Source organism: Sarcophilus harrisii, chromosome 1 (assembly GCF_902635505.1).
Source record: "Sarcophilus harrisii chromosome 1, mSarHar1.11, whole genome shotgun sequence".
Taxonomy (NCBI): domain Eukaryota; kingdom Metazoa; phylum Chordata; class Mammalia; order Dasyuromorphia; family Dasyuridae; genus Sarcophilus; species Sarcophilus harrisii.
The window spans coordinates 663,301,178-663,443,946 of NC_045426.1; the positions used below are offsets into that span (position 1 = coordinate 663,301,178).

General features: G+C 47.9%; 1 protein-coding gene and 1 long non-coding RNA gene across 2 annotated transcripts; both read left to right on the top strand.

Moving 5' to 3' along the window:
• Window positions 1-29,028: 29,028 nt before the first annotated feature.
• Window positions 29,029-116,014, top strand: EFNA2 (ephrin A2). Its single transcript, XM_012542252.3, has 4 exons — window positions 29,029-30,059; window positions 103,044-103,336; window positions 113,672-113,737; window positions 115,482-116,014. The coding sequence occupies exons 1-4, from the start codon at window positions 29,935-29,937 to the stop codon at window positions 115,601-115,603; spliced, it is 606 nt and encodes a 201-aa protein (XP_012397706.1). The 5' UTR covers window positions 29,029-29,934; the 3' UTR covers window positions 115,604-116,014.
• Window positions 60,223-69,201, top strand: LOC116420786. Its single transcript, XR_004231233.1, has 3 exons — window positions 60,223-64,270; window positions 66,179-66,296; window positions 66,646-69,201. It is a non-coding gene; the product is annotated as an uncharacterized LOC116420786 (long non-coding RNA).
• Window positions 116,015-142,769: the final 26,755 nt, after the last annotated feature.

Consider the following 142,769-nt stretch of genomic DNA (forward strand, 5'->3'; position numbering starts at 1 on the left):
TTAGCTTCCCAGTTTCCTCTTCTGCAAAATGGAGCTAATAGTCCTTGCTCTGCTTCCCTTCCAGAAGTGTTTAAGAATCAGATGAGATAATGGATGTAAAGTGCTTTGTAACAGTAGCACTCCATGGAAATGCATTCCTGTGCTTATTATTAATCATCCCATTAACGAGTATTGATTGGGAGTCCACTATATGCTTAGCTCTTAGGAGGAGAGAGTATATTCATTTATCCCATCAGTATCTCCAAAGAGCCTCGATTTCATCAGCTTGGGTAATTCCCTTCATGAGGTGAGTAACCTCTCCACACCTTAGTGGATACTTTCATCAGATGCTGTGACTGAAAAAAATGCATCTCCTTGTGGTCAGTGGAGAGAGCACCAGGCTTGGATTTGGGTTGACCTGAATTCAAATTTGACCTCAGAGACTTGCTAGCTGTGTGACTCTGGGCAAGTCACTAAATCCCAGATGGCCCCAGAAAAACCCCCAAATGAAACAAAAAGCTCTTAGCACAGTACTTAGTACATGAAAAGTACCATAAAATGCTTATTTACCAATCCTGCTTCTGTTATTTTCTTTCTGTGGATTGTTGGGCAGTTGTCTCTGAGGGCTTCAGCTTTCCCATCTGTAAAATGGACTGGAATGACCTAAATAATTAATTCTACTTTCTCTCCTCAAGTCACCAATAACACTCCCTTTTGTGCCCTATCAGTGGAGGAATAATTCAAATAATTCACTGAATAATAAAAAAATTTGAAGCTATCCATGATGGATTCCCTTTTCTCCCAATTCTATAATTTCACTCATTCCAAAATCATCTCCATTCTCTCCTTTGCTCCAGTCTCAGAGGAAGAAGTAGCTTTTCATCTTGCTGATGCCAGTCTTTTTTTCTTGCATTCCCCATGCCTCCTCCTCCTCTCTTTTTTGGCAGTTGACCTTCTCCTTCCTTTATCCCTTCTTGCTGATTTTCAATCTCTCCTTGCTCACTAGCTCCTTCCCTATGCCTTCCAAATATGCCATTATTTGCCCCATTTCAAAACATCTTCCTTTGGTACCATTAATCCCACTGTGTTTTCTTTCTTCTTCCTTTCACAACCAAACTCTCAGAAAAGGCTGTGTATCCTCCCTGCCTCTACTTTCTCACTTTCCATCCATTCTTAGCCCCTTGAAAACTGACTTCCAACCGAGTGGATGCCCATCAGTTGGGGAATGGTTAAATAAATTGTGGTATATGAATATTATAGAATATTGTTGTTCTATAAGAAATGATCAGCAGGATGATTTCAGAAAAACCTGGAGAGACTTACATGAACTGATGCTGAGTGAAGAGCAGAATCAGGAGATCATTATACATGGCAACAACCAGATTATACCATCATCAATTCTGATGGACTTGGCTCTTCTCAATAATGAGATGATTCAGGCCAGTTCCAATGATCTTATGATGGAGAGAACCATCTGCACCCAGAGAGATGACTGTGGGAACTGAGTGTGTACTGCAACATAATATTTTCACTTTTTTGGGTTGTTTTTTGCTTGCATTTTGTTTTCTTTCTCATTTTTTCCTTTTTTGATCTGTTTTTCTTGTGCAGTGTGATAATTATGGAAATGTGTATAAAAGAATTACTTGCCATCTACGGGAGGGGGGTGTGGGAAGGAAGTGAAAAATTAGGAACACAAGGTTTTGCAAGGGTGAATGTTGAAAATTATCCATGAATAATTTTGAAAATAAAAAGCTTTAATAAAAAAAAGAAAACTGACTTCCAGTTTCCTCAGTCAATAGAAATGACATTCTCCAAGGTACTCTTTGATTGCCACATCTTTTCTCAGTCCCTGTTCTTCTTCTCTTCTTGGCAGCATTTGGGCCCCGCTGTTAGATATCCCTCTTTCTAGGAGCTTCCCCTTAGCTCTTCTCTCCTTCCTGTTTCCTGGGCGCCTCTTTGTGGGATCATTAACCACATCCTGTTCCTTATGTGTGGGCTTATCCCGGGACTCTGTCCTGGATCCTTTTCTCTTCTTATACTTCCCCTGACCTTTCTGAAATAATCCTGCTGGTCATTTCTAATAGAACAATAATATTCCATAACATTCATATACCATAACTTATTCAGCCATCCTCCAATTGATGGGCATCCACTCAGTTTCCAGTTTCTAGCCACTACAAAAAGGGCTGCCACAGACATTCATGCACATACAGGTCCCTTTTCCTCCTTTAAGATCTCTTTGGGATATAAGCCCAGTAGAAACACTGCTGGATCAAAGGGTATGCACAGTTTGATAACTTTTTGAGCATAGTTCCAAATTGCTCTCCAGAATGGTTGGATCCATTCACAACTCCACCAACAATGCATTAGTGTCCCAGTTTTCACACATCCCCCAACATTCTGCATTATCTTTTCCTGTCATCTTAGCCAATCTGAGAGGTGTGTAGTGGTATCTCAAAGTTGTCTTGATTTGCATTTCTCTGATCAACCGTGATTTAGAGCACCTTTTCTCATATAATATTTTTGAGTGGTGGTTCTCAAACTCTCAGTATCTTTATGCTATTAAACATTATTTAGGGTGTGTCAAAAAAGTTTTTGTTTATAGATATTTACCCTACTAGAAATAAAAACAAATTTTGTAGACCCCCTGAAAGGTTTTCAAATCCGGATCACAGTTTGAGAACCACTGCTTTTGAGTAATCAAATAACCTTGATGGGTTCTGGATGGTCTGGGTTTGGGGGTGGGAGAACGAGGTGGGAAGGCTATGTAAACTTCTCCAGGGTGGGGATTGTTTCATTTTCATCCTTGCATTTCAAGTACCTGGAATATAGCAGATACTTAATAAATATTTGAGGAATGAATAAATTATCCACAATCCCTCCCAGTCTGGCTGGAAGTACAGGAGTCCGGCTTCTTAGACAGAGACTTCAAGAATTGAAGACTATTTTGATGCTGTGGGGAAGCACGAGTGGAAGGGCAGTCATTCCACTAACATTCATTGAGGATTGACCTCTGGCAGAGACTCTGTGCTATGGAGATACACAGAAAAATAAGACAAAAAAAGACAAAAGCTCCTTAGGGAGCTTACCATGAATTATATATTATCTTTGTAGAGTCCCCTTGCATAAGATTATTAGGGTTAAGTAATGTAGTGACGCCTGATGTTAGGAACACCTGAATTCAAATCCTGCCTCAGACACTAGCTGTGTGACTTTGGGTCAGTCACTTGATCCTTCTTGCCTCAGTTTTCTTATCTGTAAAATGAGCTAAAGAAGGAAATGGCAAAGCATTCAAGTTTGCCAAGAAAACCCCCAAAGCGGTTACAAAGGTATGATTGAACAACAACAAAACTGAGACTGAGGTCTTTTCTCATGGTTTGTAGTATTTTAACTACAACAAAATAAAATCATGATCTTAATGGAAAACATCTGTATGTGCTTTTAAAAAAAATAAACTTTTACAATGGCAAACTATTTGTTCTTTATAATATTAAATATTATTGTTGGTAATAACCAACAATTCGTTAGCAAAGAGATTCTTAACTCGGGAAAAGTCCCTGAACATTTTTCCTTTTGACTTTTTGATAACTGAGTTTCAATATAATTGCTTTCCTTTGCAATTCTATATATTTTATGCATTTAAAGACGTTGTTTGGAGAAGGGGTCTGTAGGCTTAGTCGTTCTAAGGGATCTGTGACCCCAAAAGAAGAGGGCAATCCTGTGCTAATAAATAATCTTAAGATTTGTGAAGGGCTGCAGGTGAGGCAATTATTATTGTTTTCAGATGCAGGAACTAAAACTCAGAGGTAAGTATGATTACTCAACTAGGAGGAGTCACAATTCAAACCCAGATCTCCTGATCCGATTCATTCGTCACAATGATATGCTGTCTCTCAAGTGTGCTGTTCTTTTATTTTTCTGTCACTTTCTAACCCTTTAACTTATGTTTTGAGATCTCTAAGTTCTGCTATGGGCTACCCCAATTAAGCCATATCTGGAGTAGCACCTAGAACTCTGTGGGGTTCCGGGTCCCACTTTTAGGAAGGATACAGACATTCCAGAGAGTGGATGGCGGTGCTCCAGATTTTGAGCAGGGGAAACCAGGCTTCTGAAAGATTGAAGGAATAAGAGAGGTTCACTCTGAAGAAGAGAAGACCAAAAGGATACCAGATCCTTGGGTTTATAAATAGGAAGAAAGGATCAATCTTCTTCCACTTGCAATGAGTGAAAGAGATTCAGGCTCAGTCTAAGCTTTAAGAGTCAGAGATGCCTCCCAGTGGAACAGGCTGCTTTGAGAGGCTAGGCTCCATCAGTAACTGACATCTCCCAGTGGCAATTGGAGGGCATCTCACCAGAGATGTCAGAGTGGGGACCTTATGTGAGCCCAGCTTGGACTACCTGCCTGCTGAAGTCGCTCTGAGTTCCAGTGATCCTGGGAAGTGTCCCACAGTGGACAAGCCTGATTTCCCCTTTCATTTAAATAATAATACCTTAAGAAAAATGTAATATAATTTTAATATTAATTAAAATTAAGTAATAATAGTAACTAGCACTTTTAAGGTTGTAAAAAGGCATATATTATTTCAGTTCATTCTCACAATAACCTTATGATGTAGGTACCACAGGTATTATTAACTTCATTTCACTGATTTTTAAAAATAATTATACTTTGTCTTAATATTCATTTAAAAAATTTTTGAGTTCCCAATTTTCTTCCTCCCTCCAGCCTATTGAGAAGGCAAACAATATGACATCAATTATACATGTAAAGTCATGCAAAACATTTTCATGTTAACCACGTTGCCAAAAAAGCAAGAAAAATAAAGTAAGTAAAAAAAAGTCTGCTTCTATCTGCATTCAGAGTTCATCAGTTCTCTCTCTGGAGGTGGAGAGCATCTTTCTTTGAGTCTTGGAATTGTCTTGGACCATTGCATTAATTAGAGCAGCTAAGTCTTTTGCTGTTACATTGCTGTCACAATGTAGCCATTACAGTGTATAATGTTCTCCTGGTTCTCATCAGTTCACATGAGTCTTCCCAAGTTTATCTGAAACCATCCTCCTCCTCATTTCATTTAGGATAATACTATTATCTCACCACGATCATTTACTAGGACGTGTCATCCTCCAGTGGGGCGTCCCTTTCATTTCCAGTTCTTTGTCAGGCCAAGAGAACTGTTGTCTTTATTTTGTACAACTGAGTCCTTTTCCTTTGGTCCCTTCCGGATGTAAACCTGGCGGTATTGCTGGCTTAAAGGGTACGTATAATTTTTTTTTATTTAATAGCCTTTTATTTACAGGATATATGCATGGGTAACTTTACAGCATTAACAATTGCCAAACCTCTTGTTCCGATTTTTCACCTCTTACCCCCCAGCCCCTCCCCTAGATGGCAGGATGACCAGTAGATGTTAAATATATTAAAATATAAATTAGATACACAATAAGTATACATGACCAAACCGTTATTTTGCTGTACAAAAAGAATCAGACTCTGAATTATTGTACAATTAGCTTGTGAAGGAAATCAAAAATGCAGGTGGTACGTATAATTTTATAGAACCCTTTGGGCTCTTCCAATTTTCTTCCCCTGTTGAGGGAACTGAGGCTCATAGAGAATAGGTCCATTACCTATGTTTATACAGTAAGGACCCAAGATGGGCCTGGAAGCCCTTCTCCCCAGTCTCAGGTAGTATTCTTCTTCCTATCCATTCTGCCTCTCCCTCTTGTCAGTGCTGGAGGAGGCTCAGCCCCTGGCCTCCCAGAGGCCAGTGCTCTCGCCACAGGAGGTAATATGTGAAGACTGAATCCTTTCCTCCTGTTAATACAGGGACACTTGGTGAGGGACCTCTGCTGATGGTTTGCTGGCGTCAGTCCCCTGTGTACACACACACACACACACACACACACACACACACACACACACGGTAAGGCTTAAATGCTCATTGTTGCTTTTGATGGTAAACCACATGGGAGTTTCCATTATGGAGAACCTGCTCTGCACCTGGGGTAGTCAGGGAAGGCTTCCTGAAGGAGATGAACCTTGAAGAATGGGGAAGATTTCTGTAACAGTACAATAAGGGGTGGAGGTTGCAGTCCAAACAAAGGGGCAAAGGAGACAAGCTCTAGATCCATTGACCCTTCCCTTGAGTTTTTCCCATGCAAGTACCCAGACAGGCTGGGATTTATTAACCTATCTGCCCCAGGGGGGTAAACTGAGGCTGAGGGCCCAGAGAAGCCAGATTTGGGAGGACAACTGAACTTTGCGTGCATGGTTGACATTTACTCTTCTGAAATACTTGGCCACAGAGGAGGACAAGAGCCCATGTTATGTTTTCAGAGTAAATTCTGTCTTTCTTTGTCTCTCTGTCCCACACCGCCTCTGTTTACATCACTCTCTTTGTTTCTGTGTCGTTCTCTCTCTCTCTCTCTCTCTCTCTCTCTCTCTCTCTCTCTCTCTCTCTCTCTCTCTCTCTCTCTCTTTCTCTCCCTCTCTCTCCCTCTATCCTTTTCTTCTCCCTCTTTCCTCCTTTTTTCTTCCTCTTTCTTTCTCCCCCTCCCTTCCTCCATCTCTCTCTCTCTGTAATTTTTTGTCCATCTGCATCCTTTCATCTCCATTTCCCTTTCTCTCACTCTGTCTCTGGATCTGGAGGCCTGTCTCTGTGTGTCCAGCTATCTATTTGCTTCCCTTCCTTCCTTTTTCTCCCTAACTCCCTCCTTCCTCTATTTCCCCTTCCTCCCCCCCACTGAGACTCCCTTTTAGCACGAGTTAAGACTCCCTTTCTCCCCTTGCTGGCCTAGCTCTGTGATCTGCAGTATTCTCCCACAGCTCAGAGCCATTTCATGAGATTCAAAAGGCACATTAATTACTCTAATGAGGTCAGGAGAGACCCAGAATCCTGTCATTTAGGAAGGGGAGGGAGGAAGGGGCTGGGGGGGGATAGAAAAAAACAAGGTCTCCAAATAATCTGTTCTTTCCCAGCCTTTCCCCATCCCGCCTCCTCCGCCTCTTGCTTCTCCCCCCAAATACACGGAAGCGGGGCAGATTCTTGCCGAGGTATTAAACACTCCTCGGCCGCCTTTATTTCCTGCTCCCTTTGCCTGTCAAAGCCGCCAGCACATACACACCAAACTGTCAGAATTAGTGTTGAAGTAATTGGCGAAGCTCTCCAAGGTTAATGCACCATTAGCGAGGAAACTCTCACACAGCTAAAAGCCAAGAAGAGACAGCCTGTCAAAGGAGCATGGGAGATTAAAGACCTGGATTCCCAGGCGAAATTCGGTTGGGCACGTGTGTGGATGTGGCAGCCTGATGCTCACTCTCCTGTCTGCCTCCCCCTCCCACATGGCGCTCCCTCCTCCTCTCAGGCCCTTCCTTCCCGGGGCAAACAGCTGGGGGGAGGGTTGAGGGGGGCTTCTGGGGGAAGGGGCTTCTGGCGGATGATGGAGCACGTCTGAGGAGAGAAGCAGAAAATATCAGGACTGACGGGAACCTCAGGCCATAGGATGTCAGAGTTAAGAGACTGTGGAACTGAGAACCGAACCTGCTAGAACTGCCAGGGGCATAGCACCTGGAAGAGTAGAACTGGAATGACTTTTTAGAACATAGTACCTAGAATGTCAGATGGGAAAAGAACCTTAGGATCTAGAACATAGCATGCCAGAGCTAAAAGGGACCTTAGAACTCAGGACATCAGAGCTAAAAGGCTTCTTAGAACATGAAATATCAGACCTAGAAAGTCTTAGGACATAGAACATAGAACAGAACACTGGAGCTAAAAGAGAGCCTAGAACAGAGAATATCACAGTTGGAAGAAATCTTAGAAAATGGAAGATCAGAACTGAAAAGGACCTTGAAATACATAACATCAGATTCAGGAGGGACCTTAGAACATAGAATGTCAAGCTGAATGGGACATTTTGTTGAGAAATGTTTCAATCATGTCTGATTCTTCATGACTTCATTTGGGTTTTCTTTTCTTTTTTGTGCTGAAGCAATTGGGATTAAGTGACTTGCCCAGGGTCACACAGCTAGGGAGTGTTAAGTGTCTGGGGTCAGGTTTGAACTCAGGTTCTCCTGACTTCAGACTAGTGCTCTATCCACTGTGCCACCTAGCTTCCCCTTGGGGTTTTCTTGACAAAGATCTTGGAGTTGGTTTGCCATTTCCTGTTCTATTTCACTTTTACAGATGAAGAGGCAAGCTGGGTTAAGTGGCTTACTCAAGGCCATATAGCTAGTAAGTGTCGGACGCTGGATTTGAACTCAGGAGGAGGAATCTTCCTGACTCCAAGCCCAGCTCCCTATTCATTGTATCACCTAGCTGCTCATGAATTGGCATATTAGGGTACAGAATATCACAGCTGGAAGGATTTTGCAATATGGCACATGTCAGAGCTGGAAGGATTTGATAACATAAAAATGCTGAGCTTAAAGAAGCCTCCGAACAGGCTGTTTTTAGGCTGTTAGGGTTGGAAAGGGGATCCTAAACCCTTTTATTTTATAGGTATGGGAAAGGAGAAATAAATGACTCTTCCAAGATCACACAGCAGAAACGAAGCAACAGTGCTAGGTTGGAGCTCAGGTTCTCACAGTGTTCTTTCCACGTGTCATACAGACAGCCTGGCTGTGAAAGGTGATTAACCATATCCCCTCTGGGATGGAGGGCTGGGCTGGGGGCCCATGGCTCAAAAACCCTTGTTGATGCTCAAGAACAGAAAGGAAGGCCAGCATGAGTAAATGCCTCTTATCTTGTCCTTTTCCTTTATTATCTGCTCACTCCTCTTCCATGAGCCGCTTCCCCGTTTTTCTGTCCAGCAATAAGTCATTATGGCCGTAGCCTAAGCGAGACGTGCCTGGGTCTCTTTCCTGTTCCTTCTCTCCCTTGTTCCTGAGCCCCTCCTTCACTAGCCAAAACTCCTCTCAGGATGTCAAGGTGTTCCTCCGGCTGGCACTCTTAGAGTCGGCCTGGACTCCTCACTGTCTCTCACCCCTTAATCCAATCAATCTCCAACTTCATCTTTGCAGTGTCTCTCAGACATGCTCCCTTCTCTCCTGTGATACTGTCCTGCCTCCAGTTCAGACCCTCACCACTCATATCTGGACCACGGCCATAACCTGCTTGGGGAAGGGGTGCCCTTCTAGCTTCAAGCCTCTCCCCACTCCAATCCAGCCTCCAAGGTGATTTTCCTAACACACAGGTTGGTCCGTGTCACTCACCTGCTCAATAAACTTTAATGACTCCCTAGTGTCCCTAGGATCAAATCTGAAACGCTCTCTTTGACATTCAAAGCCCCACAATCCTATCTTTCCTATCTTTTGACCCTGTACTTCTAACATATCCTCTTCAATCCACTGACACTGGCCTCCTGGCTGTTCCATGGACAAGATACTCAGTCTCCAGACTAGACATTTTCATTGGTCGTGCCCCATGTCTGAAATGTTCTCCCTCCTTCACTCCACACACTGACCTTCCCAGGTTCCTTTAAGTCCCAATTAAAATCCCACCTTCTTTGGGAAACCTTCCCCAACCTCTCTTAATTCCAGTCCCTTCCCTCAGCTAATTATATCCTATTTATCCTGTACAAAGCTTGCTTTGCATGTGGCCTCATTAGACCAGAAGCTCCTTGAGGGCAAGAATTTTTTTTTGCCTCTTTTTATATTCCTAGCCCTCAGTAAAGTTCCTGGCACATAGTAGGTCTTTAATAAATTTTGAGTGATTGATTGATCCTCAGGGATGATGGGAAGTGGGTCCAGGAAAGCATCTTCCCATCCCTCCAGTCCCCAAATATCAGCTTTTCCTTGACCAAAGCTGAAGAATTTTCCTCTTAGTTTACTGCTGTTCTTCACCACTATTCCTGGAGGATTGAGTGATACTGAGAGTGACATATTTATTTTTACTGGTTTGATAACTGAGCTGCACCGAGGCAGGGAAGATGGGGGTGGCAGGGCCCAGGGAAGAGGGGGCGGGTGACAGAGATGGAGAAAGAGCTGCTCCTTTCTCTTTGATTGGATCTGCCTTGATGCAGTTCCATGCAGCTGCCTCCGTTGTTCCCCTGTTCCCCAATCCAAGTTAATTGAGATCTCTTAAGTACAGGTGCCACCAAGGCGAACAGGTGCAGGAACTGCATTGCTTTTTTCAGGAGCTGCTGTAGTCAGAAAAAGGAGGAGACATGTGGGGGGAAGGGGATGGAGAAACCGGGGAGAGGGGAGGTGCAGGGTGACCTCACCTGCAGTCTGTCCTGAGTGAGAGTCAAGGAGGCCAAGAGAACTGAGGAGCCACACAGCTGGAGAATGGAGGGTCAGACCCAGCAATTCCAAGCAGCAATGTCAGGCTTGGGAAGGCCCACAGAACCCAGGATGTCAGAGCTGGGAGGGCCCACAGAACCCAGGATGTCAGAGCTGGGAGGGCCCTTAGAACACAGGATGTCAGAGCTGGGAGGGCCCACAGAACCCAGGAGGTCAGGGCTGGGAGGGCCCTTAGAATCCGGGATGTCAGAGCTGGGAGGGCCCTTAGAACCAGGATGTCAGAGCTGGGAGGGCCCACAGAACCCGGGATGTCAGAGCTGGGAGGGCCCACAGAACCCGGGATGTCAGAGCCTGGAGGGCCCTTAGAACCCAGGGTGTCAGAGCTGGGAGGGCCCTTAGAGCCCGGGAGGTCAGAGCTGGGAGGGCCCTTAGAGCCCGGGAGGTCCCTTAGAGCCCGGGAGGTCAGAGCTGGACTGTTGCAACTTTTAAAACATGACATGTTAGAGCTGGAGGGAACTCTAAAGCATGGAACAAAGAATGTTAGAAAGAAAAGGTCCTTGGAAATAGAATAGTATTGGAAGAAACAGGCCCCAGGATTAGAAGGAACCTTTAAGGTCATCTGAACTTCTGATCTCCCTGACCAAGCCTTAGCCCCAGCCCCAGACCTGAACTACATCTAGAGCTTCTAGAACAGAGCTAGCCTGAAGATAATACTTTCAATTTGTGTTGGAGGAAATGGCCTAGAATGGATAAATTGACTTGTCCAAGGTCATACATAGTCAGTCCCTGGCCCGAGTCTGCACAAAGCACAAGGGAGCCTCTGTCTTCACCCAGATAGGAAGAAAGTTGTGTTTCCTGCCCTCCTCCCCAGTTAGAAGCCTCTGCAAGAGCCAGTGGGGGGCAACAGTAAAGTGGGGTCTGTTCATTAGAGAGGAGCTCATGGCACGGATCCCCCCCGTCCCCCGGAATCAGCCCATCAGCTCCAGCACTAACTGGAGCTGGTTTCAGGATCGGAACCAAATCTTAGTTTTAATTATATCTCTAGGTTTCTCCATAATTACGATTTCCAGGCACTTGACTCCTTCCCTGTTGCAAACTCCATTCTTTAAAGTTGGCGGCTCATAAAACCCATTCGAAACAGGGGAGAACTTCTGATTTGGTCCAATTTATTCGGTAATGAGAAATTTCTCCCAATATATTTTTAGCTTCTTCCTCTGGCAAACTCACTCCTGGCCCTTTGATGACTGGGAAGGTGTCATCAGCAAGCATCCCCGGGATTTTCCTACCATCCATTCCTTTCTCTTTTTCTCTGATTGTTTCTCCCTCAGTGACAGAGCCCTCTCCCCAGGCTCTGTGAAGCCATCATAGCCCAAGGCTGCCGGGAGTGGTGGGGGGCTTGGAAATCCAGGACCAAGAGCCTAGAGTGTCTTGGAAAGAGCAGGAGGGGGAAATTGGGACTGAATGAGGTTGAAGTGAAGAAGTGAATGGGGAGCTATCCCTTGACCCAGGTCTCTGCTCCTGATCTTGGCCCTCTGATTCGATCATAGTTCTGACTTTAGGAGACCAGGCCAGAGTTTGTCCTTCCCATTGCCAGAGATACAAATCAATTCACTTCAATGAGCTTTTATTACACGTTAAGCACTGGGGACCCAAAGGAAAAAAAAGAAAGAAAAAAAGAAAGAAAAAGAAAGAGGAAAAAACAATTTCTGCCCTTGAGGGTCTTATGTACCTTTTTATTGGGGAAGAAGCAACCTTATACAGTTAAGTCCAAAACAAACTGGAGGAATGAAAGAAGGCTCCTTGTAGGAGGTGCCCCTTGGGATGAACCATAATTCAGACCAGGCAAGCTATTAACACTGGATCAGGAGCGTAGGCTCTGTAAATAAGGGAGGGTACCCTGGAACATAAAACAATCATAGGTGTCACGCTCCCTTAAAGTTTGACAAGCTCTTCCTTCACCACAACCCTGGGAGAGAGTCAGTATAGAAGTTATTATCCTCATTTTATGGGAGAGGAAATTTGAGCTCTCAGAGTAAAGCGATTTACCCACACTCACACATGTGGTGAGTGACAGAGTCAGGATTTGAACTCAGGACTTGAAATTCCAAACTGAATTATCTTCTCCCTTCTATCATGTGAGCTTCTTCCAGAAGCCAGCAGTTATTGTGGAGCTGAGGGTGACGTGCATTTGGTTGTTTCACAGATATTCGCCCCACATCTGTGAACCAGAGGCCAGGTGTCCCAATATTTTGAGATCAGGAGCCAGCAATCTTTGGTGGGAACTGGAGTCAGGGAGGTTGTTTAGGATTCCCTCTCTTCCTTTTGAAGAGTCTCAATTTCTTCATCTGTAAAGTGGGCTTAGTAATAATACTTGTCTCACAGGTTCCCCCTAAAGGGAGTCAGAGAGGAGACTATGTAAAATACTTTGCCAAACCAAGTTTTTTGCAGCTTTGTATCCCAGTGGATCAAGTACTGGATCTAGAGTCAGATCAGAGTTCCTTTTTTATTTTTTTTTTTGGCTGAGGCAATGGGGATAAGTGACTTCTTGTCCAGGGTCACACAGCCAGGACGGTTAAGTGTCTGAGGTCAGATTTGAACTCAGGTCCTCCTGACTTTAGGACTGGTGCTCTATCCATTGCACCACCTATCTGCTCCCCAGACTAGAGTTCTAACCCAGATTCAAGATATTTTACTAGCTGAATGATGCTGGACAAGTCACTTAACCTCAGTTACCTCATCTGTAAAATGGGAGTAATCATAGCACTTACCTCCTTAGGGTTATTGTGAAGATCAGATGAGATATTTGTAAGGGCTGCTATATAAATGCTAACCATAATTATCCCCAAAGCGCTCTATTGGGTTGCGTCATTATCAATGTCTCCATGTACACAATCAATATTGTATGGTTTTGTCTTTTTTTTTGGTACCCCAAAATGCCCGGCACATAGTAGGTGCTTGATAACTGTTTCTTGATTGATTGATTGCTCTTGGTTTTAGATGGGTGCCGCCTCTGCCCAGTCCAGGAGTTCCATTTCTAGACTCCCCAAAGCAGCTCAGCCAGGTCTGATTCTTTCTATCATTTTCTTCCGAAATGGTCAGTCTTTCTTCTGTGTGGTCACTCCCCCTTCACCCCCCCTCCCCGTCCCCCACCACACACCGTGACCTTCGCCCAGTCACTCTCTGGGCCCCGCGGGACTCGGTCAGGAACAATGAGGGCGCCAGGCCGGCCCCCCCCCGCCCCCCCCGGGATCCTTTCTCTGGGATGTAAGCGAGGGAGGCGGGAGCCCTGCGCTGTCTCTCTGGGGGTGCTGAAAGGCCAGGGAAGCTCCGTCCGGGCAGCAGCCGCCGGCCTGCCCGCCTGCTGCCCGTGCCCGGCCTCCGGCGGCCAGAGGAGGGCGCCTGATGGGGCTCATTGAGATGCAGCATCTTCCTCTCGGTTCTGGTGGCCCCCTCCCGCCTCCCTCCCCGCGGGGACGGGACGATATTAGCATAAACCTCCTTTTTTCCTTGTTTTCTATTCACACTGAAGGTCAGAGCCGAGCTGAGACAGGAACAAAAACAGACTCTGCCTTTTGCTTTCAACTTTCCCCAACAACATGGCTTGGGGGAGTTTACCGGGATAATAGGGAGAAGAGGCTCCAGGAGGCGCGGGGGGGGGGGGGGGGGCCCGGGGACAGCCGGGGGAGGCCCTTCCCCCTCATGCTCGTCTGGAGTTTCCTCCTCCGGCAGCCAGGGAGGGGTCAGGCGTGCAACCGGGCAGGCCCCGGCAGAGCCCCTCGGGTGGGGACAAGGAGCCTGCTACTGACCGACTGTGTGACTTCCACTCTGCCTCAGTTTCCCTCTTTGTAAAATGAAAGGTTAGAACTCTATGACTAAGGACCAAAAAGCTAGATTGTTGATTTTCTTTTGTTCAGTGAATAAAGCACGGGACCAGGAGAATGGGAGACCTGAGTTCCATTTCTACCTCAGATAATTACTAGCTACACTTGACCCCTGTTTGCCTCAGTTTCCTCATTTGTAAAAGGGAGATTAATAATAGCGCTATCTTCCAGGGTTGCTGTGAGGATCAAATGAGATGAGATTTGTAAAGCACTTTATGAACCTTTTGATGCAATATCAATGGCAATGTGCCATTTCGAAGGGGAGTGCTGAGCATGTGTTCCAAGCCCACAGAGGAGGAGGAGGGGGGCATTTAGAGCTAACCCCTCATAGTCTACCTGAGCAGTCATGTTGGGTAAATGAGGGAAATGGCTTTCTAGTTACTCCCCTAACTCTCTGTTTCTTTACCAGTGAAATGGGTCTAATCCCTTGTCAATTTTTTGAGATTGTGAAGATCACACTAGAGACCGATCAGATGGATCTTTTGAAAACAAGGAGAATTCTAAGACTAAATTGGAGATGAATTGATCAACTCCTTTGGAGGAGGGAATTTTTATTCTGGGAGTTCCCCACATCTTTGAAATCACAAATAAAATCATACATATGAATGAAAAAATACACATGCACATGTGCACAAACAGCTGTATATATTGGTCTTTTCTAGGACCCTGGACTCAAGACTTTTTTTTTTAAAGAAATAAAAATGCTTTGTTGGCTCCACCCTCAGTTCCCACAGGCCTCTCTCTGGGTGTGGGTGGCTCTCATCATCACAGGATCATTGGAACTGTCCTGAGTCATCTCATTGCTGAAGAGAATTGATCATCGTCTCATCTTGTTGTTGCCGTGTAAATGTGTACATTGTGTACGACGATCTCCTGGTTCTGCTCATTTCACTCAGCATCAGTTCAGACGTTTTAGTGAATATTTATTGAATGAATAGATGAGTGACTACATACTGTTCCCCCTCCCAGGAACATTTCAGATGATCTCAGATTTGGGCGAGGTCTTGGAACACTTTAGAACTGGGGCAGATTTTAGAAACCATCTTGTCCAATCCCCTTCATACTTAGGAAACTGAGGCCCAGGGCAATGAACCTTGATGGAGGCATTTGCCCCTTCAAAGAGGGGTCTGTGGAAGCCTGAATGGTGAAGCTTCAGGCACTAACAACAGGTAGGTGGAGGGAAGGCACTGACTCCTTTTTTTTTGACCAGGCAGGGTCTCCCCCATTCTCCCAGGGATCAGGAAGTGAAGTTGTGGCTCTGCCTCGTCAGTGCTTCTTCCCCACATTCTTTCCTCCCTTTTCCTCTCTTCTCTGCTCTTATCCTGGCCCTGGAATCCTGGGCAGAGCATGCCCCTTCCTGAGCTAGGGATCTGTCCAAGAAGCCTGGGCTGATGATGGAATCATTAACTTTCACTGGCACTCCCATCGACTCCCAAGGCACCTCCTGCCCCTGCCTGTTTGATCTCCAAGCACCAAAAGTACAGCCTTGGGCGCTGACATCCTCAGCCCCTCTGTCGCCATAGGAACCGGCAGGAGGGGCTCCCGAATGGCCCTGTCTCAAGAGGGGTGGGCTGGAGGAAGGGGGGCATGAATGAACCTGAAAGAGAGGAACTTCTGTCACAGATAAAGACAAAGGCAGAGGTTATTGGTGTCAGAGAAGTTGCAGACAGAGGCAACTCTGCTGCTTCCTGCGTTGCCTCTGTTGGTGGGAGGGGAAAGGGAGGAGGAGGGGACATTTAAAGCTAACCCCTCTATGGCTTTTAGACTAACTGAATATGACAGCTGGGAAGAACCTTACAACATAGGATGGTAGATCTAGGAGGACACACTCTAGTTGGGGCTAGGAGGGTCCTTAGAACTCAGGATGTCAGAGCTAGAAGGGTCTTTAGAATAATGGATGTCTGAACTTGGGGGGGAAACTTAGAACCCAGGATGTCAGAGCTGGGAGGGCCCTTAGAACATAGGATGTCAGAGCTGGGAGGGCCCTTAGAACAGGATATGTCAGAGCTGGGAGGGCCCTTAGAACTCAGGATATCAGAGCTAGAAGGGTCTTTAGAATAATGGATGTCTGAACTTGGGGGGACCTTAGAACCCAGGAAGTCAGAGTTAAAAGGGTCTTTAGAATAATGGATGTCAAAACTTGGGGGGACCTTAGAAAAATGAATGTCAGAACTGGGGGGACTTTAGAAGCCTGCTGGGAAGGCCTTTAGAACAGAGAATGTCAGAGCTGGGAGAGCCCTTAGGACACAATGTCAGAGATGGGGAAGAAATTTTAGTGTTCCTTTACATAAGAATTTATAAATCATCAGTTTTCATATGTAAGGTCATATATAGGCTCTGAACAAGGAAGGGCCTCCCCTAGGATGGATTTAAATGGTCATTCAGTTTCTTGAAGCTGTCTTCAAGGGGAAACCTGCTCTCTTCTGACACAATCCATTCCACTTTGAGGATAGCTCTAATTATTATAGAAACAGAGAACCTTACTAATTAGCTCTAATTATCATAGGAACAGAAGGAACCTTAAAGGGCATCTACTCTAACTTGTTTTACAAATGGAGAAACTGAGACCCATAGTTAATGACTTGCCCCAGATTACATAAATTTCAAATCCCAGTTCTGAATCGGACCTGTTATCCTTCCCCAGTGCTACACTGCCTCCCCAGGTGTTAGGAAGTTTTCCATAGCTTGCCTTTTTGCAACTTCTTCCCATTACCCCTCATTCTATCCTCTAGAGCTAAGACCTCCCTCTTTCACGGGATAATTCTTCAAATTCAAACAGCTTTTGTGTTCCTCCTAAGTCTTCTCTTCCCCAAGTTTAAGATTTCTGATCAGCTCCAGGATGGCGCAGCCTTTGGACCCTTTGCTGTCCTGCTTGGGGGTGCTCCAGATGATCAATACTCTGTCCAAAAAGTGGCACCTAGGACTGAACCTGACAGTTCAGATCCTGCCATCTGGCCCTGAGCAGCAGGGTACAAGAGGGCTATTGTTTCCTTAGTCCCGGCAGGACTCAATTCCTCCATTAATTTCTCCTTGGATATCTTTGTTCTTGGCTGACATAGCCTACAATTGACTCAACCTCACCCAGATTTTTCTCAGACAATCCACTGCCTAATCATTCCTCCCCCTTCTTACACTTGTTGAGTTGATTTCATGAAACGACATGTAAGACTTTACATTTATCCTTATTAAATATAATCGTGTTAGAATTGGCCTGTCAGGGTCTTTTACAATTCTGATTCTGTCCTCCAACAGGTTAGCTTTCCCTTCCAGCTTTGTGTCATCTGAACATTTGCAAAGGGTGCTATCTAAGCCTTTAGCTGAGCCATTGATAAAAATATTCAACAGCACAGGGCCCAGTGCAGATCCCTGAGGGCACTCCACTAGAAATCTCCTTCTAAGTTCACATCAAACCCTTAATTATGACTATTCTTTGGCACCAGCCATTCAACCAGACTGAGCTATAATCTAACCCACATCCCTCTACCACTTCCACAAGAATAATATAAGAGATTTCATCAAATGCTTTAAAAAAAATTGCAAAGATTTCCTTCTCTAATAGGCTAGTAACCCTGTCACAAAAAGAAATAAGGTTAGTTTGGCATGAGTCGCTCTTGATGAAATCCCAGTTGGCTATTTGTGATCAATGCTTCTCTTTTTACTATGCATAGGATCATAGATATAGAGGTAGGAGGGATTTTAGAGGCTAGTTAGAGAAGCCTCTTCATTTTACAGATGAGGAAACTGAGCCCCAAAGAGATGGAACGATTTATCCACAGTCATCCAGAGGGTAAGTGACTGAGCTGGGATTTGAATCTAGAACCTATGGCTCCAAGGTGAACATAATTTCAAGGATCAAAGTCAAGCTTGCTGGCTCTCTTTCACCCTCCACACCTTCTTTTATTTTTTATTTTAAATTTAGAACATTTGCCTTTTTTTTAAACAACTTTTTATTTACAAGGTATATGCATGGGCAATTTTTCAGCATTGACAACTGCCAAACTTTTTGTTCCAACTTTTCCCCTCCTTTCCCCCATCCCCTTCCCCAGATGGCAGGTTGACCAATACATGTTAAATATGTTAAAGTATAAATTAAATACAATATAAGTATACATGTCCACACAGTTATTTTGCTGTATAAAAAGAATCAGACTTTGAAATAGTGTACAATTAGCCTGTGAAGGAAATCAAAAATTCAGGCAGAAAAAAAAAGAGGGATTGGGAATTCTATGTAGTGGTTCATAGTCATCTCCCAGAGTTCTTTCGCTGGATGTAGCTGGTTCAGTTCATTACTGCTCTGTTGGAACTGATTTGGTTCATCTCATTGTTGAAAAGAGCCACATCCATCAGAACTGATCATCATATAATCTTGCTGTTGCCGTGTATAATGATCTCCTGGTTCTGCTCACTTCACTCAGCATCAGTTCGTGTAAGTCTGTCCAGGTCTCTCTGTATTCATCCTGCTGGTCATTTCTTACCAAACAATAATATTCCATAACATTCGTATGCTCTAAGTTACTCAGCCATTTCCCATTTGATGGGCATCCACTCAGTTTCCAGTTTCTGGCCACTACAAAGAGAGCTGCCACAAACATTCTTGCACTTATAGGTCCCTTTCCCTCCTTTAAGATCTCTTTGGGATATAAGCCCAGTAGTAACACTGCTGGATCAAAGAGTGTGCATAGTTTGATAGCTTTTTGAGCATAGTTCCAAATTGCTCTCCAGAATGGTTGGATGTATTCACAATTCCACCAACAATGTATTAGTGTCCTTGTTTTCCCACATCCCCTCCAATATTCCTCATTATCTTTCCCTGTCATTCTAGCCAATCTGACAGGTGTGTAGTGGTATTTCAGAGTTGTCTTAATTTGCATTTCTCTGATTAATAATGACTTGGAGCATTTTTTCATATGGCTAGAAATAGTTTCAATTTCTTTGTCTGAGAATTGTCGAACATTTGCCTTTTCTTCTTCCCTGCCCTTATTGGGGGTAAAGGAGGTCACAAAGAGCTGGACATGACTGAACAACAACATAGGATTGGCAGAAGGGGAATGATGAGGCAGATGATTTGTAATCAGAATCAATAAAACATGAAAAATCACTAGAGACATTGGGTGAGGAAGAGGGAAGCGTTAAGGATGTTTCCTTAAAGTTTTATGAAACATAGTGCCTGGAACAATGAAAAGAAACATGGATTATCAGAGCTAGGGGAAATCAGAAAGTACAGTTCATAGAACATGCTCTAAGGGAGGGTCCTTAGAACCCAGAATGTCAGGGCTGGGAGGGCTCTTAGAACATGGGATGTTAGAACTGGAAGGCTTAGAATACAGAGTTATTAGAACAAAGATTACTGGACTGGGAAGGCCATTAGATCATGGAATGTCAGGGCTGGGAGGGCACTTAGAACCCAGGATGTCAGAGCTGGGAGGGCCCCTAGAACTTAGTTTAGGACATTGAATATCAGAGCTGAGAGGGCCATTTAGAATACAGAATGGCCAAACTGAGAGTGATTTCAAAGATTATTTAGTCCAATCCCTTCATAATATAGTAAGAGGAAGAGAAAGCAGTGACCTGCCTCAGTTTACTTAGCAAGTCGATGGCAAAGTTGAGACTTTAACTCAGATTTCTCTTTGGGATCTCCTTTCTTCTCAGTGTCCATCCTGCATCTAGCACTTAGCACGATGATCTGGCACATAGTAGGCATTTTAATAAATTCTGGGTAATTGATTGCAAAGAAATAAATGAATAATAGATTCGAAAACTTCCAAGTACCTCCAAATAGATACTACGTCACCCCTCCTACCTCCGGTCTTCCTGAAACAACAACAAAAGAACAAACTCTCCTCAAATCCTACACAATTAGGGCAGATTATAAATGGTCCTAGGTCTTAACACCAGTGGAGAATGTATGTGTGTATGTGTGTGTGTGTGTGTGTGTGTGATACGAGTTTGTGTAGCCAGGAATAACAACACCTGGGGCAAATGCAGTTGGGAGGGGTGGGGAGCCAGAGCCCTGGAGGCCACTGCTGGGAAGGCCATCCAAGTGCTGCTTTTGCCCCCAGTCCCAGGTGGAAGCCCCTCCCCACCTCACAGGCTTGTGATGTCACAGTGGCTGCCTGGGGCCAGGTAGAGGAGGGATTGGGGGTGGGCAGCAGTGGGGAGAGATAGATTTGTATATGTGTATAGCTGAAGCCAGTAGAGGCCTGTAGAGCTCCAAGGCCTGCCTAGGGGAGGAGGGATACCTGTGGAAGCCAGAGCCTCAGCGCTGCTGGCTGTATATCGGGTCCTTGTGGGGCCCTCCGTGGGTGGGGGCCAGGATGGAGCTTCAGAACCCGGTCTCTGTGTGTGTGTCTGAACTCCTGCCTCTCTCTGAGTATCTGGGCTCTGTGTATGTGTGTGTGTGTGTGTGTGTGTGTGTGTGTGTGTATCTTATAACCAGCTTCAGCCCAGGAAGTGTAATGACGGCCCAGGGGACGCTCCCTATCCCCGGCAAACATGATGCTGTTATATTTAGATGAGGCGATTGCAGGGCCCTCCTGGACACACAAAACTGCCTGGTATTTTCCCCCCTTTTCTTTGAGTTTTAATGATTCCATGATAGACTGTCCTGCCAACTGAGCAGCCTTAATGAAGTCCTCTGGGAGCTTCCCTCTTTGCCCCTTGACCCTGGGGAAGGGCACTGAATGGAACCTACCCCAAGGACGATCCAGACAGGTCACTTCCTGGCCGCTTTGGCTTTTCCGATGGCATCACCTGGGAAGGTCAAGATTCAGACCAGTGGAGGTCCACCCCAGGACTTCCCCTGCTCACCCCCCTACTGCAATATGGTCCACCCATAATTCAGTTCTCAAATCATTGCCATAGAAAGAGTGTGTATTCAACTTTGGGGAAAACCTTTACCTTTCGGGAGCTTCGATTCCTGCTCTGTAAGATGAAAGAGCTGGACGAGGTGATCTCTGATGTTACTGTGACTGACATTCTGGTTTCTAAAGCCTCTCCAAATTCTGACTGGTTCTAAGGGCCCTCCCAGCTCTGACCTCCTGGTTCTAAGGGTCCTCCCAGCCCTGACCTCCCGGGTACTAAGGGCCCTCCCAGCCCTGACCTCCCGGGTACTAAGGGCCCTCCCAGCCCTGACCTCCCGGGTACTAAGGGCTCTCCCAGCCCTGACCTCCCGGGTACTAAGGGCTCTCCCAGCCCTGACCTCCCGGGTACTAAGGGCTCTCCCAGCTCTGACCTCCTGGGTTCTAAGGGCCCTCCCAGCTCTGACCTCCTGGTTCTAAGGGTCCTCCCAGCCCTGACCTCCCGGGTACTAAGGGCCCTCCCACCTCTGACCTCCTGGGCTCTAAGGGCCCTCCCAGCTTTACCATCCCATGTCCTAAAGTCCCTCCCAGACCTTATATTCTCTATTCTAAGGGCCCTCGTAGCTCTGACATCCTGCATCCTAAGGGCCCTCCCAGACGTGATATTCCCTGTTTTAAAGTCTTTTCTCTACTTTCCCTCCTTCTCCCCTAGATGTTTGGGATTGAAGTCCGAGTTCTGTGTAGCCAGAGCTGCTCTCCACCACCAGGGGGTGCTCGAGGACCAGGTGAGTCTGCCCCCTGGCCAGGCCCTGATTCACATTCCAATCAAAGAACAAAGACAATTAGCAGTGGAAGGTAATTAGAACGCGGAACATGGACTGTCAGAGCTGAGAGGGCCCTTAGAACATAGAATATCAAGGCGGGACCGGGCCTTAGACCCTTTCTAGTCTAATGCTTTTATTTCACAGGTGGGGAAACTGAGGACAATAATATTGTGGATTTCAGAGGAATCAAGTCTAGCATTGTAGGACTTCCTATTACTCTTCAGCCGTCGTGGCTAAGTGTTAAGTGAAGCCCCTTATTGCCTCAGAGGGACCGGGGGGCTGGTCCTTGCTGAGCTAAGGCAGACATAGTGAGTGGGAAGGGAAAGCAGAGTGACGGGACAACTGTCCTGATGGCGGCGAGGGGGGGACAGAAGCAGTGTGTGTGTGGGGGGCAGACAGACACACCAGGAAAAGACAGACTCATAGTCTGGTATCATCCACTCCGACGGAGCGGCAAACTGAGGCAGCTCTGGGGCTGAGGAGTCCCGGAACGAGCGCTTCAGGGTAGATTCCTCCCTCCTCCCCCCCTCCCACCCCTCATCCCACCACATCTATTCAGAGCAGAAACAGCTCAATCTCGTTTTTTCCCCACCCACCATAAAACTCAGAGGGACCATTTAGTAAGTTCCTTTAATAGACCTGAAAGGGGCAGAAAACCAAGAACCATTTTTCTTCCCTTGATTTTGAAAAAGGCGTCTGTTTTCTGGGAGAGCCTCTGGGACCTCCTGCCACCAAGGGAGGCTTGTAAAACCAGCCTCAGATTGCTTTGGCTTCTGGGCCCCCAGAGTCTTGGGGAAATGGAGCCCACAACCACTATTTCAATCATGGAGCATGGGAGCGGTTCTGGGGGGCCTGCACATCCCGGAGCTGGGCTCTGGATTGGAGCAGAGAGGGGGCCCTGGCAAAGAGGGAATGACAACATCTTATTCTCCTGGTTTGCTGTGTGACTTTAGGATTTTTGGAGTAGGGGAAGCAAAGGGGAGGAATGGGACAGAGAAAAGAGACCTTCCTTAACCCAGCCACTAGCAGGGGCATTTTACAAAGCAGCATGGAGGCAAGTGTTTATAAAGCACCTACTGTGTGTCAGGTACCATACCAAAGATTTTACAAATATCTATTTTGAATCGCACAGCAACTCTGGGATGTAGGTACTCATTTTACAAATATGGTAACTGAGGCTGACAAGGTCATAAAGCTAGTAAGACCAAATTAGAACCCAACTCTTCTATACTCTAGACCCAGAACTCTAGGAACTATGGTATTCAGCTGTCTAAGGTTCTAGGTCATCAATACTCTATATCAAGAACCTCCTTTTTAGCTATTTCTATCTACCCACATCTATTTCCTTCTCCCCAAAAAAGTTTTTCAGGCACTTGGAAGCTATAAGATGACTCAAGTACTCCCTGGGTCTTGGCTGTCTCCATCTGGGGAAATAGGTAGCTTGATGCTTTCCCTGCCTCTTCTAGGTGGGTGTAAGGAGTATGGGGTGAACCCCCTCTTGCAACTTGTATCTTGTAATCCTGTATACATCATTGTCCTTATTAGGTCTACATTTTCTCATTTATAAAATAAGAGGCTGGACTCAGTGACTGCCAAGAACCCTCCCAGCCCTGACATCCTGGGTTCTAAGGGCCCTCCCAGCTCTGACCTCCTAGGTTCTAAGAGCTGTCTCAGCCCTGACATTCTGTGTTCTAAAACAGGGCTTCTTAAACATTTTTTACTCTCAACCCCTTGTTGCCTGAGAAATATTTATTCCACTCTGGGCAGATAGATATATAAAATAAGTATACATCAAGTATAATAAGTACAAATCAAACATTTAAGATAATAAATCAAAAATAAATTTATTTGAAAACAATTCATTGGTATACAAATCCATTTATTAAAGATAAAAGCAAATTTGCCTATTAATGAGATGCATGTGCTTGTTTATTTTCACATAAAGAAATAAATCTTTGTGGAATATTTGATAACGTTTATTGTTGTCAACTTTTTCCAAAACCTCCATATTTTCTTGACCTATAGTTTAAGAAGTTTTGTTTTAAGTAACATGGCTGTTCTGACATTCTATGTTCTAAGAATCCTCTCAGCTTTAACTTTCTGTATTCTAAGGGCCTTGATAGTCTTTTATTCTTCTGCATTCTGCGCTTTTTCCCAGTTTTAAATCCTATGATCTTATGAAAATTCCCAAGGGTTTGGCTTTGAAGGGGTTAATCTTGTCGATGGCCAGTGAAGGAGAGTCCATTAGGGCCAAGCCTTACCCTCCCTGGTCTCTTCCCTATCCCCACCTCAGTCTGGGGGGGCCAGTGGGAAGAGAAGAGCCCAGGTCTTGGGGGAAGGACCTATGCTGGGTAATGCAGCTGTGGTTACTTCTGGCTTCCTGACATCCCTGCTGGTTAATGGACTTGTCTCTCTTCTTGTCTCCTCCGGCCCCCCTCCCTGCCCCTCTGCAGCTGCCCCCTCCTAGCTCTGCACACCCAGAACTTGGCAAGGAGCAATTAGCTTCACCCCTGCCTCTCTTAAGCAGCAGAGGTCTCCCCTCCTGTGAGTGTGGGTAGGAAGGGGGTGTGTGCTTTGGTTATCGGGAGAGTCAGAACTGGTTCTAGGAGTTTGGGTTCCTGTGGCAAGCATCCAGCTTGACTTTTTCGCAAGCCAAAACCAAGCCTGTTCTTCTTGACCCCCAGGTAATACTGCCCCTCTGACTCCCCTGTTTCAGCCTGGGGAGCCCCAGGTGGCTCTAGTCTCACCTGGTACCACCCTGGCTTCGGCTATCAATCAGACCAAGTAGCCCAGGGGTAGACAAAGGAGTTGCCTCCGGTCAGATTCTGAGCCTTATTAATACCAGGGCTTGGGGAAGGTAGCCCTCTGTCCCTTTGTCATCATGGGGGTCAGGGCACAGAACTGGGAGGTGGAAGTCGCTAATTTACAGTGTCAGCTAATACATTTTTCTCCTTGAGTCTCAGTTTTTCCATCTGTATAATTATGGGTCTCTTCTAGCTTAGACAGTCTATGGATATCTCTTCCAGTGGTTGCTAATATTCTAGGATTAGAATGTCTCTGTCTTCTTAGAGCCATCTTATCATCACAGACCTTGGAGCCTGGGATAGGATGCGGGGGGTGGGGGATGACTCTTTTTACCTTTGTTCATCCGTCCCCTGTGTAACTCTTTCTGGGGCTTGGAGAACAAAGGGGAATGGCAGAAGGAACCAGAGGCTCCATCTAGGTGGTGCAATAGGTAGAATCTTAGGGAGTCAGGAAGGTTTGACTTCAAATGGGACCTCAGATATTTATTAGCTGGGTCCCCCAGCCTCAATTTTCTCATTTGTAAAATGTAACAAGAGTTCCTATCTCCCAGTATTGTTGTGAGGATAAAATGTAAGGGACTTTGTAAATCTTAAAGCATGAGCCCTCTCTCTTTCTGTATATGTTACACCCACATATATAATTACTAATTTTATTATTATTACTTTTCAAAATGATCTCATAAACTTCAGACTGTGGTCATTCTAGGAGAGTTGGGTTTTAGAACCAGTCGTGGGAGAGGATGAATAGAATTGACTATAGCTTACCAGAGGGTACACCTTCTCCACCCCTGACCTGTCAGAATTCTTCTTTTGACTTCTGATTTATTTTTCGTTTACTCATTCATTAGATTAAATATAGCTTGCTGCCACATAAGCTCCTTGAAGGCAGGAGTTGCTTTTCTCTTTATGTGGTATAGTACCTGGCATACAGTAGGTGCCCAATTGTTGCTTGTTGATCGATCATTTGTTCTTGAATTCATTCTTCATTCATTCATTCAACAACGTCCCTACCATAATCATAGAACTATCTTGGATATACAACCAAACTTAGCCTGCCCTTGTTATTTTTGAACTCTTTAAAGGGAAATGACATGTAAACAGATAACCAAATACAATGTTACTAGATTATGTAGCTACCATGAGGATATTCTGATAAGTAATAAAGTAGTCCTGTAAGTCATATCAGAGAGGTCTAAGCAAAGTACTACATGAGGTCCAAGGTGGTTATTAACCTGGGGTTCAGGATGAGGGCCATCACAGAAGGCTTTCCAGACAGACTGAATTGAAAAGTTAGGGTCAAACTGTGAAGGCCTTGACTGCCAGACTAAGGAAATTTGGTTTTATTTAAAGAAATCTTAAAGGTTCTTGACTAGGAGAGTGATTTGATCAGAGACGTATTTACCTTGAAGTCCTCTCTATCATCCCAAACTCAAATCGATGTAGTCAGATATTTATTAAGTACCTACTGTGTACAGTCTTATGCTGGGAAATGGAGGAGATACAAAATATAAAGACAACATAAGTCCCTGCTCTCATGGAGGAAACAGTCCAGAAGGAGATAAAACAGAAAATGCTAATATATAACAATATGTGGTTAAGTGCATTACAGAGGGTCAAAGTGCAGTAAAGGTCAAGAATGGGAAGGGGTAGGAGGTGTCAAGAAAAGCCTTTCCTGGAGGAGGTGGGCTTTCAGACAGGCTTGAAAGAATGGGTGGGAGATCAGTTCCATTTGTTCAATAATGAATAGAACCAGCTACACCCAACGAAAGAACTCTGGGAAATGAGTGTGAACCACTACATAGCATTTCCAATCCCTCTGTTTTTGTCTGCCTGCATTTTTTATTTTCTTCACAGGTTAATTGTACATTATTTCAAAGTCCGATTCTTCTTGTGCAGCAAAATAGCTGTATGGACATGTATACATATATTGCATTTAACATATACTTTAACATTTAACATGTATTGGTCAACCTGCCATCTAGGGGAAGGGGTGGAGGGAAGCGGGGAAAAATTGGAACAAAAGGTTTTGCAATTGTCAATGATGAAAAATTACCCATGCATATATCTTGTAAATAAAAAGCTATAATAATAATAAAAAAGAATGGGTGGGAATTCAACAGATGAAGATGGGAAGGCACAAACACAGGGAGTAAAGGCAGGGAGATAGGAGGACAAAGAATAGACCATTTTAGAGATGGATTCGGTGGCCTGTGATAGATGGATTTGGAGGTGGGGGAAAGAGAGAAGAGCCATTCCCCACCACTAAACCAGAGTCCATTTCTCTTCTGCCTAGGGATTCTTTATCTCCTCTCTCCTCTGGGGTTCCCCTCTCTATCAAATTATCATCTAGGGATATTTCCCTCCACTCTGTGCTTTAGCTATCTCATCTGCCTATCCAGGGGTCCCCTTTGCCTCCTCTTCAGGGGTCCTTCTCTCCTCTTCCAGATCTGGGGGGTCTCTGTTTATCTGCCTCAGCATCCCTTCTTCCTTAAGGACCCCTTTCCCAGCCTCTATTTGGACAAGCCTACAGCTCTATCCCTACCCCAGCCTGTGAGGCTTTCAGTTCCTAACAGGCAACAAAAACAAACCCAATTGATAGACAAGTGGACAGCTTTATGATAGTTTTGCTGCTGACAGGGAGGGAAAAGGGGGAGGCAAGGAGGCAGGGAGGGAGGCCGCCTGGCAGTGGCAGCCTGCCCAAGATAAATTTTGACAGGAGGAAGAGGGGGAGAGAATAACCTGGGTGGTCTGTAGTGGGGGGCTACTGCACATCCCAGAATGTCTCTCCTGGGCTCTGGCTAAGGTCTCCTCCCATTAGGAAATCACATCTATCTCTTCCCCTCATTTCCTCCTCCCCCAATTCCAGTGTATGTGTGTATGAGAGCCAGCCTCTCTTTCAGTGTATGAGGGAAACAAAGGCAACTTCCTAAAGAGGTTCGGTTCACAGTGGGAATGGGGCGGGGGAGAGAAGGCAGAAACATGGTGAGATGAGATCCGGTCTGGTAGGGAAAGAGTAATGGGTTTGGAGTCAGCAGGCCAGGTTTCCAGCTTACACTCTGTGGGGCTCAGTTTCTCCATCTTCAGCTCTAAATCCTTGTGCTTTCATACCAGAGTAAGTGTGAGAGGCAGAGAGCCATGGTGATGGGGAGAGACAGAGAAAGGGAGACAGGATGATCAGGGTCAGAGACACAGAATGAGACAAAGAAAGAGAAGAGCTGGGAGGTAGAGAAATACGGCGAGATAGAGAGGGGAGGAGAGTCAGAGACAATAAGCCCAGAGACACAAAGGGACGGACTGAGAGACAAAAAGATATGGGCTGAGATACAGAGGAAGTAGATGAGAGGGAGAGATAAGATGAAACACAGAGACCGAGGGATGGACTGAGAGCATGAGAGACAGAGGGAGACGAGATGGGGGGGAGGGGAGGGTCGAGGTAGAGGCACAATTAAATGGGATGTGAGACGGAGATGGGAGGTGGGTGGGTAAGAGACGGGGAGGATGAGCCCCGAGAGACAGAAGGATGGAGCAGTGGTGTCTCTGCGGCCGCCGGCCTTGCACTATGTGTGTGCGTGCACTCTGTGTATGCGTGTTCCGAGCGGAGGCCGGGACCTTTGCTGGAGGATGGGAGGGGGTTGTGAGGATTGGGGTGAGGGGGGTAGAGGCCGGCAGGGCCCCGCCTTTGGGGCTGGGAGGAGGAGGGGGAGGGGGCGCCGAAGGCGGTAACAATGTGGCCTTCGCGCAGAAAGCGCTGGGCCCCGAGGGGAGGGGGCGTCAGGCCCGGGGGCGCAGCCGCTGCAGCTGCAGCCACCGCCCGCAGGGGAGGCCAGGCCCGGGCAACGACTCGAGGAAGGCTGACGCCGGGCCCACAAGGAAAGACCTCCGCTCTCGGCTTGCAGAGTGGCGCAACTTTGCGCGCCAGGAGGACCCTCGCCTACTGCTCGTGCGTTCCCCAGGCCCCAGCCGGGCCTCGGCCTGTCCGCGCGCCTGCTCCAATCCTCAAGCCCGGCAAGAGGGGAGGGGGCGGGGCCTGGAGGGGAGGGGGCGTCCGGTTCCCCCCTCCCATCTCTCCCGCCTAGTACCTCCCACCTCCCCAGGCCCCGGTCGGACCCGGCTTGTCCCGGCGCTTGCTCCAATCCCCAGACGGGGGAGGGGGTGGGAGAAGCGGGGGAGGGGCCCGGACGCAGGGGCGGGGTCTGAGGGGGCGGGGCCCTGAGGGGAGGGGGCGCTCAATCGGCCACCCTCTGCCCCCAGCCCCCGGCGAACCTGTTGTGGTCTTGGCGCCGAGCGCGCCCCTCCGCTGCCAGCGCCCGGGACGCAGCCGCCGCCGCCACCGCCGCCGCGGGGTGGGGGAGAAGGAGGGAGAGGCGGGAGGAGGCTGGGGGAGGCGGCCCCCGGCCGGGGCGGGGCGGGGGCCGGGGCCGGGCCGGGGCGAGGGGGAGAAGAAAGAGAGAGAGGCAGCAGGAGGAGGAGAAGAAGGAGGAGGAGAAGGAGAAGGAGGAAGAAGAGGAGGAGGAGGAGGAGGAGGAGGAGGAAGGGGGAGGAAGGAGGCGGAGCGCGCCGGTAGTGGCGGCTCTGGGACTCGAGCGCCCGGGCAGGATGGGGCCGCCGGGGAAGGCGCACCGGGCGATCGACGAGGTAGGCGCAGTGCCCAGGGGGCTGTGAGCATCCCAGCCGAACCACCCCGCCCGGTTGGACCACTGCAGCTTTGTCGGGCGGCCTAAAAGGGGTCTTCGCGCCCCCCTCTGCCTGCTCAATCGCCACTGCCGCCTCCAAGCCCCCCCCTTCCTCCCCCGCCCCTCGAGAGACCATGGGCGCCGAAAACTTTGTCTCCGCCTGACTTCTTTCCCAAGCTGACCGGGGTCGGCTGCGTGAAGAGGTTCGTCGCCACCTGTCGCCAGTGGCTGTCCCCCCCACCCATCCACCCTTCGCGAGGACCTTCGGGTGCGTGCAATCGGCTCCGGGTACCCGAGGGAGCGTGGGCTTCCCGCCTCGCCCCAGTGCGCCTAGGACGGAGGCCTCCCTCTTGACTGGATCTCTAAGCGCGTCCAGACCGCCGCACGCAGCTTGAACCGCCGGTGCCCCCGGGAGCGCGCTGCCAGGCGAGGAAGAGGAGGAGGAAGGGGAGGAAGGAAACCCGGACGCGGCGCCCAGAAGCCCGGAGGAGCCGGCGGAGGAGGCACCCCCTCCTCTCCCATCCCCCCCGGCCGTCCGCCAACCCAAGCCCCTCACCTTCCAGCTTTTGCAGGGGCGACCGGAGCTCGGAGCTGGGGGGAGGCGGCGGCCGGGCGGGGGCGGGGGCGGAGGAGGAGGAAGAGGAGGAGGAGGAAGAGGAGGAGGAGGGCGGCGAGCCGGCGGCCAGACCGCGAGCCGAGCCGAGCCGAGTGAAGAGCGGAGCGGACTCGCACCATGGTGCAGCCGGGATTGCTGCCGCTGCTTCTGCTCGCCCTGGCCTGCGTCCGCGTGTGCACGGACGACGCGGCCAAAGTGATCTCCGACCGCTATGCTGTCTACTGGAACCAGAGTAACCCCAGGTGAGCGCTGGCGCCCCCCTCTGCACTCTCTCCAGCCCCGGGCGCACCCTCCCCGCTGCCTGGGACCCCTAACTTCCAACCAAGTTTTTCTGCCCGGGCCGGGAGGCAGGGGCTCCGGTTCCGGGCCAAGTTTCCAGGGCTCTTGGAGGCCTTCCCTTCCCATCTCATCGAAAAGTCACCCACGTAATCGAAGCTAACTAGGTCCTTTCCCCGGAGAGCCCAGGGTCCGGGGAGAGGTTTGGGGGAGAGCATCCTTCCTCCCCTCCATCCCAGCGCCTCCCAGCCCCAGACTTTCCCCTGCCTTCCAACAGGGGAATCCGCCCTTGGGGAAGGAGTTCATAGTGACAATGTAGGCTCTGCCAAGGGGCCGGGGCACACGCATTCACACTTGCACACACGGCCGCGATAGCTGAGGATTCGGGCTGTTCTCGGCGTTGCTGGGCAAGGGTGTTCCGTGGCCAGCGTGCGGGGAATGGGAGGAAGCTCTTTTTGGAAGGGATCCGGGGTCCCTTCCTGTACCGGGAATCAAGAGCCAAACGTTCTTCACCAAGACCGGTGCTTGGGGGTCCGGAAAACCTGAGCCGACCCCTCTTGGCCTTTGCCATGGGAGGGCTGGTGATGCAGCTTTCTGGGTACTGGATTGGTGTGGGCCGCTTTGGGGCAGGTGAAGTGCCCTGTGACAGTCTGGGATGAGAGGCCTTTGCCAGGCGTCTTCCTGCCCCCATGTGGGACATCCTGAGTGTCCGGCTGTCCCCCACCTTGTTTCTTCTGGAGCAGGCTGATTCCTTAGTGAGAGAAAGAAGGGCTAGGTTCGCTTCGGTTCAGGGATTTGGGGTGGGGTGGGGTGCGGTTTGGCCTACAGCTTGTGAGGAACATTGGTAGTAGGGGCTGGTGGGAGGGAGGGATACAAAAATTTAGATCTGGAAAACGGCCTTAGTAATGATCGTCTCTACCTGTCGTTTTACGGATCAGGAAATTGAGGTACAGAAAAGGAAATAATGTGTCCAAGGTCAGGTATCAAGTAAGGAGCAAAGCCGGGAGTCACACTCCCGTTCTGGCCACTCCAGATTCAGTGTGTTACCTGTACTGGCTGGGGACGCAGCTGCCCAGGGATTTCTCCCAGACTGAACTTTGGGACAAGTTCAACCTTCCCTTTTCAATTTGCACCCACTTTCTCCCTGTCTCTCCATTTTCCTGGCTTCACCTTTCCCTCCTGTCTCCTTTATTCCTCCTGGGTCCTTTCTTCTCCCAGTCCTGGCTTCGACTGTAAATGGTGGGCACGGGTATAGAATGCCAGGGAGGCATGACTCTGCAGTCTCTTACATCCCCCCAAAACTCAAAAGCAAAGCTTTCTGTGCTGACCATTAACACTGTGTGATGACTGGAGATCTTCCCTTTGGGGCAGGAAAATGGGTTATCTGAATTCTGGGATTCTCAGTGCCTGGGACAGCACCCTCTCCCCCCCCCACCCCCATCTGTTTCCAGCCCTTCTCTTTGCTCAGCTCTCTGTGTCCAATAAACCTTGGCCTGGGAAGCCTCATCTTCCTGCCACTAGGTTATAAATGTCCACACCAGGTTTCCAAGAAAGTTTTTTTCCCCTCTTGTTTTCTGGGTTTCTCCCTCCTTCTCTCATCTCTTCCTATTCAGCACATTTGCTTGTGGACATCTGGCCTCCCGGCCTCAGCTGGGTTTGGTATGATTCTGGAGTTTCTGCCGCAGAGGCCATTTCTTCTCTGCAGCCATCAAAGTTACTTTCTTATCCTTAATAATTCGGGGTCTGATTTTCTTTCTTTCTTTCCTTTTTTTTTTTTTTAAATAATGAAAAGGGATTGAAATTTCCCCAGACGACCCCGTGTTCCCATCAGGGGAGGAGCCTTGACCTGAGAGAAGTGTTCAAAATCCCCAGGCTATGGGGACCTTATGAGAAAGTTGGGGGAATTGGTGAAGGAGAGGCCGGGGCTGTGGATCGGAAACATTTCCTGCCCCAGCGAGCCCATGAATCGGCTTGGATTGTATGTGCAAATCTCTTCCCATTTGATTGTGGACCCATGTTATTATCCTGCTTCTTGCCTGCATCTCCCTCTCCTTGAGCTTGAGGTTCGGTACTACTGATCTATCAGATTCCCCCCAAAATCTACCGAGGGTGTTCCCCTCCTTACGTCGGGATCCTAGTGGCTCAGCTTGCAGGAGTGGGGCTGTTAGCAAGAATAGGCAGAGGGTGAAAAATATAGGTGAGTCGAGCTGTTTGCTGAGCCCCCTGGGATTCCTCCCTCATCCGTACACACCTCACTTCTGTTTCCTTCACCCCTGGCTTCTAGGTCACTTAGAAGGAAGACCCAAGCCACAGAGAAGGTCTTTTAAAAACCATTTCCTATTTGTCTCCCGCCAGTTGACTAGCTCCTTTTCTTCCTGGGGATGTCTCTAGTGGAAGTTGGTCGGAAAGTTTCCTGAATCCTTTTGGGGGTTTCCAGTGTATTATTGGGGACATTGGAAGGGCAGACCTGCCCCACCCCAGCCCCTTGAGGGGAACCCTTTCAAGGAATCCTTGAACCCCCTTCCCTTAGCTCGAATCAATTTCTCTCCCGCCCATCCCCTTTCTTCCCTTGTTTCCCAGGCCCAGCTGTGAGCCCACCGGCTGGGTGCTCAGAAGTTGGGGGCCGAGGTGACTCCTGGCTTTGTCCCTCTCTCTAGTGCTGAGAGTGATAGCTTTCTCTAGGGGTCGAATTCTGTCGCGTATGGAATTTATTATCTCTCTCTTTCTAGTGGTAGTGTTTGGGAGGGGGGCGCGGGCTGTGGGGAGTAGAGAAGGAAGGGGGATTTTTCCCTCCCCCCTTCTTCCGAAGTTTTTGGTTACAGCTTCAATTCCTTCCCAGCTCGCTGGCGTGGCTGGGCCTTTTGTTCTCATAAATGCCAAACATATGCTGAGACCCTTAAGTAAGGAAGGGACGGGACTTCTCTGCCGGCCGCATGATATATCAAACTTGGGGATTAGGGGCTGCTGAAATCATGGGCGATGTTTGCAGGCCTTCAAGTCACTTTGGGTTACAAGGGAGACAAATAGCCATTTGGAAGACGGCCCCTGAATATTTCTCTTCCCCCATCTACCCCCCTAATTGCTGGTAACTTCCTGACTATAGGGTCCCTTGTTCTGCTACCTCGTCTCATCGGCTGTTTCAGGGCTGCCTGCCCTGGGATGTGGCCCCTGCTCTTGCCTTCACTCTAAAGGTGTGGCTCTTTTCTCTGCTCTGTCTCACCCTGTGCTGGGACTTTTGGGGGCTTAGGTGGGGGGGGGCTTGCTGTGACAGAGGAAGCCCAGAGCTGTACGTCGCCTTTGGCCTGAGCCCCAGCTGCCGCGGTACGGCCCGGTTATCTTCAAATAGATGGATTCTTGGGAGGCTTTCTCTTCCTGCCACCTCAGGTCCCACCTTTTCTTCTCCTCTAAAGCTCTTCTTTCCAGCTGAGGAGGGAAAGAGGTCTCCTGTATATCTAGGGGCAGAGCCAGTGGTGGGAATGTGTGTGAGTGTGTGTGTGTGTGGAACAGGGGGCTGAGTTTCCTCGATCTTTTAAAATGTGTGTGCGAAGGCTTCCCAGCTGTGACAAATTAGAAATAAAAAGATATAATCCCGAAAACATGTGGGCTTGGCTCGCGGGATCAAGCTAATATTGTACGGTGTGAGCAATTTGCCTTCGTTACAGTAATCCATGCTTGATAATTGTACCCAAATTAAAAATCAATTGTCAGGTTGGAAGCACGGGTTTGGCTTGTCCGGAGCTCAGCAGTCTTTTTAGGGAGCTTGGGCGGCCCTGATGGGTCCTCCGGGGGCTGTTGGAAGCTTTCAGCGGCCCCAGGTGATGGGTTCTCTCTGCATCCCCCACCCCGGCCGCAGCTAAGAGACAGGACTTCCGTGGTCCTGCTTGGGGTTGCGGGCCATCCGCTGGGGAGGCCGACGGGAAGTTGTGGCTTCGCTATCCTGAGACAAAAGAGACACAGACAGATCCGACTCCCTGTGGAACCAGGGCGAGGCATACTTGGTTTTTGAATATTTGAAGGGTGTCTTTGTTGCTTTGGGTTTGAAATAGAGAGATAGTCCTCTAATAACCCGGTGAGCAGAAGCCCCCAGATGACTGTAGTGGTGGTGGGGGTCTGACTCCTGGGCGGACGATGGGGCCTTTTGCTCTGTCTCCCCTTACTTGCCCTCCAAGCTTAGCCACCCTGGCGACCCTTCATGGGGATGGAAGCCCACTCGCTCCTATCTCTGGCTGCTTGGCCGGGACTTTTGCTCTTCTGAAACCTGGAGAAGTAGAGGAAGGCCGGGGCTGAGCCCGGCCAAGTAGCCCAGGCCCCCCCTTCCTGGGCTGGAGGAGGAAGCCGACGGTGTGTAGAAGGTCTGGGGGATTGGGGACAAGAACGGTGGGACAGGTAAACACCTGGACACCTCTGGACTTTGAGTAGCCAGCCGGCTGGCCGATGGCCAAGCCCATCTTTTGCATCTCTGAGGAAACCAAGGAGAGAGAAATAAATATTCTCTCCTGGTTTCCGTGTTCCATTGTACCTGCATATAGGTAATAAGTATGTGGCAGTGTTTCCTGAATTACATTTTTGCCTGCTGTGAAATGCATTTCCTGTGCGTGCCCGGCTGGCCAAGGGAACACAGCCCCATTTGGCATTTAGACAAAGATAGGGACGTGCCTGTGGTACAATTTGCTCGGTCTGGCCGGTCACAAATGGTGCTGGTGGCTCAGGGGTCTGGGATGTCGCTGGAGACTTGCTGGTAACCTCAGGAGGGTTACCTTCTAATTGAACTGCTCTTCTCCTTCTCCCCCTTGCCTTTCCCCCCTCCCTCGGCTCTGGTCACTCCTTAGGGGCTGGGGATCCAGGCTGGTTTCAGCCAGGGGCTGGTAGGCAATGATCAGAGATACCACGGTGCTGTCCCCAAGGACCACAGTGTCCTCCTTGCCCCCTGCTCAGCCTGGGGTGACAGGATGATGGTTGCCCTCTGCTGTCAACTGCGCCCCCCCAAGTCCCATGGGGACAGAGTGAGAGAGGGGGGACATAGGGAGTGGGAGGTGATGGTTCTTAGTGGGGAGCTGGCAGGAAGAAAGGGAGAATCAGTAAATGAAGTGGGAAAGGGCAAAAGATGGCATCTCTGCGGGCAGGAAATGAGGTGCAATGTCCCTCCTCTGCCTCTCCTCCAGTCCCCAGGTCCCAGGGGGGGTCAGATGGAGCTTTGAACTGGAAGGAAGATAGAAACCACCTAGTCTGGCCTTCTTATTTTACAGAGGAAGGAAACTGAGACCCAGAGACATCAAATGGCTTATCCAAAGTCTCATTGCTAGCAAGGAGCCGAGTTGGGCTTGAACCCAAGTGGTCTGCATTTAAATCTAGCACTGTTTCTGCTAAATCTTCTTAGAGTCTGGAAGCCTCAGCTTCTTCTTCTGGAAAACGAAGGTCTATGAGATCCCATGGTTGGGGGACTTGGATGGTAGTGATGTGACCTGGGCAGGCAGAGGGTGGGGGGTTTGTGAGCTGCTTTCCACCCTCTTCCTCCTCTCGCTGCCTTAGAAGGGGTTCTGGAAAACGGGGTGCTCTGCTCTGTTCCCTGAGCAAGGTCCCCCACAGCGGCCGTGTGGTTGGGGGCTTCTGGTAGCTTCTGCCCTGCCACGTCCCCTGCTGTGTAGGGTCAGAAAAGGGAATTGGTGTGTTTGCAGGCTGGGAGCGCAGGGATGATGATGCATGTTGCTTGGCACAAGGCAAGTGATGAGCCTGTGCCAGGAAGGCCCCTGGGCCTCCCATCAGGTGGGCCCGACCCCGATGGGGCTCCAGAGCCGGGAAGAAAGGGGAGGTCAGTGCTGGCAGAAGGCGGGCAGGAGAGCCCCGAGTGTCAGATGAAGGCCCTTTGGCTTTGGGGCTGACAAAGCAATAACAAAAGAGAACTGTACCGGCACCCCCATCCTCCGGGGGTCCCTGGCCAGGGCCTCTCTACCTTCTGCTGCGGAGGGAGGGTGGGGAGATGCTCATGCTGAGGATTTGTGTGATCTCGGTCAGTTGGAAGCTTCCAATCCATCCTCTTGTTGCTCTGTGAATGCCGGGCTGCGTGACCCCATTTCCCTCACCTCCTCGTCCATCTCGGCCCCTGGGACACATAATCTCCTGCTGCCTTCTTTCCAAGGGCTTGTGGCCTCACGGCCTGTCCCCAGTGTAAGGTGTTTGTCACTTCTCCCCGTCTCCCCGGCCCCCATCCTCCCTTTGCCGGGGCTTCCGACCTGGCTCACATCTGGCCAGAAGCAGACGAGGTTCGGGCCTCTAACCAGATCCTCCTACCCAGTCTATCCTCCTCCTCCTCCCCTGCTGGAGCTATCTTCTCAGAGATTCCTGACAGCTGCATGTTTAGCATCCAGATGTGGGCTGATGGTTGTGCATCATTTTGACATCTGGCTGGGACCCAGGGGGCAAAATGTTGCCATTTTTAGGGTGTGCTCTGCTCCGTATCCTGACCGAGTATCCTCCTCCCCCCTTTCTTCCCACCTGCTGGGCACAAAGAGGCTTATTTTGGGGGGGTGTTCGGGGAGTGTGGGCTACCTCTTCCAGGGAAAGGAGGGAAGCACATGTGAGTTTGGGAAGAGCAATGGTCTCTGGGCCAAGCAGAGCAGGGACTACTGGTGCTGATTGAGCTTGGCGGGGGTCCTCCCTCATGGTACCAGAAGGATCCTGGAGGGGTACCATACTCTGCAAAGGGAGGGGTGGCCCAGTTTCTCAGAAAATGGCGGAAGTCAAAACTGTGATTCTCTTCTAAGATGGCAGAGGTGCCAGTTGGCACCAGTCCCTCCTAGTGCCCCCATATCTTCCAGAGGTGGTTAGAGGTGCCCCCTCCCTCCCTTCCCCCTTTCACCTGTATGTTACAGTGTGGTAACATGTACAATTGAGTGTGCAGTGGGGGGGCATGGTAGAGCTGTGTTTTACCTGCCGCTTTCTGGGAATATGGGGGGAATTAATGATGGCACGGAACTCGCTCACCTGCTTTTGGAGGGCCCGGGCCCTGCTCACTTGGCATGAGGAAGGCCTCCGGGCCCCCTGGCCGGGTAAGGTCCTACACAGAACATTCAAGAGGAGGGAAGGGGGCTTCTTTGGTGCAGGTGGGATACAACAGGAGGAGGTGGTTGTTTGGGACCTGATTTTCCTTTGCTTCTGAATCCCTGGACCGTAAGGATCCAGACAAAGGAATCTCTGGGATTTGCCTAAATGCAGAGTGGCCAGTCTGATGGCAACCTGGCTTAAGGGGAGAAAGCCTTGACCTGGAGAATGGTTCTGGTCTGAGACCATTCCTGTCTGATGGGATGTTGCTGTCAAAGGGCCTGCTTCTCAGCCAAGTGGGCATCTATCCCTGCACGTGCAGGGTCACATAATGCACAACATACAAGAAAGAAGGGAGAGGGAGGTGGGGGCGGCTCTCCCACCCCCTCAAACCCGGAAGAACATTGATTTCGTGGGAGCTGAAGGCAGGGCAGGAATCGGGAAGATCTGAATTCAAATCTGGCTTCAGCTGCCGTTTGACCTTGGGCAAATCGGTAAATCTTACCTCAGTTTCCTCATTGCTAAACATGCGGATAATAACATCACCTCCCTCCCAGGGCTGGGGAGAAGATCAAAGGGGATAATAATTGTCAAGGGCTTAGCCCAGTGTCTGGCATGTAATAAGAGCTACATAAATGTCAGCTATTACTGTTAACTGTTATTATTATCTCAGCACCTGGGGCTGCGGCAGGTAGGAATATTCAGACAGACTGCAGGGGACACTGAGGAGGGAGGCAGCATGGTCTAGCGGACAGCACTGGAGTTAGCAAGGCGTGAGTTCAAATTCCACCTCAGACATTTCCTACCGTGTGACCCTGCCCAAGTCACATCTGCTCTTTACGTCACAGTTTCCTCATCTGTAAACTGAGGGTGATATAGCAGCTCTTTCACAGGGTTGTTCTAAAGATTACGTGATGTGATGAATACAAAACCCTTTGCCAACCTTAAATGTGCCGGGTGAATGCCAGCTATGACCATCTCTTTATATTTTGTTGACGAGTTCTGAGCCTCATAGTCCGAAAACGAGTTTTATCCTTCACTACTGTTGTTATTATTATTATTTAGGGCCTGAGATCCAATCCTGGGTGTGTTTATTACTTGAGTAACTGTGGACTAACTCTCTCCCTCTCTTCTTTTGTAAAATGAAGGGTTTGGTCCAGTCCATGTCTTTGAGCTCTTGAGCTCCAGATCGTTTCCTAGGGAGTTTAAGAAGAGAAGACCCTCATGTTGGCTGGGTCTACAATTTCCCTTCATGGGGTGACATAGGTCACCCTGAATCCCCAGGAGGAGGAGGAGGAGGTGGAGGTGGGAGTGTGCCTGAAGCCAGGCCTGTGTGGACATAGAGGTGACTCATCCATAATTCAGAGAGTCTGGATCAGGGGTCCTCAAACTACAGCCCGCTGGCCAGATGCGGCAGCTGAGGATGATTATCCCCCTCACCCAGGGCTATGAAGTTTCTTTATTTAAAGACCCACAAAACAAAGTTTTTGTTTGTACTATAGTCTGGCCCTCCAACAGTCTTAGGGACAGTGAACTGGCTCCCTATTTAAAAAGTTTGAGGACCCCTGGTCTGGACCATCCAGGGACATCTCCAGTCCTCCTGATCTGTATCTGGACACTGGACTCAGATAGCTCTGGGATGGAAAGTGAGGCAGGTGACCTTGCACAGCCCTCCCTTGCTTAAATCCAATTCGTTCATTATGTCATGGTATCACCTCCCTGATGTCCTGGTTATCCCCGAGAACAAAGGACAAACCACAAGAGGAGGACACTGACCTGACCTGGCCTTTGGGCCTTTGTGGCCTGACCTGTGCTGCAGTGGACCCCACTGTCCCCGCTGTGGAATTAGCCTGTGGCTATTACTGAGTGGAAGGCCTCTGGGGGGAGGAGAGTGGACCTCACCGTTTAGCCAAAGGTAATTGGTGATTGTAGCATCCTGGCTGGAGAAGCTGGTAGAGTTTGACCCCTTTGCTCAAGGTCACGTAGGGATTCTGACTCCCAGCTCCTCTCACTCCAGAGCTCTCTCTCTTTCCATCATACTTTTGATATGGGAGTCACCTTGACAATGAGGAAAGGTTCTGGCTGAAGTGGAAAGTTGTTAAGAAGTGGGTGCTGGGTAATTCCTTTTAGCCCTGAGAGCCTCCAAATTGCTGATTCCAATGATCCTCATTTAAAGCTTGTATGTATGCATCTTCTAGCTCCTCTCTTCTCTGAATTTTCTTTTTAATGCCAAGATTTGATTCCGTGACCAGGTCAGCCTGTGGCTGACTCACACCTGGGACGTGGGGATGGTCCCTCATCCCTCAGCTGCCTCTCTAGGCTCAGCCAAACAACTTTGGTTTATTCCTAAGCCCCCAGATGCCAAGTCTTTTCTTTGGGATGGGGAGACTATTTTAGGAGAACAGGTCTCGGTCCTCAGGGATTGAGGGGGAGAGTGGCTGGCCGTTCTCCCAGGAATGAGGGGCTCCGCCAGGCACCCTGAATGGAAACAGGAAAAAAATTGATTAGTGTACGAGGGAAGATTCCCCTCCAACCGTGGATGCCTTTTTGTTCCAGAGCCGTCATCCCCTCTCCGACATGGGCACCCTTCAGAGAGGGAGCCCTTGCTGAGTTTTTGCATTAAAAAACTCACATGCACAGAAATGTTAAAAAAAGGCACCACAACCCAGTGTTTAAAGGGATTTTGAAATCTTGTTTTCCCATTGCCCGTTGGGGATGAATTTTCCTCGATAGAAAAGGAGGAATGGAGGCGGTCTTGGTTTTCTTCTGCCTTGAAGAAGGTTTTCCTCTTTTTCTTTTCTGTCTTTGTCAAAGAAATTTGTGTCATTTATTCCAAGAGTCAAAATATTTTCTGTCTTGCACAGTGGTAAGGATGGCACGGTAGAAGGAACCCTGAATTTGGACTCCTAAGTTCCGGTTTTAATCTTGACTCTGCTCCTTGATAGCTTGGTGGTCTCAGTTTCCTTCTTTGTAAAGTAATGGAGGTATGCTAGATTGCTAACATCCCTTAGGTTTTTAAACCCCATACATTTTTTTAAAAAGGTGATTAGGAGGGAGTGTTTAGGGGATCAGATGGAAGTGTGGGATTCCTGTGTGGGAAGGGGAGAATAGAAATAGATTTCTTGGGTCTCCAGAAAGGCCTGTGTCAAGGGGGTAGGGACCTGATTTATGGGCAGTGTCCTTCAGGGTCTAATTCTGAGCTGGCTACCACGAGCCCCGCTGAGTTTCAGATCAGACAGGGCCAGGAAGGGCAAACTGGCTTTAAAAGGGACCTGTAACCGAGCTGGAGCTGTGGTTCAAAGGAGGAAGACATTTGCAGAGGCATGAGAAGAATCAGCTTGCGGGATGGATGCTGGGCCCCAGGTGGATTTCCGTCCCATCTCAAATTTCTCTGACCTGATCCCAGGTGGTTTGTTGTGAGAATGGAGTTCTTGGGGGACAGTCTCATCCCCTCAAACAGCCGGGAACGTCTCTATGCTGGCTGTGACCGGGGCAGGTCCTTTCTCTAAAGGAACACACCTCCTGTTTCAGGCAGGGAGTTAGAGGTGGACAGGAGCCTGTGTGTTCACACATGTCCTACTCACTCTGACCTCTCCTTTTATCTCTGTGGTGAATATGCTGTGTGATCTGAGGCAGGCAGCTTGTCTACTCTGGGCGGCTGCAGCCATCATCCCCTTTGTAAATGAGGGAGAACAGACAGGCACCTGCTTTGTTCGACATTGGACAGTGGCTTCTCAGGAATACTGGCTACTTTTGTGAGTGTGAGCATGTGTGTGAGAGGGAGTGTGCAAGCATGCATGTGTGTGAGAGGGAGTGCGTGCAAGCATGCACGTGTGTGAGAAGGGAGTGCGTGCAAGCATGCACGTGTGTGAGAGGGGGTGCGTGCAAGCATGCACGGGTGTGAGAGGGAGTGTGTGCAAGCATGCATGTATAAGAGGGAATGTGTGCAAGCATGTATGTGAGCATATGTGTGAAAGGGAGTGCATGCAAGCATACATATGTATGAGGGACTGTGTACAAGCATGTATGTGTGAGAGGGAGCATGTGCAAACATGTATGTGTGTGAAGGGGAGCGTGTGCAAGCATGCATGTGTGTGAGAGGGAGCGTGTGCAAGCATGCATGTGTGTGAGAGGGAGTGCATGCAAGCATGCATGTATGAGAGGGAATGTGTGTAAGCATGCATATGAGCATGTGTGTGAGGGAGTGAGTACAAGCGTGCATATGTGTGAGAGGGATTGTGTGCAAGGATGCATGTGTGTGCAATCATGCATTGTGAGAGGGAATGTGTGCAAGCACTCGTGTGTGAGAGGGAATGTGTACAAGTATGCATGTGAGCTTATGTGTGCAAGGGAGTGTGTGTAAGCATGTATGTGTGTGTGTGTGTGCAAGCATGCATGTGTGTGAGGGAGTGTATGCAAGCATACATGTGTGTGAGAAGGAGTATTGCAAGCATGCATGTATGTGAGAGGGAATGTGTGCAAGCATGCATGTGAGCTTACATGTGAGAAGGAGTGTCTGCAAGCATACATGTGTGTGAAAGGGAGCATATGCAAGCATACATGTGAGCTTACATGTGCAAGGGAGTATGTGCAAGTATGCATGTGTGTGAGAGGGAGCATGTGCAAGCATGTTTAGGAGGAAATATAAATATATGCAAGCATGCATGTATGAGGGAATGTGTGCAAGAATGCATGTGAGCGTATGTGTGAAGTGTGTGCAAGCATGCATGTATGTGAGAGGGAGTGTGGGAAACATGCATGTTAGTGGGACTGTATATACAAACATACATGTGAGCTTGTGGTGAGAGGGACTGTATGTTCAAGCATGCATGTGAGGGGATGTATATGTTTGCATAAGAGTCTGGGAACCTTGCTTGTGAGGTCACGTGTATGTGTGTATGTCTAATGTTCCGTGTTCCCAAGATGAACTTTCACCCTTCTTCCCATCACATTGTGCTGGGCCTGGGGTGCTGTTCAGCAGCCACAAAGTATCCCTCTTTGTGAGGGGGCTCAGTGTACCATCTCTTACCCTTCTGGGGGAACTCTGGTCTAGAAGGTGAGATTAATCTTTTCTCCTTCTTCACCACTTTGAGGAATCCCTCGCACCATTTACCCTCCAGGAGCGGGTAGGCCCTGGCCAGGGGGCTCTCTCCACATTCTCTGGTGCCTCAGCAGGTCCCTCGTCTTGGCTGGCTCCTACGCCGTGCTGAACCACTTGCCGTGCTTCTCCTTCAGCTATGGGGCCAGCCATGCTTAAGATCCAGGCGTCCCATGGATCCTAGAGCTAAGTCCCTAGAGCTGGCTGCCAGTCCTAATTCTTGTGGGTATGTATCCATGCAAATATTTAAATTGAATTGAAATAATTGGTTTTTTTTTACATCATCCTAAGACCTATCTTGGAATAAAACTCAAAAGGGAAATAAATAATAGAAATAAATAAAAAAAAGAATAAAAAAGGGAAAAAACAATTCAGCAAATCAAACCAACATGTCAGACAGTCTTAAGAGTTTTTGCAGCGCTCCACATCCGTAGGGAGGTGCGTTTACATATCTCATCTTAGGAGCCAAACTTGCCAGCTTGCTTATTTTAAAGATGACAAAACAGACCCAGGGAGAAGAAGTGATGCCCAGGGTTCCTTGAGTTCAGTCAAAAGTCTGGGGATGTTAGAACTTTGAATATACCATGCACACACATGTATGTGTCTGTGTACATATATGTGAGTCTGTATGTGTGTGTTAGTGTATGCACATTAAAGGGCTCTGACCCTGTATTTGGGGTGTCATTGGCTTGCATTGGTAGGAGGTCTACTTTGGGTGCAATGGGGTCTGGGCAGAGCAGAGGCAGGAATGCAGGTGGAGCCCTGAAAAAGCAGGTAAGAGCCCCTATTCTTAGTCTGGAGCGGGGGATTTCTTCCTTGAAGCTTAAATTACTAATTCTAGGGATTGTTATTTTTTTTAAGAAAACATTTCATGGTTTTTATTATTATATCATAGCTACTTCTGGATAATACATACCCTCCTTCCTCCCCTCCCCCCGTCTCTTAACAAAGAAAAACAGTTTTACGAGAGCAGTTGACAAATGACTTCATCTAGGTGTGTATGCAACATTGTGTTTCTGTGGTCACCCTCTTTCCAGATCCCAGGGACATGTATTTTATCTGTTTTTCTGGACCAAGATTACTCAGCTTACGACTTACTTTTTGTATTTTTTATTCATTAATATTGCTGTGATCCCCATGTTGACCACGCTCCCTGTTTGCTCTGTGTTAGTTCCTATGAACCTGCCTCTGTTTTTTTCTGAATCTCCTACATTTGTTGTTTATGACCTGCCAGTGTGCCACTTATACCATAGTTTGGTCAGTTGTTTCTGCATCCTGGATACCCATTTCATTTCCTATTATTTGGTACCCCAAAAGGTGCTGACCTGGCTGCCTGGCTGTCTCGGTATAGGTGGGGCCATTTGTCCTTCCGACCTTCTGGGGATAAATGGCCATTAGTGGGATCGCTGAGTCAAAACATACGAACAGGTATCGTACCTTAGGTGTTTTCTTCCCTGACTCTGAACTGTCTCACAGAATGGCTTGGCCAGAACTGACACCTCAGGCTGTTACTAGGCAGAGTTTGGGCCAGACATGACACTCTCGGAACTCACTGTGTATCTTTGGATCCAGAGTGCAAGTCAGCTGTCATATCATGTATTGACAAGGAATTATGATTCTCTTCTCTCTTTCTTTTCTCCACCCTGGCTCCAAACAGATCTCCTTTCAGGCCCTGAGACTGGGACCTGGCCCTTCTTTCTACATGGGGACAAGATGCCTGGGGTGTATGAGTTTAGGAGGGTTTCTGGAGCCGTTGTCCTTATCCCGTGCTGCGTGGTGCATTGCCATTTGGACTAAGAGGGACCCCAAGAAAGACATGAGGGACTTTTGCTCCCCCAGTCCCACCCTTGGGGTGCAGACTGGGGGGAGCAGAAGCTCGGTTAGAGAGGAGTCCCGACTTAGGGAATTGGTGAGGAGGTAGGCAGCATGGCGCCTTTTCAGAGCTGATGAGTTAAGGATCTGAGAGTCTGCAGTTACTGCTGTCTCTGCCCCCTGTCCCCCATCTCTCCCTTCTCAGTCCCAGTCTCAATTCTAGGGGCACATTCTGCTTTTAGTTGCTAGTTCCTGGCTCTGGGACTTGGCCTTTGGGGTGTGGAGGGGCTGCAGGAGGGAGAAAAGGGGAGGCAGGGGCCAGACCCTGCCTGTTTCCCCACCTTGAAATCTCCTCTTTTGAAAGGACTCCTTTTTTTCTTTTCTTTTTTTGATCTGGGAACAGAGCAGGAGGAAAAAACTATCTCCTTTCTCTCTCCCATTCCTTTCTGTTCTCGGCTCCTTTGCACAAATGGGCCCCCCTGCCTTTGTGTCTAGAACATTTCTTCTCTTTCCTCTTTGCCGTTGGGAAGCAGGCAGGAGTGGAGAGGTTTAATCCATCCTTTCGTCCGGGCTTTGTTCCCTGGTCCTCAGCACAAGGGGCTGCCTCTCCCTTGAGTCCATTATCTCCTGGGGCCTGTAATCCCATCCCTCCCTCCCCATGGTAGGGCCTCCTCGCTCCTGCTCCCTGATATCCGTGTGCTTTTATCTCCAACCCCCCCACAACCCCTATAGCCTGAGATGTTGGGGGAAAGGGGGTCCTGTTCCTCTTCGCTTCACAGCTGGTGTCTCCCGTTTCCCTTCCAGGTTGGGGGACAGACTCCTCCCCAAGGGCTTGGATGGCACCCCGGCTTTCTTGTACTCCTGGATGCCTTGTATAGGCGTGAGCAATAATTGTCATTAATATGATTATTGCGTAGATAACGTTCCCTAGAGAAAGCTTAGAGAGGAATAACCTTATAGAATGATGAGAAGCTCGAAGGCATCTAGGAAAGATCCCTAATTCAGAATTAAGAGAACATGTGTTTGGATCCTAGCTTTGCCACTCTTTTCCAGTGGGATCTTGGGCCAGGTGGCCGACCTGGACCTCAATTTGTGTATCTATAAAACGGAAGAGGATGGGGTGAGGTTGGACCAGAAGGTGATCTTGAATGGAATGGAATAGGATGGAAATGTGGTGAGAACATGCCGAAAAACAGTGTAGTGGAAAGAGCCTGGATTTGGAGGTTCACCAGACGTGGTCTCGCCCTGCTGTGTCATCACGTTGGGCATGTTAGTGCCTTGCTCCCAGCTTTCATTTCTTCCTCTGGAAAAAATCAGTCAATGTCCGTTTTATTTGATGTTCATTAAATTCAGAATAGAACTTCACAAATGAGAAAAGAAAAATAAGCTTTAGTTGAGCCTCTGGTCTTCCAGGATCTATGCTAGGGGCAGGGAGTACAGAGACCAAAGGAAAGTCCCTGCCCTTAAGGAGCTTTCACCATCTGAAGGTGGATACAATGTGAATGGATGTGGGATAGACCCGAAGATTCACAAAGTAGATACAAGGTAATCGTAGGTGGGACTGAGACTTGAAAGGGAAGGTGTGGGAGTCTCCTCACTCAGCTCATATTGACTTAGAAAACCACAAATTAACATTATCTGAGTTGTGTTGTATTTTTCCTTATTTCCCAGTTCTCCAATTCACTTCCCAATTAATTAATTAATTTCCCAATTAATCTGGATGGAGCATTTCATTTTGATGCTCTGGTCTAGTGCATTCTCCCTCTTTTTTACAGAGCAGGAAACTTCAGTCTGTTGAGGTTGTTACTTGTCCAAAGTCACACAGTATGTGGGAAACCTCTGCCCCCCAAGCCGGTGTTCTTTTCATTATGCTGCCCCAGCAGCTGTCTTTAATAGAGGGAAGAGAGATACATCCTTGAGATAACATCTTTCTGTATCCACCTATCAATAATAAATCAACAGCCAGTGTAACTTCTGCATCCCACCTTCACTTTGCCGGGCCCTTCCTCCGTCCCGGCGTCCCAAGCCAGGGGGCGGCCCTTTTCAGCCTCCTTTGTGGAGGATGGAGGGGGGAGGGGACCTGCTGCAGGTACTCTGGCCCCAGCCCCTTCCAACCAGCCTCACTTGGGGCCAGGATGATTATTCTTGGGGGAAAATCGAGCTTTTATCTCTAAATTGGCTTTTATAAAAATTATTTATTTTTTTCTGAATGCTTCTTCAGTGGATGTAGAACTAGCACCCTCCTCCCTCGAGTTGATTCTCAGTGATGTAGCCAAGTCCTTCAAAGTTTTATCTTTTAGAAAGGCTCCCTCACCCCCCTGTTCTCCAGAAAAAGAGGAGGGGGAGAGAGAGAGAACAAGAAATTTTACCACTGTTTTATTATTTTTTTTTTCCCAAAAGGATAATTTTGATTTCTCTTTTTGATGGAAAGGAGAAATAGAAAGGACGAAGGGAGAGACTTTCTGGGACCTTCTGGGTCTGGTTGCCAGGAACTAGATGCTTTTATTATAGATATAGATAGAAAGAGAGGAGGGAAGGAGGAGGGGAGGGAGGGAGAGAGAGAGAAAGAGATTGAGATTAAGAGCGGGGGAGGGAGGAAAAGAGGGAGAGGGAGGGAAGGAGGAAGAGCGAGACAGAAAGGGAGGGAGGGAGGAAGAGAGAGAGAGACACACACACACACACACACACACAGAGATAGAGACACAGAGAGAAGAAAAGCAGCACTTTCCCCCCCCCCACTTAAACCTTATTAGAAAGGAAGCCTTTTGTATTCTGTTGGTTCCACCATCCCGTCTTAGTGGATCAACAGTTCAATTTGCTTCTCTAGATTCTCTTGGAACTGAGGGGCTGGTCCAGTCAGTTGGGGGATGTGGGTCAGAGGCAGATCAGGGGAGGAAATAATAGAAGGAATCTTAAATATTATCTAGGTCAAGCCTTTCATTTTACAGATGAGGAAACTGAGGCTCAGAAAAATGTAGCAACAGGAAAAGAGCTTAGAACACACATTGGATATTAGAGCTGTAAATGACATAGGTCAGGACTTCTACCACATTGGGTTCTCTCTGGCAGAGTTCCCAGCTCATGCTTCTGTCAGAATCATATTGTTATTTTGTCATTTCTTTAGTCATTTGTGAATCCCTGTGACCCTGTTTGGAGTTTGCTTGGCAGAAATATTGGAGCGATCTGCCATTTCCTTCTCCAGCTCATTTTACAGATGAGGAAACTGAGACCAATAGGGTAAAGTGACTTACCCAGGATCACACATTCAAATTCAAACTTCCTGACTCCAAGTTTGGTGGTCTGTCCACTGGGGCTATCTGGCTGCCTCTGCCAGAGTCTTACCGGGAGCTGGTGTTTTTCGAGCAGAGGCTTGGAACAGGTGTCTCCCACCACTCACAGGGGGAAGGTGCTGGCTCCCTGTTTTGGGAGCATCACGGTGGGAGTGTCGCCGAGCTTGGCTTGAGGGAGATCCCAATCTGGGGCACAGCAGGGAGTACACCCATGTCCTAATCATCGGTCCCGTGAAAGGCTCCAGCCCATGTGTGCTTGTAAACTGACCCATCCTTCCTTTATGGGATGGATCGCTGTGGCAAGATGAAACCTGGATCTCCAAGAGTGAGTGGGTGGGAAAGGCCAGGCACTCCTGGGTTCCGGCTGTTCCTGGGCTTTGGAGCTAGAAGGGACCTTTGGGACTTACCTGGCCAGCTCTTCTATTTTACAGATGGGGAACTGTAATGTCCCAGCTCTAAAGCTGGAAAAGTCCTCCTAGACCCTTTAGTCTACCTCCCCCATTTTACAGAAGGAGAAACGGAGACCCAGGTGGGCTCAGTGTGGATGTAAACGTCAGTGGTGGGATTGGAACTCGGGGCCTCTGTCTCCTGAGCCAGGGCCATGATGTAAGGGCTCAAGCTGTTCTCAGTAGCCAGTGGTGCTGTCAAGCATCCTGCATCCCCTGCCCTTTGAGTACCATTTTTTGGGAAAGTTTTGGGAGAGATCTGGACCGGGGCTGTCCTTGGGGAATGAGTCTTTTGACTACCCCTCAGGTCTTTCCTAATCCATCTCCTGACCTCGGCTGTGGGGATGCTGTGCGGTGCAATGGGCAGAGTCCTGGACTTGGAATTGTGTTCAGATCCTGCCACTAATTCTTAGCGAGATGATTTTGGATTTCCAGTTTCTTTCTTAGGTAAAAGTGATGACAATAATGATATTACCTCTTTGTTAAGAAAAATGATTATAAACTTTTAACATCTTAAAATCTGGAAATTACTCTGAAAAAGGATATTTGTTGTGTTGCTTTGGGGTAATTCTACTAGTCTTGTGTGTGGGGGCAATGGGGCTTAAGTGACTTGCCCAGGATCACACAGCTTAGTGTCACATGTTTGGGGCTAGGTTTGAACTTGGGTCCACCAACTCTGGAACTGGTGCTCTATCCACTGAACCACCTAGCTTTACTGGAAAAGACTATTTTTTTCTTTAATTTTTTTTTTATTGATGCTTTTGTTTTTTTATATCTCAGGCATTTCTGGATAAAACATCCTTTCTCCACCTACTGCAGAATCATAATCTTAGTCATAACTAACATTTATATGGCACCTGCTATGTGCAAGACGCTGTGCTAAGCGATTTACAAGAATCATGTCATTCGGTCTTCACAACAACCCTGGGAGGCAAGTGTTGGTATTATTCCCATTTTATAGATGGAAAGCTGAGGCAGACTGGGGGAAGAGACGCGCCTGGAGTCACACAGCAAGAAAGGTCTGAGGTCAAATTTGAACTCATGTCTCCTTGCTTCTAGTCTCAGCACTATAGTCACTGAACCATCTAGAATGAAATCTTTCTTTATGGAAAATAAAAAATTATAAAAAGGGGACTGTTACAGTCACTCCATCTGATAATGTGTGATGACATTCAGCCTTTATAGTCTCTGCTTTTCTGCTGAGAGGTAATTCTATTATTCTTTCTGCTCATCTGAGAATCCCACCAGTGGGCAGTGGAGTCAGGGAGGCCCAAGGCAGCAGAATCTGGTCTGGTCTGAATTCTGATGGGCAGGAGGGGAGGAAGCCTGTGTCTGCTGATTTCTCTCCTCCCCTGACCACCAGGAATGTGGATAAAGAAGAAAAAAAAATCCCTGTCGCCCATCCTGGAGACAAAATAATACTAGAGATTTTGAGGAACAGTGAAAGGGAAAGGAGAGAAACAGGGCCTCTGCCAAACGGAACTTGGACCTGAGCCTGCGGTGCCCAGGGCGTTAGGGCCCCACCCTGGGTATACACACCTCTTGCCCCACCCTGGCACATACCAGGAGATCCACAGGGAATGTCAGAACTTTGGAGTATAGAGTGAGAAAACCAGAGGGGAAAGGATGGCAGCCTTTAGACCATATTAGAACATGGAATGTGAGAACTGGGAAGGAACTTAGCACAGGGAACGTGAGAGCTAAAGGAGTCCTTAGAACGTGGAATATGAGAACTAAAGGAGTCCTTAGAACGTGGAATATGAGAGCTAAAGGAGTCTTTAGAACACAGGATGTCAGAACTGGGAGGGCCTTTGAAATAAAGAATGTGAAAGCTAGGATGCCCTTAGAACCTAGAATGTTAGAGCTAGGAGAGTTCTTAGACCATAGAATGTTAGGACTCAGAGAGCCATTAGAACACCGAATGTCAGAGCTGGGAGGAGGAGATTTAGAACACAGGATGTGAGAGTGGGGGGCCCTTAGAACAGGGAATGTGAGAGGTGGGAGGGCCCTTAGAACAGAGGGCCCTGAGAGCTAAGAGAGTCCTTAGAATACTGATTGGCAGAAGTGAAAGGATCCTTAGAACAGAGAATGTCAAAGCCTTTCAGATGTTATAGTTCAGATCCCTCCCTCTTCTACAAAGATCTGAGACCTAGAAAGGAAAAAAGAATTCTCCAAATTTCTCTCTGTAATCTAGCAGCAAAGCCTGACATAAAATTCAGCCAGAGCTTCTCCCCACTGAGGGGCCCCCCGAAATCTGAGGGGTTCCTGAGCTCATTTTCCCACTTTACCTGCTTTGCCCTACAAACCTGCATAGGATGCAGTAGAGTTAGCTTTATTACATATACATACAGTGTCTGCTATATGTAATATATATTTATTGCTACAGATGTTTATTTTAAAATAGCATTCCGGGGAATGTGACCCCTGAACAAAGGTGCTGTGGGCTGGAGAGAGACACAGCTGTCTGTTATGACTGAGGACTGCTATTTTCTTCCATTTGTTTATTCATCCAACAAATAGTCACAGTAACTGCCATTTTGGTAGTATTTTTGTTTGCAAATCATTTTACAGCCATCGGCTCACTTGATCCATGCAACAATTTTGGGAGGTTCTGATTTTGCAGAGGGGGAAACTGAGGCTAGAAACAGTGACCCGCCTTGCCAGTGATCACTGCTGGCAGGGGTTGGGCCCGAGCTCTTTAGGACTAGGAATACAAGGCCGTGCCAGCCCCGAGCAGAGCCTGGTGCTGGATCTTTGAGGAGGCACAGAGTTGAGATGACGTTCTGCCCTTGTCCCCGTGGAGCCCACAGCATCCCAAGACAGATGTGTCTAACTACAATATGTGCTCTTACATCACAGAGGGGCAAAGCACTGTGTCAGCTAAATGAGGTTATGAGGGGGAGGCCCCGGCCTCCGAGAGCATTTCCTCTGGCCCGTCTGCCACACCTTCTCTTGGCAGGAAGGTCTCGGAGCAGGCCGGGGCCCATCTCCACTGGCCTGGGATGGGAGTGGTCCAGGAAAGATGAAGGGCATTTCCTGTAGAGTGTGGCCTGTGATAGTCTGTCAGCTGGCTGCCCGGCCAAGGTGCCTTTTCTATTTGATGAGCTCAGCCTTCCCTCTGGGACCCAGCAGGGATTTATCATAAAATCAATGGATTTAGAACTGGGAGGGCCCTGAGAGCAGGGGATGTCAAGGGGCTCTTAGAATAGGGGATGTCAAGTCTGGGAGAGTCCTTGGAATGGAGAATGTCAGAGCTAGGAGGGCCCTAAGAACCTGGGAGGAGATTTAGAACAAGGAATTGCAAGTTTGGAGGTCCTTAGACCTCCTTAGAATAGGGAATGTTCTTTTAGAGGGCTTTTATTAGAACACTGAATGTTAGAGCTGGGAGGGCCCTTAAAATATAGACTGTCAGAGCTGGGAGGGTCTGTGAAGCATAATATGTTAGCGCTTGGAGAGTCATGAGAGCACAGAATTTTAGAATTGAGATGATTTTGGACTATCAGAGTAAAGGGAACCATTAGTTCTACTATTTATCCATTTTATAGAAGAGAAAACTGAGACCCAGAAAGAACTGTGAATTGTTTAGGTGTCACATAGGCACTTAGTAATAGATCTGAAAACTTGATTTGTCTTCTTTCATTTTAACGTTCTTCCCATCGTGCTGTGCTGTTTCCTCACCAGTAGAAACCCAACCCATCTGGTGCTGATCCTGCCACCTGAGGTTCTACTGAGTTTTATCATTCCTCTCAGCTGCCTTCTCCTTTGATCCTTAGAACCGCTTCTCCAAGGAAGGCAGGGCAGAGATGGGCTCATTGAGACCTATGGAAAGGAGGAGACTTGGACAAGATCTCACAGTGAGCCAGGGTCCCAGTGGAGGCTGGACCTTAGGTCTTTGGAGTCTCTGTTCTTTGCTGTCCTGCTAGCATACTGGGCTGGTCTTCCTCCCAGGTGGAAGGAAAGAACCTCAGGGTGAGAATCTGTTTGCTGCTTGTTTCTGGGGCTCCCTAAGGCCCTAGGATCCCCTTGGGCTTAATAGTCTGGCACAATTTACTCCTCTTGGAATGATCTCCCCCATTTTTTCTGCTCCCTCTTTGAATGTCCAAACAGCCACTGATTGAGAAAAAACACGATGAGATAAAAACGACTCTGAATTCTGTGTGGCTTTTAAAAGAATTTGCATTTTGTTAATCACAGAAGCATCTACATACATTTGAAAAATAGTCATCTATATATGCAAGGCATTATTTTATTCCATCTACAGAAGAGGTGTTTGCTTATTTGTTATACTGAGTCGTGCTGCATATTTTGTTGGAACAGAATAAAGGTCAAAATGACAGTGCTTGGTATGCATATAGAATCAGGGATCCCATGTGATACCTCCACTTTCTGAACCCCCACTCTGTGCAGTTCGTGGCCCATAGCTGGGGAAAACGCTGGTCTAGTGCCTGCCAGCCTGGCCTTGGAGTCACGAGACTTGGGTCCTGTTCTTGGCTTTCCTAATGATTCCTTCTCTGTGACCCTGCCCCTCTGGGTCTCAGTTTCCCTATCTGCAAAATGAGTGTTGAATTGGTTGGCTTCTAAAGTTCTACCCATTCAATTCTACGTTCTAATTCTATGTTCCCCAGCACTAACATTTTGTGTTCTGAGATCTTTCTATGGATGACTTTCTCTATTCTGAGAGCCCTGCCAGTTCTGACATCTTGGATTCCAAAGATCCTCCCAGCCCTGACTTTCTCTATCTAAGGGCCCTCCCAACCCTGACATCCTGGGCTCTAAGGGCCCTCTCAGCTCTGACACCCTGGGTTCTAAGGGCCCTCCCAGCTCTGAACACCTGGGTTCTAAGGGCCCTCCCAAGTCTGAAAGTTGAAGATTATTTGTATTCATCTAGTCTAACCCATAATGGAAATATAATCCCCATGATGATATAACCAACAAATGGCCATCCAACCTCTGCTTGAAGACCTCCAAAGAAAGGGAGCTCACCACCTCCAGAGGCAGCCCAGTCTCCTTTTTAAACAGCTCTTAATTGCTTGGGAGTTTCCCCTGACATCAGGCTTAAATTTTTCTCTTTGTCACTTCCACCCATCGCTGCTCAGTTTACCTTCAAATAGAATCTAGTTGTCTTCTTTCTTCTTCACACGAGATAGCCTCAGTTCCTCCAGTTTTCATCTGCTATGGGCTCTGGCCCCTTTCCAGTCCTCCTTGCCCTCGACTTTCTGAACCCTCCATAATGAATCAATCCCCTTCTTAAGTGGTGCTGCCCAGAACTGAACACCGTGTGCCAGATAAGGTTGGATGAGAGTGGGGGTCAATGGTACAATCTCCTTCCTATTCCTGGAGGCTGTGGATAGGATAGGACAGATAGGAGAGATACTGTGGATCGAGGAACAGCAACATTTAGGATGTATTGGGTGAGGAGGAGTGGGGCGTTAAGGCTCCCAACCTGGGAATGGCGGGAGACTTGGCAGGGAAATGATGAATTCTGTTTTGGACATGTTGAGTTTAAGATGCAACAGGCTCCTGATGATGTGAGACTGGAGATGGGGGGAGAGATTGCATTAGCCTTTCTGGCTGTCCTGTCAGACTGTTGACTTGTATTCATACGACAGTCCACTAAAACTCCCATATAATTTTCAGAAGAATTGCTGTTTAGCCAGCCATGTCTTCCCAGTTTCCATTTGCACAGTCAATTTCTCGACTCTAAGGATAAGATTTTTCATATACTCCTACTAAATTTCGATTCATCCCTTTGTTCTGGTTTCTAAGAATATCCTAGGACCCCTCCCAGCTTTGAATCATTGGCAAATGTGATCAGGTGGCTAGCTATTCCTTTATCAGAATTCTTGATAAAAATATTAAAACCTAACTATGATCCCTAGGGCATTCTACTGGAGACCTTTCAAGGAGACAGAGAATCATTAGAAACTACTCTATATTATGTGCTCTAAGGCCCTGCCAGCTCTGACATCCTGGGTTCTAAGGCCCTCCCAGCCCTGACCTTCTAGATTCTAGGGGCCCTCCCAGCTCCGACATCCTGGGTTCTAAGGCCCTCCCAGCCCTGACCTTTTGGGTTCTAGGGGCCCTCCCAGCTCTGAATCCTGGGTTCTAAGGGCCCTCCCAGCTCTAACATCCCGGGTTCTAAGGGCCCTCCCAGCCCTGACATCCTGAGTTCTTAGGGCCCCCCATTCTGACACCCTGTGCCCCTCCTGGCTCCATCATTCCATTTTCTAAGGACCCTTTTAGATCTGACGCTCCATTCCAAAGTTCCCCTCAGTTTCCATATTTGTGTTCTGAAGTTCCTTCCCCTCCCCTGACACTCCATGATTGGGATATTTTATGCCTTAAACTTTTCTCTGGGACCCGGCTTCTCCACAGCTGATGGGCAGGGAGAGAGGGATCCTGAGGAACTGGCGTTGCTAAGCTGTGCTGGGAGCTTGCCTTGCTGAGAGAGAGCTGGGTTTGCCTCCTTCTCCTGCCTCCCCTTCCCCCGCTGAGGTGAGGTCACAGCCTCAACCAGCTGTGGGACCACCCGGCCCCAGCCTTGGGTCACTGACCCCTGCATGCTTGTACATGTTTCCCGCCTGGGCCCCCAAGCATCATGGGAGGCAGGGGGCGTGGAGGAGGGAGGCCCTGCTGCCTCTGGGAGGGGATCCTGCCATTTGTAATAGGGGACCCTCCTGGCTGATGGGAGGCTGGGGCAGCAGCAGCTGCCTCTGATCCTCTGACCCCCGACCCCAGCCCTGTGGGGTGCAAGGATAGCTCCCTGGAGGTAGAGAGATGTTGAGGGAAGGCTGGGCCAGGTTAGACCATAATGGGAAGGGCGTGGGGGATGGGGAAAGGCTTCTTAAGGGAGGAAGGACGAAAGAACCTCTCTCTGTCTCTATCTGTCTTTCTATGTCTCTCTATCTGTCTCCTCTCTGTGTGTCTCCGTCTCTGTCTCTTATTTATTTTTCTCCTTTCTCTCTGTCTCTTTCTTTCTCTCTCTTCCCCCCTCTCCTTTCCCCCTTCTCTGTCTGTCTCTCTGTCTCTGTCTCTGTCTCTATCTCTGTGTCTCTGTCTCTCTCTCTGTCTCTCTCTCTGTCTGTCTCTCTCTTTCTCTGTCTTTGTTCCTGTTTTTCTTTCTTCTCTTTCTTTCTTTCTCTCTGTCTTTCTTTCTCCTCTCTGTCTCCCTTTCTGTGTGTCTCCATCTCTGTCTGTCTCCTTTCTCTCTGTGTCTCTGTCTCTCTGTCTTTCTCCTCTCTCTCTGTGTCCTTTTTCTCTCTACTTCCTTTCCTTTCTCTCCCTTTTCTTCTCTCTCTCCCCCTCCTTTTCTCTCTCTTCTTCACTTTTTCTCCTTTCTTTTCTTTCCTTTCTCACTTTATCTTTCTCCCTTTTTTCCTCTTCCTCTTTTCTCTACTCTTCGTTCTCCCTTCCCCTCTTCTTCTTCTCTCTCTCCCTCTCTCCTTCCTGAATTCTTACCCATTCTTTGATACTAGGAAGCCTTCCCTTCCCCCTAAGCTTCCTTCCCCATGGAACCTCCAGAGCACTTTACATCTCTGATGCAGAAAGATGGTGTTAAATGCCAGGCACTGTACTAAATGTGGGAATACATATATAGGCAAGAGGGACAGTCTCTGTCCTCAAGATGCTTACGTTCTAATTGGGTAAAGACATAGAAGAAAGAGGAGCTGGTAAGTGGAGAGGGGGGGTGGGAGAGAAGGGGGCCTAAGCTGGGATAATGGAACTGACCAGGAAAAGGAGTGGAAAGAGAGACAAAAAGATAGAGAGACACACACACATAAGAGACACAGACAGACATACCGAGAGAAATAGAGAGATAAAGGCAGAAGCAGAGAGACAGAAACAGAGACAGAAACAGAGAGGGAGAGAAAGAGAAGGTCCTTCCCCAAATGTTGTCATCAGCAAATAAGGAAAAATCCTCCAAGGCAGAAGATTCTCTGGGTGGCTATGGTGTTGAGAAAGAAGAGGATTAGGGAGGACTGTCTCTGTAGAGGAGTCATTTACTATGTGAGCTTGAATATTCTAGAATTTGAGTTTTATCCTACTGACAAACTGTAAAGTTCCTGAGAGCAGGGAACATCTCTGAACTAATGTCTCTCTGCCTCTTTTTGTCTCTCCCTCCTGTCTCTGTCTCTCATAGTATTTTATTTTTTATGTTTTACATAATTGCTCATGTATAACCTATATCAGATTGTTTGCCATCTTGCAAAGGGGGGAGAAGAAGAAGAGAGGGAGAAAAATTTGGAACTCAAAATCTTATAAAAAATGAATGTTGAAAATTGTCTTTATGTGTAATTGGAACAAAATAAAATATTCTTAAGAATATTTTAAATAATAAAAATTCTCTTCATAATCTTTTAAATAATATCAGTATTAGTGTTTTAAATAATAAAATACTCTTAAAAGTATTTTAAATAATATCAATATGAGCATTTTAAGTAATAAAAAATTCTCTTCATAATATTTTAAATAATAGTATTAGTATTGTAAAGAATATTCTCAATAGTATTTTAAATAATATCAGTATGAGTATTGTAAATAATAAAACACTCTTAATAGTATTTTATTTTTTTCTAATTACACATAAAGATAATTTTTCATTTTTTAATATTTTGAGTTCCAAATTACTTCCTTCCCTCCCTCATCACCTCTTCTTCAAGACAGCAAGGTATCTGATATAAGTTATGTGTGTGTAATCATATACGATATTATTTTCATATTAGTCTGGTCTTATTTCTAGACCTCCCTTAGTACTGGGCCTTGAGCTTTGTAGTTAGTAGGTACTTAATAAATATTTGAATTGAATTGAATGATTTCACAAGTCAAAAAGAGCATCAGTGGTGGAGTCAGGTCCCTGATTCTCAATGCAGTCTCCCCTTCTCCTCCACTTCTAGGTGTGATGGAAAAGTCAGTGACTTGGTGCATGAGTGAGAGGGCCTTGACTAGATTCCCAGCTCAGCCCAGGGACTGAAGGTGTCACTGACTGAAGCTCTCAGAGTCTTAGTTTCCTCTTCTGTTTTTTAAAAAAAAAAAAAGGTGACCTATGGATCCCTGTGGTCTCAGTCTGTGCTCCATCCCAGTTTCCTTCTTGTCTTCATTCAGGGCTTCCCTCCCCATTCATTCCTAGGGCCTGCCCAAGGTGTACATGACATGGGCAATCTTGAGGGAGAAGTATTATCTCCTTTCTATAGAGAAGAAAACTGAATATCAGAGATGGAAATTGAATTTAAATTTGAATTTGATTCCAAGTCTTCAAATCCAGTAATTTATCCATTTTACCCTTTATTCCTCTTTTTGTTGTTGTTTCTATTTATTCATTTTCAGTCATGTCTAGCCCTTTGTGATCCCATTTGGGTTTTTCTTGGCAAAGACACTGGAGTGGTTGGCCTTTTCTTCTCCAGCCCATTTGACAGATGAGGAAACTGAGGCAAATTGGGTTAAGTGACTGATCCAGGATCGCACAGCTACTGGTCTGCCGTTTCCTTCTCCAGTCCATTTGACAGATGAGGAAACTGAGGCAAATTGGGTTGAGTGACTGACCCAGCGTTACACAGCCAATGGTTTGCTATTTCATTCTCCATTGGACAGATGGGGAAACCGAGGCAAATTAGGTTAAGTGAGTGCCCCAGGGACTCACAGCTAGTGAGTATCTGAGACCTGACTTGAGCTCAGGAAGATGAGCCTTCCTTCCTCCAAACCCAGAGCTCTATCCGCCACACCACCTAGCTGCCTTTATTACTTCAGCCTTTAAGCTGGACTCCAGCCAAACAGGTCTATACCCCCTTCTTCCCCTCTTCCCCCTCCCCCCCATGTGTATGAGTCTATCTAGCTATTTGTCTTTCTATGGCTCATGTTTGTCTTTCGATGTGTCTTTGCTCACAGCATTCCTGCCTGCACCTTCTCCTTTTTCACCCTTCGGTTGACTTCCTCCCATCCTTCAAGGCCCAGAACAAGGGGAGACAAACGGTTAGATTTGCTCCCAGTCATCACACCCAAACCCGCTGCCTTCAGAACACAAATCCGGGGAAGAAAAGGCTGTGGGGGAGGTAGACACGGGATGGGGAAGGATAATGCCTGGGATCTCGTCCAGCCCCTAGCTTTTAGGATCCCCTACATTTTAAGACATGGAAAATGACCCAGATAACCTGCACTTGTTTCCCTATTTGTACACTGAGAGATTGGGGCTGGTTCTAAGAACACTCTGCACTAAGTCTTTCCACTCTTATCTTTCAGGGGAAACTGAGGCTTAGAAAGGGGAGTAGCTCGCAAGTCTCAAGGATAGTAGTAATAATAACTAGCTTTTATATAAGGCAGCCAGGTGGTGCAGTAGATCGCTGGGATTAGTAAAAAAAAGACTTGTTTTCCTGAGTTCAAATGTGGCTCTGGTTAATCATTAACTGTGTGATCCTGGATAAGTCACTTTACTCTGTTTGCCTCAGTTTCCTCCTCTGTAAAATGAGTTGGAGAAGCAGTGGCAAACCATTTCAGCATCTTTGCCAAGAAAACTCCAGTCATGGTCATGGAGCGTCGGCCGTGACCGAAAACAGAGCTGTTTTTCAAGGTTTACAAAGTGCTTTGCAGAGATTTTCTCTTGATCCTTACCTGCAGTGGTAAGTACTCTTATCACCCTCCTTTTACAGAGGAGGAGACTGAGGCTGAGGGAAACAAATTGATTTGTCCAAGATCATACATACACCTAGTAAGTTTCAGGGAGATGGGATTTGAATTCAGGACTCCCCGACCCGAAGTCCAGCAGCTCACTCTCCAGTTCACCGCCCCCTAAAGAGGTTTGCAACCGAGATGGGGGAAATCCAGCTGACGTGTTAAGGTCATCAGTCGCAAGCTGAAAGGGGCTCCTCTTCCCTTCATAGGTGAGGGAGCCGAGCTCCCCAGAGGGTTAAGTCTTATCTGAGGTTGGCAACCAAGGTGTCCTGGGAGAGGCGGGGCCGAGCCCCGCTCTTAGAACTCCAAGTCCAGGATTCCACCCACCACGCCCTGGTTCTGGGAAAGAGGGATGGGCGGAAGTGCTTGCGTGAGCAAAGATACTGTAGCAAGAGAGGAAAGTACAAGGGACTGCATGGGTGTGGGTATGTGAGACCCAACACAGGCTACGGAGCAGGAAGGGCTGTTACCCGTTCTCTCCTTCAACCCTCTCATTTTACAGATGGGGAAACCGAGGCTCCTCAGTGGGAAGAGCAATAAGGATTCCCTATTTCTCTCTGGTTTTCTGGAAATCTCAGCTAAAGTTCCCTCCTGCAAGGAGCCTCAACACTCCTTCATGCTAGGGCCTTCTCTCTAAGATTATCTTCAATTTATCATTTATACACACATATATATACATAGATATAATACACACATCTATAACTATAATATATACATTACATGTTATGTATATACACATATAATACAGTTATATATAGAAATATATGTATATTTGTGTAGCTATATGTATATATACATATACACACACCATACACATATAATATGCACTTAGATATAATACACACATGTATACATGCACGGCTCAGTATAATACATGTATGTGTGCATTGCTGGGTGTATGTCAGTACATGTAACACATGCATTTATACAGACACGATGCACATGTGTAGCAGGCATAGAATACATACAAATAAAATACATGTGTATGTATTGCATACATATATAATATATGTATAATCTGCCTGTTTCTTTCCACCTCTGTCTCTCTCTCTCGCTTATTTGCCCTGAGATGTCTGCTCACTTATTTGCCCTGAGATGTCTGCACGTGTTTTCCCCTGAGCTTAGCTCGGAGCTTGTGTAGAATCGAGATTGATAAATGCTTGTCGCTTTGACTTGAGATTTGCAAACAGTTTTATTTCATAACAACTCTGGGAAGGAGGTGTGAGGAGATCCCATTTTACAGGTGAGGAAATTGAGTCTGGGAGACAGAATGATGTAGCAAGGATTCTGGTCCAGGGCCTCCACCTGATTTTTAACATTTTCCAGTTCTCTATTGATTTTTCATTAGACTCTGGAGGGTACAAGGTTGGGCTTTGAGGATTAGGAAAGATAGAGATAGTAAATAGGGGTGGGGGAGACGTTCTTGGCCCCAGGATTGTGGGGGCCCCTGGAAGACCGGCCCTCCCTTTGCAGTTGAAGATTAGATAACAGCAGTTTCACACCGAGTCCTCCCTTCCTGGGGCTGACAGGGAGGGAGCAGAGTATTATAGGTGACTCAGGGGGAGCAGGGCTGACTTTTGATCTGGGAGGGGCTGGGATTTCTGGGAATGGCAGATCCAGAAAGTAGAGGATGTTCAACGTGGAAAGGACCTTCAAGGCCCTTGCAGACCACTTCTTTCTCACTGAAAATATTTTAAATGATACCCTTTGCTTTTACATCACCTTCATTTCCAAATTTATTCCTTCTTTCCCCTTCTCAGAGAGCCATCCCTTGTAACAAAGAATAAGAATTAAAAAAAAAAAAAAAAAAGGAAGAGGGGGAAAAATAGTTCAGCAAACCGAACCAATGCATCAGCTGAGTCTGACAGTCGCTGCTGTATTCCATAACTCCCCCCCTCCCTCCTTCCCTGGGGAGAGCAGCGCTCCCCTCCCCCTGTTCTACAGATCAATCCAGCCCAGTCAGCAGTTAGGAAGTTGCTGACCCACTGTGCTCAATAAACAGTCCCCTCTTCAAGCCCTTTATTGACTGTGAGGATGCCATTGAGGCAGATCAGGGAACTGACCCAAAGGAGCTGTGTTCAAGTTCTTCCTTTGACAGTCCTGGGTAGTAACCCCTCAGTGCCCCTAAGACTGCAGGGCAGTTGCTGAGGGGAGGGGGCAGCCTTCATGTCCCCAAGCATCCTGGGCAATGCTTCTCCATGCTCCCCAGAGTAAATCTATTCCGGATTAGATTATTTACAGCTTCAGAACTGGTGCAAGTAGAGTTTGTTTCATCTGCTCCCCATCCAGGAGAGAGACCCCTCTTCTCCATCCAGGCTACCCTATATCCGAGCTCCTATTGGTCTGATTAGCAACTGTATCTTATTCCTGATAAGTGATATCTTTTTGCTTCTCTTCAACCAACCATCAAGTCAAAGACAGGAAGCTCTTTACTGCTAAAGGTTGTCCCTTCCGTCAGTGGATTGCTCTAAGGTAGGACTAGATCATCCATAAGATCCCTTCTCATTCTAACTTTTCTGGGACTTGTAATCCATGATCTATGTATGGTCCCCTGCAACCCTTCACTTGTTCAGCCAGATCTCCCTGAGCCATGAGTCTTGAGAAACTTTTTTTGTCCTCCCTGGTAAAATGGTAGCTTTTTTTCTTCTTCCTGGTCTACTTTTCCTCAGTTTCCCTGGGCTGGAGATCAGCACCTTAGGCCCTGAGAAGGGGGCTAGTTTTGAGGACCACAAAGTTTTTCTGATTTCCCCTGCTAACAGCAAGCGCTTCCTCCACCCCCTGGTTTCATAAGAACTACAAGGGATCTTGATGAAGTTTTACCTTCTCATTTCACAGATGGGGAAACTGAGGCAGAGGTTAAGTGTCTGAGGCAGGCTGTGACTTCTGTTTCTCTGGTCCTCCACATAGATACTTTTGCTTGGGTGCCTTTGGGCTGATTCCATGATCCTTGTAGGAATGTTATTTGTATACTAATATGTTTCCCTACCCCCAACTCTTATTTTGCATCTCCCACCCTGAACGTGCAGCCTGGAATGCAGTAGACACAATAAATATATGGAATTGACTTGAAAAATGCTATCCATCCTCATGGAACTTTGTGTATCTCTCTCCTTTTGGCCTAGTTCCTGATCCCTCAGCCCCAGAGGTGGGAGTTGGGGGAGAGGGGAGAGGAAGACCCTTTGTTTTCTGGAGCCCTTTGAGCCGCTTATCCCGGCCCTGCTGGACTGTGAGAGGGCCTCTCCCCTCTGTCCCAGTGTGGGCAGGCAGCTTCTTCTCCTTTGACCTGAAGGGTGGAACGGGCTTGATCCCGGGAGCAAGGGGCCAAGCTACTGGTCTCGCTTCATTGCCTCCACTGTCCGGCTCTTATCCCAAGACAACAGGATGGTCCCTTTCTGGGGGGTTGCAAGGTGGGGCCTAGGCTTTACTCCCCTCCCCTTGTGCTGACCTTAGGGCAAGTGACTGGGGGTGGGCTGGGAAAGGAGGGGGGTCCAATAGATCTGAGGCTCATCTACATACGGCCAGGCCAGGATTCCCTTCTCTCTCTTTATCTCATCTCTCCTTCCCAGTGCACCTGTGGGTCATGAGAATTCCTTAACACTAAATGGGCCTTAGGAGATAGAAGGGAGACTGTCAGAGCTGGGAGGGCCCTTAGAATGTGGAATGTTAGATTTGGGAGGGCCCCTAGAACCCAAGATGGTAGAGCTAGGAGGACCCTTAAGATGTCAGAACTTAGAAGAACTTAAAAGAGTTCATTGAATCCAATCCCCTAATTTTAAAGAGGAAGACATGACCCGGAGAGGAAGGAATGACTTCCTTCCTTCTTTCCTTCATTCCTTCTTTCATTTCCTCCTTCCTTTCTCCATTCATCATTCAGCTCCCCATGAATCAGGGGCAGAGTGGACCCCAAGCCTTTCCAGTACAGTTTATAAGACTTCTTCCAAACAACCTGGAAGTTTGAGCCTCCCTGCAGGAAAGGCCCCAAGCTAGAGATGGAGAATGAGGAGAAAGAGAGAAGGAGGAAGGGGGAGAGAGATGGGAAGAGGCATTGGAGGGGGAGGTAAGGCCTATTCCCACTGGCCTGATCTGGCGGCGGGTGTGTCAGAAGCTAGAGACAAGGACTCTGCAGTCAAGGGAAAATAAATTTCCCTCCTTGAAGGAAGGGAGAGGGCTGTTATCAGGATGAGTCTGGGTGAATGAGGAGACTGGAGGAAAATATTTTTATCCTGTGTGTTTTTTCCAAAAAGGAGTTCAGCTTTCTCCTTTAAAAGTCTGCTAAAAGGGATCATGTACCAAGAAATTAGTTATGGGGTGATGGAGAGGAAGGAGTGAGCTTCACCATCAGAGGCCAGAGACCCGGCTTCCCAGGCTATATCAGTCCCCGGCTTGCTGTGTTATCTATCACAGGATGAATCCCGGCCCATTTCTGGGTATCAGTTTCTCCATCTAAAAAATGGTTGGATTGATGGGGTTAGGAGTTCTTCATCTGGGCTGCAGAGATAGATTTCAGAGGTTCTTGAATCCTGGTGAGAATAAAAAGGGATAATTTCGTTTTCTCCTAACCTTTAACTGGAATGTCGCCCTGCTTGCAGTTAATTTCCTACATTATGACTTTTGAGAAGGGGTTCTTGAACTTTGCCAGAGGGGCTCAGACCCCAAACAAGGCTAAGAATCCCTGTGACTGACTCTGAAATGGGAGCCCCCCCTTATTCCAATGGCTCTAAGTTTCCAGATTCTGAATCTTTGGGGATCAGGCAAGAGATATTTGTGTGTGTGTGTGTGTGTGTGTGTGTGTGTGTGTGTGTGTGTGTGTGTGAAGGGAACAACTGAAAAAAATAAGAAGCCCAGTCCTGCTCACCCTAACTCCCTAGTCTGGCCCCTTTTGTCAGCCTCTCTGCCTCCCCTTCTCCCCCAGCCTCACTCCATGTGGCGCTCCCACCGAGGGTCTGGTTCCAATCAAGCCCGAGGAGGAACCCAGGCAAGGGGGGCCAGGAGGGGAGGGGCCTCCCGGGCCTGGGCCCCCAGGGACGCTGTTGGACATGAAACATCGCCTGTTCGAGGGGCCTGTCGGATGCCAGGGGTGAAAGGGCCCGGAGGGGGGCCGGGTGGGATGGGAGGAGAGCCAGTTCCGGACTCTGTGTGGAAGACTCCTTCCTCTGTTCTGGTGGCCCCCTGGGAGCTCCCGGGTCCGGAGGCTGCGTGCAGCGAGGGGCTTTTAGCGGGTGAGTGTGACTCCATGTGTTTCTGAGTCTGGGAGCGTGTGCACACGTCCGTCAGAGCCAGTGTGTGAGGGCAGGAGGGGGACGTTTCCTTCTTTGTCCCCGTGCGGCCGGCGCTCAGCGCCCCACCTGGCCCGTGGCTGTCGCCGAACGGGCGCTCGGTGACCGGTCGCTGCGCGGGCCGTCCCTGAGTGTGTGACCCTGGATCAGCGTGGGGATCAGGGGAAGGGCGGGGGCTCCGTGGGGAGCCCCATAACGGGTGGCTGGGGGTCTCTGTGTGACGCGGCTTATATGTTAGTCTCTGTGGGCGGAAGCCCGTATTTTCTCTTTGTGGGCCCACTCCCTTTACCCTCCCCCCAAATCCGCCCATCCAGTGCTTTCTGACCCCGGGGGCTGGGAGGGGCTGTGCTGCCCACTCTGGGGGATGAGTTAGAGGCGGGGTTTGTCCCGGGGGGCTCACAGCCGGACAACGCCCCGTGAGATGCACTGAGCGGGGTATGAAAGGTACAGATACGATGACTCCGGGTGGGAGAAATCCCTCTGGGCGAGAAACCAGGGAAGGCTTCCCGGAGAACTGTGTGCGATCCTGCCTCTGACGCTGGGTGCGGACCACAGGTAAAGGCCCTATCTCCTAGTTCTGGAAGGGAATGATGTCCGTCTCCCTCACCTTGATTTGGGGCTGGGGGTCGGGCAGCCGGCGGCTGTTAGTTTCCCGATCCTAGCATTTCTTGCTCCTGGGTCAGCCCTGCGACCTCTGCCCTGCCGACCTCTGCCCCGCTTTGGATGACTGGGGGTCTGTAAGATGTTACCTGTGGGGTTCGGGCATCAGAGGATGATTGAGGGAGGAAGTCAAGGAAGCAAAGGCCCTTTAGCCTGTGAATTATCGTCTTACTACATTATCGTCATTTCAGAATTTCCTCTTCTCAGAAGTGGGTCAGAGCAGTGCCATGGAGGTGGGGGAGGGGGAGGAGCTGGGCAAGGGGTCAGACACCTGAATTCCGTTCCTCCCCCCACCGAAAAAACGTGTATGACCTTAGCTGAGACTTTCCATCGCGGAGACTTGGTTTCCTTCTCTGTACAATGGGGGCATTGGATCGCCCGGTCTCTAAAAACCCTTTTAACCCTAAGAGATTTTTCAAACCACTGGTTACAGAGATCAGCACTGACATTTATGACTCATGTGACCTTGGAAGGATTAACTCTTCTCTCGGAACCTCAGTTTCCCCATTTATACAATGGGGCTCATAATCCTGCCTCCTAGACTTGTGAGACAAAGGTTTTGTGAACCTCAAATTATATTAGGGAATTGAGACTTAGGGAACTTCAAAATGTGTGCAGCTTTTTAAGAAAGTCTTCTTCCATATTTTATTAAATGGGACAAATGTTTCGGAGAAAACCAAAAAAAAAATTTTTTTTCTTCCTGGCTTTTTCCTCCAGTAGCTCCTCCTTTCCCCCTACCCCGCCCTGTTCTTTCTGGGGTTCATCCCAGCCTTTGGGCCTTAGGTTGAAATTCTGGGATGGGGCGTGGAGGCCCCCATCACCCTCCCACTCTAAGATCGGTTTCCAGGAGCCCAGGCCCAGGCTGGGAAGGCAGGAGGCTTCTAACCTTGTGCCTGGAGCCAATTAAGAAGGTCTTTCCGTGGAGACCAAAGCAACCGGGCCGGGCCCCTCGGAGCCGCCGTGCAGTGAGAAGCAGCCGCTCCAGCCGCCTTTGATAGCACAGAAAAGGTCTTCTCTGGGGGGCCTGCCCGCGCCTTTCAAAAGCCCCCTTTCATTTTTATTTTTAAGTGGCCGAGTTAAAGGGAACTGAGGCTCCCCTTCTCGCTGGCTCCCCCAGTCAACCCCCTCCCTTCTCTGTCCCCTGTTCCCTGTCTTCTGTCCCCTGCCCTGCCCCTCCCTGCTGGGGAGGTTGAGAAGGAGGGAAGACCCCCTCCTTTTGGGGGGATCCCAGGCCTGGCATTATTCGGGGGACCCCAGGGAGAGGGAAGGAGACAACCTGAATATAATAGAAAGGGCCCTGCCAGGAATTAAGAGGTAAGAGACCCAGGTTGGAGTCCTGGAAAGTCCCTTGTCCTATCTGGTTTTCAGTTCCTCATCTTGGAAATGATGGTCTCTCTAGTCTGGATGTCATTTCGGTGAGATGTGGGGAGGGGGGACATCGGGAACAGTAGCAAGGATACGGGATGGAGGACATTCTAGTGGGAAGAGACTTTAGAATTTAAAAACATTAGCTCTGGAAGGGTCTTACGGGACATTGGGCAAGCCCCTTTCCCCCTCTGCCTCAGTTTCCCTCTCTTTAAAACAAAGAGATCTCCTTTTACTGTGTGATCTAAGTTCATTCACGGGCTCCCGGCTTGTGAACCTCGTAAAGCGGGGACAGTCCCACAGCCAGGCAGGCCGATGAATGGGGCTGGCTGGTTTGAAGGAGGGGGTTTGTGGGGGAGGCAGGGGCTGGGAGTCAGTGTCAGTGTCAGCTCAATGGAGGGCTTCAGACAGTCAGTCTTTCTCTTTCTCTCCCCTCAGCCCCCCTCTCCCCCCCGGCACCTTGAATTCACCCATGCCAGCCAACGGATGGGTGCCTGTCATCAAAAAGCCTGGCCGTGCCCCCTTAAGAAAGCGAACAAAGCCGAGAAAGTGCGAGGTACTTTTTTTCTTAGCTTTCCTAGCTGATCCCTGCCTGGGCCCCCCTCCCCCAAGATGGCTGGCCGCTTTCATGCCCTCCCCAGGCCTCCCTAAAGTTTCCCGCCCTCTCCTCTCTCCCCCCTTTTTATAGAGTCCCCAATTCATTTTTCCACAGTGAAATTCTGTGAGACAGCCTCTGATGAATTATTCATGGGGTCCCAGCTTCCTCTGCCTCCCCTCTGCCAGGGAGAAGCCCCCTCAGCCCCCGTGTCGAATGCATTTGTGAGCTCCGATAGGCCCAATTGCATTTTCAATCCTTTTTTATTTTTTTTTTTTAAGTTTGGACTGTTTTTTTTTTTTTTTTTGAGAGGGGAGAGATGGGGCTGCTTCCATCTTACCCCACAAAGTGAAGGAGGGGGCGTTCGGGTGAAGCTTTGTTGAAGGAACAGTGCCTGACCTAGCATCCTTAAGGACCTGCTGCCTCCCGGGATTGGCGGGTTGGATAGATTTCCTAGAAAGATTCGAGAGTAATAATGATAATAATAAAAAAACAAGAACCCCAATATTTTGTGAAGTGCTATTGAAAGAAATAGCTCTGAGTCTCTAATGAACTTCCTGAGTGACTATGGCATTAAAATTACCCAAGATATTTCCCAGCTCTGACATCCTGAGTTCTAAGGTCCTCCCAGCTCTGAATCTGTTTTAAAGATCCTCCCAGTGCTAACATTCTATGTTCTAAGGGTCTTCCAGCTCGTACATTCTGTGTTCTTGAGATTATCCGCAGGAGGAGGCACTGGGGGCCACAGCAATTTTAAATCTCCTTCTCCCAAACCATAGATGTGCTGAGAGCCAGGTCAGTAAACCCCAGGCTAAAAGCACAGATCCCTAAATTATCAGCATTATTATTCCATGTTGTAAGGGCTCTGATATTCTTAGATCTCTAAATTATCAGTATTTTTATTCCATGTTGTAAGGGCCCTGATATTCTCAAATCCCTAAATTATCAGTATTATTATACCATGTTGTAAGGGCTCTGATATTCTCCGATCCCTAAATTATCAGCATTATTATTCCATGTTGTAAGGGCTCTGATATTCTCCGATCCCTAAATTATCAGTATTTTTATTCCATGTTGTAAGGGCTCTGATATTCTCCATCCTAAGGCTCCTCCCAGTTCTGACATCGTGTGTTCTAAAGGCCCTCCCAGCTCTGACATTCTGTCTTTTAAGGGCCCTCTCGGCTCTGACCTTCTGTGTTCTAACGTCCTTCCCATTCAGCTCTGGTAGTCTATCTTCTAAGGCTATTCCCACACTTGATATTCTCAGTTATAAAGCTTCTCCTGTCTCTGACATTCCGTGTTCTAAGGTTCTTCCCAACTCTGACATTCCGGGTTCTAAGTTCCCTCCTAGCCTTGCCATTCTCTGTTCTAAGACTTCTCCTCACCCTGATATTTCACATTCTAAGGGTCCTTCGACCTCTGACATTTCAAGTTCTACGAGCGCTCCTTTTTCTGATATTCTCTGTTCTAAAGTCCCTCCCAGTGTGACATTTTAGGATGCCGTGATTCACAGTATGCTCTAATGATCTCGGTTTTATGTGTCGGGTAAGAATAGTAATTAGCTATTTGCTATTAGTGAGCTAATGACTTAGCAATTAGTACTACTATAATCTAATTAGCACCAAGCAGGGTTGGATGGTAAGGAAAAGTTTCCTGGAGGGGGAAACTGAGGCCCAGAGAGACCTACCCCCTGGGATCATGCAAATCAGGGATCGATCCCACAAGCATAGCTTTTTGCCACCATGCTTTGAACCCCCGTCACTGTCAGAGGGTTCTAAGCTCAGCTGCTTACTGAGACCTGGGTCGCATTTCCTTCTTTTCCACCCTAATACCCTTGTGTCTATATATGCAGAAATATAGATATCTATATAGGGTCTCCTTGTATCTCTCTACATACTTATATTTATACAGGGTACCCTTATTCTGAACCATCCTTTTGGAGGAGTCCTGATCAGACCTATTTTGAGTCCCAATTCTATGAACTCTTCCGACTTCTTCGAAGAATGAAAGGATTTAAGAAAGTATATGCAAGGCTGCCATAGAAACGTTATTGTGTGTGTATGTGTGGGTCTTTGTCTCTCCAGAGTTTAGTCCAAAGTTTAGCACACAGTATGTGCTCTCTCTATATGTTTATGGATTGATTCCTTGAAAAATAGCAATATCCATTTGATTAGAAATGTCAGATTTACAGAGAAAGTACAATTATTATTCCCATTTTACAGGTGAAGAAACTGAGGTTCTGAGAGGAAATGTCTAATAACGGGTCATTTATTTAGCAAGCCAGGATTACTACCAAGGTCTCCAGGCTCCCAGGTCTAGAAGGAGGAATTGGTAGGATGGGGCTCAGAACGGCTCCCACATTTCATAGGAAGAGTTATGTAGAGATCTGGCCTCCCCAAACCCCCAACCCTGACCCTTGGGATGGTGTTGAAAGGATGTGGTTCAAGGCCAGAGCTGGAGGGGAGAGATTTCCTCCTCCAGACCAAGTCTCTGAGTCTTTCTTTGGGTTCCCAGCTTCAGAACAGAGAGTTGGAGGGAGGAACTGTAGAGACCCCAGGAGGAATCCTGAGAGCTCAACTTCTCTCCGACTTTCCCCCCTTTTCTGTGCTCTCAGCCTTAACTTACTAATCAGGCCAGGATTCTTTATTGGCCTTTCTGTCCCAGGGCTTATGCCATGCCTTTTCTTGGATACCACTCTTGGTTTGGGGAGTTCAGAGTTCTGACCTTTGTGTTCTAAGAGCCTTCCTAGCTGATAGTCTATGTTCTAAGTCTCTACCTGGTTCTGGTTTCTAAGGAGCCTCTCAGCTCTTACATTCTCTTTTATAAAGCACCGTAGCCCTGACCTCCTGGGTTCTAAGGGCCCTCCCAGCCCTGACATCCTGCGTTCTAAGAGCCCTCCCAGCTCCAACATCCTGTGTTCTAAAGGCCTCCCCAGCTCTGACATCCTGGGTTCTAAGGGCCCTCCCAGCTCTGACCTCCTGGGTTCTAAGGGCCCTCCCAGCTCTGACATCCTGGGTCCTAAAGGCCCTCCCAGCTCCGACATCCTGGGTTCTAAGGGTCCTCCCAGCTCTGACCTCCTGGGTTCTAAGGGCCCTCCCAGCTCTGACATCCTGGGTCCTAAAGGCCCTCCCAGCTCCGACATCCTGGGTTCTAAGGGCCCTTTCAGCTCTGACCTCCTATGATGGCAGTTTCCTTCCATCTGATAATGTCTGTTTCAAACTTCCTCCTAGTTTTGACATTCTGTATTCTTAGGGGGCCCTTCCAGCATTTACACACACACACACACACACACACACACACACACATACACACACATAAATAATATGTATATGTATGTAATACATGTGTATAAAATGCGTTGTGTTCCTAACCTTAAAGGGCTCTGGAAACGTAAGCTATTTATTAATTTTGAATGCTAGGTAGTGTGAAGGAGTGGCTAGAGAACCGGCTTCGTCCTCAGGAGGCCGGGGAGGGAAGACCTGCCTCTACGGTAGAATGCTGTGTGTGGTCCCGGACCAGTCACTTTCCCTTTCAGGGGGCTCAGATTGTAGGCAGCTGGTGCTGACCGACACAGGTAAAAGGAGTTTCCCTATCAGGAATTGCTTGTGCCAAAGAAGTCCCAACAGGCCCGGAGATGACTCCTCTGCCTGAGCATCCCTTCTCATCCTTCTCCCAGCTTCGAGTTCCTCCCTCCCAGGTGGCCCGCGGACCGCTGCCTTTTGCTTGTGTGATTTACCCTTGGGGCCGAGTTTCTCTCCATTCCCATTTCTCCGGCTAACCTGGGTGCCTCGTCTGGGAGAGGGGCTGGCTCCCTTTTGCTGAATCCCTGGGGAAGGGTTGGTTGCGATTCATGAGAAGACATCAGCTCGTTGGCAGTTTGGCTCCTAGGGCCAGACTGGATCCCTAAATGCCAACCCAGTACCTGGAAACCAGGGAAGTGGATGGGCCTATTTTAAAATTGGGGGGAAGCGGGGGGAAAAGGAATAAATGGGTTCTTTTAGCTGCATTGGATAGGAGGCAAAAAATGGGGATAACAGGGGACCCACAGGCTAATCCCGACTCTATCCCTATCTGACTGTGTGACCTTGAACAAGTCCCCTGTCTGGGCTCCAATTTTCTTCTAGGAAAAGAAGGGTTTGAGCTCAGAGATCTGTTAAGGTCTCCCCCCCCCCTTTTTTTTTCTTTTCTTTTTTTGCCTCTGACAGTTCAGGAGTCTGTGAATGAAGGCCTGGGAAATCTGACGGGAGCTGTCTCTCCATCTTCTTGCTCCTTGGCTTTAGCTTGGGAGGGACCTCAGGGAATTGCTCAGGGTCCCCCAGACCAAGGCCTGCCTGGGCTGGGAACTGGGAGCGGGGGTGGGGTAGTGGGGAAGGGTGTGGAAGGAAACCAAGTGTGATGAGGAGACATAAGTCTGTGGCTGGACGGCAGCCAACAAGGCTTGTGAGGGGCCAAGGCTGTGAGGAACTGTCAGTGAGCTAAGCAGGTGTAACCAGACGGGCGGGCGGATGAGCAGGCAGGCTGGGGGAGTGAGGAGGAGGAGGGAATTCTGGGGCAGGGGAGAGCCCGGAGCCAGGGAGGACCTGGGCTATTAACTTAATATTTTTTAAAATATATATACACTCAAGTTTCCAGGATTTAATGAGAGCGGTGGTTTGTTCCTAACAGACCCTCCAGAGCGAGTCTCTCAGATAACCCTTTTTTAGGATGTCACAAATGGGGAGGGACCTTCAGGATCACTTAGTTTAGCCCTTTCGGGGTGGGGGAAGCTGTAACAAGAAAAGAGAAGCCCCTTGGACTAGAATCCATATCTGTGGGCCCTGTGGGCTCCTGTACGTTATGGCCACTGGGTTTTCTGAAAGGGCCCGCTGAGAAGGGCCAGAACCTCGTGGGGACCTCGGAGGACAGTTTCCCAGGCCCGTTGCCACTGAGGCTGGCTTTTCTGGGAATGGGGCTCAGAGAGGGAAGGGGCGGTCAGAGTCAAGTCCAAGACTCAGACCCAGTTTTAGATGGAGGTATGAGGTGTCGAAGCTGGAACACTCAGTGCTTAACCCCACACTTTGTTAATGGAGAAACTGAGGCCCGAGGGAGGGACCTGACACATGGAGGTGACAGGAAAAGGCTTCTGATTTGGAGCTGTCTAGCAATTTGCTCCCTTCCCTAGGAGGTCACAGGGAAGACAGAGGACCCCTTCTTTGTGGTGTTCTAGAAAGGATCCCTGTGCTGGCGAGGGTCAGCTTAGAAAATCCCCAAGGTCCATTTTCAGCTCTGACACAGTAGGAGAAAAGACCCACCTTTTGGATTGGGGCACCTGGACATCTGTCCAGCTGGGCCTGAGCTAGGAATTGTCCGTGTCTTGCCTCAGGGCTAGTAATTCAGCAGAAACAATTCTGGGCATCAGAGTGGTAGAATGGGAAAGAACAAAACAGGGAGTTATGAGATCCGGGTTCTAATGTTGGCTTTACCCACCTAGTAGATCCAAGTCTCCTCTCTGTCCCAGTTTCCCCATCTTTAAAATGAGAGCATTAGGCTAGAGGATTTCTAAGGCCCCCCAGCTCTGACATCCTGGGCTCTAAGGGCTCTCCCAGCTCTAACCTTCTGGGGTCTAAGGGCTCTCCCAGCTCTGACCTCCTGGGGTCTAAGGGCTCTCCCAGCTCTGACATCCCGGGTTCTAAGGTCCTTGCAGTTTTGAATCTGTTTTAAGGATCTGACATACCCTATTCCAAAGGTCCTCCCAATACTAACATTCTGTATTCTAAGGGTCTTCCAGCTCTTATATTCTGTGTTCCTGAGGTTCTCCCAGCTCTGATATTCTAGTTCCAAGGCCCCTCCCAGATCTGACATTCTGTTTTAAGGTCCCCTCTGACTTTCAGATTTTATGTTTTATATTCTAAGGTCCCTTCCAGCTCTGACATTCTATGAGCCAATAAAAGCTTCTGTATCCACTACCAAAATACTTGCCTGCTTTGCAAATCACTATATTCTGGGCCATGGCAACCAAAAAAAAAAATGTTTTAAGCCCTCATTTTATTCCTAAAGGGAGAAATGGTTGGTACAAATTTGCAATGTCGTTTCAGAAATGGGATCTTGTTCCAGATTGGGAGATTGCGATCTCAGTGACAACCGAGGCCCAGAATATTAGGAGTGGAAAGGAAGAAGTCGGGGAATCTATGCCCCTTTATTTTACAGAATAGAAAACAAGTCTACCCAGAGAAGGGAAGGGTCACACAGTTGGTCAAGCAGCCAGGACATTAAATCCAAGACTGCTGCAGGTGGTACCTACTTAAAACAAGACTCCCTTATCATGCTAAGTGAGAGCTGGAAGTGACCACAGGGCATAGAATGTTAGTCGAGGGACCTTCTGAGACATTATTCCCCTTCATGCACGGTGGCTCAGACAAAGTGGCTTTCTGTTCTTCCCTCTCCCATGTGTAACCTTTGCAAATCCCATTCCTGGAGCTCGCTCCCTCCTGACTTCTGCTTTTTAGAATCTGTAGTTGCCTTCAAGACTCAGCCCAAGGACCAGCTTCTAAAAGATACATTTCCTGGTCCCTCAGCTACTATTGCCCCGTCCCTCAAAAATCATAAAGGATCTCTTGTGTATTTCCATAGGGGAGCAGGTTATTTCTTCCTATAGAGTGTAAACTCCATGAGGGGCAAGAACGATTTCTCCCTTGTCTTTGTGATCGGCACCGAGCTCGAGGAGGGGCCGACTCTTAGATCTTAGAATGTCAGAGCTGGACTGAAACTCAAGTTCACTTAATTAATGGCTTCTTAGCCTTTTTGTTTTTTTTTTTTTTTTTTTTTTTGGTTTCTTGGACCCCCTCAGATCATGTTGTAAAGCCTGTGCACCCTTTGTCAGAACCATGTTTTTAGTCAGTGTTTGGTCACCCCGGTTCCCTGCAAATCTGGAGCTTGGTGGATCGTTGAGTCTGGGTTTGCTGAGCTTGCTGTAAGACTGAAGTTGATCCGATAGCCTTTTGAAGTCTGATCCCATATGGTAAGCTCCTGGGATTGCTTAAGGAGAGACAGCCCAGGTTGGAAATGGAATGGGATCAGGCCCGTGAGTAACCAGTATGCGTTAAGCTCAGGTGGATAGGAAAATCCATTCTGGGGACAGGGAAGAAACAACATTTTTAAATACAGAAAATAAAATACACAGGATTACAAAGAATATCTATTACATCCTCAAATGTTACAGATGGGGAAACTGAGGCTTAGAGAAAGAATTTCTCCCAGTTCACACAGTTCATATAGCAGGGCTGGGGCTACTTCTAAAATCATAGGGACCTTGGGATATAGAATATTCACGCTGGATGGTGTCGTGGAGATCATTCAAGTCAATCCCCAATTTTTATTCTAAAAACCTAAGACTAATCCATAGGTCTCCTAGCTCCCGGCCCTGGTTCTTTCTAGAATGTAGCTTAAATGGCAGAGTGGAACCTAACGCTGTCCCAAATTAAATCCTGGTGTCGGTGGGCTTCCTTGCCGTGGGGGCAGGTCTCCAGGGGAACCCCCTCCCCGTCTCTCCTTCCCTTATTCTCCACCAGTTCCATCCTCCTTCCATCCCGTGTTTAAACTTCAGCACACAAGTGCCCCCGCTAGGTTTAATTGTTTTCTATCCATCGATTTGGCCCTGATCAATGGGCCTTTCTATTTGGCCGGGGAATGGGGGAGGGCCAGAGGGGAGAGAAATGACTTTTCAGAAAGCCTTGAAACAATTCCAGCATCGATCAGGAGGAGGTGGATGGGAGGGGTGGGGGGGTGGGGGAAGGAGGACAGACTAGGAAATCAATTAGGCCAGTCATTAGTGAGCCCCAAATGGAGGAGCTGAGGTCTTGTTTGTGTTTTCCAAAAGGGAAGGGAAGGGACCTGGTCGGAGGATGATGGGAGAGAGCCTTGGGGCTGGGACCCTTGGGGGTTTCTCTCTCTCCTCCGGAACAAGCCTGGCTCTTTTCTCCCTTGGATCCTGAGATGGGAAGGGGGAAGGGGCTAGTGCTACGTTCTTTTGTTCCAAGAAGTATCTCAGCTATATTGTTTCAGATGTAAGTCAGGGAGCCTTAGAGTGTAAAATATCTGAACTGGACTGCATAGACTATCAGCTAAAAGGATCCCTAGAATGTTAGAGAATTAGAGATGGAGAAGGACTTATCATATCATAGAAGATTAGAACTGAAGGGCCCTGAGAACACAGAGCAGAAAGAGTTTGTATCGGAATGGATCTCAGAACACAGTATGTCAAGAGTAGACTTTAGAACAAAATGTAAAGGCTGGAGGGGTCTTTAGGACATAGAATGTCTGAGGTGGGTGGACCCTTAGGACAAAGAATGTTAGAACCAGATGGGACTTTAGAACATAGACTATTAACTTATTTATGCTATAATTATCCCTTCTAGGCACATACCTGTTGGTGACACTCCTACTCAACATCTTTAGTGGCTCCCAATTGCCGTTGCTATTCAGAACTCTTCACTGGTGTCATACCCCCACCTTTGCAGCTTTCCTATCTCCATGAGTTACATTTCAAAGTTGTTGACCCAGGACTTTTCTTCCTTTGTAACTTTGATTATACTGTTTATTAATTCTATAGGGCCCTCTCTCCTTTCTGTTCTTCTACCTCACTCCCAATACATGTCCATTGGAGTCTGACCAATTTTAATAAATGAATCTTCCTTCTGATGGTTACTAGAAATGGGTCAAGGTACTTAATCCTGCTGAACCTCAGTTTCCTCATCTATGAAATAGAGCTAATATCTACAGTGTTTTCCTCACAGGGTAGTTGTGAGATTCAGATGAGATAATGAATATAAAAAGTAGGCCATGAACATTAGAGCCTTGAGTCAATGAATGTCAGTTCTCATTATTCATCTTGTTATTACTGTCATCATTCTGGTTATCTGTGTATGGATATGTGTGTGTGTGTGTGTGTGTGTGTGTGTGTGTGTGTCTGTGTGTGATATTGCATATTGTGTGGTAAACTTTAGGACAGCAGGAACTAAACTTTGAGTCTCCTTTCTCCCAGCTCCGAGCAATTATCTGTGCATAGTATGTGCTTGATAAGTGGTTGTCAAATTGGATTGAAAATAGAATATCAAAGCTAGGATGAAATTTAGGCTATAGAATGTCAGAGATGGGAAGGAACTTAGAACAAGGGGTGTCAAATTCCAGTAGAAACAGGTACTGCTGAAAAGTGCAGGCACATGTGGACTCAAAAAAACAACATGTTAAAGGTATCTATATTCTAAGGTATATATATGGTATATATATGTATATATATGATGTGTGATGAACTAGCTGCACTCTGGAGTGCAGGGCCCTGTTGTGAGGGGAAGGGCTTTAGTGGGGTCTATAGGCTTCTGCCTTAGAATACAGAAGTCCTTAAAGGGGTCTTAGAACATAGAATATCAGAGCTGGGAGGACCCTTAGAATCCGGGATGTTGGAACTGGGAGGGCCCTTAGAACCCAGGATGTCAGAGCTGGGAGGGCCCTTAGAATCCAGGAGGTCAGGGCTGGGAGGGGCCTTAGAACCCAGGATGTCAGAGCTGGGAGGGCCCTTAGAATCCAGGAGGTCAGGGCTGGGAGGGGCCTTAGAACCCAGGATATCAGAGCTGGGAGGGCCTGAGAATTTAGAGGATCAAAGCTGGGAGGGTCTTTAGGATACTGATTGTCAGAGCTGGAGTGGAGGGGTTGTCTCTCACAGCACAGACTATTATAACAGTAGTAATAATAATAGTAACGATAACTCGGTTAACAAGCGTCTATTAAGCCCTTAATGTGCTATCTGTGTCCTGAGTGCTGGGGATGTAAAAGAATGCAAAAACAAGGTCTCTGCTCTCAAGGCGCTCTGTCTAATGGAAGAAACAGCATGCAAATGACTGGCTATATACAGTGTAAATAGAAGCCGGTCTCAGAGGGAAGGCACTTGTACTTGCCTTCAGGTATGCAAAGAACCTCATATCTGTTCTTTCACTTGATTTTCACAGATACTTTTAATTATCTCTGGTTGATGAGATTGAGGCTGAGAGTTTATTAAGTGACTTGCCCAGGATCACACTATTAAGTGTTTGTGTTAAGAGTTGAACCCAGGGCTGTCTGAGATTAAGTCCAGCCATTGTACCACTCTGCCTCAAAAAGGAGCTCAATAATAATAATAAAAATAATCATACTAAAGTCAACCACCAGAACTTCTTAAAGCCTTATAGGGTTTATACGTTATCTTATTTGATCCCCCAACAGCCCTGGGAGGAGATAGGTGCTACCTTTACCCTCTCTGAGCCTTAGTTTCTCTCTTGTGAAAAAATGAGGGGGGGGGGGGGGAAGGGGGGGGGCCGGGAGGGTGGCTTGGGGGGCCCTCAGGTCCAGGCGTAGAGGCAGGTGAGCAGAGGACGTGTCTGCCCCCGGGGCCGGACGAAGGTGGGGAGGGAGGGAGGGCGGCTTCCCTCCTTCCCCTCCGTGCCGCCACCTGACCCTGCTTCTCCTCCTCTGCCCTCTCCCCCCGCCCCGTGCAATGTCGGGGTACCCAGCATGCCCTCGGCTCAGCCTGGTTCCTTTCCAGTCACGTCCGGGCCACCCCCTTGGGAGGCCACAGAGAATTAACAGCAGTTCAGATCTAAGGAACTTTATGACACGTGTATGATAGGCCTGAACCAGGGCATAATTGAATGACGGATGAGCTTCCAAGAGCCACATTTCCAGGGAGTAATGAAAAATAGAACTGATATTGACGAGAGCAGCTTTAACCGGCTGCTTGGGGCCGGCCGGGATGAGCAGCCGCCGGCAGGGAGAATGCATCAATACGGCGAGTAATAGCTCCGTTATTATAACTCGGGAAATGTCATTCAGGCCTAACCAGAAAACACTAGCTATTAACCAGGCTTAAGGAGAGGAGAGAGGAGGAGGAGGGAGGGGAGGGAGGAGGGAGGAGAAGAGAGGAAGAGGAAAAGGAAGGAGTAGAAAGGAAGGGGAAGAGGAAGAAGGAGAAGAAAGGAGGAAGAGGAGGAAAGGGAGAAAGAGGTGGGGGAGGAAGGGAGAAAAGGAAGAAAGTGAGGAGGAAGAGGAGGAAAGGGAAAGGAAGAGGAGGAGGGAGGAAGAAGGAAGGGAGGGAGGTGAGGAGGAAGAAGGAAAAGAGAGGAGGAAAAGAAGGAAAGGGAGAAAGAGGAAGAAGACAAGAGGAAGGGAAAGGAGGAGGAAGGAAAAGGAAGGAGAAGAAAGGAAGAAGAAAGAGGAGGAGGAGGAAGGAAGAGGATGAAGAAGGTAGGAGGAAGGAAGAGGAGAATGAGAAGGAAGAAAGGGAGGAAGAAGAAGGAAGAAGAACAGGGGAAAGAAGAAAGGAGAAAAAAGAGGAAGGAGGACAACAACTTGTTCTCTTGATCTCCCTGATATTCCTTCTATTTATCTGTAAGGTACGGCCCCTCAGATGAGCCTTTCCCAAGTTTAATCTACCTGGTAATGGATCCTCATTGTCTGGATTGGCTTGAGGGTCAGAAGACATCAGAAACTCAGAAGATCCTTGGAACACACAATTTCAGAGCTGAGAGGGCCCTTTAGATACAAAATGTCAGCTGAAAGGGCCCTTTACATTCAAAATGCTAGTTGAGAGGGCCCTTTAGATACAAAATGTCAGCTGAGAGAACCCTTAGAACCCAGGATGTCAGAGCTGGGAGGGCTCTTAGAACAGAGGATGTTAGAGCTGGAAGGGACAGCTTAGGACAGAGAATATCAGAGCCCTTATAACATGGAATAATAATACTGATACTTTAGGGATCTGTTTTTTGTCTGGGGTTTACTGATCTGGCTCCCAGCACATCTATGGCTTGGGAGAAGGAAACTTAAAATTGCTGTGGCTTCCCATTGCAGATAATCTGGATGTGAGATAATAATAATTCCCACTTTTCTACTATGTTTTTTTTGGTTCACAGAACATTTTGCTCCCAACATCCCTTTAATGTAGGGAGAGCGTAAGCATCTTTGTCCCAAGTGAAGTGACTTATTCAAGATCACACAGTTAGAAGGTGACAGAAACTGGCTCTGAAGTCTGGTCTCTTGACTCTTAAGTCTAAAGTTCTTTCTTTGTTAGAATTTAGAATGCTCGCGAAGCCTTTGGAGTACATGACACAGAATATCAGCATCACAGGCTGAGGAATCTCCGAAGCCATTTAACTCTATGTGTAGCTGAACAGGAATCTCCCAATAACATAGTCACATGGTGCCAGGGAGGAAAGAGTTGGGAAATGTGAATTCAAGTCCTGATTCTCTCCTTTGCTGTTTGTGGGGTCCTAGGTAAGTCACACATCTGTCATCTGTAAAGTGAGGGGATTGATCTAGGAGTCTCCTAAGATCCCTTCCAGCTCTGGATCTTTGACTCCACTTTAATCAAAGAGAGCCGGAACCCACTGCCTCCCAGTTCTGACAGAACAATGAAAGGGACCAGCCCAAGCCCTGCCAAAATCTAATACAACCTATCTTGCAAATAGTCATCCAGTCTGAAGGAGTCTAGTGATGAGGAGCTTCCCTTTTGGAGCTGTCTAATGATGTGGGAGGCAGCTTTATGGAAAGCTGGTCTCCAAGCCAGAAGGGCATGAGTTCAGGTCTCTCCTATAATCCCTAGTGACTGTTATAGGTCTGGGCAGGTCACTTTATTTTATCTGTGTGTCCTAGACACTCTTGAAAGGCTATACATACAGAGAAGATGCTGAACTGCACTGGGAAAAGGTAATGAAAATATATCCAAAAATCCTATTCTAATGGGGAATTCTTCCTTATATCACAGTTAAATTTGTTTTTTCTTCCTAAACCGGCACCGGTTGTTCCTAGTTCTGACCTCAGGGAACAAGAATAACGAGTCGATACTGTCTCCCAAGTATTGGCCTGGCACCCACTTAACCACAGCCGCCATCACTTCCCTCCCAAACCTCCTCATCTCTTCCACCCATCTTTATCTGGATTATTCTAGACTCCCTCTTCTGAAGGTGTTCCAGCTCTACTGTGTGGTCCCAGCTCTGAGCACCATGTGCCAAATGTGCTTTGGTCAAGGCAGAGAATAGTGGGACTGCTATGGCAATTTAATTCAATGTAACAAAACATTCAGTGAGCACCTATTATGTGCCAGACACTGCATTCCTCATTAGGGGTTTGGAGACAAAAATGAAAATAGCCCTGTCTTCGAGGAGCTTACGTTCTGCTGGGGATGGGGGGAGGGAGAGAACCATGTTTGCATGGGAAAGTCCAGAGCTTGAAAGGCACATTATATAATAGAATCCCAGAATCCGAAGAAATTTAGAATCTAGAACCTCATTTTGTAGGTGAAAGGGAGGGGAGGACCAGTCAGAACTCAAGCCTAGCTCATAGAATTATTGATCTTAAGCTTAAAGTAATCTCAGAGGGCTCCTGGTCTTCATTTTACAGATAAGGAAACTGAGACTCAGAGTGGGTTGTGACGTGTTTAACGTCACACAGGTAGTAAATGGCTCAGGAAGGATTTCTGTGACAGGTCCTGAACCAATTCCCCCTTTACCATACTACTATCGACCTTCTGACTCACAATCTCTTTCATTAATTGCTTTACTGGCTCTACCTGGCTAAAGAGAACCTTTACACACATGTAATGAATGGTGTACTCTAGTCAGCCCCCTTCCCCATTTTACAGGTGGAGAAACTGAGGCTCATTCAAATAAATGTTCTTCCCTTCTTTGTCATTCTAGTACACCACCAACCTGCCTCCATCAAGCCCCTTTAGGAAAGACTTTCACCAAGCTAAATTCTGAAGCCCTAAACCTTAAAAACAAATGTTCCATCACTTGTTTGGAATCCCATGTGGAATTTCATGGATCCACCCCAGCCTGTTTCTATATTATGCTCCAGACCTGGCTCCCACTAATCTTTTTGCTGTTTCCAAAGAAGGAAATTTACTAATCTTTATGGAGATTCCAGGGAATGTGCTATTGGTTCTGATGGGGAACGTGTGCATCCCCTCTCGTCCCACCTCCTGGTATTGTGGATCGGAAGTCAGGAGACCTGTCTTTATTCCTTCTCGGACACTTGACCTTGGGCGGGTCACACGCCTCCCATCTCTGAATCTTAATTTGCTCATCTATAAAATGGGGATTCCAATTTTTGCATGCCCTGACTGAAGGGGTTGTGAGGAAAGTGCTTTGTAAATATTAAAAGTGCTAGGGATATATACAATAGATACATTGCTGAGAAGCATCATGTGGCTAAGGAGCCTCCCAAGACGGCCAGGGTTCAGAACCACCTCTGACACACTCTTGCTTTGTGAGCCTGCACAACTGCCATGCTCAAGGCAACTCTGTGGGACTTAAGGGGACATAGAATGTGCTGACTAGCATCCATAGAGGGACTAGTCTCTTCTGGGAGTTCTTTCTACCAATAAAACCACAGATCTGGTCCGTATCCCTATACTAGAATTATTGAGCTTATACATATATGTATATATGCATTTAAAAATTTAAAAAATATATAATATATATTAAAAATTTTGGGAGTGTACTTTATCTTGTTTTTTAAATATGCATTTTTAATGAATCATATTGGGAGAGAAAAATCAGAACAAAAGGGGAAAACTACAACAGAAGAAAAAAAAACAGAAAAAAGTGAACATAGCATGTGTTGATTTACATTCAATCTTCATAGTTTGAGTGTATATGATATTATACTGAGCATGTATTATAATGGTAGGTATTATAACGGTAGGGGGTAGGGTGCTGGACCTCAAGTCAGGAATATTTATCTTCCCAAATTCAAATCCGGCCTTAGGTACTTCCCTGCTATATGACCTGGGCAAATGACTTCACCTTATTTGCCTCAGTTTCCTCATCTGTAAAATGAGCTGAAGAAGGAAATGGCAAAGCACTGCAGTTATCTCTGCCAAGAAAACTTCAAATGGAGTCACAAAGAGTCAGTTACCATTGAAATGACTGAACAACAACAAATTATAAAGGTAATTATTGAGAAGTGGAGGGCTTCCCTGGGAGTCTTGAGGATTCAAGTTTATGCCTTTGGGCAACTTAAAATTGCAGTCCTTCTTCCTCCTCCCAGGCCACAATTCTCTAATACTATAAATTAGAGAGAATTGATCCTGACTCCTGAATTGGAGGGAGTTTCTACATGGGAAGTCCTCTGGATCTCATGCCCAGGGACCGGAGTTTTCCCCCTTCCTCTACTCTACATTTTTTTTTAATTTTTATAAACAGTGTTCTCGTCCTCCCCACAAAGCCCTCTTCCCCATAGCAGAATCCCCTAGCTGGCCCCCTTCTTCAGCCTCAGGGTGACTTGTCTCAGCTACAGATAGTTAATTCTTGGAGAGCAGGAGCAGGGCGGGAGAGAGTGCAAAACTTACACTCCCTGAGTGATTTCCATCTCAGACTCAGAGGGAAGCTGCCGGGTGGCCGGGCCATGGGGATTTGCCAGGATAATAGGTTCATGTTTTCCTAACGCCCGTGCACAGCGCTTCTAGTCCTCCGCGGGACTCGCTCCACTTGGCCGACAAGATCCTGTTCATCTGGCTGGCTCCCTTGGTGGATCAGTCCGAAGCTGCTTGGGCTAAGTAACCTCGATGGGGAAACTGAGCCCAGGGTGATCAAGCAGAGAGGAAGAGCTCAGAGAGGCAAGGCTCCCCCTCCCTTTAGGCCCCAGTTTCTTTAGCTTGCAGTGAAGTGTTGGACAGAAATGCAGAGCAAGGGCTCAGTTCTTGTTGTGTCATAGGTAATCAGTCTGGGGAAACCTGAGAACCCCTTTTAAGAGTCATGCTTTTAAATGAATAGAATAAAATAAAACACGTAAAGGTAGCCAAAGATTGCAAGTGTGAGGGTGCAAGTTTTTCTCTCCCTCACAAGTTCACAGGTTAAGCACCCCTGATGCAGAGAAGAATTGTAGGGCCGGGAAGGTCTCTAGACGCAGATGTCAGAGCTGGAAGCTTATTTCGTTTTATGGATGAGGAGACTGTGCCCATAATAGGTAAATACTGGCAAAGGTCAGTTCAGGGGGAGCCACGACCAGACCCCGGGTTTTGTCACATGAGATAATTCACGTGAAGCATTGTGTAAATGTTCACTGTCGAGGGTTTTCCCTCTGCAGGGGAGCCTCTCTCTGGGCCCCTCATTCTTCCTTCCTGCTCCCAGGGCTGCCCAAACCACCACCCACCCTGCCAGGGCGCCGAGGAGCCAGGTGGCCGAGCCAGAGCAGACAAGTAGACGCAAGAGAGTCAGGCGTCATGCCCAGAAACAGCCTGGAGCTGGGGTGGCAGGTCTCTCAGGAACGGCCAGGACTTCCCATCCCTTTCCATCCCATGCGGCCTTTAATATGTTCTGTTGGCTGCTCCTCCCTCCCTCACTGATTCCCCCGTGCCTCCGGGGGACCCCTGAGGGCCCCTTCCCTGCTGGATCCCACATCTTTGGACCCAGTGGGGGTTCCCCAGCTGATAGACTCCAGCAGCCCCCCCTTGGTGCCCTGTGTGCCAATTATTGAGCTCAGCATGGGAGCCCCCAGGTGGAGATGATGGGCTAGGCTGGGGGCACAGGAGCTGGCACTGCCAGGGAGCTCTTATCAGTCCCCAAAGCCAGCAAGGTGGCTGGCATCAAGGTGCGATAAGGATTTGTGTGCCCGACCTGATAAAGCCGGGGAGATCTCAGCATGGCAGTAACGTACATCTGCTAATGCTGTCTGCATCAGATTGGCCAGCTCCCCGCTGCCCGCCCGGTCTGATGTGCCTCCTATCCTGCCTCTCAGGCTGGCCCATTCTGGGGGGAAACACCTGTCACCGTGCCCCAGCAAGTGGGGAAGCAGTAGAGCTTAGCCCTCCAGCTTTGGCCACTGGAGAAAGGGAACGGGTTTATATCATTTGGCTTTCTTCTCCTTTGTAGGCTTGAGGCCCTGGAAGGAGAGCCGGGAGACCTGGTTTTGATCCCATTTGGGCTGTTGGTTAGCTGCATGATACAAACTGGACCCTTTTGGGCCCTGGTTTCCTCGTGGGGGTATGTGTTTTTGCATCATGGATCTCTTTGGCAGTCAGTTTGCTGGAGCCGGTAGATGCTTTCTCAGAATAAGGTTTTTAGATGCACAAGGTTAAATGCTTCTGGCTACAGAGGAAGCTGGTTCTGTTTGAATCCAGTTACCAGTCTTGGTTACAAAACCAAGGTCATGGACCCTGTATTAGGAACCTCCAGACCAGAGGATCTCTGAGGTTCGAGAAATTCTTGACCCTGTTATTTCTAGCAATGGCTTTGCCTCGGACTCATGGGGCATGAGATAGGTCAAGTGCCCTTAGAATCTTTAGGGTCCATTTAGAAACTCTTGACAATTATGGAACAGTCTTACCTACAGGATTCTGTTCAGTCTTACAACAGCTCAGGGATACAGACATTGTATCCATTGTGCAGATGGGGAAGACTGAGTCTCACCGAAGGGAAGGTGGAAGTGATTCTCTTGGTAGGATGGAGAAGGAGCTGGGTGCTAGTCTTGGCTCTGCTAACTGGCCATTCCCGCCTTCTCTTCCTCCAGCCTCACTTTCCCTTTCTGTAAAACCAGGAGATGCTGTGTGTGTGTATGTGTGTGTGTGTCCTAGGTATATCTCTGAAGCTTGCTCAATGTCAAGAATATTCAAGAAGAAAATCTTCAATATTTTTATCTTCCATTGTAATCTGATGGAATTTTATTTCACACATTTTCCAGTACACAAAAGGAACTTCTGGATTTAATGATCTCTAAGCTTATTTTAAAGTTAAGGTCCTTCCCAGCCTGACATTCTATATTCTAAGGTTTTTCTCCCAGGACTGACATTCTGGGTTCCAAAGTCCTTCCTAGGGTTGACCTGTGTTCTATGGTCCCTCTCAGGGTTGACATTTTGTGTTCTAAGGTTTCCTCCCAGGGCTGATATTCTGTGTTTGAGGGTCCCTCCCAGCCTGGACATTCTGTGTTCTAGAGTCCCTCCCAGGGCCAACATTCTGTGTTCTGTGTTCTAAGTCATTGATCTTGATCCCGGCCTGCAGACTCCTTGTGCGGTGTCATGATGACTTCTGGGCACATTTAAGAAGGGACTGGGGCCAGCTCACAGCCAAAGCAGTTTGCTGTTTCTAATTCATGGAGAGCCAGGACGGAGTGGTGGGCGGAATTGATTGGCAAGTAGCTGTCTCAGCTCTAGGGCAGGAGAGAGAGACAGAAGAAAAAAGAAAGAAAGGAAAAAAGGAACGGGGGCCAAGGTTCCACCGGAGGCAAAGGCTGAGTATAACAGGGCCACGTGGGAGATGTCGACAAGAACAGAGAAGCAGCAGAAGGAACTCTGGATTGGGAGGAACGAGACCTGAGCTACAAGCCCCGCTCCCTGTACCTATTAGTTGTGTGACCTTGAGCCTGCTCTCCCCCCAACTCCTCAGTTTCCCCATCTATGAAATAAATAGGATCCCTTGGCCCTCCCAGCTCTGACATTCCATATTCTAAGGGCCCTCCCAGCTCTGACATCCTGGATTCTAAGGGCCCCCCAGTCTTGACATTCCATGTTCTAAGGGCTCTCCCAGCTCTGACCTCCTGGGTTCTAAGGGCCCTCCCAGCTCTGACCTCCTGGATTCTAAGGGCCCTCCCAGCTCTGATGTTCCATGTTTTAAGGGCCTGTCCTGCTCTGGCAGCCTGGGTTCCATGAGTCTAGTGGACACAGAGGGTGTCCCCACTGCCTCCCCCACACCAGGGGCACCTCTCTTCTCTGCTCACCTGCCCCCGCACACAGCTCCTCCCTCCTCCCTTCAGGGCTGTGCCCTCAGGCACCTTGAGTGCCCTCTCTAGGGGCTGGAGGTGGCAGAGGCCCCACTCCTTCTTTCCAAGTCGAGGTCTCCATTCCTCCCGTCGCCCTGAATTTAATTGTCAGAAAGACAAACAATCTTTAGACCAGATTAGAAGAAAGCCGGGCGGGGCGGGCTGGGAGCAGAGCCCACCGCTCTCTGCCTTTATGGCGAAGTTTAACCTGCAGCCTTCCCGACATGCCACCGGGGCCCACGAGCACACAGGCCGCTTTTATGTGGAAATGAGCCTCTCTCTCCCTTTTTTTTAATCTCTGACAGCGAGTGTGCCGTGTTTACATAACAGAGAGCGTGGGGGACTCTAGAGAGGACCTCTGACAGCTCTGGCAGGAGATGTTAAGAAAGATCTAACATTTCTGATCTCTGTTTAGCCAGAGGCAGAGAGAGGCGGCCAGGGGGAAAGGTGTAGGGGGAGGGGAGGCAGGGATGTGGGCCCCGGCTGGCCCCTGTCGCTTTAGGGGAACGCCCTGGACAGGGGGGCCCGGGGAGACAGAGCCTGCAACAGGGGACCCGCGGGGTGCAGGGTCCCTCCCCGGAGGAGGGGGGTCCTGGCTGCTGCTCGCTCTCCTGGGTGATGTCCATCTGGGCTGGGCCAGAGTGTCGGTCGAGGCGTGTGGGGTTGGGAGGGGGCTGTGGCTCCACGGAGCCCCCACCTGAGACCCAATCCTTCCCTTCTCTTCAGTTTCCCTAGCTGTGAAATGACAGTACTGGACTTGGGGAACTTTTTTGTTCTGTAAACCATGAAATGCATTATTCTTTTACTACTTGTTCAAGGTTCCAAGTACAATGAAGTGTATAGTGAGGTTCTCTGTTCTAAGCAGCCTCCCAGTCCCGACATTCCATGTTCTAAGCAGCCTCCCAGTCCCGACATTCCACGTTCTAAGCAGCCTCCCGGTCCCGACATTCCATGTTCTAAGGAGCCTCCCAGTCCCGACATTCCATGTTCTAAGGAGCCTGCAAGTTTTGACCCTCTCTATTCTAAGGGTCCTCCCAACCCTGACATTCCATGTTCCAAGGACCCTCCCAATTCTGATATCCTGTGTTCTAAGAACTTCCCCTGTGTTCTAAGGCTCTCTTAGCTCTGCTGTCCTTGGTTCTATGATCCTTCTTCTTCTGCCATTCTGGCTTCTAAGGTACCTTCGCACCTCTGACATTCTGTGTCCTAATGGCCTTTCTAAGCCCCTGTTTCATGACCCTCCCTTTGGTAGAGCAGTTGTGGTGGAGAAGGAAGCGGGCCCAGGTATGGCTGGCCCAGAGCTCCCCCATTCATCATCAGTGTGACCTTGGAGACATTTAATTTCCCAGACCTCTCTCCTGTTTTCTGGTCTCTGTATTCAGTGGGTGAAATAGTGGCTGGCGTGCTGGACTCTGGAGTCAGGAAGACATGTTTTCATGTCCCAGCTTAAACACTTAGTCTCTATGGTACCAGATCACTTAATCTCTCTCTACCTTAGGTTTCCCATCTGTAAAATAGTAGCAGCCTTCTACCTCCTGGATAGCTCCCACCTCCCAGACTTGTTGTGAGTCTGAAATGTAGTAGGTCTGAAGCATTTTATGAACTGCACATGTTTAACCTAGAGCGGATTGCGTGCTGTCTAGGGGAGGGGGAAGGTGGGGAGGGAGGAACACAAAGCTTTGTAAGGGTGAATGTTAAACTGTCTTTGCATGTATTTTGAAAAATAAAAAAACTATTATTCTAAAAAAAGCACTTTGTGAAAGTGCCGTATAAAGCATTGTATAAAGTTTAGCCATTGTTATTGTTATTATCATTTCCTCATCTATCAGATTAAAATGAGAAAATTGGACCAGGCAGTTACCGAGGTATTTTTTAGCTCCTTCTGATAAGTGAATCTTTGGATTGGATTCTCCATTTCCAGAGACATGGAGTTGAAATGAGACCTTCCCAGTCCATGGTTCCGGTGTTTATGGGAAGGCCAGGCCCTCCAAGGCTGGAGGTAGGGACAAGGCCGCCACATATTAGGGGGCTGCATTTTGGGATCTCAGGATGAGGTCATCTGTTTCCTCAGCCTTGTAAGGGATTTCTGATTTGAGCCTTGGGGAGCAAGGGATGAGGAGATAGACCAGAGCTATTGCCAAGCAAAGCCTGGCACAAATGGGCTCAGCTTCCATTTCTATGCCTCTAGACCTCCCCTGTTTGCCCACAAGAGCCAGCCTTGTTTCCCCATGTGATGAGGGCATGGATTTCAACCTAAGGGCCAGTCTCTAGCCCATCTTCCTTGGCCCTTCCCAGGACAGGTGATTATTCTGTCCCCTCGCCCTTCTTTTCCTCAGTCGTGCCCCGGCCCTGCTAATGCAAACACCTGCGTGGCCCTGGCAGCACCCCAGAGCTGCCCATCCCATCCCACTGGCTAATGGATTCTGGAGCAATAGCACGAATCAATAATTAATAGCGGATGATGCCGTTCACCCAGCCTGGCTCCCTGAGCTCCTTCAGGAGGGCTTGGGGTGGGGGGAGCAAGTGTGATTGGTGGGGGAGGAGGTGGCTGTGAGTATGATCAGACAGAGATGTGTGCGTGCAAGGTCTGGTGCAGAGGGTGTATGTATATGGGGGGGTTCCCTGCATCCTCCTAAAGGGCCTGTTCAAGAGAAGAGACCCTCAGTTAGGGCTTCCAAAGGGGGCATCCTTTTTTAAAAATTTAATTTAATTTTTTTTCCTTTTATCCATCTCATCCCCATTGAAAAAAAGGAAGAAAAATCCAAGAATTCTTCCTTCCTCCCTTCCTCTCTCTTTTTCTTTCTTTCTCAAATATTCATGTATTGTCAAATAAAACAAATTCTTCTACTGCTCATGTCCAAACAGTGTATGTCTTCATCTGCACTCTCTGTATCTGTTCTCTTCTTCCCATGTCAGAGCTGGAAGGCCCCTGGAGCCTCACCCTCTCACTGTGGAGATGGGAAGGCTGGGGTCCAGACAGAAGGCATTTGGCATAAGTATATAGCAGGATTAGAACTCGGCTCCCTTGACTGCCGGGACAGCAATCTTTCTGCTGTTCAGCCTGATCCTCTCTGCTGTTCTGGGTGGTTCAGCCCAGAGATGGGGTATGTGTCTCTGTCTTACACAATGAATATTCCCCGTTATGCGAAAGCCATCCTCTCTACTCCTGGGAGGCAGTTGGAACAGGAGAGAGGGATCTAGTTCAAGTAATAGGATACAGGTTCAAATGCTGCCTCTTCAATTCTCGTTCCTGTGTGATGTTGAATAAAGGATTAAACCTCTCTTGGTCTCAGTCTCTGTAGCTGCAAATTATTAGACAGATTAGCTGGTCCCTCGTGTCTCTTCCAAATTTAAATCCATGATCTTATAATCTCTGGAGCATCAGCTAAGGTGAAACAAACCAAAGAGATCACCCCAGACCTCTGGCCAAAAAACTGGTCCAAGGGCCAAGAACCCAAGAGAGTTGGGTTCTAATTCTCCTCCCGTCCAATGATTTACTATTTAACTTCAGGCAAATTATCTCTAGGCCTTTACTTACTAATTCATAAAATGAGAGAATGTAACATGATGAACATTCTGTGTTCTGTAGTTCTTTCCAGGCCTCACATTGTATATTTATGTCCTAAGGGCCCTCCCAGACCTGACATGCTCTATTCTAAAGCCTTCCCAGCTCTGACACCCTGGGTTCTAAGGGCCCTCCCAGCTCTGACATCCTGGGTTCTAAGGGCCCTCCCAGCTCTGACATCCTGGGTTCTAAGGGCTCTCCCAGCCCTGACATCCTGAGTTCTAAGGCCCTCCCAGCCCTGACCTCCTGGGTTCTAAGGCCCTCCCAGCCCTGACACCCTGGGTTCTAAGGGCCCTCCTAGCCCTGAAACCCTGGGTTCTAGGGGAGCTAGGAATGGCTGGTCTCTCGGTACTCTCTGGGATCTGAGAATCAGTGATTCTGGTGTCTTACTCCAGGAGGAAGGAGGAGAAACAAGATCACAATCCAGAGCTGGCAGGAGCCTATGGGGTCATCTCATCTCATCTAACTCCCTCCTCAATGATAAAGCAAACTGAGGCACGCAGGGGCTGTGCCATTTGCCCAAGGCCACAGCCATGAGGGTTTTAATCAGGATTTGAATTCGGGTCCTCTGGCTACAAGATCTAACCATCTTTTTCCTACACAGCCAAGACAGAGGGAGCCAACATTGGCATTCTGCCTGTGACTGGGCAACAGTCAGGGAGGGATATGTCAGGGCAGCATAGGTTAAAGCGCATTAATTCCAGAGGGTCTGTTAATGGCAATATTGATCGGGCTCCGAGCCTGGCCCGGCTTCTTTGTGCTAACGAGGCCCAAGGAGCACCAGGAGCGCAGAGCTGGGGGTTTGTGGGGCTGCGGGGACTGATGAAAGCTGCTCTCCCTGTGCTGGGCAGAGATGAGGACCCCTAACTTCCCCAGGCCCTGCAGAGTACTGAAGGTGATGGAGGGCAGGGGGCCGGCAAAGCCTTTGCATTCAGTGCGTCGTGGGCCTCTGGGGAGGGGGGAGAAGAGAGGGCTGAGAAGCTTCCACACCTGAGCAAGGAAAGTGAATTGGAACATCCAACTCGTGCTCCGTGGCTGAGGTGCCTCTGATAGGGTTTTAACGTTGAGAGATCTCAAGGATCTGGGGGACAGTGTCAGACTTGGAGGCAAGGAAAGCTGCGGGACTTCAACCACTTCACCTCCAGGATCCTCAGTTTTCTTATCTGGAAAATGGAGAGAATTACATCAGGTACATCACGGGCCTGCATGTGAGGGTCAGATGAGCTAGGATATTGAAATTATCTTTATTTATTTTTAAAATTATCTGTTAAGACAAAGTATGAGTGGATTTGTTTACATGAAAAAAATTTAGGGGGAAGAGCTCTTAGGGCATAGAATGGAACAGAATGTCAGACTTAGAGGGCCCTTAGAACATAGAATGTCCCTTTCCTAAAGAAACTTACAGTCTAATAAGAGAAGACCCCCCAAAAAGAAGTTGCAAAAGGGTAAGGGAGGGAAGGGAAGGGAAAGGTAGGAGTTTGAGGGCATGATAGAGAAGGCCAAAGGGTAGTCAGTGAAAAGAAGGCTGGCCTGAGTGTCCTCCTGAAATAGAGGGTGTGGGAAGAGCTCTCAATTCTGTCCTCCAATCAGGGAGGTCCCTCACAACCTCAGAAGGTACTGAGGATGTATCTCCCACCTTTGTAGAAGGAGCATTTTTTCAATTCTTTTTCTGGTTGATTATTATGATTGCACAGGGTTCAGTTTAATTCTTTCCTTTTATACGTTAACTTCCTCATTTTTTCACAAAACAGAGACCCTGAATAAGGAAGGGACTTGCTTAAAATCTTCCCCCTTTTTAGGAGAACTGGGTTTTTCCTCCTGTCCACTCTCTGAAAGGCCATTGTGTACACTCCAAAGAAAGGAAGCTCTTTCCAATGTTTAGAATTGCTCAGCAGCTGAAAGGGCCATGCCTTTTATATGCCAGTATGTCTATTATGTGTCAGCATGTCTATTATATGTGAGTAATTCTTTGTAACACACAGTAAGGGAGGGGAAGAGAACAGCAGACAATTAAAAAGGAAAAGCTAAAATATATTAATTAAAATTCTCAGTCTTTTAGAACTGGAAGGGATTTTAGAATACGGGATCTAGAACACCAGAGCTGGATGAATTCCTAAAGGATGAAATCTATCCTTTAGAAGATAAGAATTAGTGGCTCTAGAATATTAGCTGAAAGGATTCTGAAATATAGAACCTAGAGCGCCAGCAATAGGAAGAACCTTAGAACATAGAACCGAGAGTATCAGCTGAAAGGGATCATAGAAGGGACCAACTGAAAGGGATCAAAACTGAGCATTAGCTGGAAGGAACCTAAGGACATAGATGCTAAAGTATCTGACTTGGAAGGGATCTTATCTAGAACATAGAACCTAGAGCATTAGGGTTAGAGGGGACCTTAATACAGAGTTTAGACTATCAGAATTAGAAGGGACCTTAGAATAGGACTTAAGAGTGTTCAAGAGTTGAAAGGGACCTTATCTAGAACATAAAACCTAGAGCATCAGGGTTTGAAGGGGTCTTAGAACAGAGTTTAGAGCATCAGGGTTAGAAGGGACCTTAGAACAGAGTTTAGAGCATTTGGGTTAAAAGGGACCTTAGAACAGAACTTAATAGTGTTCAAGATGGAAGGTACCTTAGAACATAGAGCCTAGAAAGTCTGAGTTGAAAGGGACCTTACCTAGAACATAGAACCTAGAGCATCAGGGTTTGAAGGGGCCTTAGAACAGAGTTTAGAGCATCAGGATTAGAAGGGACCTTAGAACAGAGTTTAGAGCATCAGGGTTAGAAGGGACCTTAGAACAGAGTTTAGAGCATCAGGGTTAGAAGGGACCTTAGAACAGAACTTAAAAGCTTTCAAGATGGACGGTATCTTAGGACATAGAGCCTAGGAAGTCTAAGTTGGAAGGGACCTTATCTAGAACATAGAACCTAGAGTATCAGAGTTAGATGGACCTTAAAACACAATGTTCAACATAGAAAATACCTTAGGATATAGAACCTAGAATGTCTGAGTTGGAAGGGACCTTATCTAGAACATACAACCTAGAGCATCAGGGTTTGAAGGGGCCTTAGAACTGAACCTAGCATGTCTGAATCAGAAGGGGCTTTGGAATCCAGAACATCAATACATAGTAATTTCGGATATCCAGATCACTGTACCTAATATCAGTCGTAATCCTTCACTTCCACTCAATTCAGCAAATCATTCTCAAGCACCTCTGTAACTGCTTTAAGAGTAACATGAACAGATATATGTCAGCCTCATCTCAGCCCTGCCAAGCAGGTGCTACTGATTTTATTACCCATTTTATAGATAAAAACACTGAGCTGTGGTCATACAGCTAATAGGGACCAACGTTTGGGTTAGACCTCATGTCTCTGCTGCTTCCAAGTCTGGAGCTTTATTTTATTTTTTAAATTCAAATTGGTTTTGTTATTAGGTCCATATTCTTTCCCACTTTCTCCTCTGCCCCTTAGAAAGCAAGAAAAGCAAAATCCCTATTACTGACATTTATAATCAAGCAAAACAAATCCCCGCGTTGGCAAGGCCGGAGCTTTTTCTGAGATGAGACATAGTCCTGGCCCTCCAGGAGCTCCCTGCCTCGTGGGGCTGATGAGCCTGGGACGTATGAAATGTTATTAGAGTCATTGCGGCTGGTGCTTCATCCCCACATCTGTCTGTAACTTTCTGCCTGTGGGACCAGACAGAATAGGCCTCTTTGAAGTGACAGCCCTTCACCTGCATGAAGAGGGTCCATGGCTTGACCCTTCCCTCTCTGCCCCAGGCTTGGCTTCTTCTGCCTTAAAGGTCCTTTAATCAGGTCTGGTATGGCTTTATCTTCAGTTCTTCAACATGTGTCTCACTCCCAGCTCTGACCTCCTGGGTTCTAAGGGCCCTCCCAGCTCTGACATCCTGGTTCTAAGGGCCCTCCCAGTCCTGACATCCCAGGTTCTAAGAACCCTCTCACTTTGCCCTTCCATGTTATAAGGACCTTCCAAGCTCTGACATTTCTTGATTCCAATGATCACGGTGTCCTTCACCTGGCCTCTTCCCACAATAAGGTTTAGGGGATGTCTCTTGGAGGATCCAGCAGAAGAAGCTGATTTTAAAGTGATGAACCAGCTCTGACACTAATCTGTATGATTTTGGACTAATCAGTATCCTGCGTAAAGACTCAGCCTCCTTTTCCCTAATAAAGGGATGCCAAAATGTGATCATCAGTGAACCCCTTCCCACCTCTGAGCCTCAATTCCCTCATCTATGAAAAGGAGCATTAATTCTGACATTGCCCAGCATCTTCCCACCTTGGAAGATCCCCTGCCTCTGTGCCCCTTCCAGTGAACAGTGGATTCCTTCCACTTTAAGGAAAGCTCTTTGTAGTCACCCCTTCCTTCCTACCTCTTCAGACGCCTTTCTCCAGAAGTCCACCTGCCCTCCCCGGATATTTTCAGCTTCCTTTTATATGGTGTCTTTCCCCTATTAGAAAGTCTGGGCAGAGACCTATTCTTTTTGCTTATATTGTAACCCCAGTGCTTAGCGCAGAGCCTGACACATAGTAAAGACTTGACAAATGCTTGTTGAAGTGACTTGATTAAATTTCCAAGTGTCTACAGAAATGGAAACTGTGTCATTAGTGTAATTAAAAATCAGGCTGTGTATCCTAGTGGTTAGAGGGACTGGTCTCAGAGTCAGGAGGAATTGATTCAAGCCCTCTCTCTGGTACCTTTGGGCTCTGTGACCAAAGATTCTTCATTTTACTGGTGAGGAAACTGAGGTCTTAGGAAATTAAATAATTTGCTCAGAGCCACACGGCTCAGAAGTGTCAATGATGGGATTTAACCTCGAGTTCCCTCATCCTACTGCTCATTTTCTTTTTCCTTTTACAGTTTCATAGTTTCCTTGAAAAACTCTCGACTTAAGTGTTGATCAACTGCTGGTTTTCATTAATGGAAGGGATTTCTACACTGGGAGGTCTCTAATGGGAGCGTGGATATAGACCTAAAAAACAAATAAATATTGAATGCTCTGCTTTGGGATCAGAATAAAAGGGGAAATGATTGGTGGCTGGAGGATGAGGCTGGTGAGGGAAGGATTCCAAGGAGATGCAGTACCTGAGCTGACCTTGAAGGGCAGACAAGGTAGGTTAGGACAGATGGGTGGAAGGGGATAGTGGGCGTCAGGGAGGAGTTAATGATCTTGGGAAGAAAACAAGGGATAGGTATGGAGGTAGAGGCCCTGAGCCTTTGAGATGAGGAGTCTCAGCTTGGAGGAGGATGGAACAGGGAGACCGGCCTGGTCCTTGGAGTCCAGGATGAAGAAGGTGACAATCCCTCTGTTCCTCGTCCTGGTCAGACCACACCTGCTTACTGTATTTGGCTACTGTATTTTAGGAAAGGTATCGACCGGCTGAAAAGCTCAGAGCAGGTTGAACAGTTTGGGAAGGGCCTGGAGATCCTGCAGACCAAGGTCCATCAAAGAAACAAGGAGAGGAAAGGATTCAGAGGGGACACAGTCCCTTTTCTGAAGTAGCTGAAGACTGGCCACGTGGCAAGAAGATCAGCTTTATTCTGCCCATCCCAGAGGGCAGGGAGCAAAGAGGTAAAGCCGCAGAAAGGCAGATTTTAAATTAAGAAGTGGTTTTCTGGGAGTCACGGCTCCCAGAAGTGGGCGGCTCTGGAAAGTAGGGAGTTCTCTGTCAGTGGAGATGTTCACCCACAGCCTAGACATCCTCTTGGTTCCCAGCTTGGGGATGGGTTAGTCGAGGTGCTTGCTGAATGGGTCTTCCAGCTCAGACGGTGTGAAGGGGACATCACTGTGATCATCCTCACTAATTCAGAAGACTCCATCTGAGAGCATCCTGAAAACGTGGGCCCTTTGGCCAAAGGCCCAGTGGTGGGAATTGACTCTGGGGCTCTGTGATCCTTTTCTATGTTCTGCCTGGGTCCCAGGATCTTAGACCTGGAAGGGACCTTTGAAGTAGTCTTGTTTAATTTCCTGATTTTAATAAATGAGGAAACTTGAATCCCAGAGAAATTGATTTTCCCAAAGTTACATAGCTAATAAATAAATAAAATAAATAGTTTTATAGGCTTCCCAAATTCCATAGTAGAGCAGGGGATTTGGATCTGGAAGGTGCCTTAGAAGTCACCCACTCTTTTAGGGAAACTGAGGCTCAAAGGAGAGGAAGTATCAAAAGTGGTAGAGATAGGGGCAGCTGGTGGCGCAGTGGATAGAGCACCAGCCCTGAAGTCAGAGGGACCTGAGTTCAAATCTGGCCTCAGATACTTAACACTTCCTAGCTGTGTGACCCTGGGCAAGTCACTTAATCCCAATTGCCTCAGCAAAAAAACAGCCTCAGCAAAAAAACAAACAGCCAAACAAATAAATAAAAGTGGTAGAGGTTGAAAGTAGCAGTCAGGATTTGAACCAGGACTGGTAGCTCTTATTGATACTGAGAGTGGGACAGTTCCCAGGGTAGCTGTGGAGCCCCGGGTTCATTGGCTTCCCCTTCTCCCAGGGCAGAAACCAGAGCTCCTTGAGCTAGGGAAGGAGGCTGCCAGCATGGGCCAAGTAGCATTTCTGCACACTGATTTGCATAGCATTACCCACAATGCTTGGCCAGGGCTAGCCAGCTTTGAAAGTGTCTGCGTGTGCCGTTTCCCGTCTCCCCCAGCCCGCCGTAACCCCATTGTGTCAGCAGGAGATAGCTGATGGCATTAATATCACCCACCGGAAAGTTTGAAAAAGCAATTTTTTTTTTATTATTATTATCATTTAAAGTGACTCTAGAAAGGAGAGTCCTTCAATACCAGGAAGAGTATCCCAGCCTGGCAGGGGGGAGCGGGGAGGGGCTGAGAGCTGAACCGGGCTGGAGAGCAGTCTGGCAGGGCTGGCTTTCCCAGCCGGCTGCTTCCTATGGCTTTGGCCCAGTTATCTCCGGCCTCGCCTCCCAGGGATCCTGCGTGTGGAGGCCGTGGGAGCCCTGGGCTTGGGTCTGCCGCTGCCACAGACCCAGAATGCATCCCTGGCTCCGTCCTTCAGCCCTCGGCCGTCACGGGGCCCACGACTCCAGGCTGGCACATGGAGTATGGAGCTTGATTCCAGCTGCCAGCTTCTCAGAGGGCAGAGCAGGGAGTGGTAGGCGAAGGGGTCAGGAGGAGACCTCCCAGAGGCCATGTGGAGCTTGCTCAGTCAGGGATGTGGCCTGGGAGAGAATGAGTCCTCCCCCCCCCCAAGTCTTTAAGGAAAGAAGCTAACCCTGATAGACCACCTGGGTGGGAGTAAGTGACTGCCTCCGGTGGTATTGCTCAGATTAGGGGATCTCTGCCCTTCCCACTCGGAGATTCAGCACTTGCCGCCACGCTGACAGGCAGGGCCCCCGAACAGGGCCCCCACCTCCCTTGTCTTATTTGTGAAATGGTGATGGGCATCTTCCTACCACCTCCCTCCCAGAACTGTTGGGAGGAGAGTCCTTTCTGTTCTTTCAGGCCCCGGAGAAATGAAAGCTGTTATTATCTGTAACAGGATCGCAAGAGAGGGACCTTTAAATATAGATGTCAGAGCTGGGGAGGACTTATAAGATAGAATGTGGGTACTTAGTAAGCTCTTCATGCATGTGGGCTGGCTTTCAGAGCCGGGAGGGGCCCTTAGAACCCAGGAGGTCAGAGCTGGGGGGAGCCCTTAGGACCCAGGAGGTCAGAGCTGGGAGAGAATGTGTGTATGGTTTTTTATATGTGTGTATGTGTGTGAGCACATATCCATACATACATCCATACACACATACATCTTTTGCTCCTGTCATTTTATTTGATTCTCATAACTACCTGGTGAGGCAGATGCTGTTACTTCCCCTATCTTACAGATGAAGAAACTGAATCAGGCACAAGCCAGATGACTTGCCCAGTCACTTGGCTCCTAAGTTAGGCTGGCTTTGAATTCAGGTCTTCCTGATGTCATATCCAGTGCTCTAATCACTGGGCTCCTCAGCTTCTACTTAGGACCGTGACCTCGGACAAATTGTTTCTATTGCTTTGGTCTCAGTTTCCTCATCTGCAAAAAAAGAGGGGTCTGGACTAGAACTATTGGGACCCTTCAGCTCTGAATTGGTGACTCAGTTTCATATCTAGCTAAAATCCCTCCTTCCTGGGATTTATCTGCCCACCTGCGTTCATTGGCCCAGCCCCCACCCTTGTCTCCTGTAGCAGAAACCCTCCTCTTCCTTCCAGGCCCAGCTCAGGTGCCATGTCCTCCTCCAGGACCCCTCCCCTCCCCCTCCTTAGTCTTCCTGCACCCATCCCCCCACTTATATCCCATTATTTAGGGTTCTTTCCTGTGTCTCTTCCCCCATCCCTACTAGATTGTAAACTCGTGGAAAGGACTGTGTGATTTTTGCATACATGGGTGATGATAGTGATAAAAATAACTAGCATTGTCATAGAGCTTTATTATCAACAAAGTACTTTATAAATATCTCATTTCATAGGAACCTTGGAAGGTGGGTACTATTATTATTCTTATTTTACAAATGAGGAAACTGAGGCAGAGAGAGGTTGTTAAGGGTCCCACGACAAGCACGTGTCAGCTGGATTTGCACCCAAGTCCAACCCTTTTATTTTACAGGTAAGAAAACTGAGGCCGTTCAGATAGAGGTTTGCTGAGGATCACACAAATGGTAGACCTCAGCAGTAGGATTCGAATTCAAGTCCCGTGATTCGAGCGCTAGCGTTTTTGTATCCCAGAACCAATTGTGGTGCCTTGCATGTCCAGGGTTGCAGTTTAAGTACTTGCTGAGTTGAATTAGGGCACGGTACTTAGACTCGGAGTCGGGGAGAACCGGATTCAGAGACCACCTCAGCCCCTTCCTCGCTGTGTGAACTGAGCAAATTGTCATGCTTCTCTGAGCCCGTTTCCTCATCTGTAAAATCCCGGATTTGGGCTCAAAGCCTCCAAATCCGTGAATCTGCACGGTCCCCATGAAGGCATGACCACAGAGGCCATTCTGCCCAGGGAAGGAGGCGATATTCGATCGCTTCTGATCCCTTCCAGCTCCCGGTGTTCCGGTTCTCAGTCCGCCAGCTGGCGGAGCCCTCAGTCACCACTGGACCCAGTTTCCTCATCTCTACAATGGGACTGACGGCTGGCTTCCTCCCGGGCTCTCATGAATAATTCAGCTAGAGACTCCCGGAGGTGTGAGAGCAGGAGGGGATCCCCTTACCCTTTGTTTATGTCCCCAACACCTTCCATTTCAGACACCTGTTTTATCTCTTTCTCCCCCTCCCCTCCCCCAGCCTCCGCTTTATTTTTTTAATTAGCTGATGAGCTATCTTCACACCTATTGAAACCCTAGCTCGAGAAACCTCATTAGCCCAGATCAAAAGGAGGCCTGAATGATTTATGAAAGTGCCCTGCTTGAGAGAAAAGAAATAATTAAGGGGACCTGTGCCTGAGGCTGTCCCAAAGGCCCCATTAGAGATTTCCCCCAGAGCCAAATGTACATACCCTCCTGGGTCTTGGGCTTCCTCACTTAGGCCCGGAAATCTGGGAGGCCCTCTCTTTCTTGGAGCTCCAGGTAGCTCTGAGAGCGGAGAACCTAAGTCAAAGCTAAGAGGGAGTCTTGAGAATTGAGAATGTCAGAGTTGTAGGAACTTGGGAAAAGGGGTCAGAATTAGGAGCTGAGAATATAGAATAGAAAAACTGAAAGGGCCCTTAGAACGTGGAGTCAGAGCTGGGAGGGCCCTTAGAACGTGGAGTCAGAGTTGGGAGGGCCCTTAGAACCCAGGATGTCAGAGTTGGGAGGCCCTTAGAACCTAGGAGGTCAGAGCCGGGAGGACCCTTAGAACCCAGGAGGTCAGAGCCGGGAGGACCCTTAGAACCCAGGAGGTCAGAGCCGGGAGGACCCTTTAGAACCCAGGAGGTCAGAGCCGGGAGGACCCTTAGAACCCAGGAGGTCAGAGCCGGGAGGACCCTTAGAACCCAGGAGGTCAGAGCCGGGAGGACCCTTAGAACCCAGGAGGTCAGAGCCGGGAGGACCCTTAGAACCCAGGAGGTCAGAGCCGGGAGGACCCTTAGAACCCAGGAGGTCAGAGCCGGGAGGACCCTTAGAACCCAGGAGGTCAGAGCCGGGAGGACCCTTAGAACCCAGGAGGTCAGAGCCGGGAGGACCCTTAGAACCCAGGAGGTCAGAGCCGGGAGGGCCCTTAGAACCCAGGAGGTCAGAGCCGGGAGGACCCTTAGAACCCAGGAGGTCAGAGCCGGGAGGACCCTTAGAACCCAGGAGGTCAGAGCCGGGGGGACCCTTAGAACCCAGGAGGTCAGAGCCGGGAGGACCCTTAGAACCCAGGAGGTCAGAGCTGGGAGGACCCTTAGAACCCAGGAGGTTATAGCCGGGGGGACCCTTAGAACCCGGGATGTCAGGGCTGGGACGGCCCTTAGAACCCAGGAGGTTAGGGCTGGGAAGGCTCTTAGAACATGGAATGTCAGAGCTGGGAGAGTCCTTAGAACCCAGGAAGTCAGAGCTGAGAGGTCCATTAGAACATGGAATAAAGTTAGATCTAGGAGATATTTTAGAGCTCCCTCAGTCCATCCATTTCAGTTCACCACAATGTGAACAAGCCCAAGAAAGGAGGTCACTTGCCCAATGTCACACCGAAGGGTAGGGGCCAACCTTGGAATGGAACTTTCTTTTTTATGACCTCCCCTCCCCCATCTGTGTTCTCTACATATTCTTTCCCAGGAAGTTTTCTTCTGGGGGTCTCAGATCCACTGCTCCACCAGTTTTAAATGCACCTCCCTATGTCCTTATCTCCACAAGCAGACTGTGTGGGACTTTGTCAAACGTTTTGCTGAAATCCGGGTAAAAATATCTAGAGGCAGATCCTCTGATCTTCAGGCCGATAACCCTGTCTGTCACACGAGTAAATGAGGCTAGCCCGCCGGGCTTTGTTCTGGAGAAGGCCTTGCTGGCTCTCCAGAAGACTTCCTTTTCCAGCCGCTCACACCGACTGTCCTTCTAAACGCTTATGGGGACCAGGCTCTGGGCTAGGCGCTGGGATACAGGAAACAAAAATGAAACAGTCTTTTCCCTCAGGAAGTATGCCCTCTATCAAGGAAAATAGCGTACCCAGCAATAAGTATCAAGCAATTTCTTGGGGTGCAGGGGGGAGGGACTCGAAGGAATCTAGAGAGCTCGTTATAAGGCACCTGAGCTGAACTTTGAAGACAGTGAGAGATCCCTAGACAAAGGTGAAGAGTTTAGAAGGGGATTTTCCTGTGGGAAGGCTAGAACAGAGCGGCAGAAGAGTAGTAGTATGGAATAAGTTTGGAAAGTTAGCTGTGTCCTAAGGGCCCCCCCCAGTTCTGACATCCTGTGTTCTAAGAGCCCCCCAGCTCTGACCTCCTGGGTTCTAAGCCCCCCCCCCCATCTCTGACATCCCAGGTTCTAAGATCTAATTCTCACATTCTGATTATAAAATCTTACTTTGACATTTTGTTCTACGTTCTAAGGCTCCTTTTAGCACTGATACTCTCTGTTTTATGTGCTCAATTCCCTTCATCCTAGATCATTCTTTGGTTCTTTGTGGTTGGCTGAATAAGAGCATGACTAGGGAGAATAAGGAGGATGGTGGTTCCTTGAACCATACATGGAAATTTGGAGGGGACAGGTTTATAGATCTTAGACTTGGAGCCGAGAGGGAGCTCAGAGACCATCTCTCCCAACCCCCGCATTTTCAGCTGAGGAAGCGGAATTCCCGAGAGTGAAGTGACCGACTTTCCAAATCCTGCGGAGAAGAAGGGCCTGAGCTGGGATTGGTGCAGAAAGTGAGTCTGGTTTGGGACGTTTGGTTGGCAGTTGGAGGCAAAGGTAGAAGGTCCTCTCGAGAGAATTAGGGTCTGGAGATATTGATGGAGGTTATAGAGGAGAGAAGAAAAACAAATTATGGGTCACCTTATAACAGAACAGAGAATGTTGGAAGGAACCTTAGAAGATGGAACCCAGGGTGTTTGGACTGGAAGGGATTTTGGAATATAATAGCAAAGCTGAAATATAGGACTCACAATGTTAGAATTTGAAAACCACTTCGTTCAATTTTTTCATTTTAGAGGTGAGCAAATTGAGACCTAACAGAAGATTAGTGATAATCAATATACACGGCAAATTTATGTCCATTTATATAGGTTTGGAGGCATGATTTTATTATTTTAAATTATTATGGGTAAACAATTATGGTTATTGGTCATATCTTTGGGGGAATTACTGTGTTACTGTAATTTAATATAAACATGATTTACAAAATTAAAAAATTGATAAAACAACAACAAAAAAGTAGGTGTTATTGAAATATTCAACCAAGTCGTAAGTAGTATTGGAAGAATGTGGCTTTGTACCAGGGCGCCAGCTTTCCCACTGGCACGTTGTGCAATCCGTCTGGCCGTCTGACTCAGGATCTTGTCCCCATCTCCTGGGATCTGCTCGGGGACATACTGGACTATTGTTAAAATTGCAATGTGGACATTTTCATCTCAGAAATCAGCAAATGGCATAAAATCAGAGCTTGATTTATTATTTAGTTGATTGTTTAGACTTGAGAAAGTTAATATTTTCCTTTAAACTTAAAAGAGTGTCATGTGCGGTTTTTGGGGGGTGGGAGAGAAACTTGGTTGTTAAATTTTACTCGTGCACTTCCAGATCTAACTTTCCCTGTATTTCTGGTAGTGATGAGCGCTGAACTCTTGGGACTTGGGAGGGAGATAGAAACTCCTCACCCCCATGACTACACCTGCAGGTGGGGCCACCCTCTGTGTTCCAGGTGTGATAATTCCTTCTTTCAGCTTTGGTGTTCGATGATCTTCCTCTAATACTAGTAATAAAACTTTTTATTATTATAACAACAACAAAAACAATTGCTAGCATTTATGTGGCGTGTTAAGGTTTTCAAAGCATCCTATGGCCATATATCATCCTGTTGGCTCTTCTGCAGTTTATAGTTGGGCTAAAGGGAAAAAAGACACTCCCACGGGTCCATCCCCATGTCCCAGGGCATCTTGACTCTTTCTTTTGAATTAGATTAGTGTATTTATGTGTATACATATTCTTACACACAGGATTATAGGTGGAGAGCTAAAAAGTACCTTCAAAGCCACTTTCTTCATTTTACAAATGAAGAAACTGAGTCTGACACAGATTCATTGACTTTTCCAAGGGGTCATACAGCTAGCAGGTGACTGGCAGTATTTGAACTCAGATTTTCCTGCCTTCAAGACCAATTTTCGGTCTCCCATTCCTGAAAAACCATTTGGAAATGCCAGAAATTGAGTTTGGAATCCCAGACCTGCAATGCCTGAACTCTACCTCTGACCTTAATAATAATAATAATAAATCCAGCATTTATGTAATATTTTTAAGTTTTGCAAAGCAGTTTGCATATATTATCTCATTAGTGCCTCACAACAACTCTGGAAGATGGCTACTTCTTTTTACTCCCATTTTGCAGATGAGGAAACTGAGGTCAGTGACTCGCCCAGTATCCCACCCACAGGAAGTATCTGGGGTGGGCTTCTTTTAGCTTCCAGCTTCAGGGTTTGTCCTGAGAAAGTGCACTTTCCCCCAGGCTTTCCCCATCACCCTTTCCCCATGGTGTATCGCCCAGGAATGTGATCCAGTCAGACGGGTGTGAGTGCCGGCCCGCCCAGCTTATCCCACCGAGGCAGCCTCCTCCCTTGCTGACACCCGATTCTCCCTAGGACTCGAGAGCAGAACCATGTTTGATTAACAAACGGTCAGATTAACAGCTGGCTTTGTGGTGCCTCAGACATCTGGACAGAAGGGGGCTCAAATGTTTGGCTTAAGAGCCCTTGAACATCTGGGCCTTGGGCTCCTTGAGCATTTGGCTTGAGCATCCCCAAACATCTGGCCCCAGGTTTTCAGCTCGCCGGCTTTCACAGGGATGAGACATTTGTTCCCGATCCAGTTCCCCAAGACCAATCCTGGTGGATCAGAGAGGGGAGAAACCTAAAGCATCTCACATGGGGGCGGCTGCTGCACCCCAGGTGACAGGTGACCCTGGGCAAGGCCCTTAATCCTGTTTTCCTCAATTTTCTTGTCTGTCAGATGAGCTGGAGAAGGAAATGGCAGACACTCCAGTATCTGCCGAGAAACCTCCAAACGGGGTCACGGAGAATCGGATGTGACCGAGAACAAGCGACTGTTGCTGTCAGGGTGGATATTCACCTTTCTTTTACAGGACCCAGTCCTCATCTGCTTCCCTCTCCTGGCCGCGGGATCCCAGGGGGTTGGACGGGATTCCGCAGCCACGGGGAGCCTTGGGGTGGTCGCTGAGCCCTGAGCCCCGAGCCCCATCCCTGACCATGCTCCCTCCTCTCCCGCCAGGTTTCATCACGGCGATTACACAGTAGAAGTCAGCATCAATGACTACCTGGACATCTACTGCCCCCATTATGAGAAGCCGCTGCCCCCGTCCGTGCTCATGGAGGAGTACATCTTGTACATGGTCAACGATGAGGGCCACGCTTCCTGCAACCGGCAAAAAGGCTTCAAGCGCTGGGAGTGTAACCGGCCCACGGCGCCCAACGGGCCCCTCAAGTTCTCTGAGAAGTTCCAGCTCTTCACACCCTTCTCCTTGGGCTTTGAGTTCCGGCCGGGACATGACTACTATTACATCTGTGAGTGTGGGGTCCCTTCTGGGGCGGCTGGAAGGGCGTAAAGCACAAAGCTCGGTCACCGGGGATGAGTCTTTGCAGGTTTTAGACCTAGAATGGCGAGGAACCCTCGGTGCCGTCTACTCTGCCCTCCCTCCTCTGACTGATGAGCAAATAGCTATGATGAGTATTATTAGATCCATTTTACAGATGAGGAAACCGAGGCCCCCAGAAGTATAATAGCTTACCCCAAATCACAAGCATTTTATATGTTTGTGTGTGTATATATATATACACACAATACATATGTTTAGATATGTATGTGTATATTTATGTATGTATATATAAATACACACAATACATATATGCACATACATAATTTGAAACTAAAAAGCTACCCCATAAGGTAAGAGCAACAAGCATTATTATATCCATTTTACAGATGAGGAAACTGAGACCCACAGAAGTGTTGTAGTTTATTCAGTCACAAGCATATATATATATATATATACACACACACACATACACACACTTATATATGAACATGTATGTATATATGTTTATATAAACACACATACATACATACATATATGTCTATATATATCTCATTTGAAACTAAAAAGCTACCCCATGAGGTAAGAGCAACAAGCAGTATTATATCCATTTTACAGATGAGAAAACTGAGGCCCACAGAAGTATAGTAGCTTACTCAAAATCACAGGTACTTTATGTGTGTGTGTATATATATATATATATATGTAGATATACACACATATATACTTAGATATATTTTATATACTTGTATATGAATGTGTGTATATATGCGTATCTGTGTATATGTATATATATATATATATAAATACATACATGTATGTATGAGTATAGATATGTATATGTGTGTGTGTATATATGTATATAAAGATCTCATTTGAAACTAAAAAGCTACCCCATGAGGAAGGTACAACAGGAATTATTATACCCATTTTACAGATGAGGAAACTGAGGCTAGGTGGGCTAACTGCCTTTCTTATGGATACAAAGTGCACAGAGTATGTTTCTCACAGGTCTGTTTCCAGCCCTGTTTTCTGCAGCCTTTCTGACATCCTGTGCTTTCAGTCCCCTTGAAAGGCCCCTCTAGCCCGAGCTGAGAGGCGCCGTGCCGGGAGTGATCCCCTGGAAGCACAGTAGGGGGATCCCACTGAGGCCGGGGAACGATAACTCAGCAGGAGGGATGACGCCCCAAGTTCTCCAGCAGGGCACGGCCCGCTGGCTCGGAAGCGTCTGAGAGAATGCGGCACTTTGGGCGCATAGTAGGTGTGTTTAACAAATGTTGGGGGTTTGATTGGCAGGTTGACATCATCACTGTTCAGGGCAGAGTTCAGGGTGGGTGCGAAGATTCCCCGGTGCTGATTCAGTCTGGTTTCCCCCCGGCTGATGCTAAAAGCCAGTTTGAGGAGCTGTGTGTGTTTCTCACAGTGTCGGAGCTGGGAGGAACCACGGAATATAGGACATGGGAGTGGGGGGGCCCGGGAGCAGAGACTGTCACAGGCAGGGCTCGGTCCCTGCGGGAGGTGCACTTTACGGCCTGGAATTAACCCCTCACAGTCCAGCGCACACGTCCCTATCCTGGACATGTTGGAGCACGGGCTCGCCTTGTATCTATCCATCTACCCATAATCGAAATGTGATTATGATTTTTTGTGGGATTCTTGACCCCGATGTCACCTTGGGAGGCTTGCCTGTGGCCCTAAGACCGGAGGGAGGGCATTCCAGGGACCTCTTCCTCTCTATACCCCCACGTTCCCCCACCCTCATACCTTATATGGTCGACATACTTGGCGGATAACGCGCCAGCCCGTGTGTGTGAGCGTATGCGTAGAAAATGCGACACTTGGCCCTGCCACCTTGGGAGGCCTTGCCACCGGGAACTTTGTCTCTCCTTGCCCTTCCTCCACTGGTGCCCTCTCGCTGAAGGTCTGAGGGGGGGACACTGCAGGGACCCCCCTTTTCCCAAAGCTCCCTGCCCCCCTTTTTATGATTCTTCCCTTCCCCCCACCTTTCACCGGGGAGATAAAGATAAAAGCTTGTAATAAAAATAATATTCGTCACGAGAGATAAGACGAATAATTACAATAATTATCTTTATGAAACTCCTGTCTTGGAATGAAAAATGTAATTTTTCTGATATTAAGGGAACTTAATTTAAACACCTTTTTTTCTTCCCTGAATTAAAATAAAATAAAATAAAATGGAAGCAGGAAAATCGCTCCCAATAAAGTTTAATTTGAAACTGCGGGAGCCCCAGGGTGGGTGGGGATCTCCAAGTCTCCCTAGAGCATGGTCTGTATACCCAGAGCTATTCTTGCCAAGGAGAAGGGATACACAGTCTTAGTGACAGGGGGTGGGGTGCAGGGTTTAGAAGAGCCGAGCTTTCCAAACTGGAACGAACCACAGGGATCCAATTTCCTCATTTTACAAATAGGGAAACTGAGTCCCAGAAAGGTCAGTATCACATGAAACAGAGGGAGGATTTGATCCCAAATCCCATCCTTCTTCTGCCTCATTGTTCTTCCTACCCAGGGGAATAGAGATTGTAGAAGCAGGCAGACAGAGGAGTAGGGGCGGGGCCTCATGGCACAAATTGGGTCCTTTGCTGCCTGGTAAAGAAATTCTAGGCTACGACCAAGATGTGACTTTGGCTTTTGGATCAATGAGTTGATGTGCTTTTATTAAACACTTACTATATGCTAGGCACTGTGCTGTTAACCTCTTGGGATCCAAAAATCAAAAACTGGCAAAGCAGGAAGGGACCTCCAAAGATTCCCTTTTAACCCCTTCCGCTTCGGGTAAAGAACAACCCCCTTTTCCCCAATAGACAATTCCCAATTTATCAGAGGATAAGCCCTCAGACTTCTTTAGGCCTGAATTACTCCTTCTGTAAAAATGAAGGGATTAGACTAAATGACCCAGAAGCAGTAAAAATCATCTCTAGTACAGTGGAAAGAGCACTGAAGGCTTGGGTGCGAATCTCCTTTGACACTACCTGTGTGACTTTGGCCAAGCTATTTAAGCTGCCTGGACCTCAGTTTCCTTAGCTGTCAAATGAAAGGGTTAAGAGTAAAATGGGTTTCTGAGCGTCCTCCTAGTTCTTAAGCTATCTCCACAGTTATCTTTTATCTACAATTCTTATAATTCCACAAATTTTGGTGACAGGTAGCTTACTACCTCTCAAGGCAATTCATTCTATCGTGCAAGAAATCTCATTATTTAGAAGTTTTAACTTCTAGTGAGTCAAAACTCATTCTCCCCTTCCTTCCCCCTGTAAGTTTCCCTCATTGATTCTTTATTCTATTCTCTGGGGCCCATCAAAACAAACACAGTTCCCCTTCCATGTGACAAGTATGTAAAGACAAAACCCCATTAAATCTTTTCTTTTTCCTCAGTTCTTTTATTGACCCTCCTGTGGTTGGTCTCCAATGCCTTCACCACCCTGGTGTCCCTCCATTTGTCTGCGTGCTGTAGTCTGACCGGTCCAAGAAGGGACAGCAGAACTGTCCCCTCCCTCACTGTGGACACGGATTCTATGAATTTAGAATAAGATGGAAACAGGGTCTTCTCTTTCTCTCTTAAATCACATTGCTATTGAGAAGCTAAGGTACAAACAGGAGGGAGAAGATTAGAGATCATTTCTTGCCAAGATTTGTTGAAGGAACTGGGGATGTATGGCCTTGAGCATATGAGAGTTGCAATTGCCCCAAGTAGCAGAAAGGTGATCATGTAGAGAAGGAAGGAAATAAGCATCTATTAAGTGCACTGTGCTAAGCACTTTACACATTATCTCATTTTATCCTTACAACAACCCAAATCTAATCAGGAGATAGTTGCTATCTTCCTCATTTTACAGATGAGCAGACTGAGGGCAAGCAGCAGTTAAGTGACTTGCCCAAGGTCACACAATTGGGACAGAATTAGTATGTATGGCAGAATTAGAATTCAGGTCTTCTTGATTCCAGGCCTAGAGTTTTTGTCTACTGTGCCACCAAAATTGCCTGATTCACCAAAAAGGGGAATCAGGTTTGTTCTTTTGGGTCTCAGAGGGCAGAACTAGGAGAAATTTTTCTGTGGAAAAAGGAAAGAAAAGAAGGAAGAAAAAAGGAAGGAAAGAAGAAGGAGGGAGGAAAGGAAGGTGAGAGGAAGAGAAGAAAGGAAGATGGAAGGAAGTTGGAAAGAAGGAAAATGGAAGGAAGAAAGGAAAATAGAAGGAAGGAAGGAGGAAGGAAAATGGAAGAAAAGAAGGAAGATGGAAGAAAGGAAAATGGAAGGAAGGAAGAAAGATGGAAGGAAGGTTAGAAAAAATGAATATGAATGGGAGAGAGGGAAGGAGGAAAGTTAGAAGAAATGAATATGAAAGGGAGGGAAGCAGGGAAGGAAAGAAACTGGAAGGAAGAAAGGAGGGAGAAAGGAAAATGGAAGGAAGATGAAATGAAGAAACGAAAATGGAAAGAAGGAAGAAAGATGGAAGGAAGGTTAGAAGGAATGAATATGAAAGGGAGAGAGGCAGGGATGGAGGAAGAAAGGAAGGAAACTGGAAGAAAGAAAGGAGGAAGGAAAGAAGAAAGGAAAACGGAAAGGAGGAAGGAAGATGGAAGGATAGAGGGAGGAATGAAGATTAGAAGGAATGAATATGAAAGGGAGGGAGGCAGGGAGAGAGGAAGGAAGGAAGGAAGGAAGCAAGCTGGAAGAAAGAAAGGAGGGAAGAAATAAAAGGAAAGAAAGAAAGATGGAAGGAAAAAGGAAGAAAGGAAGAAAGAGGGAAGGAAGAAAGGGAAATGGAAGAAAGGAAGATGGAAGGAAAAAGGGAAGAAGGAAGGTTAGAAGGAATGAATGTGAAAGGGGGTGAGGCAGGGAGGGAGAAAGAAAGGAAAACAGAAGGAAGGTGGGTAGGTTCCTAACATTTAGACCTGTCCTAATTTGGCATGGGCTCCCTCCCCGCTCTGTGGAGGTCTCCAGATTTGTCTGCTGTGTCACAGTGGCCATTCCTTTCGGTTCATTGGCTTCTGAGAGGCCTCTGACTCTCTAATTCTGGGACCGAGTTTGGCTTCGGAGGACAGAGATGGAGTAAGGGGAGGAGGTTGGAGAGAGGCCATTCCAACAGTTATTGCTCCACAAGGGTAAGAAAAGCAGTAGAAAAAAGGATAGAAAATAGACTGCTTGGATTGAATTGCATCCAGACTCGCGGGAGGTGAAGACCACTATCTTGTTGCCCCTGCTGTCATGCCCTGGGCAGGTCTCCTTGGTAGTGTGGTATCAGGACTACAGTTTAAATGGGTATTGCCAAGCTGGCGTGTGTCCGAGGATGGTGAGGGACCTGGAGGAGATGCCTTGAGAGGATCAGTGATGGGAATGGGGAGGTTTAGGATGGAGAAGAGAAGTGTTGGGAAGACAGGAGTGTTTGGAAGGCTGCTTGGCCCTAGAGCGCAGAGCCAGGAGCACTGGAGTTGGGAGGTCTCCGTCACTGATGGTCCTTGAGAAGAGACTCGCTGGCTTCTCGTTGTCAGGGCTATTTCCAGGGGGATTCTTGCCCCAGCAGGTGTTAGCTTAGGGGCCCTCACTCTGAGGTTCTGTGGGTTCCTTCCATTAATCAGACTTGCCCATCGAGGAAATGGGCTGCTGAGTAAGTAGTGAGTTTCTCATTGCCGGAGGTGCTCAAGCAGAAACCCCTCTCTCCAAGAAGTGGTCAGGAGAAATTGCTGCTTGGGATTAGGAGGCTGAGGCAGATTTCTGCATCGTCTCTGACCGGGACCAGGGGACAACTCTCTGGAACAGGAAGCCCCTCGATAGGCAACTTGTGACCACTAATCCTCATTGAGGCTTGAGTTTCTCTACCAACCCCTGTATCATTGACCAGGCTCTTTCCAGGGCTGGGGAGAGGAAATGTAGGGATGAGGGACCCCAGCCTTCCAGGACTAAAGAGGGTCAGTGTTATGTGAGGCTACCCCAATCTTCCAGGGCTAGAGAGGGACAGTGTGAGGGGAGAGCACCCCAGTGTTCCAGGGCTGGAGGGGCAGTGTGAGGGGAGAGCACCCCAGTGTTCCAGGGCTGGAGAGGGGCAGCGTCAGGGAAGAGCATCCCAGTGTTCCAGGGCTGGAGAGGGGCAGTGTTGGGTGAGAGCATCCCAGCCTTCCAGGACTAAAAATGGCCAGTGTTGGGTGAGGGTACCCCAACCTTTTAGGACTGGAGAGGAGTAGTGTTGGGTGAGGGAACCCAGTCTTCCAGGACAAAAGAGGGTCAATGTTATGTGAGATTACCCTAATCTTCCAGGGCTAACGAGGGTCAGTGTTGGGTGAGGGTACCCTAATCTTCCAGTGCTGAAAAGATCCCAGTGTCAGGTGAGAACATCCCAACCTTCAGGGCTGGAAAGGGACAATATTAGGCAAGGGCACCCTATTCTTCAGGGTCCCAAAGGGCCTTTGGCCTCAAGTAAGCTCCTCTCCCCCCCATCTGTGTCTCTGCTCTTCACCTTGACCTAGAAGTCGAGGAAGAGATACCATGCAAAGCCTTGGGGGGGGAAGAGAATTCCAATTTCCAAGCCAGGGAAGGAGGTAAACGCCCTTTTATTCTTCCCACTAAAGTCAGATTCCTCAAAGGGGCGGAATTTTGAGTGGCAAATGTGCCCTGAATCCTAAGTAGCTGAGGCCGAGACTGGCCTGCCCGGCCACTCCTGGGTATGTCTGGCTGACATTTTCACACTCCTTGTGATGTCCAACTTACCCTCATGCAATCAAGCCGGGCTTGATGATACCGGGGGCTGCAATCTAAGGGAGGGGGAAAGAGCAGTAATTAAAAACATGCTGCAACCGGGAGGGAGTCTCGGACACTAGCTCCTTTTTACAAAAGTGACATTTTCCGACCCCTCCTGAGAAGTGGAAATTTAATAGAGATTAAGACACCAGATGAAATAGGCTGAAAATGGAGATTTGAGAGCAAAGGGGGGAAGGATGATCCAGGGCCCCACATGCCTGGAGAAGCGTTTTATGATTTATGATTTCTCCCAGAAGGAATCATGGAGGCTGGCAGAGGTTTGGGGCTGGACAGATCTCAGTGGTGGTCTCATTCAGCCCTCTTACTCGAAGCTGAGGCTCGTGGAGATTCAAGGTCACTCAGAAAGGCAGGGTCAGAGGAAAGGCTTGAGGGCCAGTCATCTGATTCCTGATGGAGCCTTTGGCTCAGCTGTTTCATTTGACCAATAGAGAACACCTGAGTTCAAATATTATCTGAATCAGCCTCAGTTTCCTCATCTGTGAAATGAGAGGTTTGGAACCCAATGGCTTCCGAGGATCCTTTCAGCTTTAAATCTGTGACTCTGGACCTGGGCTCCATTCCCGGCTTTAAATACGGGTAGCTTATTTCTCTGATCTGAGCCTCGGTTTCCCCACTTGTTCAAGCAAGGGGTTCAGAGAGCCGGGTTTTCCCGAAGGTCCTTGTGCGCTGTTGATCTGCTGCTGGCTTAGCTCGTGGGCGCTTCATCAAAGGGCAGTTGGATGCCGTTGGCTTTTGTGCTCCGAGATGGTTTCCGATGCCCCGACTCTCCTACACCGGGGGTGGAGATGAGCGTCTGCGGGAGACACAAATGTCGTCTTTGGGGCTCCCGCCGGGCTTCCTGCCGACGCCGCTAACGGAGCTTGAAATTAACAACACATCGGGCTTGGAGAACGCACTTTCCGCCCCAGCCGACCTGAAGCTCCCGGCTCCCGGCACTTAACCGGCTGGTGATGAGCCTGGGAAGTCCCCCGGGGAGGGAAAGCCTCATCTGTCACTCAGTCGGGCTGTCATGGGGGCTAGGCTTTATGAGATCTTGAGCAAGTCCCTTCTTCTCTCTGGGACTCAGTTTCCCCATCTATAAAATGAACACGTTGGATTTGCTGATCTCAAAAGGCCCGTCCACTTCCAATGCTTATAATTTTGATAATTTCTATATTATAGTGGTTCCCCTTTACATTCTTAAAAAATGTTGAAGACCTCCACAAAGAGTTTTTGTTTGCTGTGTATTTTCTCTCTTGTTTTTTTTATTGTATCGGAAATTACAATAGTTTATTATTTTTAGGGAAATGGTTTTGGTCTTAAGAACCAGGGTTTTGTCTCAAGACCACACTTTGAGAAGCATTGCAAAACAGGTCCTACACCACAAGTTCTGTGAGAAAGCAATTTTATAAGTATCATTATCCCCATTTCACAGATAAATAAACCAGTGTTCAAAGTAATTAAATGACTTGCCCCATATCACACAAGTGAGGTAATAAGAATTCAAACTCAATGGAGTTACTCTCCATATTTATTAAGCTTTTATTGGGAGAGCAGTATGGTGCAGTGGGTAGAACACTGGCTCCGGAGTCAGGAAGAATTGAACTTAGTCCAGTCTTAGACACTAGCAGACTCAGTTTCTTCATCTGCCAAGAAAATCCCAAATGGGGTCAAGAAGAGTCGGACACGACTGAGAAATGATTAAATAAGTGTATCACTGCCAGTGATACACGCTGTTCCCCCCTGCCCCAGACACTGCTGCTGTGGCTATAGGTGGGATTGCTCATGAAGTGCTGGTAGCCGCCCTAGCAAGGTGGCCAGCCTCCTGACCTTTGGTGCTCTCCGGAAGCCCAGACGGGGTGGTTGGGGAGGTATTAATGATGACAAATGGTTGAGTGTTAAAAATACCCAGGAAACTGTCCTTCTCCTGATGGAAAAGGGGAGGAGAAGAGGTGGGGCAGACAAGCTGTTTGATTATTTATTTTTCCAGCTCAGCTGCATCAGCAGGGTCCCCAAAACAGGCTGAGGCCCCTGCTGCTTCCTTCAGTAAACAGCCTGACATGCTCTGTGGGGGAGCAGGAGCCCAGCTGGGCCTGTGGGCCTGCCTGAGGAGGGACTGGAAAGGAGAGGAGCCGTGTACACGGTAAAGAGGCTTCTTGCCTGGATCAGCTGCCCAGGTCCATTGCTTACCAAAGCGCCTGGTTTTGCGAAAGTTGCCTGGCCGCCTTCAAGCCTCAGGTTCCTCATCTGTAAAATGGGGATATTGTATTACACTCCTTATATCACAGACCCATTGGAAGGAGCATAACAATTAGCAATAGCTAGCATTTATGTACTATAACACTTTAAGGTTTGAAAAATGTTTTATATATATGCTAGTTCCTCTGGCTCCTTGAGGGAGGTGTTATTATTATTCCCAAGTCCCCGAGACTCAGCCAACTTTGTCAGGAGTCACACAGTTCATTTGTATCTGAGCTGAGATTTGTTCTAGCTCTGGGGTCTGTTCTTTCTCTGTATCAAACCGATACAGGAGATGAAATGCCAGGTAGATAAATAAGGACCCACGGGAGGGAATGCTTGCGGCCAAAGCGTGGTCTAGACAGGCCGCGCCTAGAATTATGAAATAGCAGAGATCACTATCAACTGGACCATTGGCAGGGTCACATCCCTGCTCCTTCATGACCCTCACTCTTAAGGAGCGCTGCTCTTGTGGACTTGGCGAGCCAAACCAGATGGAAGCGGTCTCCGGGAGGCCCATCCTCTTGTGAAGGGAGAGGCTGAGAAACAAGACGGCTTTGTCCTCCTTCTCTGGCGGCAACTGGGGCTCCCCTGTCCTGGATGTCCTGGGCCTCCTTCCATGGTTTGAGGCCAGCCCGCAATGACAGAACAAGACCTCATCTGTGGAGAAAAAAAGCCTAGTTGGGGGAGGGGGGGGGCCTGGATTTGCTAGTTCTACTCAGCTGGGTAACTTCCTCCCTCTGAACCTCAGTTTCCCTATCTGCAAAATGAGGAGTTGACCTAGAGAGCCTCTAAAATGCTCACTTCAATTCTAGATCAGTGATCCTTTGATGTTCTAGTCATTCAGCAAGAAGTTATGAAGTACCTACTATGAGCTCTGTGCTGACAGAAATAACAGGTTAGATAAGCTCAGTTCTTACCCTCCTGGAGATCAGTCTGAGAGAGAGACTCATCTTATTTACCTTTTACAATAATACATAATAGTCAGTGGGGTGGAGGCGGCGGCATTGGTGCTGGGCTTTTAAAGATGGGCACGTTTTCACTTAGTCAAAGAGAGACTCGGGATGGCATCCCTGGCAGAGGGAACAACGTAGGCAAAAGTCCCAAAGCAGGACTTCGCAGATGGACCTCGGTTTACAGTAGGGCTCCATACTTAGGGTATGACCGTGTACGTCTGCAGCAGGTTGTGAGGCGCCAACAGAATCGCCCATTTTTCAGACGTAAGGGATCTTGTCTGATCCTAGGCTGCCCCTCCTAGTCAGACCTCACGTCGACCCTCACTAAGCCTGTAACTGCCTCTTCTTCCTTTTCCCTCCGTAGCTGCCACTCCCTCCAACACGGTGGACAGGAACTGTTTAAAACTGAAGGTTTATGTGAAGCCGACAAGTAAGTCCAGCATCTGGCCTGGGGAGGGACGGGGCGCTGGTGCTGAGCACACACTTGGTTTCTTCTCTTTCTGATGGGGACTGGGCTAGGAGGGCTAGGCCAAGATGGTTAGAACAGGGGACTGGGCCAGGACAGTTAGGCCAGGGGGACTGGGTCAGGACGGTTAGACCAGGAGAACTGGGCAGGATGGTTAGGCCAGGGGGACTGGGCCAGGATGGTTAGTCCAAGGGGACTGGGCTAGGAGGGCTGGTCCAGGACGGTTAGGCCAGAGGGACTGGGCCAGGACGGTTAGGCCAGGGGGACTGGGCCAAGAGGACTGGGCAGGATGGTTAGGCCAGGGGGAGTGGGCCAGAACGATTAGTCCAAGGGGACTGGGCTAGGAGGACTGGGCCAGGGCTGGGCTGGAAGGACTGGGCTCTGTGCAGAGTCTGTCACTGACTCACTGTGGGAGGGACATAGGGCTTTAGTTTCCCTCTTTGTACAATGAGGGGTTTGATCTGGAAGGCTCCTTCTAGGCTCTGCCATTTTGTGAGACTTGGAGAAAACCAGGAGAAATGAGCTGTTTTCTCCTGAGAAGATGCACTCTCTCTCTCCACTTCTTTCTCTGTGTCAGTCTCCCCATCTTTTTGTCTGGTTCTTTCTTTTTCTTTCTCTTCCCTTTTTGTCTCTTTCTTCTCTTTGTCTCTCTAACTCAGCCTCTAGTTCTATTTCTGTATCTGCCCCTGTTTCTCTCCCCTCCCATCCTTTCTCCTCCCCTTTCTCTCTCAGTCTCTGACTTTTTCTCTCTCTTTGTATCTCTCTTCTCTCTGTCTTCCCCACTTTCCATTTTCTGTCTCTTATGTTTGTCTCCCATTTCCCTTTGTCTCTCCTTTCTTTCTCCTCTTTCTCTATCCTCTCTTTCTTTCCATTTTCTATCTGTTTTTGTCTCTCCTCCCTTTCTCCTTTCTCTCTGCCTCTGTTTTTATTTCTTCTTTCCCCTTTCTCTTTATCTTTCTCCCCTTTCCCCTGTCTCTCTCCTCTTTCTGTTTCCTCTCTTTCTTTCCACTTTCTCTCTCTGTTTTTGTCTCTCCTCCCTTTCTCCTTTCTGTCTCTTTTTCTATCTCTTCTTTCCCCTTTCTCTTTCCCCTTTTTCTCAGTTTCTCTTTCTGCTTACTCTTTTTCCACTTTCTCTGTTTTTCTCTCCTCCCTTTCTCCTTTCTGTCTCTTTTTCTATTTCTTTTTTCCCCTTTCTTTCTCTCTTTATCTCTCCCCTTTTTCTCTGTCTCTCCACTCTGTCCCTCTTCTCTTTCTTTTCTCTCTCTTTCTTTCCTTTTTTAAAATCTGTTTCTCTCTCTTCCTTTCTTTTCCTTTGCTCTGTATGTCTCTGTCTGTCTCGTTTCTGTTTCCCCTCCTTTTCTCTCTCGTTTCTTTCTTTCTTTCTTTCTTTCTTTCTTTCTTTCTTTCTTTCTTTCTTTCTTTCTTTCTTTCTTCTCCCTCTCTCTGGCCAGTGGGTCTGTGTTAGAAGTCAAGCTGAGGTTTAGCCAGAGCTGGATGGGAGTAAGGGGTTCTTGTCAGGACCCACGGCAGTTTGAGGGTCAGAGGTCAGTACTGGGCCAGGACTGGGTTAGGGTTTGTTAGGTGCTAGAATCCGGATGACAGCTGGGCTTAAAGGTGGGGTCAGCTCCCAGCCTTGGGAAAGAACAAGGGGAGTCTCTATTCCCTTCCCCCCCTCCCCCTGACATGACCTGTGTCTTTCTCCCGACAGACGATTCTCTGTACGAGTCTCCAGAGCCCATCTTCACCAGCAATAACTCCTGCAGCAGTCTCAGGGTGTCCCAGCTATTCCTCTCTGTGGTGCCCGTCTTTTGGACCATCTTCACCTCTTAGCCCCTCGGCCCTCCCGCCACCAGGCACCGCGGGATCGGCATGGTTCTAGGTGGAGCCAGGGAAGACAGAGGGATCCCTAGGGGGATGGGGGGCAGCCCTGCTGTTTCCCTTACTCCTTTGCCACCTGTTCAGAAACGCCCCTCAGCCCCTGTCTGCCCCTCCTTCAGGAGGAAGGCCCTGGAGCCGCCAAGCCAGACTTCCACCTTGGGGACCACACAGAGAGGACTGAGGAGGAAGCAGATGGTGTCTGCCAGGGACTGAGTTCATGGCCGCCCAGGAAGGTGACCTCAAATCCTTGAAGGTTTAGGCTCTAGGGAGCCTCTCCGGGGCAGTAACAGCTGCTCCCCAACCCTGGGGCATGGGAACGAGAGCTGCTTGTAGACCAAATAGAGAACGTCCTTCTTGTTTCGATTTGGTGCTGTCATCCCTTCCTCCCTGACCCTCAGACCTCTGACCTGCCCAGGGGACCTTCCTAGAGATAGAAGAGGCTGCCATTGGACCGGGATGGTCATCGCCACCCAAACTGCTGCTCCTCCTTTCCCCCTCCACGTTGCCCCACCAAGAAGACGGGAGGCAAGCTGTCATTTCAGAAGGCCCAGAGACAGCAGGGGGCCGGGGGTGGGAGGTGGGGGTAGACCCATCCCCTTTGGTTCTAGCCCTTTCCCGCCCATCTCCTTGCCCTCAATTCACTCTCTAGCCCTTGTCTTCCCACCAGACTGAATGCTGCCCAGACAGAGCTGAGTGAAGACTTTTGTCCTGAGATCACTGGGGACCCCACGCCCTCGGGGTGAGGGGTCAGAGATGCTTTTGGCCCATGGGTTCAGGAGTGGATGCCTGGGGTGGAGGAGGGAGCTGGGGAACATCTGCTAGGAAGAGACCAAGCTCAGTACCGTGACTCATAGGGCCGTTAGAAGGTCCAGTTAAAGACTTCTTCGGGATATGTGGGCATGGAAAGGGGATGAGAGACCGGCACCGGCCACCTTAGCCACTTGCTGATGACTGGGGGGGTCGGGGAGGGAAGGGGTAGAAATACCTCTCAATTCTTTTTTTTTTTTTTTTTTAGTGTATTTTCATTGTTTTATTTGAGACTCAAGTTTTTAATTTATTCTACCACCTCACATCCCCTGATTCAATGAAGACTTTGGGGAAGAAAATAGGGATCCCTAATTGTGGGTCTAGGCCCACAATCCTGCTCTCCCCAATTGCCTTCCTTTCCCCAGCCCCTATTCATCACTTCTCTCTTTTGTGCTCCATCGAAACACCCAAATATACCCAGAGTCCACAGCTCTGGGAAGCTCCAGGCTCCCTGGCCCACCTCTTTTCCACTATGGGCTTTCCCCAGGGGTCCTTCCATCCCTGGCTTTATCCTCCCTTCATATTCTGAGCAAATAAAGTCATGGCTCTCTCAGTGGACCATCTGGGATCTCCTAGAACAGAGCTCTAGGATGGGTTGGGTTTGTTCTTTTTTTGAGGGGGCACAGGGTGAGGGTAGAAGCAGCCCTTGGGGCCACGCACATTGGTACATTTTGAGAGAGGTAGATAGTGCCCCTTGTTATCTCAGTCCCCTCTTCCTCCCCCTCTGGGAGCCAAGAATCTGAGGCAAGAGCCTGGAATGGAGAGGGAGCGACAGGGAACTCTTTGGTACCAGGGGAGGGGGCTGCACTGACTCAGATCCCCCCTGCCCCTGGGGGCCTTTGGAGAAGGCTCTAGGAGGGCCTTTCTACTAAAAAACTAACCCTCACTGTCCTCTCTGGAGAAAACACAGCCTCCTGCCCATCTCACCCTGGCTCTGCCTCCCTTTCCAGCTTTTAACCTGGGTACGGGCTGGAGTCTCCCCCAGGTCCCAGAGGGAAAATCTTACAAGTCCCTCCACTAGGCCACAGTTCAGCATTCCTCCTCTGCTCGCCATCGGAGCAGGGCCTTCTATTAAGGACCCTGTTTCTTCCTTCTTCCTTCCTTCCTTCCTTCCTTCTTTCTTTCCTTCCTTCCTTTTTTTTTTTTGCAAATGCAAATGAATCTACCGATTTCTATTGCTTCAAGTAATCTGTCTCTGAGGAAAGGAGCAGACGTTATATTTCTGTAAATAGAGCCCGCAGGTATATACTGTGATTTATTTTTAATGCAATGCTGAGAATGAACTCGGTGGAGGTCTCTCTCTCTCTCTCTCTCTCTCTCTCTCTCTCTCTCTCTCTTTCTCTCTCTCTTTCTGTCTCTGTCTCTTTCTACTTTTCTCTCTCTCCCTCCCTCCCTTCCTTCCTTCTCCCTTCTTTCCTCCTTTCCTCTCTTCTTCCTCCTCCTCCTCTTCCTTCTTTTTTTCTTCCTCCTATCTTTCTATTCCCCTCTCTCCCTCCCTTCCCTCCTCCCTCCTTTTCTCTATTTTTCTCTTTTCTCTCTTCCTCTCCCTCTTTCTTTCTTACTTCTCCTTGTTCCCCTCCTCTTCCTGTTCTCCCCCTCCCCTCTTCTTCCCCCTTGCCCTTCCTCTTTTTCTTTTTCTCTACTTCCCTCTCAAACTCTATATCTCTGTATCCTCTGTCCCTTCCCTCCTCTCTCCTTCTTTCTATTCTTCTCATTCTCTCTCTCTCCTTCCCTCCCTTCCTTCCCAATTCTCATTCTCTCTCTCTCTCTCTCTCTCTCTCTCTCTCTCTCTCTCTCTCTCTCTCTCTCTCTCTCTCCCTCTCCTTCTCCCTCTCCCTCTCCCTCTCTCCTTCCTTTCCTCCTTCCCTCCCTCCCTTTCCCTCTCTCCCTCTTTCTCCTCTCTCTCTGTTTCTGTCTCTCTCCTCATCCCTCCCTCCCTCCCTCCTTCCGCTTTCCTTTCCTCTATCTTCCTTTTTCAGGGGTCGGGGCGGGTTTAGAGTAGAAGCTATAACTTGCAATAAGCTCATTTTGTCCGTCGGAGTTTCTCTTCCATCTGTGACCCCCCCTCTCCCCATAACAGTTTCTAAGAAAAACCGACAGACAAAAATTAAAAAAAAAATCGTTCAGACATTTTAATGGAGTAAACACATTTATACAGATTTCATATTTCTATCTTCCTTTCCTTAATCTGTGTTTTATATATATTATATATATATATATATATATTGTGTATATCAACCACGAGGCCCTGAGGACACAGTGAGAGGATAAATTTGGAAGGAGAATTGAGGGGAAATGGTTTCCCCCCACCATGTAATGATTTGCCGGGTGTGCCCTGCCCCACCCCCTGTGCTGGTGGTCTCGGCCGTAGTTGAACATCCTCCTCGGTTCCCCTCTGCCTCTTCCTCCAGCCCATTGTGCAGGATCTCCCCTTCCTGGCCCCCCCCCATCGCCACCCAACTTTGGAATCTGTATTTTTTTATAATAAAATAAAAATAAATCTTGTGGGATTTGAGTGTTTCAGAGTCCCTGTTGCCCCCTTCCTCTTCCTCATCCTGTCTTCAGTCTTTCCAGCAGAAATTTTCAGGGGACTCTGGGTACAGACCCCCCAACAGTGTTTTAATGTTGACATACACTATCTCATTTGATCCTCACAACAAACCTGACAGGTAGCAGATGCCATTTTTACTCCCATTTTACAGATGAAGAAACTAAGTCTCAAGCAGTTTCTGCCTAGGTACACACAGCTAATATATGTTTGATGTGGAATTTGAATTCTGGTCCTGCCGATTCCAAGGCAAAATTCTGTCTGCTCTTCCCAAGCTGACTCTAACTTAGGGCTTCTTAACCTTTTTGTGTGTCCTGGACCCCCTTTGACAGCTTAATGAAGCCTGGAGACCCTGTATCACAATAATGTTTTTAAATGCATAAAAGAAAACGTGATTACAAAGGAAATCAATTATATTAAAATACAGTTATCCAATATTAGAAGAAAACAAGTTCATGGGCCCCCGATTAAGAATCCCTTCTTTAAGTTATATTTTAAGGATAAGGGTGCATATCCTGGACAGAGAAACCATTAGAAAAGGCTGACTCTTCTAGCATCTTCCCCTCAATTAATAATAGTTAGAATTATATTAATATAATAATTATAATAATAACATGTTATTCTGGTGCTTTTGAGGTTTACAAAGCATTTAACAGCCCTGTGGTGGTAGAAGGAGAATTATTGCTTCTATTTTTCAGATGCACAGGATTTGAACTCTAACCTTGTGGTTTAAGGCAAATTTCCCAATCTAATTAGACACTTCTTCATGCCACCCCATATCTATCATCATTCTAAGTCTTTTCCTTCCTTCACCCTCCCATATGCTTTTAATATTTCCCAGTAAGATTAAAATTCTAAAAAGTCTGAGAAATAGTTAACCTTAGAGACAGCTACATGATGCAGTGGATAGAGCACCAGCCCTGAAGTCAGGAGGCCCCGAGTTCAAATGTGACCTCAGACACTTAAGGCATCCTAGCTATGTGACCCTGGGCAAGTCACTTAACCCCAACTGCCTCAGCAAAATAAATAAATAAATAAATAAAAATAAATAGAAATAGTTATCTCAGATTTGTGTCATTCCAATCTATTCAAGTATTGGATGACCAGGTGCTATCCAATAGGCCAGGAAACAGACAGAAACCTGTCCCTCCCCTCAAGGAATTTATATTCTATTTTGGAGCGGGGTGGCTTGGGGAGGGGAGAGTGGGACTGAGTTGGGAAACAACACATACCTTGGTAGATAAATTAAAAATACTAATTATTTGGGGGGAGGGGGGAGCCCTAACTTGTAGCCCAGGCTTCCTAAACTTTTTTCACCCGACCTCTTCTGAGAAATTTTTATGAGACCCTGAATATATAGGTTTATGAACTAAACATACAAATCAAACGTTTATTGATTCAGCTGTGGGAACTTCATTTGGGGTCAAGCCCCACAGTTTAAGAAGCTTTAATTTGGAGGAACAGGAAGGATTTTATATAGGAAGTAAGAGTTTTGAAGGGAGCTAGGATTCCCAGGGGAGGAGGTAAGGAAGAACATTGCAGACATAGGACACAACCTCTACAAAACCTTGGTAGTGGAAGATTGAAATGTCGTACAAGAGGAACAAGAAGATGATCGGTTTGTCTGGAAATGAAAGCACAAGTAGGGGAGTGATGTGGAATCAGCTTTAAAAAAATAGGTCGCAGCCAAATTGTGACAGGCATTAAATGTTAAATATATTTATATTAGATTTGGTCTAGAAGATTGGAAATATTACCTTGTGTTTTTATAATTTAATTCCATTCCATTCTGAGCTATTTATCACCGTTCCCTGATGAGTCTCCTTTCTTGTTAGGTGTTAGGTAGGAGAAGCTCAGGTCCCCAGGGGAGCGACGACCTGGGATCATTGATGAATGGGGCAGAGGTGAAAACGATAATAACACTAATCCAGCTCACACCCATGATGCAAAACTGTCCTGGCCAGAGGTCTGCTCAGCTCTCTCTTCTCCCTCAGTATGGCTTCGCTGGTAATCCTATCAACCTCTTCCCCCCTCCAAGCTGCTACCAAAGCCATCGATTTCATCTTTGCAACATTTCCTTTTTTAAAGTATTATTATTATTATTATTATTGAAGCTTTTTTATTTTCGAAACATACACAAGGATAATTTTTCACCATTGACCCTTGCAAAACCTTGTGTTCCAATTTCCCCCTCTTTCCCCCATTCTTGTAATCCAATGTAACATCTCCCTTCTTTCTCTGACACAACCACCCCTCTAAATGCAGACCCTCCTCACCAAGGAGTGTGGTAATCGCCTTCGGGGGGGTCTGTCTGCCCCAAGTCTCCCCCCATTCCAAAGCATCTTCCATTCAGCTCCAAGTGATGCTCCTAAAAACTCCAACCATGTCACTCTCCTGAGTAAACTCTCAGTGGCTCCCTATTGCCTCTAGGAGCAAATATAAAATACTCTGTATGGCATTCAAAGTTCTTCATAACCGAGCCCCCCTGACCTTTCCAGTCTTTTTACATCTTACTCCTGACATATATTCTTGGATTAAGAGACAATGGCCTGGTTCCACCAAGAATACCTTTTGTCTCCCCTTTCTGGCTGCCCCCCTGTACCTGACGTGCTCTCCCTTCTCTCTGAGAATTGATCTCCCTGGCTTCCTTTAAGTTCTAACTGAAAGACTAAATTCTTCCACCGGACCTTTAATTCTAGGGCCTTCCATCTATTACTTTTTTCCCATCCATCCTATAGGGAGCTTGCTCCTTGTCTCCCCCACACTGTTGTAAACTCCTTGAGGTCAGACTTTCTTTCCCTGCTTTCTGTAGCCTTAGTGCTTAGCACTGTGCCTGCCATATAGTAGGCACTTAATAAATGTTTATTGATTCATCAATAATATTTAGCATTTACATAGCATTATGTGCCAGGCACTGTGCTAAGCTGTTACAATTATCTCTAATTGGATCCTCTCAACAACCCTGGGAGGTTGGTGCTATTATTACCCCCGTTTTACAAATGAAAAAACTGAGGGAGAGAGGTGAAGTGACTTGCTAATAAGGATGCTGGATTTGAACCCAGAGCGCTATCCATGGTGTCACCTACCTGCCCCGATATAATAGACATTTCTCCTTATGAAGAAACATGGTCTAAGCCCCAGGATGGAGGAGGACCCGAGTTCAAGACTTACCAGCTCCTCTGACCACAAGGGAAATCATTTGACCTTTGACTTTTTCCTATAAAATGTTTGCAATCACACGTATGACACAATGAGGTGAATTTAGGCCAGGGGAGCGGCAGGGGTCTGGCCCCTGTGGCCCCCTCCTCATACCCTCCTGGCCAGCAGATCCAGGGGCGGCTCGCTTGGGCCTAGTCCTGTTCCCCAAAGCCACGGGCTGCCAAGGGGCTTTCCCAGGATGTTCTGAGTCTTGTGGAAGGAGCCGTCTCTGCCGGAACAGCAGCCCTGGCCATCCCCACCCCAGAGATTCCCCTCACATTTGTTGGATGTCCCACAACATGGCAGACCCAGGGATGGACAAGAATCATCCTGATGATGGAGAACAATGGGAGGCCTATTTCTGCCTGAACTCCCAGAACCAACACTGGGTACATAGTAGGCATTTAATAAGTGCTTACCGGGTAAATGCTTGTATCCTTAAGTTTGCAAATCCCTTGTTCTCTGGTGATCCTCCCCACATCACAGTCATTGTCATCGGGGGCCCTTATCCAAGCTAGGGAGGCACTGAGCCTGGCCCTGGACTGCAGTCCGGTCCCGGGACTGGGCACTAAGCATTTCTCCAACCCTCCCCACTGGTCACTGGGTGACTGGGCGGCCCCTCCCGGTCCCGCTGCTGGAGACTTTGCTCAGAAGGTTCAGTGCAGAAAGAGAAACTGAGGCCCCAAGGCAATGATGGGCAGAGCCCCCAGACCCCCAGCTCCCCTCCTTGCTCCCAGCCCATGCCATGCCCTGGGCTCTTGTTTTAATTAAATCCTCACCCTCCACGTCCCCCCAGCCCCCATCAGTGTGTGTGCACGCGGGTGCGCCCGTGTGAGGGTGGCTGTGTACTTGGGTTCATTGCCTGGGTTTATTGCATATTTCAGCTTAATTAGCAGAATGGGAACAATCCGCTCTTAATTAATTCGGGCCTAATACGCTGGAGCCGAGCCTCCCAAGTTTTCCACGAGAGGGGGAGAGACTCATTTTGCTTTTTAATGAGGGCTGCGGACGTGGAGAGACGGGCGAGCCCTGGGTATCCCAGAGAGCCTTGGGTCAGCCCTTTCCTCCGTTCTCACAACCAACTTTGGCCTGGCTTCTTGTGAGCCTTAGTACCCTCGCTGAAGAGAACCGTCGAAAGCAAATTCTAAAGTCTTCCTCTGAGAATCATGGAAACTTAGACTCGGGACAATGGAGTCCTGGATTCAAAATAATAAAAATCCTACAAACAGAATTCTTAAATCCTGACTTTTACCTATGCTTGATCTCACTGGATCACGTGCTTTGAATAGTCCCATTTTCCTATCCAGTTCATTTTACAGATGAAGAGACCATAACATAGGAGTTTAAGTTACATATCCAGTGCTTTGAATAGTCCCATTTTACAGATGAAGAAATCGAGGCTATAAAATGCTCAATGATTTGTCCAGGGTCACACAGCCACTGGCTGTCTAGACTTAGGAAAAAATAGATTCCTGACCTTGGAATTCTGTTCTGAGGGAGGAGAAGGAAGAGGGGAGTCTAGAAGGCGGCTTTCCAAGGAAACAAGCAAACTGGGGTGTGAGTGGGTCCAGGCTCTGCTTGGTATCCCCAGTGTTTTGCACATTGCTTGGTACCCAGGAGGCTCTGAATAATCACAGACTGACTGACTGACTGTATGAGTCCATTGTGTTATGGCAACTGAAAAAGCAGAGGGAGCCTTAGGCTGAATGAATGAAAGGAGAGCTTCTAGGACCAAAGAGATAACAGTCTATCTGTTTGTTCTCTGCCCTGGTCACACCCCGAGTGGAGAAGGGTGTAGGAGAATACCTGGCTTTAGGATACCTCCTAGTTCTGGGACTGTGTCCTGAAGGAACTCTCTGGGTTGGATTGAGAGTGAGGAAGACCTGACTTGGAATTCTGCCTCAGACATTTACTAATTGTGTGACGCTGGGAGCATCACTTAACTGCCATGTGCCTCAGTTTTCCCATGTGTAAAATAGAGATAATAGCAATACCTACCACATGAGGTGGTTGTGAGAATAAAATGCAATTAGATGCAAGGCATTTTGCAAACCTTAAAGGATTAAATAAGTATTACCCCTTCCTATTATTCTAAGGGCCTTCCCAGCTTTGACATTCTGTGTTCTAAAGGCCCTCCCAGCCCTGACATCCCGGGTTCTAAGGGTCCTCCCAGTTCTGATATCTTGTGTTCTATGGACCCTCCCAGCTCTGACATCCTGGGTTCTAAGGGTCCTCCCAGCCCTGACATCCCGGGTTCTAAGGGCCCTCCCAGCTCTGACATTCTATGTTGTAATGACTATTCTAACCCTTCTATTCTATGTTTTAAGATCTTTCCTAATCTGACGTCTGGTACTCTGAGCAGCTGTCTGGGTTTTTGGATCCGAAGGCCAGACAGGGCCATTCCCAGGGCTCTCTGTCTGCTCAGGTCCCTTGGGCTATGAAAGGCCGTGAAAGGCTGTGCTCCCTCGCCCCAGACTGTCCACTGAAGCTCCAGCGTCTGTGAAGGTTGATCCCGCCAAGGCAGAGGGTGGACAAGGGCCTGGATGGAGTTTCCAACCTGCCACACTCATTGCTCCTGAGCCTGGCCTCTGAGGAGACAGGGCCCGACCTTGGGGGGCGGGGAGGGCCTCCTGCCCAAGCTGCTCTGAGCATCCTGGGCCAGAAGAAGCTTCTGCCCCCTTGGCTTGCCTGAGGGTGACAAGCAGACCTGGAGAGCATGGGAACAGCAGGTTCTCACCTCCGTGACCAGCTGGCAAAGTACATTTCCATACAGGACCCCTAGGGGCACCCACTGCACCCCCCTCTCCTTGCCCAGGGCAAGGGGGCAGAGCAGGGACTGCTGGGTTGGAAAAGAACAGGATTGGGAGGGAATGGCCATGGGCCCATTCCAGCCCAGCCGACTGGGCAGTCTTGACAAGCTCCTTCTCCTCTCTAGGCGAGTCTCAACTCCCTCCTCTGGAAAACGGAAGGTTTGCTCTAGAGTGCGAGTTCTTAACCTTCTCTGTCCCAGACCCTTTTGGTGAAGGTTGGCTCTGTGAAGTCCATGGCCATTCTCAGAGTCATGGAGGAAACAGAATAATGATTATATAGGACACCGATTCTACTGAAATCCAGGGTCAAAAAGTCACAAAGAACAAGTTAGGGACTGTGGACAGAGGTCTGATGTGCTGCCTTTCCCATTCTTCCCATTCTTTCTCTAGCATTGTCTGTTTTATAATCTAAGGCACATCCTACTCCTGACGTTGTAAGTTCTGTACTGTTCTACCATGTACACGTCTTCTATGACTGACATTCTGGATTCTAAGGCCAGATCTGATCCCATGTTCTCAGGGCCCTCCCAGCTCTGACATCCTGGGTTCTAAGGACCCTCCCAGCTCTGACCTCCTGGGTTCTAAGGGCCCTCCCAGCTCTGACATCCTGGGTTCTAAGGGCCCTCCCAGTTATGACATCTTGGGTTCTGAGGTCCCTTCTTGCTTTAGGGGCATTTTGCATTTGATTCTGATTGAAGGGAGGGATGTCCCTAAAGTGATTTAGTATATGCATTTCACAATCTGTGTGAAAGGTATTCTCTGGATCTCAGTTTCTTCTTAAGTAAAATAGAGAAGTGCCTTGGCTAAGGGCCCACAGAAACCTGTGAGTCAGGATTCCAATTCAGAACCTGAAGGGCTTGTCACCAGTGGGTAAGTAGGGAGAGGGATGCCCAAGTTAGCAACTGTGGTCCCTGATGGGTTACAGTGCAGGGCAGATTCTCCCTCTAGAAGGAAAATCTTGGGAGTCTCCTCTAGCCCCCTTTTATTATCAGATCCACTAATTATCTGCCTGGAAGGCACAGGGGCCTATAATTTGGAGACAAGAAGTGGGCCCAGACTCAGGGCCATCGGCAGGGAGAAGAGTGAGCCCGGAGGGAGGGGGATTTTGGCATTTCCACATCCTCACTGGGTCCTAGAGTTTGGGGAGAGGGTATTCTTGCTGTCGTGGGCAGGTGAACGGCAATCGGCCCCCTGGGAGAGCAGGAGCTGATCAAGGGCTTACCCAGGTCTCCGCTCAGCTCTCTGTCTTCCCCTAATTGACCTGGTGTCCCCAGTGAGGGAATCCGTCTGCCAGCTCCACCGGGCCACCTGTCCTATTAGCCATTGATGGAAAGCACTGGTAATGATGGCCCATCTCTCTTAGGAGGGTCAGTCTGAGGCCAGACACACACACACACACACACACACACAGCCTGGAGTAGATAACAGGAAACTCTGGTTCTATTCTGGGCTGTTCCCTGATTGACCCAAGATCTAGACCCTCCCCTTCTTGGACCTGGATTTCCTTATTTGTCAAATGAGGGTCTTGGATTAAATGGTTCATTTCTTTCCTGTGCTTGGTGAGGATCTCCCAGGGAAGCTCCTTAAGCTGGCCCACTCCTCTCCCTAACATCCTTACCTTACTGTTCCTGAGAGCAGAGCTCCCTGGGCAAATTAACAGCAAATGTACCTTGAGATCACCTTCTCCGGAGTAATGGGAAGGCATGGCAGAGCTGGGAGGGGCTGGGGAATTAGGGCTGCCCAGACAGGGGAGAAACTCACCTGAAAAGGGGATGGGGAGGAGGGAGGAGGAAGCGTTATCTGACAGTTTCTGACTTAAACTAAGTAGGTAACTTATTCTTGGTACCTAAGTGCTAAACTCAGGTTTGTTTCCCCCACCCACCCCCCAGGTTTCCCTATACATTTTGGTGCTCTGGAATAAGGTCCTGATTGTCCCACCCTAGTTACTACTCTGTTTGAGGGAGTTGGGAGGGAAGGAGAAACAGACAAGCAGAAACAAAGGTACAGGTGTAGTGAATGAACCTGGGTACCCAACTCTGCCTCTGTTTTGTACCTAGTCTCCCCATCCCCAAGGATTTCAGGAACTTAAGAACTAATTTCCATAAAGTTTTGTTCCCTGTTTTCTTCCTGCTAGTTTTGACAGTGTCTCGGATCTTACCTGACTCCACAAAGGGTTCAGAAGTCAAATATCCCACCTTTCTTCTGGGGTCTGACCCTAACCAGAATGGTGGAGCCCCAGAGCAGGAATTGCCCACGTAGTCCTCAGAACAAAGGCTTCTTCTTGACCGTTTCAAAAGATTACTACCCTGTCCCTTTCTCGCTCCCTCACCTTCTTCCTCCCGGTTCTTTACCCTCAGCCTCTAGCCTCCCAGTTCCCCTTCCCTCTCTCCCTTCCTTCTCCCCCAGGATTCCAGCTGCAGTCCCACCTGGTCCAGCCTGTCACTGCTCCTAAGAGCTAATGTTTCCCACATATTACCTCATTTGAGAGTTATAATGATGTAGGCATGGTGATACTGTTAAGGTGCAGAAGGGACCCCACAAGTTGGGACCCCGGATCGGTATCACGACGTGTCTCAAAAGAATTTGCAGGCTTGAACCCATTTCCAAGTCAAGGGGAAAACTTTATTGTAATTGTGGCGCCAATTGAAGCGGGCTGAGTTCTAGAAGAACCCAAGGCAAAGAACACAAATTTATCCAGTTCATGTCCCTGATATACTAATTTTATGGCTTACAGGTAGATTTGAGCAGTGGTCTATTCTTTCTTGTCTCAGGAAGTTGATTATCACTGACCAACAGATTATCTGACAGTCAGTAGTGTTTGTAGGACTATTCTAAGGTCAGAAGACTTTAGAATCATCGACAGACAGATTGTTAGAACAACAGCTCGTTAGATTTTTCAACAGCTCGTAAGATTTTTAGTCATCGACTGACAGCTTGTTAGAATAATATCAAGCTAAGGTCAGAGGGCCTCAGGATCCCTGATATATCTTCCCTAAAGTCTAAGGAAAGAAATGTTATTATATTCCTAGACCAGAAGATTTTTACAGTTATTGACGGACAGATTGTTAGAGGGGGACCTCAGGATCACTGATTCTAAAGCCAGAAGATTTTAGAATCATTGAGAGATTATTAAAACAGAAGCACTCTAAGGTGGAGGGAGGAACTCCTTACTGTTGTTTCCCCTAGAAGGTACACTCCATCAATACTAAAGGTATTATTATCCCTGGTTTACAAACAAGGCAGTGAAGTGTCAGAGAAGTTAAATCACTTGCCTGTAGTCACACAGCTAACACAGGTTAGAAGCTGGATTGAAAACTCAGCTGTGATTTTACTCCAATTGTGCTGCCCCATGCTTCTCAGACTCCTCAGGCTTCTCCTTCCTTTCACCCTCTATTTGGGGTCCTTCCCCCTCTGGGCCTGAAATTTATCTGAGCCTGACTAATGAGTTCTGTGTCTTCCTTCCCAAGTAACCCCGGGGCCTTTTGGAAACAATGACTTGTTCACAGACGTGTCCGTGGGGTACAGTTTTAGGCAGAGGCAGAAGCTAATCCGGAGGGGAATCTGGGCATCCTCGGGAGCAGCTCACTTTGAGGAAGACAGCAATATGGGGTGAGGGATGGAGGGGGCTCTCTCTGCCTTCCCGATGCCATTCCCTTGGCACCCTCAGAGTGTGCTCTCAGCCCCCATCCTTCTCCTGCAGGCCCGGCTTGCTGGCACCCTCCTGAGCCCCGAGCCCCAAGGGGCCATCCATAATTCAGTATCCCCAGCCCCAGGCAGACACTTTGCACTTAGATAGTTCTTGTCCCCAGGGAGCCCTGAGCCCCCACTTCTCGGGAGAAGATCCTGCCACAGCATGTTGGCTCACTCGGGAATCCTCAGCCCTGGTACTTTGGGGGTGAGGAAAGCGGCAGCTTTGGGCAATACGGATGGTAAAGGGGGAGGAGGCGTGCAGGGGAGACCGGGCTTCTGGGCTGGTGGTTGGCCTGGCCTAAAGGAAGGAGAACCAGTGTGGGGAAGGGGGGATAGGCTAGGCTAGGGTAGGGTAAGGTGCTATGGGATGGGGTGGAGGTAAAGTAGAGTAAGGTAGACTAAAGTCATCTGGGGACCTGAACATAGACTGTTAAAACAAAAGATCTGCCTCCAAATCTTTCTTAGTGGAAGGATGTTCCATTGAAGGAACATTGATAAAATGTTCCAAAGAAAAGAGCCCCAGATTTAGAGCAGACCACGGACAGGTGTCTTAATTACTTAATCACTACTCTGAGAGGGTTGGGGGGAAGGAGAAACAGAGACAGAGAGGCAGAAACAGAGACACAGGGAGAGTGAGTCTGACAGGTACTTAAACTGATTATTCTTGGTAATTAAGTGCTAAGCTCAGTTTGGTTTTCCTCCTAGGTTTCTCTCTAAATTTTGGTGTCCTGGTATAAAGTCCCACCCGAAGTTACTATTCTATTTGAGGGAGTTGGAGAGGGGGGAGAGAAACAGAGGCAGAGGCAGAAAAAAAGGTCCAGGGCGAGGGAGTGAACATGGCTACCCAACTCTGCCTCTGTTTTGCATCTCGCCTCCCCATCCAATGATTTCAGAAACTTGAGAACTAATTTCCACAAAGTATCATCCCCATTGTTTTCCTGCTAATTTTGACACCATCTGAGCAGGGAGTGGTCTTACCTGACATGTTCTCACTTTCCTCATCTGTACCATAAAAGGACTTGTATGAAATGAAGTTTAAGGTTTTTCCAGGTCTATAAAACCCACCTTCACTTAAATCCAACTCACTTGTGCTGATGATATCACTTCCCTGATGTCCTCTTAGAGAAGGACATTTGAACAACGTGGCTGGTCCTACAGGGTTGTGCTCTCTGCAGTAGAAGGACAACAACAATAACCCTGTGACCTAGGCCTGAGTCTCTTCCTTTGGGAGAATAACTTAATTTCTTTCTTTTTCTTTTTTGAATAATAATTTTTTCGGGTGTCAAAAAAGTTCCAGAGTTATTAGGGACTTCAGTGAATTGCACATGTTTACCCTATATTGGATTACTTGCTGTGTAGGGTAGCGGGGAGGGACGGAGAAAAATTTGGAACACAAGGTTTTGCTAGGGTGGATGTTGATAACTATTTTTGCATGTGTTTTAAAAAATAAAAAGCTATTATTACAAACAACATTTTAAAAAAATTAAAAAATAAGGGATCGCAGTGCCCGTCTCGTTTAACACATCCTTGAAAAAGAATCTCTTTTCACCCATCACTCTATGATGAATAAGAGGGCAGGTAACTCCAGTGTCCCAGCAGTACACGTGTGAGAGGGGCTGGTATTCCCAGGTGATTTCCCTATTGTGATTCGGTCTTCTGAAATGATCCCTTGTCTTGGGGAGGTCTCCTTGGCTGAACTGTATTCCAAACCGCCTGAGATGGAGGGCACAGAGGAGGAGGAAGGGCTGTGCTGTGAGAACAGGGTCCCAGCAGCATCCTTCCCATTTCCAGGCCTTCTCAGGTGTACCTGGATCAGGGCTCACAGGACTCAGAGGCAGAGTAGGGCAGTGGAAGGAGCTGTTGTTGATTTTGGAGTCAGATAACCTCTGTTTGGGTCTGTTATTGTTGTGGCACAGTGGATAGAGAGTGCTGGACCTGGAATTGAGAGGATCTGAGTTTAAAATCTAGCTTTATTAGTTATGTGATTCTTCACCCTGTGTGCCTCAGTTTCCTCCTCTGTAAAATGAGCTGGAGAAGGACATGGCAAACCATTCCAGTATCTCTGCCAAGAAAATCCCAAATGAGAACACAAAGAATCAGATATGATCAAAAACAAATAAAGCACAAATGTGTTTTTGGATCTCACAAAGCAGCATTTATTTTGTGCCTGACCATGGTTAAAACCTAAAGTCTATCTGGCTTCAGTTCTAAAAGAAAGCAAGACTAGAACAGAGATTCTTTTATTAAAAAAATTTTTTTTGCAAAGCAATTGGTATTAAGTGACTTGTCTAGGGTCACATAGCACTAGCTATGTATTTAAGGCTGAATTTGAACTCAGGACCTCCTCTTTTCAGGGCCAGTGTTACTTTGGTGAAGTCTGTGGACTTCTCAGAATCATGGGTTTTTAAATGCATAAAAGAAAAGAAAAAGATTGCAAAGGAAATTGACTATACAGAAATTTATACAAAAATAAATTGATCAAAATATATATGGGTAATATATCTCTATCTGCCTATCTATTTGTCCATCTATCTATCTATGTATCTATTTATCTATCTGTCTATCTATGTATCTGTCTTTCTAATATCTGTCTATCTGTCTTACTGTGTATCTATTAATGTTTGTCTATCTATCGATTTACCTGCCTGTCTATTTTCTCTCTCTTTCTATTAATCTGCGTGTCTTTATGTCTGTTAGTCTGTCTGTTTCTTGATCTATCTATCATAGCTCGCTCTCTCTCTCTCTCTCTCTCTCTCTCTTTGTCTCTCTCTCTCTCTCTTTCTCTGTCTCTCTCTCTCTCTGTCTCTCTGTCTTTCTCTCTCTCTCTTTACCTGCTGTCCATCTATTGATCTATCTGGCTATTGATTTATTTGTCAGTCTTTATGTCTATTAGTCTGTCTGTCTCTTGATCTTTCTACCTAGGTTTCAAAAACCCCAACAAGTCCTGGACTCCAGATTAAGAACCCCTGAATTATCTATGACCTCTGAGCCTATGACAGTTTCAGAGACCCAGGATTTACACTCAGAAAGAACCTTTAGAGATGATCCAATGGTGCCATTGTACAGATGAGCAAAGGGAGTCCCAAAGGGAGGGGACTTATCCAAGGTGGCACTGGCAGAGTTGCTATTCAAACCCCAGCCCCCTTTCAGACCTGAGATCCTGGCTTGCAGCCCCTCCCTATTTGGTTCTTGGGGTCTCGTGAGGGGGATGGGCTGTATCCAGGGTTCTAAGAATGGGATGGGGACTTTTCCATCTCTTCCCCAAGGCCAGGGAGGGGAGAGACTTGGCCCTCCTTTACACCCTTCCCAGGATCCTTGTGAGGGGGGCACTGTATGCACTTCTGAGGGCCATGGAGACGTGAGCTGCTGGTCTTATTAATAAAGCTGTCCCCGAGCGCCCCCTCCCCCACCCGCCGCTGTCATTAACTCAGCTGGGGCCGGCCCATTGGTATTCGGCCCCAGCCAGTCCTTTTCCGGCCCAGAGCACCTGAATGGAAGCGATTTCCCGGGAGCTGCCGGCCCAGCCGGACTCCCCCGCCGGCTCCAACCTCCCCGGGGCAGGGATGGCAGCGGCAGTGGGGGCATTACCTCCGCCCCAGTGACTGTCTGCCAGCCTACCCGGGCCGGGGGCTTCATGAATGAGGCATGACCAGGCACCTGACTGCCTGCTCTGCCCCTCAATCTGAGGCCGGCTCCTTCAGCGTTTCCTACAGCCACCATTTCTGCGCTGGCCAGAAACTCTGAGGGTCTTCCCCTCCCAGATTCATTCATTCCTTCATTAATTCGTTCATTCATTCATTCATTCATATTTTTTGGACTAGGTGGAAGGAGATTTTTTGCTTCAGTTGCCACCTAATTTTAATCACTGAATGGGTAACCTCAGCCAGACTGAGATCTGTTGAAGATTTTGGCTTAAAAAGGCCGCTTTCCCTTTTCATCCAGTCGTCTGGACTTCTATCTTGCCACTGGACCCAGAGGGCTTTGGAGGGGAAAGTGAGGCAGGTGACTTTGCCCAGCCTCCTTCACTTAAATCCAATTCACTTGCAAGTCTTGGCCACCTCCCAGAAGCCTTAGTCCTCTACAAAACAAAGGGTGCCCTATGGCTAGGATTGGCTCAGAGGATCAGATTAGAGGCTCCCCCAGGAAAAGAACCCAATCTCCTCCCTCAGAGGAGAGAGTGCCCCAGGCAGAGCACGATCTCCTTTCAGTTTTAGGGCTACCCTGGGAAAAGGGTGCGGTTCCCTCTCAGAGCAGGGGGGATTCCCTAGGCAACACTTGGATTCTTTTTTAGATCAGAGGCTCCCCCCAAGAAAAAGACCCTCTTCTCCTGACTTAGACCAAAAGCTTCTCCCTGGCTAGGACCCCATTTCTTCTCTAACCAAGGGCTCATCCAGGAAAAAGACTGAGTTTTCTCCCTCAAATGGAGAGCTCCCCCAGGCAGGACAACACCCCAGACCAACGGTTCCCTGAAAGAACGACATTTATTAAGTTCGGGAAGGCGGGAGCTTGAAGACCTTGAGAAAGGCGGTCTTTGGCGGGAGGGGAGGGGCACAGGGCGCCACATCCCGAGGACTCCCCCATTGTCCGTTCCCCGGAGCCTTTTTTTAGTACCCTGACTGTCTTACTCATAACTCACTTACACTGACTTCTCAGTTACAAATGCACTCTCACCTCCATTATTTCTCTGCATCCTCGAAACAGCCCTTGGAGGGAAGATGGGTAAGGATTTATGGGGGATTAGCCTGGATGATCTCTAAGGTGCTTCCCATCTTTAGTTCCGCTGTAGAGATTTGTGGTCAGGATATTTAGTTCTGAATCTCATCTCAGACACATGCTCTGTGTGTGATCTTGGACAAGTCATTTCATTAGGAAGCTCTTTCCTTGCCCATAAAATGAGGAGTTTAGTCTACGTTGATTGGCTGGAATGATAAATGTTTGCCGTCTGAATCTTATAAGCACGACTCTGAATATTCTTCTTCCCATTTTATAGATAAGCAAATGGAGACCCAGAAAGCGTTTCGGAGGCCCCACAGTTCACTGAAGGCAGTGGTGGAGTGGGCATTGGGAAAATCCTTTTCTCCTAAGGGAAATCCATCTCTCAGGCTGCTAGCTTGGGGTGGATTTATGCAAAGGTGTGCAGAAAGAGTTGGCAGAGGAGGGGAGGGGAGGAGAGCAGGGAGGAATAGCTCTTACTTCCAAGGTGACTTCAAGTATATAGTGTTTTCAGTGCAAAAATTGTTATTCCCATCTATTTTTTTCCCCTCTTTTTTCCTAAGGCATTGGGGTTAAGTGACTTGCCCAGGGGCACACAGCTAGCAAGTGTTAAGTGTCTGAGAGCAGATTTGAACTCAGGTCCTCTTGATTTCAGGGCTGGTGCTCTATCCATTACGTCACCTAACTGCCCCATATTCCCATTTATTTTTAAGAGAAACCGAGTCTCCCTTCCTCCCGTTCCAACCCTCTCCAAAAAAAAAGCTGTAAGAAATCTTAGCAAGCATCTAATACATTTTCCAAATAAAGAAACCCGGAGAAGAAAGCTCTTTGTGCTCCTGCAGGCAGTAAATGGTCGGGATTCGAACTCGGGTCCCCAGAGAAGTAGGGTGACTTGCTCAGAGTCACTAAGCCGGCAAGGGTGAGCAAGGCCGCCTTTGAACCCGGGTCCTCAGACTCGGAGGCTTCGCGAGCCCACCCTGCCGAATGGATGGTCTCTCCTGCCTCAGTTAATATTTCATGGCACGCGGTGAGCGGAGACACTCCTATTTAAATGATTTATTAAGGACGCACACACGTAGGTTTCCGATGAAATATGTCCGGCCCCTAATCCCGACAGCATCGGGCAGAGGGAAAGCGCGTATATTACCGGCCGGCCTCCGGGATCTGTCGGACAAATAAAAAGTGTGTTTACAGCCCGTGGACGTCTCCCGAGAGCGATCCATCAGCCGAGACAAGACGCAGACAGGAAATTAAGTGGCTGAGGCTAAGACAGTGGGACGGGCGGGAGGACGGGCGGGGATGGGACAGACGGCCAGACGGCCAGACCCACGGAGGGGGGCAGGGCACGGTGACCGATCCAGGGCTGTGGGGGCGCGCCGGCCCCCCGCACCCATTAAGGGACGCCACAAGGGGCCCGTTACGGTGCCCTGGGGGGGGGTGTCTCCCCCCTCGCCCCTCCCCCCCATAGCTGACTGTGCTGTGACCCTCTAGTTCCCCGCTCTTAAAACATTGCTTCTCATCCTTTTTGTGTCCTGGACCCCTCTGGAGGTCAGTCTGGCGCAGCTTTCTCAGAATCGTGTTTTTGAATGCTAAAATAAAACTACACGGGATCACAAAAGGAAGCCGATAATATTGAAATACAGCTATCAGAACATTAAAAAAAAAAAAAAAAAAAAAAAAAAAAAGTTCCCTGACCCCAGGTTAAGTAGCCTCGTTTTGAAATGAAGGAAATCGCCTTTGTCATCTTCTTAGGGCTCTCAGGATGCTCCGAGGAGGTGATGGAAGAGAAAGTGTTTTCAAAATGGGAGGGAGTGCAAAAGCACCTCTCCCCCTCTTCCTGTTTTTCTCCTTCTCCCTCTCCCCTCCTTTCCTTTTCCTCTCTTCCTCTTCTGTCTGTCTCTTGCCCTATCCCTTCATCTCCCTCCCCCCTTCCCCCATATCAAGACAGGTAGGAAACAAAAGACACGGTTCCGCTGTGGCTCTGGGCAACGTTCCTCCCTCTCTCTGGTCCTCAGTTTCTCTCTCTGTTAAGTAAGAGGATTGAGTTAAATGATTCCTCCTGTCCCTTGCCAGCTTCCAGGGTCTTTTCTTCCTCCTCTGTGCTCTGCCCTCATAACTGTCCCCGGAAAGACGAGCCACTAGGACTCTCAGCCTGAGCTGGAACCCCAGCTTCCTCTGCCCGGGATCCCTACAGCCCCCCCCCCCCCCGATCCGTCACCGCGTGAAGCGGCAACAATTAGCCCTGGGCATAAACTGTCTGCCTTCCTGAATCACTGGACTCCTGAACCTCCCCTGAAAGGCTGGGACTAGACAGCTGTGGGTGGGGAGAACAAAGGGAGAAACTGACTCCATCTGGATTCCATTTCTCAGGATCTCAAAGCTAAAAGGGAAGTCAGAGGGAATCTCCATCAACCCATAAGGAAGCAGGAATATCCTCCGCCATCCTTCACTTGGATAGCCTCACCCACGGGGAGCTCACTATCAAATCAGGCTGTCAGTTCTTGGTGTGGACCGTTCTTGTTGTTAGGAAGCTTTCCTTATATTGATGCAAAACACTTCTCTCTCTACCTTCCACCCAGTGATCCCAGACTCGCTAATGACCACTCCATTCCCGAGGCCAATTTCCCTTGTCCTCGGCAGGGGTTGGGTATTAGCAGAGCCTCCAGACAGGCTGAACAGCCATCGCTGGGGCGGCCACAATCATGCTGACATGGTCAATAATTACCGGGTAATTACCAAGTTATTACATGGCTCATTGCTCCCTGTGAAACAGCCAGCAAGATACCCAGCCCAAACTCTGTGCCAGGGCCCATCTCTGCCACCCAGCCCTGGCACGCAGCTCCCATTTGCTGCTACAATGAAACCCAACCAGCTAGAACAACAGCAGGAGGCCTGGGCTGGGAGTCAGGAGACCTGGGTTCTGGGCCTAGTTCTGTCACCCACCCTGTGTTTCACTTCAGAATGGCTACATCTCCTGCTTGGGCTTGTTTCATTTTCATTTGGATTAGATGTTCCCGAATTTCCCCCTGCTCCGATTTTTTCATAATCAAGGTTTAAGGTTTGCTCTCAATGCAGCGAGGTGGCTCAGTGGATAGAGAGCCGGAGCTAGAACCAAAGAGACCTGAGTTCAAATGCGGCCTCAGACACTTACTGGACACTCTGGTTCACTTAATCTCTATTTGCCTTAAACCACTAGAGAAGGAAAGAGTGTTGTGAAGAGATGGACCCAAGTTAACAAGAAGGGTTCCCTCCAGCTCTGACATTCTGGGTTCTAAAGTCAGATTCTGACATTCTATGTTCTGAGGTTCCCTCCAGCTCTGATGTTCTGGGTTCTATGGTTCTCTCCAGCTCTAACATTCGGGGTTCTAAGTCAGACCCTGACATTTTATGCTTTGAGGTTCTCTCCAGCCCTGACATTCTGTGTTCTGGGGTTCTCCCCAGCTCTCACATTCTGTTTACGGCCTTCCAGTTCTAATAATAACAGTGATAATAATCCCATCTTAACACTTTTGTTCCATTACAAAAAGCAGTCATTTTTCTCCACCTGTGGAAAAGACCTTAGAATGCAAAACATACAAGAATGACAAGACAGTAACTTTCTCAGAAACCATTTCCATTTGAATGCTATAAAAAATGAACCAAGATAATAATAACAATAATGATGATGATGATGACATCTCTGTTGTCCTTCAAGATTTACAAAGTGCCTTTCCTTACATTTTCTCCTTTGAGCCTCACAATAACCCTGTGAGACTATTATCCTAATTTTACAGATGAGCAGATGGTCTGGTCTATCAGAGAGCCTGAGTGACTTGTCCTGTTAAGCATCACATACAAGATTTAAGGCTGGGTCTTCCTGATTCCAAATCAACGTTCTACCTCAGAACATCACACGGCACCTCTTCTTTTCTGAGTTCTAAGGTTCCCCCCGACAACATCTCCATCCCAGCCCCCACACCTCTGCCACCTGAGACATCTAGAATTCTGAACTCCTGGAAGGGTTCATAGTTCCTTCTCTATCCGTCTCTTGTTTTTACACATCCATCTTTCCTCCTTTTTTTCTTATATTAAAATGTTCCTGTTTGCTGGTGATCATTGGGCTCAGATTAGAAAACTTATTTTTAAAAAATATTTATTTTTTAAAATAAATGGATTGGATTAGTTGAAGTCTAAGGCATCCCCTTTTAGGGAAGTCAATGGTACTCTGGCTCCAAGTTCATCAATCTTCTGAGCAGCTCATACTGGTGGTGAGGAGATTGCTGGGGGAGACTCCGGTATCAGCGAGCCCTTGGTTTCCACCAGAACAAAACTGGGCAATGATTTTCAGCACCTACTTCACTGATGCTTGAAGGTCAGGAGAATCGAGGGAAAAAGAAAAAGAAAAAAGAAGTCACTGACTCCAAACAAATTGGGAGGAGCTCGGGCACTCTGGCTCTCTTGCTCTCTGAGATCTATTGAGAGGCAATGGCATGAAGTAAGTAGACCTGAAATCTAGAGATTGCTGGGACTAGCTTCAGAAAGATCTGAATATGAACTCAGCCTCCAAAGGATTGTTTGGAGGATAAATCAAGATGGATAACACTTTGTGAGGCTCTTTGCAAACCCTTAGGCTCTGTATAAATATTAGTCAGGATCCAGACTTTTTTTGGTTGTATGACCTTGAACAAGTCACTTTACTGAAACTCATTCTATTTATCTGCAAGATAGGGATATTACTTAGTACTGTCTATCTGATTTTATAGTAGTTGTGAGGAAAATGGTCTTGGAATAGGGATTTTATTCATGATGTTGGGCTGGGAGGGCCCTTAGAACACAGGATATCAAGGCTGGGAGGGCCCTTAGAACCCAGGATGTCAAGGCTGGGAGGGCCCTTAGGACAGGGCTATAATTAGGGGGTCAATATTCCATTCAGGGCTCCTGAGATGAGTCATTTACCCTGAACATTGGGGTGTAACTTGCAAGGTTGAGATGTGATTTACTCATGTCCATCTGATCCTCACCACAGACTTGAGAGTCAGGTAGATCAGGTATTATTACTAACTATCCCTATTTAACAGTGGGGAAATCTGAGGCTCGGTAAAAGACAACTTGCTGGTGACATTAACTGCAGTTAGTAAGGGTTAGATGGTGGATTCTGACTTGCCTCTTTCCCAGGATTCTTTCTGCTTTATTTCCCTCATTCAAATCCTAATTCTGACGTATGACCTATATTGGCCAAAAGATTTGGTTTTCTCATCTGTAAAACGGGGGGTTGAGCCCTCTAAGAGCAGTCCCTACATCTACCATCCCTACCCTCCTGGACATGAAAAATATTGACTATTCAAGCGAATCAATCAATCAAAGGTATAAACTGGTGAAAAGCAAAGAGATCAATCATTGAATAAAACCAGATAACATCATGCAGGAAAAGAATTGGGATTGATTATAAGAATCAAATAAATATATCTCGGGGCCATGTGTCTTAGAGCATCCCAGCAGGCAAGTTGGAGCAATGGTATTCTAACAATGGGCCAGGCTAGGGGTGAAGACCGGAGTCTTCTTCCTCTTCCTTCCATGACTGGAGAGAATTTGGTCCTTTTGGACGTCACAAGATAAGGTGACATGGATTTCTCCTCTGTATCGACAGCAGGGTCCTTGGAATGACTTGATGATAGCATTTTCATTGTGGGCTGAAAGAGATGCAGGAGAAAAATTAGACAGACTGGGGAAAGAAAGTTTTGGGATTCTCCCGGGGACCAACCCCTGGAGTCCAACAGAGAGAGCCACACCTAAGGGGAACTTCACAAGGACTCCATTAAGGGGAGAATGAACTTGAAGGAGCCATTGGCCATGAGCTCACCTTCAGCTACATTGGCTCTTTAGGTCTGAGGCTGTTCCCCCTAGGGACCTTGAGAGTGAGAGAGTGTGCCTTGGTTTGGGGAAAATGTTTTCTATCAAATTTTCTTTCTATGTCATCTCAGTGAATATTGCTTTGTAAAAGCTAATTAACTCTGGCTAATTGATAATCAATTGGGAACATACCGGATGGGGGACCCTGAGCGACAGTAACAGAAATTCCCAATTCCTAAGAGTTACCCCTGGAACTCTGAGGGGACAAGCAGAGCCCTGGCCCACACGTGGAAGGGTGAGTTGGGAAATGGAAGGGAGGGGGTAAAGAACAGGGCTCCATTGCACGGCCGCTAAAGTCTCCTCCATCTCCGTATTTTTGATCCTGTGTTGCTACATTTCTATTCTCTGATTTCCCAATTCTATGCAGAGTCTATCTCATGATCCTCATAGCTCGATGCTATAATTAAAATCCATGATTACTCAGTTCTGTTTGATGGTTCTCAGATCATGGGAGGTCCCGTTACTTCCTGCTGGTTGGTTTGATGACAGACCTAATGAGAGAAGAGCGAAATGGGGCGTGATGGAGAGTGGGAAAAACATGTCATTGCCCTCAATAAGATTATTCATCATCTTTGCACTGACTTCCTCCAGCGCCACCACAGAGGCAGCCTCGCTCCCTAAGGGGATAGTCAGGCCAGTAGAGATGAAAAGAATTGGAGAAAAGAACAGAACCGTGACCATTTCTCTGTGGGAGGGGGTGGATCCCAGGAAGTCTCCATCCCAGGGCCCGGGGGCAACACTGGCTGACAGTTCTTGATGCAGGGGTGAGATTAGTTTCTCTAAGCTTCTCTATCCCCTTACTGGGAGGAAGGCAGTAAGACAGAGTGTGCTGGACCTCTGGAATCAGGAAGATTTGAGTTCAAATTCTGCCTTCAACACTAGCTTGGTGGCTCAAGTCACTTGATCTCAATGAATCTGTCTCCTCATCTGTAGGGTGGGAACAGTACCCATGATACCTGTCTCACAGAATCCTCAAAGTTTCAAATGAAATGTTATGTCAAGCTAGGAATGCCAGCTGTCATGATTGTTCCCAGTGGCCACCACCATTTAGGCTGGTGATTACCCTCTTGTAGCTCTCTCCTCTTACCTTAGAATGTCAGGGAACCCGTGGGAGAGTGGACACGGGCTCAGTCTGGCTCTCAGCAAGATACACAACAGCATCCTGGAAATTTAGTGGATCTTTAATTTTACTTGTCTTTACTTAAATTTGACTAGTCTTTAATTTTATCACTTCCCCCCCCCCCCACTCTCACCACCACGACCCTATTACTTCTACCCCCCTTCACCACCACCATTGCTCCTACTACCACCTCCTCTTCCTTCTGCTCTGCTTCCTCCTCCTCCCACTATGACTTCCACCATCACCACTACTACCATTTTACAGGCTGCTGAGAGGCTGAGAGAGCTTTAGAGACTTATTTGGGGTCAGTAAGTTGCTGAGGCAGGATTTGAATCCAGGCCCATACCATCCTAATTTTGCAGGATTTTGCCTCATTTCTTCCATAACCTTTAGTGGAGGATCTGCTTAACGTTTTGGAAGAATCCTTTTGGGTCTCTTAATGTTCCTTGTATAACACTACAAATGTGGAGATTCAACGGGAGGAGAGTAACATTAGGTTAATTGATGGTTTATTGATACTGACAACCAAGCACAGCATGGAGGAAATGGACAGATGGACAGCAATTCAGTCAGGGATAAAGTCCCAGGTGGACTCCTGCGCCCCCCCCTCCCATGGGGCAGCGTGCAGGATGGTGCCCAGATGAGCAGCGGGGCCTGCGCTCTGGTAGAAGGAGCTGAGCTGCTGGGGGTCCAGGTTTATGGAGGATTTTCAGACAAAGGGCCTGCCGTGGCAGCTGTCGTGCCACTGGTGGGATGCTGGGGTCAGTGAACATGGACCGACCGGTAGCCAAAGGTGGGTGTGGGGGGAGTGATTGCTAAAGATTAACCGGGAGGCCCAGGATGAGGAGGCTGGGATTATAACCAGGCCCAAAGAGCAGCAAGTTTGTGGGGTTATTTCTGAGGCTGGCTTGAACTAGAACCTTATGTGTCCAGGTGCTGGGGAAGAAAAGCCTGGTCCGGGAGAGGGGGGTGAGGGCTTCCACATGGGAGACAAAGAAAAGCACCACTATTTGTTCTGGTTATTGTTGCCCCAGTGAGGCCAAAAAATCTTTAAGCAGCAAAGACAATTGGTCTTCTTAACAAGCAGAGAAGAAAAACAGGTTAAAGGTGTCTAAATTTAGAACAGAGAATCCCAGAATAAAAAGTGTCAGAATTGGAGGGCCTTTAGAACCCAGGATGCCAGAGGTGGAAGGGTTCTTAGAACCCAGGAGCTCAGGGCTGGGAGGGTTCTTAGAACCCAGGATGTCAGGGCTGGGAAGGCCCTTAGAACCCAGGATGTCAGGGCTGGGAGGGCCCTTAGAACCTAGGAGGTCGGAGCTGGGAGGGCCCTTAGAACAAAGGATATCAAGGCTGGGAGGGTCCTTAGAACACTGAATGTTAGTATTTAGGAGGACTCTTAGAACACAAGATTTCAGAACTTGAAGAGCTCTTAGAACAGAGGATGTCAGAGTTGGGAGGGGCCTTAGAACCCAGAATGTTAATATGTCAGAGGATTCTTAGAACACAGGATGTCATCTTGGAAGGCTCAATTAAAACAGAGGTTGTCAGAGATGGAGGACCCTTAGAACCCAGGATTTTAATATTTAGGAGGATCCTTAGAACAGAGGATGTCAGATTTGGGAGGGACTTTAGAACTGAATGTCAAAGTCTGGAATACAGAATAAAACATGTACCTGCAAATGATCCTAAAATTGCCGAATGCTTCAGAGATGCTAGGAGAGAAGTTGAATTGTGGGCTGGGGATCATGGGATAATGAGATTTAGAGAAGGAATGGACCATAGCAATCACCTAGTCACAGAATCCCAGTCTCAGAATTGTAAGGGAAGCACAGATTTCCTGCCACCTTTCCCCCCCACTTAATATTTTATTTCTTCCAATTACATGTAAAGATAGTTTTCAACATTCATTTTTATAAGATTTTGAGTTCCATATTTTTTCTTCTCCTTTCCTCCCCTCTCCCCTTCCTAAGATGGCAAGCAATCTGATATAGGTTATACAGTACAATCATATTAACAGTATTTCTATATTAGCCAATTCCCATCCATCCCTCAATGCATATATAGACAAGAACCTTCTGGATCACGTGCCTGCTGAGTGGTCATCCGGCCCGCGCTTGAAGCCCTCCCAGGCCTGGGAGCCCACTGCCCCCGGGACAGCCCATTCCTATTAGAAAACCCCTTATCGTTGTCAGGTTTTTCCTTTGCTCAGGCCTAAATGTATTCCTTTGCCACTTTCCCTCATTGCTTTCTGGGACCAAACAGAAACAGCTCTAATTTCTCCTTTTCATGGGACTCCTTCGCACACCAATATATTCTTCCCCCATGCAGGTGCACCCCCTCACA

Excerpts from the sequence above, each read along its gene's own strand:
- EFNA2 (XM_012542252.3), top strand. The coding sequence starts at position 29,935 with ATGGTGCAGCCGGGATTGCTGCCGCTGCTTCTGCTCGCCCTGGCCTGC. Across the intron at positions 30,060-103,043 it reads TGGAACCAGAGTAACCCCAG|GTTTCATCACGGCGATTACA; the intron begins GTGAGCGCTGGC and ends CTCTCCCGCCAG. Across the intron at positions 113,738-115,481 it reads GGTTTATGTGAAGCCGACAA|ACGATTCTCTGTACGAGTCT; the intron begins GTAAGTCCAGCA and ends TTCTCCCGACAG.